The sequence below is a fragment of the Tympanuchus pallidicinctus genome, unplaced genomic scaffold (genome assembly GCF_026119805.1).
Source record: "Tympanuchus pallidicinctus isolate F22 unplaced genomic scaffold, pur_lepc_1.0 scaffold16, whole genome shotgun sequence".
NCBI classification, from domain to species: Eukaryota; Metazoa; Chordata; class Aves; order Galliformes; family Phasianidae; genus Tympanuchus; species Tympanuchus pallidicinctus.
Genome location: NW_026294679.1, coordinates 14,758,832 through 14,903,010, shown reverse-complemented (window position 1 = coordinate 14,903,010; position 144,179 = coordinate 14,758,832). Strand labels below are relative to the sequence as shown.

The window sequence follows — 144,179 nt, the reverse complement described above, 5'->3', positions numbered from 1 at the left end:
AACTATAGGACATGGAAAACAGGATATATGCAGCCTGTGAAAGGGATTCATCCCTGGAGTCTGGATGGAGAGAAAGGCAGCCAGCCTCCCTTCCCCCTTTCCTTTATCTTCTCCACTTAGACTGTGGCAGAGTTCGCACCAACAGGGCAAAAGCTTAAGCAGAAAGTGAGAGGAAAAAGCCCAGACATATCAAGTTTATTCTCTCCCACTTGTGGCTTTAAGGAAGGCTCCTCAATACTCTAACAAGAAGACATGAGTAACCCAATGGAGTCTGAAGGTGCTGGGATGAACCCAAATAGTGGCTTTAATAAGACTGTTGTGACAGTTAGCTGGTATCCTCCTGGTTTATTTACAGAAATGGGAGGACAGACATGGACAAAGATGAGGTGGAATGCCATAGAGCAAGGAAAATGGCACTGCATGCAGAGCAGAGAAAATCCAACAAACTTAAGAAAACATTTCAGAGAAATCTAACATTTCATCTCTTCAGTATCTTCACTCAAAACGACACCTCAGTAAAGGAGAAGAAAGTTTTGTTTTCCTAAGATTGAAAGCCTAGACAATTTAAACCCCATCTCTGGGGAGGGGAAAAAAAGAAATAAAAAGCACCACCTTTAATAATCTGTGGGTAAAGGAAATCAACAATTCTATGCATTATTAATAATGAAAGCCACAAACCACATGCATTTCAGGGGGAGAATAAGGCATAATGAAAACTATCTATCAATGGGAGATAGCATCAGATTTTATATACACATTTTCTCAGAACAGCATTACGAATCCCCAGCAATTCCCATCCAGCAAAACAGCTTCGCCCCCTGGTTTTTACTTCTGACATTTCTTAAGATATTTCCACAACACATTTTTAAAATCCAGAGACGTGTACTCATTGCAGAGTTTTTAAAATCCCCACACTTAAATTCAGGCCAGATCCCGAAAGAATGATCTGAACAGTTATACTACAAATTACTGAACAAGTATCATTAATACTGCTATTACTTGACGCATCCTGTACTTCACTGACTCAAACTTGTTACCCCAAATCTATGTATTAAATATATCATGGCAAACACGTATTCAGAAAGAAATCCTATGGAACTCTTGTTAATACTAAAAGATCATATCTCCAAGTCTCGTTATATGGGTCATGAATAATATTAGAAAGGATTGCTGGGTCTCAAAACAATCAACAAACAAGGGAGCTACAGAAAAGGAATAACAAACACAATAGACCAAAAGAGAGAAACATACATCCAAGGCACTATGTCACTGCCCTACTTCATTTATAAAAGAGAGCTGGCTAGTAATGAGCATTAATTTAGTTTACTTTTTGTAATGGTATGACATTATTCTAGATGTACATCATCTGTCAAAATAGTAGTGTAACAGGAGCTTACTTTCATTAGTTTTACACCCAGTGTAACTACAAAGCCAGCTAAAAGTAAAACCATTCATTTAGGAAAGAAATTCAAATAGGACACAATTCACCCAAAAAATAAGTGTAAAATGAACATAAACAGGCCCATTTACATCTTGACTCTCCGTAAATGTTTAAAGTGAAAAAATGTGATAATTAATGTTTCTATACTCTTATGCTTAAGGAGTCATCACAATCAGCCTTTGTTTGCTACAGAGTTGGCAGCATGGACCTGCTGCATTTGAGAAGGGAATGTTTTAGGGTCATTTAACATTATATCACTCTCCCTGATCCAAGTGCTGCTATAATTCTGCCAAAGAGTATAGAGGGTTTCCCAGTCAAGTTTCATCCTGATTTTGATTATTGTTTATCTCTAGTCCACGTCTGAATAGTTGTAGTAAAATAGAGGAAGTTTTACTCCTGAATTTGAGGTCAGCTTGTAATGAACCATGGTTTCAATCGCATGAACAGCTGCTTCTTTTATAAGCAAAAAGGGTTCACTTACAGTTCAGGGTAACACAGTAATAACTTAAGGAACAAGGAAGCTTCTATTCATTTCTTTATTTTTTATATTTTTTTGAAACATTTTGACGTCTGAGTGCCTATAGTGGAAACTCGCTCAATAGAATGCAATATTGACACTATTCTTCTTTGCAAAAAAATTTTGGAAAAAAATGAACAAAGTTAATTTTAAAACCAGAAATACAGTAGACCTATCAATCACCATATAAAAGCCTTTTTCACTGAGAACTTCATTTTTCATAGCAAAAAAAATAATTATTGAACTTCTAAAACTTTGCAACTGAAGTTAAAAGAGATATAGTAAGTCAGGTATGCTGCTTGAAAATCAGACCAAAAAAGTACCTGGAAATGACAACGAACCCAAAGGGGAAAATATGGGGTGGGGGAGGGAAATCAAAATGCCACCACCACCACCACCACCCACCCACCCACAAAAAGAACACAATGTTTCTAACGATTAACTAAAGACCTCAACAGAAGAAAAGTTTGAGTTATTTTTATTTTGCTATTCTGGGTAAGTGGGAGCCCTTTTGTATGAATTACAGGATTAACTAAATAAAATAAGATTAACTAGAAATATTATATTTCCTGACATTTGCTCATTTGTCTAACCAAGATTTATTAATGTACTTCCAATTCAAATGTGTGTAAGAGGTGGACTAAGCAGCTTTTTGGCATTTGCCATCTCAAACATATTATGGCTTCCTATTTCTTGCCAGAATTGATGTTGATGCTTTTTCATTAATCACCGTTTGCTTTTGGCAGTGGATAAGTCACTGGATCAGAAGCCAAGAGATCCAGGCTCTATTCCTGGCACAGCCATTAACTTGTTACATGATACTAGGTAAACCTCTGTGGACAAAATTTGCTTATGGCAATTCTTAATCACCCAAGAAGTTCCCATGGCAGCTCACTCTTAATTTCATATTTTAGCCTTTGCTCTCTTGTATTAAGAGCTTCTCAGTAAGTCTGATAACTTCGCTAAGCTCAGATTCACTCTTTGTGAACACAGAGAATCCTCTTTTCACAAATTTATTTAAGACTGCCATCATTTCCCTTTATTTATGTCATAATAAAAGTCTTACACACTTTGGTGGATGTACCATGGTTTCTCCTTTGAGCAGGAGACAAACCAATTGGTTTTTCATGATCATGATCTAAGCATGAACCTGCAGATATTTACCTTTCTTTCCCAGGAATAAATGGATACCCCCATTTCCCACTGCACTTTCCTTAGAGGTGGCAGGAAAGTATTCCAGATATTTAGTAACTGGACTACAGTGGAAACTCAGCTCTTAAATCTAAAATATAAACTGATTTCTGAACTCTTTCTTTCATGGCTTTTCCTTCAAATACCAAACTGCTTTCCCAAAAAACAAACAAAAAGCCCACCTTTGATTATGTACATAACACAACTTAGGAACAAATAGGAATCAAGAACTATCATGAAAGCAAAGAGAATTTTGTAATCAATTTCCCCAGAAGACCTCTCTTGAAAATCAGAGCCATTCATTCCTAGATTGAAGTAATCCCAGCTGCTCTAAAACTTCTATTTTTTCCTCTTCTTTTTTAGTAAATAACCATGATCAAGAATTAGTATTGCCAGTAATTTTTTCATAATGGTTTCACTAATGGCTTAATAAAATTTAATGGTATTGGTCTTCTTTGTTTAGTACTGTAATATGGTGATAGCAAGGCAAATCCAAACCCAAGGATCTGAATGGTCTACTTTACCTACCAGACAAATCTATGGCATTTTTAATTCACCTTAAGGACAACTGTCACAGTGAATTCTAAAACCTGAGCCCAACTCTAGACAAGCCAGTGTTTGGAGTATAGGGGCAAATGACTTCTCTATCTCACTGGACACACTTGACTGTTCACAGGACAGAATTGATGAGAGACAGACTCCCAGAAGGAAAAGCATGCGAACACTGAGTGTATGAAAGGGCACCTACCAGGTTGTGCCTTTGATCTGCTCCTCTGGTGAACTGCTAGTTGTCTGATAAACAGGCCCTTGGCTCTTTTCTGAAGTGGCTAAGGTAGGGATGAGCTAATTCAGCACTGTATGTGATCTAATTCAGAAAATATGCAGCTATTCCACTAAAGCATACACTGTTCTCGAAAGTTATTCTACTAATGCCTATGCATTTCTACCACTTTTGGAACACTAGAAAATTTGCATTTCTAAGACCTGTTGCTCTCTGAAAGTCCTCCTTCCCCTTTAATGTTTGCTGTAATTGATACTCTTGCCAGATGAAAACATGACTCAATGGTGATGGTACACTAAACTCTTTCTTTTCGATTGGCCATATTTAAAGTGTCACAGAAGACTGGCAGGACACCCATCCTGCCATACATTCAATGATGCAACACACCAGAAAGAATAAACAGCATGAAGGAAGTGATCTCTGACTCCTCTCCTGCCCTAATAGTAATTATTGCAATTCAAAGAGCATACACTTGGCGCACTGAATTACTGCAAGTTCCTTATTTGAAACATTCTTTCACTTTCAATGAAGAAAAAAATCTTATGGAATCTTAATGTTTCTAACACACATCCGTGCTTATGTTTGTGCCCAGTTAGATTTGTTTCTAATCTCACTTTTTCTATTATTCATGCTTCCTAAAGTAAGGATGACTTCCTGAAGCAGGGACATGATGCAGCAAAGCAATGATGCTCACGATGACCCTTCATTTTTGCACTATGCATTACAGTCTTTCCTTTTTGCTATACTAAACCAATACACTGTGGTAAGGCAGACACTCCATCCCACAGTATGTGCGTTTTTACTTAAAACTTAGCTTTGGGATTCTTATTTTGAACATAAGAAATGGTAGTTATGCCTGTATTAATAACCTTCTGTGTCAAAGAGGAGTAAAGAGGCAAGCACCAGTAACATCTCTGCAAGACTGTAACCTTTTTTTGATAGCCATCCATCCTGTGTTGCCTGCATGTTGGCTAATTTAGACATACAAAACGACTGGCAAATAAGTACAACTAAATCTAAGCCAACAAAGAACACACTGCTTCTTGTTGCATGGGTGGCAAACGGGTATGAGACAGTCACAGGTGTTCTCAAATAGAGGAGCAACTGTCAGACATGGGAACAGCACACTGCAAAGGGAACCACACAGCTTAAGAGAGTTAGGGTTTAGCTAGGAAATAGGGATACAGAACACAGATCTGTAAGAAAACAAATTAGTCCTATCACTGACAAATTAATTAGTTCACTGTGGTCAAGGATATCTCAAATCACAGAAATAAGAATGTTTCTTGTACCTGTTTGTTATTCATTAACCTCCAGCTAAAAAGGGGAGTAACAATTTACCTTACTCCCAAAAAGCAATGCAACTCCAGCAGTAAAACCTAAACTCATAAAACCAGTGCTGCAGTCAAACAGTCTGAATTTGGATAACACAGCAGCACTTGTGGATTCTCATAATGAATGGCAAACATGAAGAAATAACTTGCTTGCATACTAGTGCCATGCTTAGACTACAGGGCATATAAATAATCTTTAAGAGCAAACAATGATTTATGTAACAGAGGTTTTCAGTCTATCACTTGGTGGATACACCAAAAGAATTTACAAATTAGAGAAGGCTGTACTTTAGCAGCCTTAAACACACAAACGCATTTGGTACTGAATCAGGAAGGCACTGATCTTTTTTGAATCTGAAAGGTTCTTAAAAAGCTTTCCAGATATTAGAAGTTATTATTTCAAAAACTGAACACACTAGCAAAGGCAAAAATATCACATACTTTAGTAGCAAGTTCTCATTTTATTCATACTGCAGAATATTTAATTTCCATTTCCACCTAACAAAGGAAAAGGCATAAACATAGAATCTGAAGAATTACAGAAATGTATTAAATGTTAATTTTAAAGTCATGCATCACCTTATTTGTACACAAGGTGAGGTAAGTTCAGGTAAGTTAAATCTTCATGTTTGTAATGACTCCTGGTACCACAGCTCATCTGACTGAGAGGAGCACCTTTGTAAGCAGTTATTCATCACAGTTTGCCACTTTCCTATTTTTAGAGTTACAAAAATCAGCTTCGCTGCTTTTTCACCAGTTGATACTGCTTTGTTTCATTAAGGCATGTGTAATAGGTCTCTAGCTAAAACCACATCCATCACAGTAACTCAAAAATAATATTACTTAATATTTTTTTTTTCTGTTAGCTACTCAATTTATTACTGGCTTTAGTTCCTCTACCTTCATTACTCTTTGCTTTTCATATTATTAGTACATTGATTTGCCATTGCTCTTGAAGTCTGTATCTGATTACATTGTGCAAGCTGACCAAAAAGGGAGATACTGCTGGTGGATTAGTAATACAAAGTGGCAGAAGGCTAATACAATCAATTGGAATAAAAGACACAAGAAATCAAAACAGTTTAAAATATGTGCTTAATTGAAAGAGTGATTACATTCTAACAGACCAGGCAACTTTTATAAAGGTAAAAGTTGAAAAGAATATTCCTGTCCATATATGACAAGGACTGATTAACCTATACGTGCAACCTATATGTGCAAATAAAAGGCGTACTTTGAAAGAACTGAGAAAGGAAGGAGATATTTCTACACAGAATAAAGGGAAAAATTATCTCTCAGTAAAAACCCTGGAGCCTTGCAATTGCACCCGCTCTATCAGATGTGGTCGGCTTTACAAGAACACATAGACAAACACAAAGAATTTATTCATCTTAGGAGAAGGAAACCTCAGGTTCCAAAACTGTACAGAGCATTAAATATAGTCTTGTTAGAATTCAGACTGCATCACTGCATTCTTTCTTAAAGTGCAAAGCATATGTTACGATACCAAGCAGGTGATAGAATCATAGAATGGCCTGGGATGAAAAGGACAACAGTGATCATTTAGTTTCATCATGTGGTGATGCACATATCTGACGGAGTAGGGACAGTTTAAGCCTAAATGAATCATAGCACATTGAAAAATATTTAGACACAAAATATAATCACAAAGGAAAAACAGGAATGCTAAAACATAAGAGTGAAAGAGAAACTTTAATAATGTTCTACATTAACAGTAAGAACACATAAAGCATAGGACTTCAGTAGGATATCAAATACACATTCCTCTCACCCATATACAAACTCATCACTTAAGATATTCTCATCACTTAGAAAGATGAAGTTGACTTAAAGAAATTGATGTAGTATCTCAAACTTAAAGCAGAGAGTAAAATAAAATAACTACTGCAAAGAGTTTGCTTCCTTCTGCTTCATAATGCTACCAGTTCCCATCCCAGTGAGTTACAAGCAAATGAAACAACTTTTTGCATGAAACCACTGACATAGCAGCTGACCAGATTTCCAAGTTGAAACCCCCATCAGATTTAACAGCATTTATTGCAATCTAGATTCTAGTCTCAGAGATTAGTACCACTAAAAACAAACTTTAAAAAGCACAAAATAATAATGATGCATAATGCCGGCAACACAAGACACAGCCAATAAAATTTCCCAAGATTTATAGCAATTAGCTTTCTTACTAGATTAGGGATGAGTATAAACATACAATCCACTCCCATCCCAGTATAAAAATCCAGCAGCCAGATCATGCCTCACTTACATGCATCTACTCAAGACCAGTTTCCTTTACACATCTAACACCGCATCATGTGCATGTATATATGAGCACATATGCACAATAGAATATATCTCCAGACCATGGAGATCCCATCAGGATTATGAATGAAATCTAGAGGCCACACAGAAGGCCATCCATGATGAGCATTTTATCTTCTTGTTGTTGGTGGTTTTTTTTTCTCCAGTCTATAAGAAGGTGGAATCTGTGGCTAGAGACACATTAAAGTTAAACAGACATCTTGAACAACATGCTTAATAGAACAATATTGTAATCTGCTCAATAGAACTATTCTCCACAAACTGCACTTAAAGATCTGCAAACTACTGTTTAGAAAAATCAAATCAGTTCTAGCTACAGCAGCAGTTGCCATCAATCCATCATGCCCTTTTTTCCTTTACATCATTACATCTTAAATTAAAAGTATACCAGAAGCACAGGTATTCCTATACTTTGCCTTCCCATTCTGCCTAATCTTATAACACTGTAGACTATAAGCAAAAGATGACATTCTTGACTTCTGTGGACACACGCACTCGGGTTATCAAGGTTTCTGCCAACATATTTCAGAAACTATTGTGTAAAATCAAGTATTGTCCCATCTCACTCTGATCTGTTTTAGAAATACAAAATTACTAAACCAGGACTCAGCTATGACTTTCTTTAGGGTAGTCAAGTTACATAAGGAAGAATAGAGACATTTGATGTAACTAAATAGCAGTTGGCATAAATGGCAAACTTTTGTTTAAATGGAACAAATCTCACGGTCAGCATTCAGAAAAATTTAAGAGTGAGCTTAATGGGACTCCTCCCTGAACAACTAGAACTAATTGTCCTCAAATTGCCCTCTATGATAATGAAAATAAATTAATTCTGTAATTTCAGGGATTTGAAGCAGATCAGAAGCACCACAATATTTTTATCTTTCTATCTTAATATGCATTGCAATGTGTTTAGAGGATGTTTTTTCAAGGCTGTCTCTCAAAGTTACAGCAAAACATGACAACATTCATCACTGCTACAGTCACTAGTCACGCTAATTTATTCTGCATTATTTATTGGATCACAGTGATCATATCCTTCTTTTGACCCCAAACCTTGAAAAATACTGCAGACTGTTAAAATACTTACAGTAAAAGCATCCATCTAATCTTTCTACTAGAGCAAAACAGAATGCTCTATCAGGAATGAAAAACTGGTTTCAGTGAGGCTCACTTGACATAGGAATGAACCCACTGAGTATGGAAAGTAAAGACAAAGGGTGTTAAAATAGGAGTGAAATGTTGCAAGGAGCATTTCCCTTAATGAATTACTGGGAGATTTGTAGCAGGCCAGCCAGGGTAAGTCTTTCAGCATGTGTATCCAGAAGTGTCATGGACTTGCTGCACTATATCGTTGCTGCCCTTTCCATGAACTGGGCAGTTTCCTTTCACCAGTTTATTTTCACTTCTATTCTGGCAGCTGTCTACAGCAGTAGACATTTATCTTAAATAATTTGCTACTTGTTGAAGAATTCATTGGGGGAGGAAGGAGAGAAATAGCCATTCTTGGTGCACCATGTCATAACTGATTCAAAAGAAAATTCAATAAAGATAAAACCAAAGATTTTTTTCCCCATTTCAGATATCTCATACAAATAGTCACCTTCCTCCTTCCCCTCAAACAACAGAATATCAAAACTTTCATTTCATTTAACCTCCCAGTTACTGTAGCAAATTTGTGGAAATCATTTGTTTTTACTTATACCTTCTTCAAAGAATATTCTTTGCAGGAAAAAAAAAAAAAAAAAAAAAAACACCAAAAACAAAGCTTAGTGATGACCACAATAAAAGGTAAACCTACTAATTATGGGTCAGTTTTTCCTTCCTTTCTAATTAACTTATTGCAGCTATAAGGGAAGCCCTGATGCAAACTACCTGTTCCTGTGTTCAGCACTTAACATCAGTAGCAAGGTTTTTTGAACAAGTAGATGGGAGATTCAAAGAGTTAAAAGCATATAGCTTTATTTTCTGTGTCATATAAAAAAAATTATTTGCCCAGTTTGTAAGGTACTGTAGAGGAAAGAAAAAATGTCAATGTTAAGTGTTAATGACAATAAAGGGGCTGTAATATGCAGAAAGGAGAAAGGAGAAGAGAAACAAAGAAAACACAACAAAATAAAAATAAAAGCAGTGAAACATTTTTACTCCCCTTACCAGCTACAGTTGTAGGAGGCTGGCAGTGTATGTTGAACAGCAGATCTTAGGAAGCATTCAGTAAGTTTTTATTAAATAGAAGAAAATGCAATACATGAAACAGCAAAAGTAAAACTTTGCTTGTGTGTTGCACATAAAAAACTCAAGGGAGCAACTATTATTCTATGCACTGCTTGTTACAAATGATTTGATGAAGAACCAGTAGCTGTTAAACTTTAATGCTTTTCCAGGCTTTATACAAATTCTGTGAAGTCAGAAGTTCATAGCAGCAGGTGAAAAACCAGGCAAGCCTCCCTCGCTCTCATTTTCTCTCATTTGAATGCAACAGTTTATGCTGCAACTTTGCATACTGTGGTCCCACAGTAAAGTAAGCGGAACCGTATGTTGCTACTTCGCTCAGCTTTCCAGACAGATCGAGCACTAAAACTATTCATTTCACAGTTACAGAGCTAAAAAAAATAAAAATAAAAAAATCCAGTGCTTACATAACACATTCACTATACTTACTAAGTATATACTGTTCCTGTTCCACTACCTCAGAAAAGTTTCAAATGCAGGAAAAACAATAGACAGCATCGGAAGATAAAATATTTTCTTTTCACCATAAAGACTGAGCAATAGCACATGATATTTTCTAAATTGAGATTAAGTGTTGAACCAGACATTCTCCATTTCGTAAGTACTTATGTCTTAAAAAAAAAAAAAATAAAAAAATAAAAATCCAAGAGAGATACACTTTGGAAAGTTTTACCTCTAGAGCTCAAATTTAAGTTTAAGCAGAAAAAGTCCAAAGAAAACTAACACCAACACCCTCCCTCCCCAAGTCCCCACGACATGCAATGCTTCCTCACCCTATGTTTATATTCTACAAGAGGTGTAAGCTGGTAAATAAAATTAGTTTAAAAAAGAAAAAGGAAAAAATTATGTGTACACATGATTATGGAAAGCTTGTTAGACAGGAGATACAGAAAGAACCTCAATTACATATTTCTGCCTCAGCCTAATATTTCAGCAGATTAAAGGATTTCAGATATGAAAGTCAGTATTCTTGAAGTTGCCCAATACTGAACCAATTGCTCTGACTACAGTTAGAAATCAACACTAGACAGATCTGCTTTAGTTCTATTCTGTTCATTCGTTGAAAAATTCATGAGAATGTGAATTTCCAAGAGTTTCAAAGAGCAGATATCTTACAAGAATTGCTAAACTTGAGTTATTTCCCTTGGAATCTTACAGTATGTAAATGCCATCTATTATGTGCCCATTTTTTTCAAGTCAATCTTAAATGACCTCTTGCTTCTAGAGATGTACTAGTTGGAGTACCAACTGTACTCCCCTCTGTCTAGAGACTTACAAAATGAATTCAAATTTAAAATTAGAATAAAGTTAAAACATAGTTGGGTAATTTGTGTATGTGGTAAAAGGGATCTTAGATCTTCCACTGAGCAGAGCACCTAAAGAGAGATAAACACCAGTTCAAAATCAATTCTGAGCATCATCAAAAACATTTGACACAAGAACCAGATAACTGAAGCGATCTCAGCTGACTAAAAGCAGTGTGATGATCACATTTAGGTATTTTCAAAACCAAACGAGCTCCTGTAGTTTAAAGATCTTCCAAAAGACTACATAATGCATTATCAGGAGTGCTGTTACCAATGGCTTATAGTAATATAGATATGAAAGTCAAAGCATTGATGATAGATTTATTTTAGACTAAAAGCAAATTTAGCCCTAATTATATGAGGTAATAAAGCAGATGGAAGAAGCCTGGGGCCTGCATGTTATTCAAAAGAAAACAAGTTACACAATGGCAAAGCCAGGTACCTAGCAAAATCTAGCTGCCTGTCAGCCAAGTTCTGCTGCTTTCCTTCACAGCTCAGCCCCATAGCCATACTAACAACCTAACAGTGGCTCTTGCAGAGCCGACTCACCATTGGCAGCTTCACTCTATTAATGTCTGACTCCAAATAAGCTAAGGATATACAATATTTCACATCACATTATCAACTGCCTCTAATTTTGCAGATCCTCAACTGATTAATCTGAATGCTCCCATTCCTCCTACCTGCTCCAGGACAGACTCCTGGACAATTTCAGTGCAATTGTAGCACTACTGCCTGAAATAAGTTTAGGAAGAGAGGAATAGCTTTGCCTCATCAGGACATGCAGATGACAACGCCTGGCACTATTACGTTCAAGAACAAAGACTTAAGACTTAGATGGGAAACCATTATTTTGCACACGTACAAGCTCAGACTGGAAACCAGGATGAAGAGCCAGAGGATGGGAAGAGGGAAACAAACAAAAACAACAGTAAAGCAGAAAAAGACTTAACGGGACATCAGCAAAAGGATTTATGTCTGCAAATTACTTTTTTACTGAGTGGCAGAGGACAACACTATAAGTGCTGTCAGCATAAAAACTCTGCCACAAGTCTCCACAAGATGAATTCTTTGAAATTCTATCTTGTGGAATTACAATGATGCTGTGAACAAGTCATTTTCGTATTGTTTCTTTTAAAAACAAAAAACAAAAGCAAAAAAACAACAACAAAAAAAAAAACAACCAGGCAACAATAACTAAAAGTCCTCTAAAGCATAAGCAACATAATTTCTTCTCCCTCATAACTCAAGTCTAAAGTCTTTAGACTGGAGACCCAAATTTAGCAGACATTCTTGCACCAACCTCTCTTCACTTTAATCATACTTCATTTAAATTGAGGAGCACTCTGTCACTTTGTGGAGCTTCCCAGAAAGCAAAATGTTTTAACTATGGTCTCTGAAGCCTAAGCATTCTAGAAGGCACCTCTGAAAAAAATAGGATATGGTATATACCACAGATAAAGAAGAGGGTTTGACCTTCAGACTTTCAACAGCAGTATGCTCAAACTAAGTGGAATAGTTACCCAGCTACAATTTCATGCAGCTACAGGAGTCAGACTGCCCAAAATACATTAAATAATGGTGACAGGCCAAATACTTATAGATTTCTGCCCCTTCATGCTTACCCTGCTATATTAGTTGGTGATAAAAAACATTTTATCAGTACTATGGACTTAAGAAGGCACAAAAGAGACAAATTCAAAACCTAAAAAAGCCGTAGCATAGTTTATTTACTTACAAAAACATATTTTCATTGTAATTTGAGTAAGGCTCAATGGCTACATTCTGGGAATTAATGATTCAAACTCTGCGTTCTTAATTTCTTTTCTTCTATAGAGCCAAGCCTTTCAGAGATGCTGCATGGTCTAGCGATGGCCTGAGGAGAAGACAGAGCTATTAGGATACTGGGTTTAGTCCAAATTCACAGCACTGACTCAGTGTGGAACAAGTCACTTGACCTCCTATGCCTCAAACAGTCCAGCTGGAAAATGCAGAAAGAAAAGCAGCAACCCTGAATGAGAAACAGTTATGACTAAGATCAGTTCCTGGATAAAATAAGCATCAAATAAAATGCATTTCCCATATGGAATTTGCTTTCCTAAAGTGGAATAAAATGTAAATGCCTGTCAATTATAATTATCTGAGAGGCAAGTGGTGAGAAAAGCAGCTCGGTGACAGACCAACAGGAAAGTCTCGGCTAGCAGTGAAGGACAGTTTTTGAGGTGTAAAGAAATGGAAGATGGAAGGTAGTCAAGCATCTGGCAGCAACAAAGGTGAAACCATGATTTGAAGAGGTCAGAGACAACAATGTATCCGAGTCAGAAAAGGTCACTTATTCAATATTCCAGCTGTAAGATGAAAGAATGCAAGAGATTTTTCAGAGCAGAGATCACAGATGCAAGAACATCTAAAAGGTAGATTGTTATTTGAAAGTGCCATTGACATTTGATGAATACATCCTCCCATGCCAAATAATTTCTCATCAACTCTTGATTTTACCTTTTCCTTCTGTCCTCTTCTCTAAGCAGTTAAGCCTGATTTCCAGGGTTTTCATATTGCCCAGGAATCCAGTCTTTTCACTGCATTACAATCCTAACTTTAATAACACAGCATGGCTCTAAATAATAAACCATCTGAAGAATCCTGGTCTTCTATGATTCTTCCAAAACCCACGCATCATGGACACATCAATACAAGGAGATCAAATATTCCCAAGGAAACAGTGGGTACACTGCAGGTCCTGTGCCTGCACACTCTTTGACAGGTAAAGTGCTTTTCTTCCAAAAATAACTAACTGCTACTCCGCTGCCTTAACAACATCCTTATAGAAATCAGATTGAAAAGAGGAAAAAAAAAAAAAACCAAACATACAGCATTTTCTATATAGAAGATGAGTCTCAAGCCTATCATATACTCCATTTATCCTGGACCACACACTAACCCACCAGCAGTAATGCAAGATTGCTCCGAGCACACCTGTGTCAGAAGATAACCAGATCCCAATGTGAGGTAGCATAAAAATGAGATTTCCTCTGTTCTGTCTCTCCTCAGCTGTGCTTTCTGTGTGGTTTTATGACAGAAAGCCATTCCACTAAAATAATATTTTTAAAAGTGGAAGTATATTTCCTATATTTCCAGAACAGCTGAAGTAGCAGTGGTATTTAGGAGGCTAATATGAAAGTGAATAGATAAGACTGCAGGTGAAAGAGATTCTTTTTAAAGAAAAATTAATGCCTTCTAGAAGCACATAAAATACAAACAACAAGGGAAATAAGTACAGCATCACTTGCACTTAGAACAGATCCTGATTCTCTAGCATGACCACAAACTTTCAGATTTACCAGCCACAACTTAATACTTTTAGAGAACACAAGAACTACAAAAAGGACAGATGTCTGCACAGTCATATATAGGCTGAGCAGATCATCAGTGTCACAGTGAATTGTGAGCTACATGAAACAGCCATCTACAGATTGGGCAGTGAATCAGTTAAATAAAGTTATTTCATTGGACTGGACTTGGGATTTGAAACAAACTGCGAAAGTACTGCATGAACACTATCTTAGGTTGGAAACAACATCAGGAAGTCCACTAATATAACTAACCAAAGAAGCAACTCCTATGAAGATTAATAAGTTTATTCAGAACATTAAAAAGCAAACACTTGCAAAACTGAGTTTACAGAATTTACAGCACAGGGATTTTAGCAAGTGACACACAGGTGTTCCTTTGTTTCGAAAACGAATACTATCTTTCACAATACATTTGACCTATATAATAAACAATATTTAAAGTCAAAAGATACTCACTCCACATAGATTAATAAGGTGTCACTGCATAATCTTTCATTTCTGGTTGGAAGATGAAAGTGGGTATTTAACACTGCTCACTATCAATCCAAGGAAAAGCTTCAGAAGACAAGCATAAAGACAGGTAAGGACAGGATTTGTATACAAAAGTTGACAGTGGAAGAAAAGCTATTAATTAAAATATTTGTTCCCAACAAGCATATGTATGTATTTATATGAAGTTGTTTCAACAATATTTGTATATAAGACGTAAAACCTTAGTATCTTAGGAGAATCAAAGTTTTTTTTCTGAATATAATGGATTTATCCATTTATCCCTATCCAAAGAGAGGTTGTATATATGATGAACTTGTTTTGAAAGTAAGTAGCTGCTTCTCTTCCTATTCCCATCACACTTCTCTGCAAGAAGTTTCTTAGCAATGTCACATATCACTGACTACACTGGAAAAATTCAACTATTTAACGGGCTGTCTCAGTTATTTTATCCCCTTCTGAAGTTTCAAGGCCCTGTCACATAACAGAACACTCAGTTCTGAAACAGCATCTCAGCTAAACATCAGGGATGACTGAGCCTACTCTAAACACACCAGTAAGCAAGTACATGCAGGCAGCTTAGCATACTTGCCAGGCATGACTGCAAGTAGGGACAATTCTCCTCACAAAATCCTGAGAATCTCAAGCCTCTGACTTGGAGAGGGATCTTATTATCAGACGATTTCAGAGCAGGACTTCTGCCAGAGACAAAGGTCTACCCAACTGAACGTTGCTTTGAGGCTCTTAAGCTATCCTGTAGAGACCTTAATAAATGAACTGCCCATATAAAGTGGCAGTGAAATGCACAAAGACACCTGAGGCAGTGGATCTATATTAAGTTTTCTCCACAGCTGCAATAAAGCACGGAAATATACTTTCTTTTTAGGCAAACAAAATATGTCAGTCTGCACACATAGGATCGCTGCCACTTGTACAGATAGACCTATTGATTCAGTAATCAAGGCTGGCCACATCAGAAACCTGCAGCAGTGGATGACCTGACAGGGCATTAGCATTCTCAGTACAGCAAAACAGTTAATCCTCTGCAGTTTGTACTGGGGTGGGATAGCCTCCCAGGGCACAGGACAGGCCAGCAGCATTCATGACCTACCAAGGTGGAAACATACAGCAATGAGTGTCACTTTACTGCACGAGCTCTGACAGCTGCACAGGAGCAGCCTCCTACAACAGTACAGCTTCCCAAAAAAACCATGGTGAAAACTAGCAATAGCACAGATTCCTTTCTGGGCTGTGAAGCCAGTACTGACAGTTCCTTATTTTCATCTAGCCATGAGAAAATGGAGGTAAAAATAATGTTTGTAGCAGTGGAAATACGTTTCAAAAAGAACAGGGAAACAGAGGGTAGCAGTTGAGTAACTGGCTGAAGGACAGGAGGCAGTGCTGAAGGCCGAGGCAATAGAGCTTTGCAGCCAGCAAACAATCCAAAGAAGTAGACTTGCTAACCACAATTTGGTGAATTATCTGATCTGAGAAGGAGGATATGAAAGATGTAAACTATGTAAATTCACAGCTAACCTGCTGGGAGGGACTCTCATTTAGCAGGAAAACAGCAACTGTTTTGTAAGGTCAAAGCAAAGCCCTCTCCTGACAGCATCCCTAACAGGATGTCAGAGAGCACACTGGAGAATACAGAAGGCAGACAAAAACAAGACAAACTCCTTGCTGCAACTATTACAACATATTATCATTCTACTCTTTCCATTGTTTCGATTATGTTGTTCCTTGCCATTCACAGGGAAACTGCTGTGTATGTAAACACTTCCATTAAAGGCAAACGCTTCCACAAGTCACTAGAAGAAACATCTCCCTGTGCCTGCACACCAACACACCACAGCAGCTGTCTCTGCCCATACAGGGTTTGACTACAAACACGTGCAGTTGGAACTGCAATTTGCCACTTGCCTGTTCCATCTTGGGAGGGCACCAATACTACTGCATTATTTTCAGACTTCCAAGCACATCTTTTGGTCAGCTTTCCATTAACACAGTAACCAAATGCACCACTGCCTTCTCTGCAGTCTCACTGCCATCCTCAGCTTTTCTACTGTTCAGCACTTATTTAAAGTCAAACCCCAAAAGACTAGTTGATCTAGTGACACAAATCCAACCAAAGTAACGCAATATTTATGGAGGTAGAGTGTAAGAGTAGTGTTTACTCTTAAAGGACACTGTTTCAAAAAGAAGCTTAAAACTTGTACTGTGTTATATAGGTATTACCACACTTAGTTCAACCACTTTGGAAAAAAATGTACAATTTTTCCACCACGGTAATCCAAAAATATTTTAAATGCTTTTACACAAAGTCTAAACAGAACATTTCTGAAATAACCCTAATGATTTTTCAATCTTACCTTGCAATCAGAGCCAAAAGGCCAAAATACCACTGAAAACTCTTTTCACCAAATATGCCTAAATAGACAGTAAGAGGTTAATTTCGGAAACTGACTTTTTATTTCAAGTTTTCTGTCCAACAATTCAAATCCAAAGAAGCTTGAGAAGACCCAACTGTATTTTAGGTGCCTAAATTGCCAACCCAGAACTTCACTATTTCTTGAAACAGGAATCATGCTTTCTTTTTATGTTGGTACACTGTCTATACATCAAAATTTTAAAAAAAGATTCAATAAAAGTTTTTTAAAAGTTACAATAACATATTGTATCTGTTACATTTGTTAAATAATAAATGTAATAAATAATTAGAAAATCTAGTAATCCAAGCATTCACAAGGAACGCAGTCCCAGGTCAGTCACTTTCTCTAACTCTAGAATTATTTATTTCAATTAATCAAACAATTTGATGACTCCAATTAACAACAACCTGAAAAGAAAGACTGATTGTATTTGTCACCAATAATATTTCAGTCAAAAGAATACAAGAAATTACCATAGTTTTATTTGTGGATTGGTACTAGATGAATTTGACGTTTTTCCATGTAGATTTAATAAGAAATCTTGTATCTATCATTTTTTATTTGTACTTACAGAGGACCCAGGTGACTTATAGAAATAAATTTCTAACAAAAAAAAAAAAAAAAAAAAAAAGAGTTTTTCAGTTTTCTAACTGTAACTCCATAATACATTCAATGCATTCCTGAAACATTTAGGAGAACTGATAATAAAAACAGGAGACCTGGTAAGAAGTTTTCACCTGTTAGGACCTACCACAGTGAATTAGATAGACCCTGAACATCTGTTTATGCAAGAGATATCCACAAGTAGAAAAATACTGCTCTCACTATATTTCATTGCCTATTTTAATCAAATTTAAAATACTTAATTGCATAAACATTGTTAGTCCTGCAGCCTGGTTCAGCAGAATGTTCTTCAGATAAAACACAGCTTCCCAAATAGAAAGTGATGATTAAAACTACTGGCCAGGTTCAAAATAGGAGAAAAATAACTTTCCCTTCCAATGTCTTCACCTGTACCAATGTCAGTGACTAGATGCAAAGAACAGCTGCCTCGGCATTAGCTAACTACCTTCATTCAGACATTTACACAGGACTTTGTATTGCAAAACTACACATTGCAAATCAACAGAAATTGTCTTCAGCTCAGATTATACAGCACTTCAGGCACACTGTACACATATTGTATCCCTGTGCAGATGCACAGAGAGCTTTCAGAATGCCCAGCTGGCTTAAAGCTGTCTCTGAGATTTCTGTGATGCTAGGCTGTCTTGCAATTTCTAGGGTCACTCATCAACCAAATTATGGTAACAGCATAGCCCACAGCCCTCACCTGCAGTAACTCTCCTACTGCCCAACCCATCTGCACAAGTGCTGGAAAAGAGAAGTCTCAGTCTTACCTACACCCGAAATTCTTAAGGCTTTTATTACCACTGTGATTTTTACCCAGCATGAAGAACTGAAGAGTCTTACACATACATGCATGAACTAGGTTGGTTACAAACAAACCATTAGAAGGGTTTGTGATATATAATACTTCTCACTAACCCTAATAAGAAGCTATTGCCACTGAGATATGCTGCTTGCGTTTGGGAAAAATCAGCTTTTTCTTCGCTAGCTTAATCCCACAACATCCTGGAAGCAGGAGGAAAGCTCACACTGCAGCAGAGCTAGCCCCATAAGATAAGCACTACCAACTCCTGGAATGGGTGCATGGCATTAAGATACTGTAGCCTTTTCTAATGTAACAGAACTGCACAAGATAACAAATGCTTTCTTACAACAAATACTTTTTTCCACTTAACAGAATCAAGAGGCAGGAGGTAGAGTTGTGATCCTAGCAACAATCACAGCTCACATCACCAGCTCGATCACAATCTCAACTACCACTATTGGTTTAGCACCATAAATTTTGAACTAATGCAGATGTCCGCCAAATGTGACATTTCCTCATTCTTCCATCTTTGTTGTTCACAAAGGACATGACTGTCAATTCCTTCCTTATGTTTGTCTGTTCTTTCCTGAGTTACACAATAGCGACCAATTATTTTGAATAATCAAATGATTCCTTCTGCAAAGAACACGTGCCTCATACAGTGACCAAATGTAGTGAATTTAACAAAACAAACAAAAAACCCATTCTATAATTAGTCGATATTTCCCTTAGGTGAGGGTTTCCAAGAGTGTGGCAATTATAAGACAAGCCCTCGAAACAAGGTACCAGTTCTTACACAGCATGAAGAGAACTTCAAAAATTTGAGCTTTTTCCTAATGTAGAAGTCACAAAATATGCGTGATACTAAAAAAGCATAGTTCAGATGTCATGGATTAATTATTTATTTAAAACAGACATAGCAATTCTCTGAATCACAATTTCTTAACAGTCGAGGATGACAGATTTAAAGCAGTAGTTTTTAATGTCAGATTTAAGTCTGAAATAAAATGCTGCTTATTCCTGATAGATTGAGTCTCCAGACCTACTAGATACAAGGAGAGTAGGCATAAAGAATTCCTTTTTATGGAAAAGAGGCTGAATTTATTACAGGCTCCTCGGTCAGCTAAGTTTCCACATTTAAAAAGCAGCTCTGCACAAACAGTTTTTGCCGATCTGTTTTTATCTAATAAATAGGTGAAAACTGCATTGACTGCTTTTTCATTCCTAATGGTCTTCTACTTCACACACACTTATAAAACCTGCTCAACTCAAGACCGTATCATGAGATGACATAGATTCAAGCCTTAAACAAATATGCAAAGCCATGACCCATTTGTTTTGATATTCCACAGTGTTCCAGACGGGGAGAAAAGCCATCACTGAAACCATGAGACATACAAGACTTCACAATTTATTAAGAAGATTAGCTGGGTTTAGTTTGTGCAGTAATGATTAGACACTGAATATGTGTTAGTTTGAAAGCCTAAAAGGTCAGGGATCAAGGAATTATTTGGCTTGTGTTTAGTTTTGGGTTTTTTTCTTTCTTTTAAAGAGTTAAAAATTTATTTAAATCAGACAGGACTTTGCAAACACAGAACTCCAAGCATGTTCCGTACCCAACAACAAATGCACCCTAAATATCGTGAATTTTTTCACTTTCAGGTTGTATTTGTAGAACTGCCTGCTGTGAAATGACAAAGTTCATGGTTCATGTGAACTTTTGAACTCAAGTGAGTATTTGACACAGCAAAACAATCTAAATGAACCTAACACAAAGTTTTCATAGTTTAAACCTAGCTTTCAGGCCTTTGTCTGGGGCAATTGGGTAGGAAAGTTCTTTATTGATGTTGTAAAAACTACCAGTTTAATAACAGCCAGAGAGAGTGGAGAGATCAGTGGAAAGAGCACCTTAGCATTTCTGAAATAGTGCTGGTTTGGTAGTTCATTGAACTTTACCTGACCCCATTACGAAGGCTTCCCCAGGACAAGTTGTAGCTGCATTTGTGACAAGACTGAAGCTTCCTATCTTATTTCAAATAGGCTCCAGGGCTGGGAGTTCACAGATAAAGTTAGTTAAAATGCATATACTCTGCACACATGAATTCACTTGGCTGCCTGCATTGCGATTTCATTTTCATGTTTGTGCTGAATTCTCTTTATTATGGAGAAGCTGAAATCTTTTTCCCCCAAAAGGAAGAAGGTTGTCACAGTCATTCCTGACTTATCTCACAGTTCTATCCTTAAAAAAAAAAATAATTTGGGGTGGAGGGGGAAGGGGGACAGGAAGAGAACACAGAGCATTTAAGGTTCTTAGTGATGCTCTTTACAGACCCTAAATTTCAGCCTGCTTGCACATAACTGTTATGATCCCTTCTTAAGAGTTACTGAAAATTCTAGAGCAGTCTCAATTCATGCTTTATCAACTTCAGACCCATTAGCTGACACAACTTGGAAAATGTTTTGAGGTTTTAAAAATTATTTTTAAGACCCTGCAAGATGTCCCATACTTCAGTTTCATAACTCACCAGCAAACACAAATGACAAAGATTTTTGACCACCTTAAGCCATAACTACATACTACATAGGATTCAAACAAGCCTTGCAGTACGATATCATTAGATGAGCGTTAAAGCCCTGCAACTGCTCAGCCTCTTGTAAATTGCCTGTAAAAATAACAACTCTGTGCAAGGATCTGTAGGACTACAGTCACTCGGTACTTCCTTCCATTGAAAAGAGTGGAAAAAACAACCCAGACTCTACTTACTGTAATTATTCACTTACTGCAGCTGTAACAATCACTAACAACACTACATTTCGTGCCACCTCTGCAACACAACTTAATAACGATGTTACCCATCTTTCCATTCAACTGAACAACGACAGCACGACAAATTCGAGCACCAGAAAGCTCCTAAGGCAGCTTAGGATAGTACTTTATTTTCCAGAATTTAGCACCAAAGCCTAATGGCATAGCTGTGCCTCCAAGCCATTCACTTCATCCTCAGGCAGATCTGACCCCGCAGCCGTGCGGGCGGCCCCAGTTCCGCCGCTCGGACGCACAGGTGCGATGCAGGCACCGCTCGGCACCAACGAGCGGCTGCACCCTGCGGGGCCGCGCCCTAGGAGCTGCCGAGCTGCAGATCGCGCAATTAACGGGTTATGCAGATGCAAATAACGATAAGCAACCGGCGCCCAGAGCCAACCGCAGACGCGCTTAACTACAAACAGACCAGAGAGCGTCTCGTACCTGGGTTAGCAGTTCCACCGTCTTCTTACATCACTTCCCAAGGAGATCAAAACTGCGCAAACTGCGTTTCCGAGGAGGAGGCAGTCGCTTTTTAGAGCCAAAGCCCGGCGACGCCTTGCAGCAGAGGAAGCCCTCCCGTCGGCACGGCCCCGAGCCCGGTGGCAGGGAGAGGCCGAGCCGGTGACAGTGCATCGCTGTCCGCCCGCACCTGTTGCGAACACCTGTGCACGGCCCGCCAGCCCCGCGCTGCTCTCATTAACTTCGCTAACGGCCGCGCTCCCACCAGAGCGGCCCGCGCGCGTGTGTTCTGCAAAAGGACATCGCACCTGGAGGTGAATCCAGCTGCAATCCGGCCCTCTCGTTAGCCAGGGAGCCCCATCAGTGACAGCAGCTGCTTTCTCTTAATATTTTTTTTCGGTTTGGGGACCCACCCATGTGCCACGGTGTCCTAAAGTACACAAAGACAGGGATAGTGAGGTATTGAGTCACTGTTCCAAGGCCAACAACCCAGTGAGATTCCATGTGGAGGTCTGACCTACAGCAAGAACATTCTGTACGCTCCCATAGTCATTCTATTTCGAAAACAAATAAACAAACCAGTTGAATAGTTCATTGTTTCTATGTACCCCCCATGCAGCAGAGAATTCACAACCTGCTGAACTTTACAAGGGATGAAGTTACCCTTCTCCAGCTGCTGACATGCACAGAATCATTGAGCAGTTTGGGTTGGAAGGGACCTTTAAGATCATTAATTAATTAATCTCGTTCCAACCCCTGCTGTAGGCAGAGACACCTTCCTCTAGACCAGTTGCTTACAGCCCTGTCCATCCTGACTTTGAATGCTTCCAAGGAGGGGACATTCACACCTCTTTGGGCAATCTGTTCCAGTGTCTCCCCAACTCACAGTAAAGAATTTCTTCCTTACTCTCTTCCAGTTTAAAACCATTTTCCCTCATCCTGTCACTACATGCCGTTATAAAAAGACCCTCCCCAGCTTTTCTGTAGGCCTTCTTCAGGTACTGGAAGGCTGCATTAAAGTTTCCCTAGAGCCTTCTCTTCTCCATGCTGAAGAGCCCCAGTTCTTTCACCCTATCCTTACAGGGAGATGCTGCAGTCCTCTGCACATCTTTGTGGCCCTCCTCTCGACCTTTTCCAACAACTCCATGTCCTTTTTCAGGGGTTCCAGAACTGGATGCAATACTCCAGGTGGGGCCTGTCCCTGCAGAACACCCTGACAGCCCATGACACCCCATAGCCCAGCCCCCCTGTGAGATTCATCCAGGCTGACTGTGGAGAGGAAGAGGCTGTTGGCACCTAAGTAGGGAGTGTTACCCTGGAACAATAATGCACAGGAAATATTTTGCTGCCAGCCCCCTGAGGCTGCTGTTACCTTCGCAGCAGTGACCAATATGGGTTTAGTCCTTCATATTCCCTTGTCTTCCTTCTGGGAAGTTCAGAACAGTATACCAAACCCACTCTCCAGCAGAAACACTGAACCCTCTGTGAGACTTAGGAAGTTGACCCTTGCTCTGTAGACCCTGCGTGTGCTGCTGCTTTCCCATTTCTTTCTAATTTGTTGTATGGCTTGTACTGGCAACCTATTACAGAAGCATCAATCAAATCAGCTCCTAAAATGCCTTGTTAGACCGCTGTTTTGATGCATGCATTTTTAAGAGATTAGGAGGGAGAAAGTTTAGAAGGAAGCAGTGTCACTGAAATTTAGAAGTTAGCAGAAGCCAAATACATGGGAACATACAGAGTATGATGTTTGGAGCTATGCTACAGGCTTTTATAAAGACCATTTTCAGACATGATGTGTGTAATCACACACAAACTCTCTGCTTGATGGTAAAGAAAGATCAGGATTTCATGATAGCTAGCTGATCGTGTTAAGTCTTCCACTTACTGGTTGTAAGTCCTTGTGTAGAGCTGTCCATAAGGTACAAGATAGAGGTAAATAACCCTGAATTCTGGGAGTCATACTTTTTAATGCTGTTTTATTAATTATTTATCTGTTGGCATCTGTTATCTGTTGGTCCTAATAATGTTGCATAAACACAGAACAGAAGAAATCCCTAAGTCCCTGCCCCAAAGAGCTCTACTGTCACATAAAAGAGAACAAATTACAGCTTTTCAACAGAACACCAGAGCAATACTCATCAGCTTGAGGAGCAGGCGTCTCAGGACCCCAAGTGGTCTGCTGATGGCAATTTTTGTGTAGGCATTGTATCTAAGGGTAATGAAGATAAATAGATTGCACTTCTAAAGAAGTTCTTAATGATGCTTTCTGCCAAATATATGGATGAAAGCACTATGGTGCTCTTTTGAAAACGTAACAAGTGGAAAATAGATACTGGCATTATTAATGGGTTAAAAATAGGAGTCGACCTTTAGATGCTGAATGAGAAGCTCAGATAAAGCTACAAAACTCCTTCACAGACAAATCATTTACACTGACTTACACTACAGAGGGAATGGCTCTGAGAGGGAGATGAGTGAAATAACAGGGTAGGAAAATAAAGGTTTTAGCTGTCTTTCTGAATGGAAATGAACATGGAAAAACTGAATTGTGAAAACCAGACAGAAAGGTACCTTGGAACTGAGATATGAGAGGCTGTGAGTTTTATAAACAGATTTTAGCTGTGCAGGTATCTGGAAGCTGTGGATCAGAAAAAATCTGTAAGATAAACGTAGTGCCACATTCAACACTAGTACCAACTCAAGTACATGGTATATAGACACACGAGTGAGGGTTTGTTACATGGGATTCAACTGGTGCACATGATTAGTGGGTCCGCTCCTTCAACGAGGATCCAGCTGTGATCATCTCCTCTTTGGCAGCTAATTGTAATGATTTGTTCTTCAAGTTGGCTGTTGGCCTAGGGATTTGGTTTTTCTCTACCAGTTTTCAATCACTTCAGATAGTATTAGAGGTTAAAGCGTTAACACAGATAGAAATATAGACTTGGCACTCAGTTCTAAGCTATAAACTCAGGGGTAAGACTATTATGTTTCATAACCATGACAATGTTTTTGTTTTGTGTTTTTTTTTATGTCTGGGATTTGAAAGAATGCATGTTAGGTCTGTATTCAGATTTGTCTGAAAAATAAAATGCTGAAAAAACATCATATAGGACCTAATTATTTGGTTCCTCACACTGATCTCACTGCACTTCTCTAATAATCAATTGCACCTTTTATTTAGTTAGGTTCAATGTAACAGAGTCATGCTCTAAACACATTACTCAAAACAGAGAATTGGTACATTAAAATAAATGTAAAGCAATGCTCTAGACCTTCCACAGTTGTCACTGCAACTACAAAGAAGTATTTTTCATATATTAAAGCCAAAGGACATTTTTTATCTTCTGTTTCTGGTATTTCCTGCACTGCTTTTATGTAATCAGTACCAGCTGTATTGTTAATACAGCTCCCAGCAATGTAGATTTCCAGCTCAAATAATTGACAGCTTTCTCCACTGACCTCATCCTCTATTGATGCATTGTCTCCAAAACACTTTCCACAGGCGCACTCACACTGTTTGCATACTCTTAACTGCTGCCTCTAGTTACTGTATTGACATATCAGGTTTGGGTCTCTGTCCATCCACAGTTCTGAAGTTACTGGAAATTGATGTGTTGGTGTTACTAAAATATTTTTGTGTACGTATCTTGGCTATCCTGCCATCTATTTTAAGACCATGGGTTCTTGTAGAGCATCCTTTGTATGAAATGTTTGCGTTTGTGTCAATAACTGTCCTTCCTGCATCAGCACTTAATATTCTTCTTGTATTTCAAGCTTAACAAAAACTCAGGGATTGATACAGATCACTAATTTTCAGGGGAGGTTTTTTTGTGTGTGTGTGTTTTTGTTTTTTGACAGATACCCTTTCATTTTAATGAATTTGTGGTCTCCTCTGTTGATTTTGTTATGGTTGTTGCTCTCTTAATTCTACTAGGAGTATGGTTACTCATTTAAAGATGTACTCTGCTGACCAAGGTCTGTACTCCACATTAATTTCAAAAAGAAAAGGTGACACTGCAGTCCCTTCAACCCCTCCTCTTTGTGGGTGGCATCAGCACTGCCCTTGCCCTAACATGCTCTCAGATAAAACCCGTAAGACTAATTGAAATAGACTCAGTATTTCCTCTACCTGGTCTTTTAGTGAATGTTTCCCACAAGATGTTCTTAAAACTTTATCAGTGGTAGTGCAACTGTCTACCCTAACTTGTTTGCAGCAGCACCTTTTCATTTAAGGCATATATATTTTATCTGTTTCCAATCTTTCCATCTGATTATGATTGTTTTCAAATCTTTGTGCAGCCTTTAGAAGTACTGTGTCATTAAAAACATCTAGTCCCAATCACTGTTAAGTGCTGCCTCCTTTTGCAATGAGGCATGCTGTGCTGCCTCTGAATCTATTGCCCCAATAAATATCACATCTGTGACCTCAGTGCATTCTGTTCTGTGTACCTCTGCTTCTCTCTTGGGAAGCACATTTTTGCAGAGAGGCTTTCTTCACCCTTTGAACACAGTTTGCCATAGATTACCGTGTGCTGGCAGTTTTGTTTTTAACGGGATGATTGGTACTCCATTATTTGTACTCCTATCCACTTCCAATCCCTCTCGGCTCAGTGTGCATTTTCCACCAGAGGCTGCAATTCTCCTACAATCAAATTCACGTATGAGATACCATTTTGCACAATCACCCACCTGGCCTTTCTATCAGCTATAATCCAAACTTCAATTCCATTAAAAGACCCTTTCTGATATAAGCAGTCTGGATTGGACTTTTCAGTATTTAACCTGATCAAGTCAGGCTGTTACTTGCAGAGTAGCTGATGACCTAGAGTTCTCAACTTATTTTTATCCATTTACAGCAAAAATAAGCTGTATTTCAAAAGAAGTCTATTTCAAAAGACATCTGCTGATATTGCAATCACAAAATCAAACTTTATCCTACACTGCACAAAAGGGCAAAACCAAACAGAAAAGACACCGAATCCCTCTGTGAGCTGACCTATTAAAAGCTATAGCAAGCGTATGTATCATTCCTTGTCACATAACAGAATGCACTTTGATCCATGAGCCCTAAACTGTTTTGAGACATCTGAAGCACGACTTCGTTGCAAAGCCTTGGGCCTGTAATACAGATAACACACAGGATGAACACTTTACTTTACAACTTATGCAGTGCAATTAAAGATAGTGAGAGTGCATGATGGCATTTTTTAGGCACTGTCTTTCCATCTAACAAACTTCCAGTGAGGTAAGTGAAATTATTCACGTGAGTAAGGTAAACAACTCATTCTAAAATGAATGCTTTCAACAGATCTTTATGTAGACTCTTTTCAGCAAATGTCCATCATTGTCTTGTCTGCTGTTGGATTTTCTGCTTCATTTTAAATTTTCTGTTTAGTATTTCAACATTTTTAATCTACCCAAAATGTAAACAAAGGAAGAGGTGAAGGTGTTTAAGGTGTTTTGCAGACGCAATTGCCTCAGGCAACTGTCAAATGTAAAATTCAGTGGAAAGCTTCAGCATGTCTCTAGTTTAACTGAGTTGAGGAATGCTGCAAAAACAGGTGTTGTCTGACACAAGCAATAATTATCTTTCACCTTGATGGATGTTAGTTTAATCTGTTTTTTACATGGTAGCTAGGTCTCAGCTGGGTTAATGCCAGAGAGCAGATGAGATGTTTTGCGTACTTTGTATATGACAATGCCCCAGACAGTTTTTACTCCCCTTTTTTATTTATTACATGGAACAATTTTAATAGTCACTTTAAATTTAACTCTAGACTCATTTTATGTTACACTGTCAATATACATACACTTCCATTAATGGATGTTAAGTGAGCTCACAGTTAAAGCGTTGACTTTTCAGGACTTTACCACAAGAAAAGAGATTAATGAAGAGAATAAGGCTCTAAAATATGGCTGGTTAGCTATGCAATATTCGCAAAGAATAATTGCTTACAGTACAAGGTTAGAAGAAGAAATTTTTTTTGAAAATGTTGTCTTTCCACTGCATATGTTTCAACTACAGAAAAAAAGTGTCAGTCCTATCTTTAATTTAAAATGCTTTGTTACTCTTCAGTATTCAGAAATTACATTACATTCCTTATCATATTAATCCATTCCAAACTATGCTACACCCTTCCTATGCCCTTGGGCAGGCTTTCTAGTCATATGGGCTCTGGAATGGTCTGTAACCCACACTAACGTTAACCTTGGCAAAATTTCAGGGATTCTCTTTGCATAAACAGTTTTTTAACAGTTTCTTCAAGGTGTTAGGCAACAAATACAGCATGTTCAACATAAGGCACACAGAGCCTCCTGGTTTGGCAGTGTTCTCTACAGAGCTTAACTTAACAGCTATATGAAATACCTCCTCTGATGTAAGATATGTTGGAATGATTTCATAGTAGCACTCCATTAGCTAGTGACAGGTACTGATGCTAATTTCTGCTTGGTTATGTTTTCCTGATCAAGTGTCCTCTGTCTCTTAAGAACTAGTGATAAATAAATTTTCCTAACAACTTTGTGAATCAGCCACCTTCAAGAGTAAGTATAGGTCAACACTCAATTGTGCTGCACTGCTTCTCTAATTCCATCTCTTAGTAGCTCTCACAATACAGAACTTCAGCACAACAGTAGGCTTATGCACTGAAAATTATAGTTTAATGTTAGCAGCATTGGTTGCCACTGAATACATATTGTACTTGATTCTATGATTCTACTTCTGCCACCGTACAGAAGATTCAATGGTCTAAATATGCTTCTTGTACTACAGAAGCTGTTTCCTTGCAGGTAATAGCTATGTAGCTTGTTTTGTTAACATTAAAAATTTACTTCTATTTGTCTTTCAGCTTCATAAATCTTTGTCTTAGGGAAAATTATGTTGAAAATTTTAAAAACTTTGATATACAACATGCTTATCTCCGTAGTCTGAATATCCTAAGATCTTCACTCATTTTACCTTCTTAAGACAGCTAACATTACTTTACTGGTGTTTGCTATTAGGCTAAAAAAATAGGAAGGCACTGTTCCAAAGGACAGCATAGAGCAGGAAGAGAGGACATCTCTCTCTCCAAACCTGTGCTGAAAACAGACTGTGGTCTGCAGAGCTCATTGACACAATTGTCCAAAAGTCATATCTCTTAAAGAGACTACTAAAAACTATTTCTAAGCTGTCAAGTAAATTCTCCCAAGAAAGCAAAGTGCTGAAGGAAGATAGAGAACTGTCTATAAAAAGTGATCAATGAATTTGAATACTCTAAGCTGCTGGTAATTTTCGTAGCTGTGCAGTTTCCCATAGAGAAAATTAAAGACAGGTAACACAGGTGAAAAGCACACAAAATACAAAAAAAGCATCATAATAAAGATTTAAGCAGCAGGCAGAAGCATACCTGTTTGTCAGAGGACAGAAAAACAGAAAAATAACAGAACAACCTTCAAAGTGAAGGAATTTGATTTCAGACTGAGACATTAAAGTGAAGAATATGCAAGTGTAGTTATTTAAAAATCCTTTTCAGCACGTTTTCATTCTTTAATTTTCTATTGTTTTTAGTACTTTTTCCCTTGTATACTCAGGCTTCTCCAGCAGGAAATAACAGGACTACAGTTGATGCTGCTTGAAACAAAATAAAACGAAAATGCCTGCATTTGAAGGAGGCATTGTATGCACTGGATATACAAGCACAGCTTCAGAATTGTACATCAATTTTTTCATCTGTTAGGTTCCCCACTTCAACCTGACCCTCAAACCACACAGTTTGCACAGATTGCAGTGTCTGGCAGATTATTTTACATAAGAAAGGAACCAAAAACAAAAAGAGATGGCCACTTGTACTTAGGTATTTAATAAAAATACTTATGGATGTCTTTTAATTAAAAGTGAAGAATAAGTTTTATAACAGGTGCCCAGGAATTTCTGCAAAAGACATTCGTGTGAAACATTGGCCAGCTTTCAATATGGAATCTGGTTCTATTTTGTCAATGTTTTTAAGATGGCATTATGATTTATATAGCAGCAGCTGGAGATATCATTACTAACATATGTGCCCCTCCCAGGCTAAGTGTCGAAAACACTCAGCAGGCATCTCAGATACAATATTAATGTTTTTGAATGTTGCTACAATAGACACAGAAAGTCCATACATGTAAGGCAAGAGAAAAAAAAAAAAAAAAAAAAAGAAGAAAAAAAACCAGCACAAATGTAGGTAGAAAATAAAACAAAGCAGAAGGAGTCAAACTCATACTTATTTTGTGCAACAATTTCTAACCATATTTTGTCTAAAAACTTGAGATTTTTGGGCTGTATGAATGTCTGTTTTAAAGAATGATCTTTTTAAAGTTAAGATAGAAACTGTACAAGCAGAACAGTAAGCAAACAATTTGGCAGTTAGGATGTAAGTTGAAGAAATGAATATCTGTGTTGATGTGTGTCATCCAGCAGAAGAATGGGCTGATTATAAACTGAAGCATGAAGAGCCGCATGTGAAATGGGAATAACAACACTTACTTTCTTATTATTAAGGAAAATGCAAGAAAAAATCACTGGGACTGCAGTACTTGGGTTGTATATTCATAGTGACCACACACAGAACAGACCAATTTTAAGATATATCTCAAGTGAAGCTGCTCAGGAAGCCTCCCAATACTTTGGGAATTAAAGTTCAAGCAGAATGACTGAGCTCAATGCTGTCATGGCACAGAAGCATAGCCAAGTATGCTGAGTTAGTACATCCTCTTCAGGTAGAGATTGCAAGTGCGGAAGAGTGGTAAAGCTCTCAAGAGCATATAAAAATATTTAACTTTAGACATTTACAAAAAAAAATCATTCAAGCCTTGGAAAACTGCCATATTTTGCCCCCAAATGATTTGAATAGAAGAGTTAACAGAATCAGTTAACTCTGAGTAAAATGTTTTAAAGAATAAGGAATAACTCCAGATGACAACTGCAGGAAAATGTGGCACCAGTTCTAAAATGTTTTTAAATAAAAGTTAAAGATTCAAGGAAGAAGGAAAATGAAATACCACTCGGAAATTTACTTTGGGGACCTCATAGGTAGAAATAAGCAGTCATTAAAGTTAATGAAGAGTAGAAGAAAAGATGTATGTGAGACAGATAATCTGTCATGTATTTGAAAACACAAAGCAGAAGAGCATATTGTCAAACTGATAATACTCTACACATTATTTAAGAGAAAACTGAGTGTATCCTTTATTCAAAAATAGCAAAAAAAAAAAAAAAAAAGTAGAATTGACAGAAAGAACAAAAAGTGTAAGCCACACAAGCATTGACTGACTGACATTTATAAACAGTAACAAAAAAGCCAAAGTAGAATTGCAAATAATATTTTTCTTTCTCTCTTTCATTTCCTCAGTAAAGCCAAAAGAAGACAGAGAGAATGGAGATTTCTGTAAGGAAATGGAGACAAGAAACAGCTTACCAGGGCAGGAGAAGTACAGGGAGAAGCCATGTAAGCAATCCTGATGGGTATAAGCGTTTGGATATATGTGCCTTCAGAAAAGTTTAATACAGATCACTGTTCACACCTTAATGTAATTTGTTGAATAGCATCTACTGAGTTCATAAACTCAGAGCTTCAGAGGCACCTGCTACTAAACACTGAGAAATTACAGATATGGTGTTGATTTCCTCCTCCAGTACACCTAGATTTACCTCAATGTACTGTTAACAGAACTTTAGGCTCAAATGGGACAATAAATCTATAACTACTAAGCTGACCAGTTCAAACAATTATGTAGGGGAGTATAAGTTGTTTCCTCTGTCTTTTTCTTCTTCTCCTTTTCTATAATTTTATTGGATTTTACTACAAATTGGGCTTCATGGTTTTCAACAGTCCTTCTACATTTCACTTGTGAACAACATATTTATTATTGGAAATGGATGAGAAACAGGAAATTTTTCTGCTATGCTACTTTCATTCAATACACCACTGACCACTGTAGTCATTAAAAAGCATTGTATCACCAACATGGCTAAGATGAACAACAGAAAAGAGAACAATTAAAACTAAAAATTGATCTGTTTAGATTTGTCTGGCTTCAATGTAGATAACATAGCTTTTTTTGTTTTTAAGTTGTTATGTCCTCCTAAAGGCACATACTGGCACGTGCAAAAAATAATTAGTACAAGTTTCGATAGTAGGCAGATGCTATATTCAGTTTTTTAAACCATTTCTGTGGACTTGGCACAGTGTCTCTATTTTAAGAAGACAGTATCTCCCTGCCTGTGCACTTGGTCTGCTATTCAGATTTTCATAGATTTTTTAATATGATATTACTACTGATGAAGACTACTGTCTTTTTTTTTATCCCCACCATTTAGAGAGGTACAGTAGTGAAGAAATATATTTCAGCTAAAGAACCTTGCCTTAGCACTCTTTCAAAGCATCAGTCCTTAAAATATAGCTGGAATATAATTATTTACAGCATTTGCTCCTTACTATAGGTTTCATTATAAGTTATAGATCATTCTGTGATACAAAGAATATTTCTTCTAAGCATAATATATCCTTACAACTTTTATTTTAAATAAATACATTTTAATATTTCAGATTGATTCTACCTAAACAGCACATTTTTACCAGAAACAAACATTTTGCTCATGTAATCACAATATTTATCCAGTTAATGTCACTGGCATTTTACTGCTGAACAAAGCAGAAAGTATAAAAGGGGAAAGATTTTTCACTTAAATGCAAAACTCCAGGTGGAAATATACTTTCTGTTGTTTTAAAGAAGGATTGCAGCATTACAAAAGCAACACAAATGTGTGAACCTTTTTCTCTCCTTGTCTTGCAGCTGATCTATTTAGACAGGTCACTTTGGCATCCCTGTGAAAGGTATGAAACTCCTGCATCAAGGAAATTGCCTATGATTAAGGGATAATACGAAAGGATGTTTAATCTTTTTTTTTTTCTAGTCCACCTAACACATGTTAATGACCATCAAGAGTTTTTACCCTTTCTTGCTAATGAAAGGCCAGACTTGTTACTTCTTTTTTTCTGAAAAATAAATGACTTTATCCATTGTTTCTTGTACATTTGTCTAGAAACACAATATGCAAACACTGAAACAAAATACAAAGTCTGTCTGTTCATGCTATATGACCTTACTAACTATCCAAATTTATTCATTTACCAACAATTTGTATTTCACGGAAATAACAACATATGTGTAAAATCAAAGAAATTATTTTGCATTTAACTATTTTTTAATTTCTGATTTGGACTGAAAGATTTTTATATAAAATGAATGGAATCTGCTGATTTACTAAGGGAGCTACAAAACAAGATTGGCCCTTTTTTAAAAAAAAATGTTTTGCACAGATCCTCTCTTTTTCTCACAGTTTTACTAATTTTCAATTCATCCCATCACAGAGCAAGTATACATAAGCTTACTATTTTCTTACTGACATAACACGTATACACAGGAGTTTAAATAATCTAAGGTTGTGTCCATGGTTTAATTTTATAAACTTGTCAAAACTGATCACTTTGCATTTTTAAATTATTCACAGGAAAACATGTGAGGTTTCAAGAGGTAAGAGGACAGTAGCTCAGACTGAAGTTGTAGAAATCATTTAAAATCTATTTCCTTAACAAATTCTGATTGAAAGTGCTTGCATTCTAAATGACTTACAAGACACAAACAACAACAAACAACAAGAAAAGATCAATTTTTGCTTTAAAAAAAGGTCAAAGAAGAGAGCTGAGTGCTTGGATGCTCTGGGAATGGATTAAGTAGTTAATCCTTCAAAGATCATGGAAAAGAAGAGACATACATGCGCCATAGGAATACACATATTAAAGATAAATGTCAAACAATACATTGTTATGGATATTTTATCAAGTCAAATGTTTAGTAGTTCTATTACAGCACTGACTTTATGATTTCTTCTTTTTTTTTTTAAAGCGGACAATCGTATCACACAAAAGTATTTTAAAACATGTCCCAAACCCCTCTGTTGTGTTTTTGAATCATTTACATTCAGGCTGGCTATGCTATTAATTGTACTGCCTTCTGGAATAAGTGTTGCTGACTAAGGCAAGTATAAAATCTAAAGACTGCTATTTCATGCCCTTGGTCTCAAATATCTCTGAGTTACAGAAGCAGGCCATTTTTAAGAGAACCACTCGTTCAACTCCATACTGAAGGCGTAAGACTAATATTTTGAAAACCTCTAATTCAAAGACCTGTTATCTTTACTTGACCTTATTTCCTGTCATTGGCAAGAAGTGAGTTGCTTCTATTCACTCTAATAGCCATATAGTATAACCCTTGCTGTGAACAACTGCTATTTATGCATCCCTTTGTAGAAAGCTCCAATCTTGGGAAGTCATATGTCTGCCTCAGAAGGGTCATTTACAAACAGCCTCTTGTTTGACCTAAGGGATACATCACATCACCTCACTCTGTACTTTTTACCTTGTATACTGTACTTCCTTCCTCTCTTGTTTAACATTGCACAGGTGGTTTTATGTTTCAAAACCAGGTGTCTAAGTCTGAAGTCTGAATGTTTATCTTCCTATTATTTTTAGCTGGATTTCAGAACTTACAAAAATACAGACTGTTTTCTTTGAGAAAAAAAAAAAATCTTTCATGGCTTCTTTCCATTTTGTAGAGAAAAGATTTTGTTGACTTATCACATATAAATTGCCTGACCAAATATGAGCCCAAACCGCATAGTTACTCCCTTTTTCAAATCATGATTAATGACAAAATTAAAAAAAAATATATAAGAAAGCACAATAAGGTTGCATACAAATAATTTTAAAAATTCCACCATTAAGAAATGGCTACTATATAAATTATAGAAGATATTTTACAAGAAAGCCCAAGAAAGAAACTTTTTGAAGTCTCTCTAATTTTTTAATAGTATACAGATAACTTAGTATAGATAATTAGACTTGCTTGAAGTCAGCCAAAGCAGAAAAGTATGAAATTCCCTTTTACTTTTCTCAATTTAGTTGTATGTCATGATGATCTGTATTCAGATGAATGCAATATCATAAGACAATACAGAAATGAAGGTATTATTTTATATCAACTCCCTGTACTTCGGGAAACGTTAATTTTTCTTGAAGCAGATCAGCAGTGCCAGGTTGTTATTACCAAGACTTAACAAGTAAAAAATAAAGATATTTTGCACAACCGAAGTTATAGAATACACCGAGTTGGAAGGGACTTGTAAGGATCATTGAGTCCAACACCTGACTCCACACAGAACCACTCAAAATCATGAGAATTTTTTCATCAGCTATGAAAGAACTTCATCACGATGAATCTGGGCGGACAAATCAACAGACAAACATGAAAGCCAGATGAACATTTCAAAATAAATTATCCTGCTACTGCAGTTTATCCCCTCTACAAAGGGAGAAATTGGCTGTTCAGTATTTCCCAACATACCACAAAGCTGCACCTGTTAACAATACTATCACCAATATTTGAAATGCATACAATTGCAGATATCAGATAACATTCCCTAGAATATCCCTAGAATGTCCTTGCCTTAGCATGAGCCATGATAAAGTTCCAAACTTAAAAACATTGATAAAATTGAATACACATAACTTGCTTTGACAGAGAACAATCTCTTTTCTTTCTGCTTACTCTGTGATAATGTTGGATCAATTCTTGCATGATTTTCATAGGACTGTTTTGTAGAAGATTCTACAGAACTAATGTGCAGCTCAGCTTTACTTTGAGAATTTATCGTAAATATGCCAGAGTGGGTGATAACATTTTATTATGCCTTGTGTTGAGAAAATAACAGAATTTCTGGGCACAGGCAAAGCCTGTGGTGGAGCATCGGATGCTGTCTTCATAAGTTGTTAGCTAAGGTAGAGAAAGCAGGAGCTGAGAGAGTTGTGAGGTGGATGCAAAGTTTGCTAGGGGCAAAGTGTTGAAAGAAGGAGTATTTGGTGGAGGTGGTTTGCTACTTAAGTTTGCAATGATCAGTTTTGTGACTAACTTGTTTCTTAGAATGACAAAAAGCTTGTGGAAGAGGCTGTGCAAAAAAATGATTAGAATAGCACATGAGAGAAACAGATGCTCTTGAAAGTTAGAATAGTAGAAACTGGAAGAAAAGTACAACTTCAAGTAAAAATATATGCTTAACAACTAATAATGACAATTTAAATTAAGCTAAGGGGCTCATCCTTTGGAAATATTAAAGGGGAAAAAGAGATCAGGAGGTATTACTTGTTTTTGGAAAGACTGTAATGCCAACATGATATGACCATGAAAAACCAGAAATGATCCTGGAATATATGAGGCAAGGCATTTCCAGTGGAAATAGTCAAAGACTCGTAACACTGCAGAAGGCGTTTTCAAGCCTCATCTGGATTACTGTTCACATTTTCCCATATTATAAACTGTTTGTTCTTTCAAAATTGAATGACTGGAGAGATTTTTTTTCACTAACAGCATCACAGAGATGAGAATGAAAAGGTTCAAGTGGCGCAACAAAGAGAAGACTGCTAATATGGCTCCCTATAAGTACATGAAAAAAAAGATTACTCAAGATGGAAAAAAACATAATGAATTTTAAATCAAATTAGTGCAAAAGGAAGTAAATGTAATCAAGCTCAGCATTTTTTTTTCTGGATTTCAAAGATTTGAACTATTATAAAAGTGACAGTCAAGAAGAGCATTCCACTAAATGTAGTAGCACCAAAAATCTTTACCGATGCTAAGACTGTCTGATACATGAGATTGGATTGGGAGAATGGATTTTGTGACCAGACAGTAGTTACCTGCAATGGCACTATCAAAGCAGATTTCTTCTAGTCTGATATACTGCTTGTGATAAAACATGTTAGCTCATATAAAAATTACCACACTGTTGCCAAGATAAAGTTATCAGTAAAATAACACCTGCAAGGTACTGACATATTAATATGGTGTCCCACAAAATTGAATTCTAGCAACAACAGTTCTTTCTCTCCTTACTTCCCTCCATCACTTGCTCCATCAGATACTAGACTTGACAAGAACTATTTCAGAAAGCAATAGCAATGATAGGAATATATTATGCAAAATGTTGACCTGGTTATATTGAAAGTTCAGTATATCATTACTTCCAAAAGAAAACATACCTTAGGATGTGGTGAAGCGTAGAAAGATACTTTTACAGTCAGTGTGAATATTTTAGTTTCTACTTTTTGTGGCACATAATATTATTATTCTAGGGAGTTATTCATCTGTAGTGTGAGACTTACTGCTCAGTCCTGTCCTATTTAACTCAGACCTATAACAACTACTTTTCAGGTAATACAATTCTTTTACATTAATTATGCTTTCGAGTAAGGAATGCAAAACTGAATCTCCATTTACAACATTGAAGTAAAATAAACAAACCAAATAGGATATAAGAGAACAAGGAATTTATATTTTGCATTGATTCTGTCCACAACAAGGCTGTTTTCCAGACTTAACTGTCATATTCCAAATTCTCCTAGTACTTGATAAATCACTCTCAAAAGTTTAGGTCTATCTTGTACCCAATTCCTCTCTCCCGAAAGAGATAATAAAGTGGACAATATTCATATTCAAGCACTGAAACACTGATAGACCATTAGGAAATCTGAGGAGGATGTCTACAATAATCTAGTTTTGCAACTTTTTGCCTCAGTTGTCAGTTTTAACTACTATTCTCATGACCACAATTGTGTAATTATTCTACCCAGTGCAATGGTTTGTACTGCCATTAAAGTAAACAATTGCACTAAGTTATTGAAGGGTTAGGCTTGAGCCCTTGGAAGCAGAGTCTTCTAGAAGCCTAACTTTCATCCTTAAAAAAAATATTCTGCTCTCAAAAATTAAAATCACTCATCTTAGGAAATTTTGGTTGTTTGTTTTCCAGTGCTGACATATTAGATGGCAGCGTAAAAAACAGACAGGTTAACACATCAGCTTCACACTCATCTATCCCTCTCACCACCATAGTAGTCAGAAGGACAACACAAAACTCATCTTTAGACTAATAACGCTTTCTTCAAATGACACAAAAGACATTCTACTTTACAAAAGGTAGAGTGAAGCCCCCACTTTCAGATGAGCACCCCAACTCCTATGTTGGAATCCTGCCTCATGGTCAGATCAGTATATCCTTATGATCTTGTTCTGGAATTAACGGATCAAGTAAAATCAGCTTTCTCCCCTGGAATTGTGCATTCTACCACTCTTCCATAGTCCACTGTATACTATGTATATTACACACAACAGTTATCTGATCATCTTTTTGGTAACTCAGTTAGTACTTGAATAAACTAGAAACTAGTGTTCATTCCATTTGTTTTGCCAACATTTCTATACAGGTAGTTCGGGTAAGGTATACTGTGATTTTAAGTTGTTGCATATTAGATGATACAAACACAGTATTTGTCATTGCCTTCACCTGAAAGGTTATTTTTGAAGCGATGTAGTTACCTCCTCTGCTTCAGCTTATTCTGTCAAAGCCTTCAGCATGGTGGAGACATTGTTTAACATGCCATTTACCCAATTTCTGTGCCTGATGGAATGAAAAAAATGCATGAATCCAAGACAGGTGCTAGTGACATTATTCAGTATACTTCTGGAAGATGCTGAAAGTGATTAAAAAAAAAAAAAAGCATGAATCCACCTAGACTATATTAGATGAAAGTCTAGGACAGAACACAAATGGGCCTCGGACTAAGGCAGCCACCATGAAAGAGCTGTTGGTAAAGGTTTGTTCTCAACAGCATTTTGGGAAGTTCCTTGGCCTTTATCACCAATGCAGCAGGCAAATTCTTCTTCCTAAAGCCACAACATTCTAACAACAACCAGGAGCAGAGAAGGCTTAACAGTAAAGGGAATCTGAACAATAATATTTAAGACTTTGTTTTAGTTCCATTGCTGTGCTGTACACCAATTGCAATAATGCCCACCATCCAGTTACATGTTTCCACAGCTGTCACACTTTTAAAGGAGATAAAGGCTTTCTGAACAGGGAGAGAGGTGAAGAGACATCCTGAAAGGGACAAGGGAATCAGAAATCCCAGGAAGGGAACTCAAACCGCAGCTGAGTAGTCTGAGATCTACTCATAATATGTGGAAAACGCTTTCCCTGTGGCAAGGAATGGTGAAAAGGGCACACATAATTGTCAATAGCTACTGCTGCACTCCATGTCAAAGTGGTGCTATAATTGGCATCCAGCAGCCTCTGCATAAGGCCACATGGTTGGAAGAAATTGCTAAATTATTTGACTTGTAAACCCAGTTTGAAATGCTAACTGCAGAATATTTGTCTGAGTGATAAACTCTTTAAGGAGAAACCTTTGATCTCCAGTCAAGTAAAGACCCTTAAAAGTCCTGAAGTCTGGGATAGCCAGCCCTAAAGACCTTTGTTTGCAGCCATCGCTGAAAGGGGGGGAGGGAGAAAGCATTTTGCACAGTGATTGCCCAGAAGTTTGGCTTTGCTTGTAAAGCTGGAGGGTGAAAAGCTGTGTAGCTCCCTTCCCCCAGCAAAATAGGGTTATCCAGCTTTATGGTACAAGACAATTCCTAACTAATAGTTTGGGCTTACCAAAGAAGATTTTAATCTGTAAAAATAAATAAATTAATTAATAAAATATTTATAGAGAGTGAATTTTCTTGTTCATGAAAAAACACTTTTTATATAAAATCAGAAGTGGGTTGTCATATCCCTTCAGTGCAGCATATTGCATTACCTTTTCGATTCCTTGCAGTGAAATGGAAAATAGTTCAATCTGCATGCCAGTCCCAGTAGAAGCATTTATTTACTTTATCACCGAGTTTGGATCAGCAGGGCCAAAGCCTGCACATGTGCTGTCATTTTTCACCATCACTTGAACTAAAAGCAGCAATGCTGTGCTGCCAGTAGAGTCCTCTGGGCAGAGGACAGTTGAACCACAGGTGACCTCTCTCCTGCCACCACACAAGCAGCTTCCAGAGAGACAGCAGGGTTAGTAATGTTTTCTGCCTCCTGAGATTATCCGTGAATAATATTATTAATTTCCAAAATATCCTGTGACAGAAAGGAGTTAAAAAAAAAAAAAATCTACCAGAAATTGGGCAGACCCAAATTTCACTCCTTCTTCCTTCTGTGTCCTTTCACCACTATCACCCCGGACAAAAGTTCACAGCTGACTAGCAATGTCTGTAAATTGCAGATCTTTAACTGCTAGTTTTAGCCTCTGTTGAGCTCCCAAATGGGATGGTGTTGCTTGATGGGGTCATCTATTTACTTAAAACAGGACTGGGATCAAAAGTTCATTTTCATTGACCATTAAAGGGCAATGATATATTAACAACTTCAGCCACTGCTGGGCTGGATGTGACTTGTAGGTGACTGACACCATATGCCAGCCACCCTATTTCTTACAAGATTTATTTCAAGCCCCTTCCCTACACCTCTCAGGGAATATGGAAACAGCCATCTTCCATATCAGTTGAGAAGATGTACCTGTAGGCAATCTTAGACACATTATCTTCCCCTTAGAGGTCACTGGTGATTTATTACAGCATATTTACTTCCCACCAGCCACATGGATTTGCTTCAATGAATCAGTAACACTCAATTTCTGACTAACAAAGTCTTACTCATATTCCAAATTGCTGGCCACAACAAAAACACTGTTAGCCTCTCAGGTAGGCTTATTGCTTATGAAGAATTAAATACTGAAGCCAGCATTTGTGAGATAGACAGAGATGGAATGAGAGAAAAAAAAAATGGGAAAGGATGAAAATGTAAGCTATTTCCAAGTCTTCAGACAGCAGAACTGAAGATGTGAGCTACAGCAATTCAGATTGCTACCAAAAGATAGCCCCCTGGAAAGTGGAAGAAATGCAACAGTGAATGATTTTTGGTGTAAAAGCCCGAGTTAAGTTATAATTTACTCTTTCAAATTATTTGACTGTGTTCAATACAGAATTAAAGCAAATTTGTACAGAAGCACAGAGAAGCACTGAATCAAATAAGCACACTTGGAGTACACGGTTGACACACACCTGCTGAAAGCTCAGTGTCTACCTATGAAAAATGCAACGTGGTATTTTTTTTTCATGGCATATTTAAACACTCGAGAAAGTGAGGGCCCAAGCCCTCTCTCCGCACAGCTAACAAGTGCTCAGCTTGCTCCAAGAAGACATGTTGAGCCCTGTCTGCTCTGTAGCCCTTGCCCTCTCCAAAGCCAGGCCCTTTGGTCACTGATGGCACACTGTAAGGCCTTTGCTCAGGGTGTGGTGTGTTGTGACTACCCCATGCAATCCATTAAGAAATGCCAAGGACTTCTGTAGACTGGTACCAGATCCCTCCTCAGCTGGGAAAAAACAGAACAAAACAAAACAAAACAAAACAAAAACTATCAGAAATCTGGGAGGGGAGAAGTGCCCTGGGCAGCATAGGCACGGCTTAAGGGACTTCTGCCACGGTCTGTAGATCACACAAGTGTATGGTGGCACCCATTAACTGCTTTCCGCCTAACAATGGCTCTTTCTCATCTCTGCCCATCTTCCCTGTCCCAGTTAAATGAGCTGTTTCCCAGACAAATAAAGGCTGAAGAGGCTGCCTTCAGCAGGGGTAGAAGGTTGGTGATTTGGATGGGAGCCTCGGGGCACTGCTGGGCCACCCATGGGTGACCAGGGGACAGGAAAGAGAAGTGGGAAAATGCTACAGGAAATAGAGAAGCAGGGAGCATGAGACAGTGTGAAACCCACATTCACCCTCTGCCCAGGGGTCTGTGGGAGCAGGGGGAAACCACTGGCAGCACAGCGCAGAGCCAGCCCTGGGGACAAGAGGACAGCAAAAGAGTCCCAGAAGCCAATATGAGGTGGGCCTTCACACCATCCCAAATCTGCATCAGGAGCCACAAAGTCTGCAAGTGCCATGTTTCTGCTGTCCTCACTTGCTATTTCCTCAGTTTACCTGTGTAAAGGCACTGAGCAGGCAAGAGGGCAGCCTGACCCCACTCCTGCACCTTCCTTGCTCTGGCTGCAAGGGCAACACATCTGAGCTGGAAGATTCTTCTGAAATCTTGGTGTCTTCTCCAGTCTTTGGGGAAAACAAGTCTCCCTCTCAGCCAGAGGGCTCACGGGGATCATAGCATGAACCCCACAACAATGGCACTATTCCTTCACCTCAGGGTAGAGCTGTAGGACATATGGTAGCAGTCTGACTTGTTGAGGATAGTGAGGCAAACTGCCCAGCTCTGTGGAAATGAGATGCAATTATATATCCTGCCCAGAGCCATCCTGCCCAGAGCCATGGAAATCCTTTCCTTCCTTTCCTATGTTCACTACTGCTCCAATGCAGAGCCCAGCTACATAGTGGGATCTTTTGGAGTGAAAGATAGCATTACACTAACAGTGTGGCCTCACACAACACTGCAAGGAAAATTCTGTTTTAACAGGAATAGCTCATATACTGGAACTAGAAAATAGATGTACTGATGTATTGTTGCAACCTAGAGAGGGCAGAGAGCTTCAAGAAAATATATTTTGAAACATCTCAAGCGTAGACCTCCTCAGACGTAATTCTCTGCTGAAAGGATGAAGCTAAGAACATTACCAGCAGGCACCAAATCAGCCTTGCTCAGCTATCTCCTCTCCTGGTGCAGCTGCCAGTTATCTCACCGCTACATATACACTGATGCTGCTATGCACTGAGATGAGACCAGCTTGCTCATAGACGTAGCTCTGTTAGCAGGCTGTGGTAACACAGAAGCTAGCTGGAACAGGGCATGCTCAAGATAATCCTTGCGGGAGAGTTTGCAGCATGGTTTCACCATTTCTCTTCAAAGTGCACTCTCTTCTATATGTCCCTTCCCTATGACTTTTGCTTTCATAATGAATTTTGATGAGAGAAAAACAGGTGCAGCCCATGCCATTTATTTATTTAGAAACAAATGCAATTTTCTAGGGGAACCAGGTAGATGCTTTAGAGTTATTGTAGGTCAGCTGCTTCCAGAATGAGTACAAATACATTTATGCAGTCAATTAAAGGAAGGACTTGCCTTGCATGCACAACTGCATTTTCTCTTTTAGATATTCCAGACACTTTTGGTCTTATGCTGAAGTTAACATTATTTCCTTATATAATTCATACAGTAGACACAGGCAAAGAAAAAAAAAAAAAAAGTTAATTTCTTAACTGTAGCTTTCCTCTTTTTATGTTTGCAATTTCAATTAACTGTTCTAAATAACTGACAACATGGAATATAAAACATTCCTGCAACAATGTAGGTCTAACAGCAATTACGTTGATTTACTCTGGACCATGTTAAGTTCAGGGAGTAAGATAAAGAGACAAGAGTTTAAAACTTCTTTCACACTGATGTAATAAATTCAGTACATTGCTTTAAAGTTAGGGCAAAATAGCTGGTAACTGAGAGTCAAAAAAACCCCTTGTTTTGTTTTCCACTGTGATGGAAAACAATAGATTATGGGAAAGTTCTTCAGAAGGTGATCAGAGGAAAAGTTCACCAGCATCTATCATGGGCTGTGTCTCTGTGGCCTGCTGGGATAGGAGGGAGGGACATAAAGGTGTCAGCAGTTGAGCTGATACGGTAAATCACACTCATGCTAGTAAAGTGCAATGGCAGTCTAGTGTAAATGCCTTTAGACTTCTATTTCTTTTTCCGAGGTTGTGCCCAGGACACGTCCCCGCTTTGTGACCTTATCCGTGGGGCAGTGGGTTGTGCAGTAGTTTCTCCTCTTTAGTTTACAAGGACTAATCCATTTGCAGGTTAATAAAAGGTGAAAAGAACAATCACCATGGAGCCACCAAAATAAACACATAATACCTCTGGCTGAGTAAGGATTCTCATTTTTCCTCACCCAGCATGCTCTGCCCATGTTCTCTCTCTACTTCTGAATGCTCTGATAGTAAGTGCATACAAAAAACTATTTAAAAAAAAAAAAATTGCCACTGTGAAAAACAGGAGAATGATCATTCCATAAAATGCGGATAGTTCCACTTTGTGGGCATGTAACTTGCCTCTGTGAAATGTACTTCTTTCTGTCCATCCTGTGGTTAGAATTTGTAATTATTTCTTGAGATGCTGGCTAATAATTAGTGTCCTTAAGTGATCAGCACTCTCCCACTTCCAGCTACAGGAAAGATTCCCTCAGAAATGACACAAACCAGAGCTGTTCCATTTCATAAATGAGCAAAAATGTCACAACTTGATGTTACAATCTGTTGATAAGACTAATGAACTTTTTAACTGTGAGATTTATAATGCATGCAGCAGCTTGCTACAGCGCTGTACATGGCATCAGTACCATTAATAATATATATTTACTGTAACAACAACCAAGAATGCAAGAAGTCAGGACAAGAAGGATGACACCAGAGTAGAAATCACCTGTGCACTTGCAGCCCGGGCAATGGAGCGGGGCTGTACACTGGGGTCACTTGCATCCCTGTGTGCAGAGTGCCTTTCGCTTTGTTTCCATCCTGTCTCTTTCCATTCCTCTGGAAGTTCAGACTAATTCACAAAGAGGAGGCTATTGCCAGGGTCTGAGGCTGGTTTCCAATTACTCTGCAATCCCCAGACTTCCAAGGGAGGCATATGGGAGAAGTGTGGTAGTTTACAAACAGGTGGACGAAGCAGACTTGTAAGCAATAGGAAACAAAACAATTCCATTCAGTAGGCTGGCTCTGACATAGTAGCAGGGCATGCTCATCCCCTCCTTCCTCTCTCTTGAGATACGAGATACAGACAGGTTAATACAGGGAGGCCTTGTTACGAGATAAAGGCTATTAGAGCAAAGCATGCCACAGCCTTTTGCTTCTTTCAGTCAATTAAGTCAGTCAGCCAAGATCTACCATCATCTCTCTGTGAATTCAAATCTGATCCTGAAAAGATGCTTTTCCTGCTAAAATGTAAAAGATGCTTTTACATTTTACTGTAAAAGCAGCCTATTTCTGAGATCCCAGACACATTAACCTAATGTTGACCTTATACATCAAATTAAAAAGCAGAAAATAAAGCCACGTTTCTGCTTCTCCCTCAAAATAATGTTTCCTGGAGAAAGCTATTTTATTTAAAGCAGCATTAACGAACAGCTTTTTTTTTTTGGTGTAAGTGTCACATCTCCACACATCTTCCTGAACTGTCTCAGCTCTTCACTGTGGGCAGAACCCAACCATTGCAAACAGGGCCTGCCCTGCCTCCAGCCCCGATGTGTGCAAAGTGACTGCCTTTTGGTTACTTTTATCTCTTCAGAGATCCCGTGAGGGGCCCTCAGCTCTGGAATTTATTCCCCACTTTGCTCAAAAACAACCTCTCATAATCTTTGACCTTCTGCGTAAGCTGTGAGGCCCAAATCCAAGGACTTGTTTTAGGAAAGGCATACAAAAGGTTGGCATTTGTGGGTGTGGTAGGGAAAGCATGTTGTCAACAGCTGATTTAGCCCTTGGTTTATAATTTCCTCACATTGCGGCAGTTCTGCAGTATGGCAGTGTAAACTTAACCAGTAGAGACTTGAGCTTTCTTAAATGGTCATAAATTGAAAAACAAAAATGCATTGAAACCAACCGGTGTGTGAATGATTGTGCGTTTGTGAACAAAGTGACCTTGCAAACAAGTACATCATAAGTCACTTTTGCTAAATGGATCCTTCCAGCCTTGCAAATCATGCAAGTTGTGCATGTATTCTCGGAGTACCATCAACATACGCAAGTTAAACGGAATTGTTGGGACTGCTGATAAAGGAGTGAATAGCGCTCTAATTAGCTGAAAATATGTAAAATACAGCCTTGGCAACGATGCAACTGAAAGACTGGCAGCAAAAATCTATTAAAACAGCACTACTATGCCATACTACTAAAGTTCTCATCTATCACCTTTAAATATTTTAATTTGAGATTCATTAAAAGCTGTCTCTGCTGCTCTTACTCTTTGGATATAAACAGATTTGTTAATATTTTATTTCGAACCCACCCACGAAGTTACGTTCATTTACATAACTTAATGAAAGCTGCATTATTCATTGAACTTCTCATATAACATTTTTCATAAGACATTATTAAACAAGTGAAGCAAGCTGGTCTAGTAATGAGCCTTCTCTAAACTTGCTGCCAGTTATGTTTCCTTTCTCCTAATCTATCACTCTAATGGTTGCAACTAATAAACTTTTCGAATCTTTGCTGCTAATCTGTATATGTTTTGCATTGCATGCTGGATGTATAACTTGACAGAGAATTTACAATACAAACCACCTGGCAAACAAAACTATCTGCATTAACAACGGCTATCCAAACCTAGCCACTCTTTTTTGTTATAATGGAGAAGACAACTACATGTGACTTAGTACATTTAAGCCATAAATAACATAACCCATTTAGGACTGGAGTGTATCCTACAAAGTAGTATGTCCCAAACACAGGATTTGTGACTACCCTTTATATTGCAGAAGCGTTACCAGAAATCAGTAGGAGCATTACCAAGAATGAATAGATTGAACTTTAACTTATGCGAATGTACAGCAGAGACATAGTATTGCATAGAAGAGACTGTTCCAACAAAGATCTGTGTAACAATTACAAGGTAAAAACTTTAGGAATGGGTGGCTTGCTTAATTTGGGACCAATCCAAAAGTAGCTGGATTTTCAAGAATCCTCAGCAGTGCAGCTCTTTGAGATACACAGCATTATTTGAGTGTTTGTAATTCACAAAAAAAGGAACATTAAAGTGCAGACTTAGGGGTCCATTTTCATGCACATTAATTTTTAACTGTACTGGGCCATACTCTTTCATCAGCACCCACATTGAAAACTAATGCCAACATGCAGAATTAACACAGCACAGCAGCATTCTGTTTTCTAAACTAATTAGATACAGATCTATAAAACCAGTTTAATAAACTTCCCACGCCCTTTAGGTAGGCAAGTGCTTCTTGAAGGCCAAGGTTGGAATATTTTACATATTAGGAAGCATTTTTCTTGGTACCCTTCTAAAACTCATTCTAAATCACTAACCGGATGAAAACATGAAAACACACAAACAATTAAATGGGGTAGAAAGAAAGGCAACTGTCTGTCAGTCTCATTTTGCAAGATCCAGGAAAAGACTCCTGTAGAAAAGACAAAACAAACAAAAAATAAAAAACATTAGAAAAGTGCAAAACCTTAATGTCCCTTCAATGGGTGTTTTAATGAACCAGAACAGAAAGAAATCCTTTCTTGTCTCGTCTGCTGAAAGTAATATGAGTTTTTAAATTCTACTAGGACAAAATGAAATAAATTTGATTAAACAATTAAAAAAATCAAGCAACACTGTTTTATTTCCACTGAAACTATAGTGTTTGTTTGCAATTTTTTTCCTTGCTCATATAACCATTTTCAAGTCAGCATTACCTGTCCTAGCCTGATCTGGAAATACTAATGCCTTTCAACCAGGAACTGATTTACCCAGTAGCATTCCTCAATGTCAGTTCACACCAAAGTCATTCTTTGATGTCATTTTATCCGAGGATAGCTATAACTACATGCTGTTAACAAGAACCACGCATCAAGCACTGCATGGAGGCTTCAGAAACTCTTAAGTGCTTGGCTGCTACAACCTTAGCCCATAGCTGCCCAGCACTGCGGGGTGGGTAGAGCCACGTAACCATGGTAGAGCTCACCTGGGGCTGGGCTGCACACCCACCCTGCCACATACAGCTGCTCGGAGAGATTAGCAGGGCTGTAAAACCTGCTCAAGAAGTAGGGCAAATATTTTAGCAATTAGCCCGCACTGAGCCCTGCATTACTGCAGCTACACTGCTACCAGTTTTGGGAGTTGCTTGTTGAAAGCTAGCTCCTGGATGCCTAAATTACACAGCAGTGACAGACCATTGAACTCCAAGGATGAATTATATGGGGGCAGTGCCTAACATGGGTTATGCTGTCATGATTTACAACAGCTGAGGATGTGCCCCCAGATGTTCAGTCAAAATCAAATTAATTGTATGATCTTTTTTCTCCAAACATAGAATCCTTGCGACTCTGAATGAAAAATATAAAAGGAAACAGGGAAATGTATGGAAGATAATAGTCTTATACCATTACATAGGAATGTATTCTCCAGAGACCACTAGATTCTCATTCTTTATAAAAACAAAGTGTAAACTAAAATAATGAAAGACCATTCAAGACATTCCCACATATGAAGAACTTTAGTTGAGAATAATAAAGCATTTCTAAAATATTAGCTCCTATCAGGATCTGCAGGATGTTGTCACATTAACAAGGACAACGTTAAAGAATACCAAAGCAAGAGATTTACTGTTCTCTAGACTTCTGGATCATCTCCAAATTGGGATCAGGGTTTGCAACTTTCTACTACTACATTGGTGATAAATGGGTCTTAAGCTGAGATCATTGATCAAATGCCTGAAGAGCATAATTGTACAGGACACTGGCACAGTGAAAATTATTTAACATTCTAACCTAAATACTGCCAAGAAGACCTAGGCACAATCTAAAATGAATGTCTCTTTCATTTTAAGACTACAGCAGCTATGCTCATCTTTAAATGGAAGTCATAAATAAGGTCTTGTATGAGAAGTTTGTGTTTGAAGCTAGCATTTTAAAAACATATCAAATATATCATAGAAACATCTCCTAAAATAAACCCAAACCTCATAGGGGCAATCAAAAAGCTGCAGTGATTTTGATCAGCTTAACACCATCCATAATTTTGACCTTGGGAGACCATAATGAAAAAGTGAGCTACAGAAGCAAAAGAAAAAAAAATTACATGTTTCTAGAAGTGATCATGACACCAAATTACATGAGTTTACTTTGTAGATGTTTATAGAGCTACCCAATGTTGTTTGACTTTTGAAGGAAGACTAATCGATGTAGTAATGGGGCAGTGGAGGGGGGGGCAGGAAGGCAGAAAAAACCTTATGGTTAAGTCAAAACAGGGGTCATGCCCAGGGCATTTTATCTGCCCTGCTTACACAGCCCTAGGGAATTGCATCTCAACAGTTGATTCCCTGTTAATCAATTCACATTAGTGCCTGCCTTTTAGTTTTCACTTTGCTGAATTCCAGGAAAGAAGTTCTTAAACCAAATGCACACTCTATCTCTGACCTACGCAGAACTGTTGCATTTTAACAAGAAATCATAGCAGATTTTATTTGCTTTAACAGCTGATAAGAGACACCTTTGTAAGTAAAGGCTCATGGACTGCAGACTCAACATAGAACAAGAGCCAGTGCTCTGTTTATACAGGTCAGCAGTAACACAGGAGGAGAGAACCTTCATGGAGTTTTTTTCTCCCTACCTGTTTTCTCCAGTTCCAGATAAACACTCGTGTTACATGCTGTTCTTCTGCTTCCCTTTACTTCCTTATTTACTATCTCTCAACATTATGATAAAGAGACGCATAGCAGTTACTGTCATATCACAGTGCTGAAACAGTTTACTGTGCACAAGTGAGAAGCACATGTGGGGCAAGAGGGTAGGGAAGAGGTGTGAGCATAAAAACAGCAAACAGCATATCCACAAAAGCAAGCCTGATTGATATTCAGACCCTTTAGACTCATTTATCTGGCTAAGCTACCCTCTAGTACGTAGGCAGATCTTCATACAGAGGATCTTCAAAAATAAACTTTATTATCAAACTTAAAATTCACACATTAGACATGAGATCTAGACACAAATAATACTGAAAACCTCAAAACATAATCATTTAGATAATTTGGATGATAGCTACTTGCCGTTGTTCCAAATGCCTTTGAGAATATTTCTGAATGCATACACCATGGTGAAATGTCTTGTCAAACATATATCTGGCCAGCTTGCAGTAAGATTTTTAAATAGAGGAAAACTTATTTCTATAGAAATAAAATTATCTAATTATGAATCAGCGACCCATAATTGTAGTGCTTGGGGAAAAAAATCATAGCCTTTTGAAATACTTAGACATAAATAACTACTGTACATTTACAAGTTTAAATATTTAAAGGCCTTCATTACAATAAAAAGTTACTATGTACATATGAGATGTTATACAGAAATCCAGCCGGAGGGAAGCGTTGAGCACTCAGATTTGGCCGCTGAAACCTATGAATTTGGCAGGCAGATTGTCCACAGGGTACACTATGGGGCCCGTTTTCATTGTAGGAGGTCCATTTAGCAGCTGCCAGTCACAGCTTCGCGCCAGCTCCACCGTAAATATTTTTAGAAGGACTTTTGCAAACTCTTTGCCTACGCAGCTCCTCAAGCCCCCACCAAAAGGAATGAAACTGAACCTAGAGGAGTCCTCCGGAGACGGCGACATGAAGCGGTCTGGGTTGAACTCGTCCTTGTCAGTAAAGAGATCGGCCACATCGTGGGTATCACAGATACTGTAAATAACGTTCCAGCCTTTGGGGATCTGGTATCCCTACCAAAAGAAGAGAGAGGAGACATGAAGCACATTGTTTTGTTAAGGAAGCTGAAGATTCAGCATGTGACATGCAGGTGCACCTTCTGATTCCCCCCACTCACTAAGGCTGGTACCTACAGAAGCACATTCATACTTGGCAGTGCTACGAGGAGCTGAGCCCCAGCCCTACTTACATTCAGCTCAAGGGTCTTGAGTGCTATTCGGAATCCTCCAGGAACGGGAGGGCTCAGCCTGAGGGTCTCCTTGATAACACAGCCTGTGTACTTCAGCTGCTCCAAGACCTCCATGTCCAATTGCTTCTCTTGGTTGGGACCAGACAGTAACCCCTAGGTAGGAAGATGCTGCCATGACATTTATAGAACAGGCTCCATGCACTGCAAGACAGCTGTCCCTCAGCTAATGGTATTTCCCTACCCTCCTATAAGTAGGGAACCTCCTATGTCAAGGGGAACCCATCCTGGGACACCTCTCTGAGGCACCTTCCTACTGCCTGCTCATGGGAAGTGGCTGTGGAAAAGACACTCACCTTTACTTGCAGCTCCTTCCTCACTTTCTGCAGAACATCATGGTGGAGCCCCAGGAAGGCGATCAGCGATGTGGCAGCACTGGCAGTGGTTTCATGGCCCCCAAACAGCAGCTCTGTGGCAGACTCCTTCAGCTCCTTACTCACAGGACAGGAGAGAGAAAATATGCCTTGAGGGTGGTATCCCCATTGGGCCCACTCCACCACCAATGCGGCTTGGTGATCTTAGGCTGGAGCGGGCACCCTGGAGCCAGAGTGGGAGGTGGTCCCCACAAGCACAACCCTACACCCCTCATCCAGCAGCCTGGCTGCATCCTCTGTCCCCAGGACTCTCGTGCACTACACAGGCTGCTTTATGACCTGGCAAAGGGACAGCAACTCCTGCTCTCCGTTTTCAGTCCCGAAGATAAACACGCTGCTGACTGAGGGAGAGAAGCAGGGTGGGAAGAGATGGATCTGGATGGGGGGAACCTCACCTGCATATTGAGCTGCTCTCCGTTACCCTGTGTGTGCTCCATCAGCAGCTGCAGCGCGTCCTTGTAACCACTCTCAGGCTCCTTGCGGGCCATCTTGGCACGGATGTTCTCCTCAATCTTGGCATGGATGATGTTGCGTGCCCTCAAGCCCTGTGCAAGCAGGGGGAGAGCGAGCTGAGACTTGTGCCACCCCAGCAACTTACGCCATGCTGCCAACTTACACCACACCGCCATCCCTCCCTGCTGCCCTGGGAGCACCCCTAGCTGGCCTGGAGCCTCACCCGGTAGAGCCCACTGAAAGGCACGTCGATGGGGAGGGAGAATAGGTTGCGGATCATCTCCTCGAAGGCCTCCACCAGCTGCTGCTCGCTGTCAGGGCCGGCCTGGCGGGGCTGGAAGCCCAGCAGGATGCGCATGGCGATGCGGAACATGAGGCGCTTCACCTCAGGGTACACCAGCAGGCAGGGCCCAGCGCCCAGCCACTGTGCCAGGCAGGCACTCACCTCCTCTTGGATGACGGGCACATAGTGCTGCAGGGCGTCCCGGGAGAAGGCCCGCATGATCACCTGCCCAGGGGACAAGGAGGAGGAGGAGTAGAGGAAGGGGATACAGGCTCAGCCACCACATTCAGGACAGCTGCCCCGTTCCCAGCCCGCCTTTGGGGCTGTACCTTTTTGCGGTGTTTGTGCTGCCCATTGTGGAGGTTGGAGAGGCAGCCCGAGCCCAGGATGGTGCGCACCGAGGCGGGCCACTGCACGGAGACCAGGCGGTGCTCACCCAGCAGGATGTGCCGCACGTTCTCGGCGCCCATCACCCGCACCGTGGGCCGCCCGAAGAGATGAGTCTTGTAGATGAAGCCGTATTTCCTGCGCTTCATCTGCAGGAATTTCCGCCGCTGGACGGGGAAGGGAAATAAGTAAATTGAAAAAAAAAAAAAAATAAGTTTTAAGTAAATAAATGGGGGTCAAGGGGGAGAGAAGATAAAAAAAAAAAAAAAAAAAAAAAAAGAGAAGAATGAGCTCATCCACACCTGAGCTCAGAAGCCCGGCGCAGCCCTGCTCAGCCTCGTCCCTTGCGGGGAGAGGGGAAGCTGCCCGCCTTACCTGCAGCACCATCTGCAACGTCTCCCCAAAGAAGGGGAGCCCCATGGTACCCGGGGGCAACGGCAGCGGGCAGCTGGGGTCGCGGCCGCTGGCGCAGTACAGGTCCCAGAGCCGAACGGCGGCCAGGAAGAGCAGCAGGGGCAGCAGGAAGGTGCACAGGGCGCTGGCGACCAGGGCGGAGAAGCCCATGGTGGGGCGGTGGGGCGGCGAGCCCGGTCCGGCCAGGCCCCCCGGGAGCTCCGAGTGTGCAGCTCGGGCTCTCCGCGGGCCGTCTTTTATACCCTTCCCAGGTTGCTGCCCACCCTACCTTACCATCCGATAAATTAGTTCACCCAAAGTTCATCTTTAATTGCGGATTGCGGCCTGGCTCCTCCCCCCGAAATCTTTAACTGTTTGCTTTGCGCGGCACATCTCGCCCGCTGCAGACGGCCGCCGGGCAGACGGACGGGGTGCTGCAGGACCAACCGCCCCTTCGGATTTACCGCCGCGCTCCTTGGGGACCGGCAGCACCGAGGCGGAGACGTGCCCCGTCGCGGCGGCACGGAGCCTGCCGCCGGGAGGTACCCACCCTCGGGGCGCTCCCAGCCGCCGTGGGTCTCCGTCGCCGGCCCTCTCATCGCCCATCGGGACCCCTTGGTAGCCGGGCTGAGGGCTCCCCGGGCAGAGCCGCGTCGGCGGAGGTGGCTCCGCCGTCCCCCGGCTCACCTCGGAAGGCCCGGCTCGTGTTTCTGCCCGGTCTCGGAAGAAGGAGCGGCGGGCAGCGCTCCGTCTCGGCCTCCCGATGCAGGTTCAACCGCGGGTCACCGACGGAAAGGGAGGTGAGCGCGGAAAGGGAACACCCTGCCCGCTGCGCTCGGCTCCGATCTCCGCTGCCCGCCCTCGCCCGGGGCTCGCCGGGGCTACCGCGGCCGGGGAGAGGCGCTCGGCACGGCCGTACCCGCCGGGCGGGCTGTGCTCCCCTCCGGCGCACCCCCGGGGTTCCACGTGCGGGAGTAGCGCGGCCCCGAGGCTGCAGGAGCTGACCCCGATGGGCTCCGCTGGGGCCCGTGCAGAATAAGCTCCGAAGGACGCGGCAGCCGGGCATTGCGGGGATGCGGAGGGAAGGATAAGGCTGCGGACCGCTCCGCAGCTACCAATAAACTATCGTGATCGCTTCCCTTTTATCCCTCCATTTTCCTATCCTTTTTACTTTTGCTTTCTTACTCCTACCACGACCTCAATAAACGCTGGAAGTTGCGTGTGTGTGTGTTTGTGTCTACAGGGGTGGTGGCGCTGGCGAGGCGTCATTTTAAATTAGTACTTTTCTGACGCTCGGCGCGCCGGACGGGACCTTCCCTCCCCCCCATGTGGCCGCCCGCCCCTCGCAGCCCCTGCCCGGGCGGACCCTCGGGGCAGCCCTGCGGCGCTCGGCCCGGAGCCGCGGCCGCGCCCTGACCCGGCGCTCTCCCCTCGCCGGGCGCTGACCCGCTCGTGACCTACAACACGGACCGTGACATCTGCGTGAACCCGGCCGGCAACCGCGCCAAGTTCACTGTCTGTCAAAATAACGAGATACGGTGGCCTGAGCACCGATAATTGCCGCAGGAAGGCTTTATTATCTCCCCAGCTGTGTATTCCGCAGCCATCGGCTCGAAAAGAATCAAATGGTAAAGAGTGAAAGGGATAATTAAAAACATCTTGGAAGGAGGTCAAGAAATTAACAGCCTAATATGAACAAACTTTGATTACAAGTAACAATTATTACACTTCATTTGTAAATGCTCATGTTTATCTGAAAACAAAATCAGTTTCGGGTCTTTTTTTTTTTAACTAGATCTACGTTACACGTTTCAGTGGGTGGCTGCGGGGCTCGTTAGCTCTCGGGGTAATTTTTAAGTGCGCTGATGGAGGAACCCCGATGCTCCCATGGCTGGAGCCCACCTGTCCCTCATGTCCCCCAGGTCACTGCCACACTGGCGGCCTCTCAGCAGTCACCCAGTTCCACCTGCAGCCACCACTTTCCTTCCAATAGCCAGGGAGATGCACTTCTCAGGACAAGGTCAGGAGGGGCAGAGGCTCTGGTTCACAATGGGGTCGAGCTGCCAACAGCACTTAACTTAGTCCCGTGGTTCAACCTCTTCCAGATCTGACTTGCCACGTTTGGGAGCCACATTTTTGCCCCAGGCAGTACTGCACCCTGCTGCGTGCCCCAGCATAGATGTGTGATGGGGACCAGCCCAGGCAGGGTGGCTTCTAGCCTGGCACTGACACCAGACATTCTGGCACTCAAAATGTGCCATCTGAAAATGTGTCCCCAGCTCCTGGGCTCAGCCCCAGGTACCACTGCAGTGCCCCGGAGCCACCAATCAGTGCTTACGCATAGGGCAGTGCTAGGGCAGGGCTGGGGCAGGGTCATGGCTGCCCTGTGACAGCCACCATAGCGCTATGAAGATGTCCTTCCACCATGTGCCAGCACCAGCAGGAGCACAGGATGTGCCCTCACTAAGCAGACCTGTTCAGAAATGAACATTTCCCAAACATTTATTCATGACAGGTCTGTGCTCCGTGCCAGGCTGCTCTCTGTATCCTACAGGAACTCAGGATAAGGCTACATGTCAGGCCCCAGGCAGCAGTATGGCACTCAGGCACTGCACTCACAGCCACTGGGTCAACAAATGTCTCATTTGCGGTGGCTCTAATAGGAAGTGAAGGAAAGAGATGAAATATTTACAATAGAAACCTCTTGACACAGTTATCCTACCTAGAGCTAATACTGTGAATTGGGCAGACCTAGCGTGTGTTTCCCTGCAGAGCCCTCATCTTCCCTCTTTTCCACTTCTAGAAAGCTGTGCTGTGAAGGACAGAGTGTGCAGGACGGGGTGTGCAGGATGCTCTTGCCTTTCCTTCACACCCGTGAGAGAAAGCCCTGCGGCAGGAATGGGGCTTTGCTCCTGGGAATGTGTGTGGGGCTGGGCTGGTGGGGGTGAGGCTCCCCTTGGTGCTCAGGGCTCTGTGGGACCATTCCTAATGCACTGAGCATCAGAAAGGGGAAAAACAAGCCTTTGGGGCTTTGCTCTGTAGTGCCTCAGCCATGACCACCGCCACCGGGCTGAGCTCAGCGTCCTGGCTCAGGCCTCACCGCCACGACAGGGCTGCAGGGGGTGAAAGTAGAGCTGCAGCCCATCGACGGGGTGCACGATGGGCACGGTCTGCATGGCGGGGAAGGTCGGCGTGGCCAGTTCCCAGCGGGCCGTGGTGACCAGCTCGATGGCCAGCAGCTTCAGGATGGCCTGCGCCAGCTCCTTGCCGATGCAGCTCCGTGCCCCACCACCAAAAGGGATGTAGTGGAAGCGGCTGGCAGCCTCCGGCTGGGTGACATTGAAGCGGTCAGGATCAAAGCCACCTGGGGGGCTCTGGTAGATAGCAGCCGTCTCATGCGTGTCACGGATGCTGTACATCACGCTCCAGCCCTTGGGGATCTGGTAACCCTGTGAGAGGAATAGAGGTGAGAGTTAGGACCCAGCGGAAGCACCTGGGGGCAGCCCCCCTTCTCCCTTTTCTGCAGGCACTTACATCCAGCTCAAAGGTCTGTAGTGCAGTCCTGTACCCCCCAGAGACAGGCGGCAGTACCCGCAGCACCTCCTTGACCACGCAGTCCAGGTAGCGCAGGCGGCTCAGCTGCTCCAGGCTGATGTCTGAGGGGCAGCGGCAGCCCCGGGGCTGGGGGCTGCTCAAGGGATGTGTGGGCTCCAGCGGGGCTGGGAGATGGGGGAAGCAGCCACCCCCCAGCTCTGTCTCCTCAACGGGGTCAGGCGGCTGGTTCTGGTCCTCATGAGCATCGCTGGCTGTGCTAAGGAGTTGCTGCTTGCCGTCCCTGCCTGCTGCTGGGCAGGGTGCCATGGGGCAGTTTTGCTGGTGTGGGTACAGCTCATGGGATGCCAGCTCCTGACGGATTTTTTCGATTGCTGAGGGATGCTTTAGCAGCAGGAGGATGAGGGAGGTGCTGGCACTGGCCGTGGTGAAAAACGCAGCAAATATGAGCTCGATGGCTGACTCCTGGCAGGGAAGGAAAGTGACAAGTTTGAATGCCACTTTGAGCTTGTTGTGATAGGATTTTCAGACTGTTCTCAGCTTTCACAGGTTTTGTCCCTGTGCAGAAAGCTCTACCTCTGCCTCCATTCTCTACAGCCTGCACCCCCCAGTGCTGGCAGGGATCTGTATGTGACATATCCATGCTCATCTACCTCCACACAGAGCAGACATCCACCTGCCTAGGAACTGATGCCAAAACAACTAAGGACACATCTCTTCCATTCTGGCTCTTCTCAGCTTCCTGCCCAAAATTTACAAATCTTAACAAGAATTTCAACATCCATTTTATCATAAAGGCTGAAGTTCACTTTAAGCATTATGTTTTTTACCTTCATCAGCACTTTCCCCTGCCTCCCCTGCAGCTTTTGCCTCTCTGGCCAGCCAGGAGCAATGAGGTTGCAAGTTTATGTACAGATCACACTGGTAGCTAAAATGGGCTCCATTCAATCCATCTTGTTGTAATTGACCATTTGCTTGTGTAGGAGGGGACTCAGACCAATGCTCAGAAGCAGAAAGTTAAGAGTTATTGGAGTTAGGTCTGGAGGGTGAAGCCAGAAGCACAGGGAAGGACACCTGATCTTAAGTCTCCTGGAGCCAATTCTGGTAAGGTCAAGAGTAATGCAGCAAAGATTTGCAACCATCACCAGCAACATAAGTTGTCTGGACTGCAGGCTTTTGCCAAAATGCAGCTCTCAAGGGCATCTTTCAGGTGAAATAACAGGTCCCTGCTGACCCCTGCACACCTCCTGCAGGCGGCAGCAGGAATCTTTACACCTACAAGACAGCAGACACAGATGAAAATAAATCTGTGAGTTCCACAGCTTGCAATTAAAAGCCAGGACATTACAATGTAGCACAAGAAAATTAAAGCAGGCTCTGTATTTTGAAATAATAGCCCTTATGACTGCCTGCATCAGCCTCTGATGGTGCTGCCATGTAAATTGTGACACTGAGAAGCTTACTTTCTCTCCCTGCTTTTACAGTGCCAACACAACCAGTGACAGTGAGGCTGCGTTCTCCCACAGCTGCCTCGGTATGTTCCAGTGCTGCAGCTCAACTGGGAGCCGGACCACTGAGCCGGGGACAGCCAGCCCCAGGTCACTGCCATGTCACCCCACACTGTCTTCAATATCTGTGTATTCCTGCTGTTGTCATCTCACCTGTCATCAGAGCCAGGGACACGATGAGAGGTCATGTAGTTATTCTTGTGCAATACACACATGAATACTCACAAAGTTCAATCCAGACTAACTGATCACATTTTGAGTCTGGGAATTAGTTTTAGTTATCTTGAAATAAACCAGTTCTAATTGCATCTAAGAACCTCTGTAATGTCTCCCAAACACTTCAGAATTTGGAGATTACACTTCTACAAAATATGTACGAAACATTTAGCATTGGATCACTATCCTTGAATATCTAAATAAACAGGAAAGCCATGTGTCCTGTATGTTTAAACTGCACCCATGCAAAACTGCTTCAAAACTTGCCACGTAGATGCAGTGTCATGTCCCTGCCTCACCTGGAATGACCTGGAGGTATGAATGATACAGCACTAACGACAATTTTTTTCCCAAGACCTTTGGCAAGGTGCTCTTCACCGCATTTTGTCCCAGTGAGGACTGTTGGGTTCATCCCTAAGTCACAGCAATGAATCATATTGCATCACACAGTCCTCAAGCTCCTCAGTGTAATTAATAAGGAGATGATAGGGTATGTCCCAGAACCCATCATTCCAGCCCAGAGCCCGTTTTGATGAGTTCTCTGGGCTCCCAGCCCTGAGGAATGGAAATGGAGTGACATGATCTACAAGCACAATGCCCTGGGTGCAGCTCTATGTATTTCCAGGACAGCATCCTGGAGGTTATCGAGTGCACACTGATGTACAGAATCTGAGCACAGCCATGTAAGTCTAAATGCATCTTAAGCCAGGTTGAGGCCAGATGCCTGTGAAGAGGACAGGCAGAGAGGCATTTGTTTCCATTTTAGGCTCCAGCTCTGTTGTAAGGCAGAGCCCCACCAGCAGTCCTGCACAGCCCTCTCCTGCCACCCCTCCGCCCCACGCTCACAGCCACCGGCTCAGGAGGGAACTGCGCGGGGCTGCGGTTACCTTCAGCTCCTGCATAGTGAACTCTTTGCCGTGCTCCTTGGCACTGTTTATTATGAAATCCAGAGCGTCGCTGTGTTCTTCTGACATGGCTCGCTGCAGTTTCTCCTGTATGGCCCTCTCCATGAACTCATGCAGCATGTCCCGTGCTTTGATGCCCTGTGGGAGGCAGACACGGGTCAGGAGAGCGTTGGGCACATCCCCCTCTCTGGAGAGGCTGGGGACTCCCACTGTGGTCATCTTTAATTCCAGAATCTGCAACAGCAAAATGGAGTTAGCCCACTGCCAGGCCCTGGGGCCTTGCAGCAGGCAGCAGGTTGTGAGAACTGCTGAGGATTCATTGGCTTCCTGCTGGGAGTCAGTATAAGCCCTAGGAAAGGCTTTGGGACGTGTTGACAGAAGCAAACTTGTGGGACTGAATCCAGAGAGGTCTGCACCAGACAACTCCTGGCCTGGCCAGGTCCAATAGGAGCCTGTCCCATGGAGAGGGTGAGGTCACTTAATGAAGACGAGCCCTGGAAACAAGGCACTGACAGTGACAAATGCGGGGATTTTCCAGATTGGGAACGTGTTAATCACGCCTGGCTAATCTCTGGCTGTGCAGCAAAACCAACTGAGGAGCAATGTCCTTGCAGAGCAGGAATGGATGGAGGCAGGAGGCCTCCAGCAAAGCTAGAAGGAACAGGTGGTTGGGGGCAGAAATGGCCACAGCCAGCAGCTTGGAAGTAGTTACAAAGGAGAACCCAGACAGGAAGGACTTGAGTAAAGGAAAAGGGGCAGTGAGCAGGAGAAGGTGAAGAGAAGGTGAGGAGAAGGTCTGGGGTCAGACTGGCCACGGCTGAGCTGAGAAGGCAGGAAGGGACAGGTGGGCGGTAGAAGCTCACGATGGTGACAGTGGGGGGTGGTGGGGAAGGTGATGGCAAGCAGAGTTCATAGAGGAAATGAAGTTGGGCAATGCCTTGATGGAAAAGGCAGGCAGTTTGGGCTGTGGAACCCAAAGCCAGATGAGTTAGAGCAGATTGAAAAGGGACAGGTGGCAAGAATGGGCAGGGCAGCAGAGAATGAACGGAGACTATGAGAGGCAGAACGGGCTGTCCCACTGCCATGTTCCCCTCCAGCACTGCACCAGGCACCAAAAAGGGGTCTCCAATGCTCAGCCTGCCCAAAGTGCACAGGGAGGTTCCTCTGTGCCTGCTGCTCTCTGCTCACACACAGACCTCTGCCACAAGTGGGCTTGAACCCAGGAGGAATGCAGTGGCACAGCAGCAGGCATTGGGTAAGCATAGCTGAGGAAAAGGCTCCAGCCATGCATGTGGCAACTCCATGCTGTACCAGAGTCTATGCAGGCAGGTGCTGGAGGCACTCAGCAGCGGGGTGGGCAGTGCCCTGGACTCATTGGGGTGCCCCTTGTCAGGCCTGAGGAAGGGGTCTGTGCAGCCACAGCCTGGCCCAGCCACGGGCAGGAGCGGGGCAGGCAGCAGTACCTTGCGCAGCCCGCTGAAGGGCACATTGAGGGGCAGGGAGAAGAGGTTCTCCACCAGCTGTTCAAAGGTTTTGGCCAGGTCCTTGAACTGCTTTTCCTCCAGACGGAGTCCCAGCAGAATCCGAGCTGCAATGCGGAAAGTTAAGGTTTTAGCAGAGGAATAAACGGCGATGGAGCCCGGCTGCATGCACCAGCCCCGCAGCTCCCAGCTCACAACCTTCTGAATCCGTGGCAGGTAGCTTTCCAGGGCAGCGCGGCAGAACACTCTGGCCAGGATCTAGAAGCAGAAGGGGGGAAACAGAGGCAGGCGGTTAAAGCAAGGGTCCTCCGCATGGTGCTGAGAGCCCAGCATGGGCAGGAGTTGCCCAGCCGCGCACCCATGGGGCTCACCTTGCGGCGCTGGCGGTGCAGGTCGCCTGTAGAGCTGAGCAGGGTATGGGAGCCTAGGAGGATCTGGGTGCTCTGGGGCCACTGTGCGCTGACCAGTGTGTGTTCGCCCAGCAGGATCTTGCGGACGTTCTCAGCACCCGTCACCCGCACCACCGGGCGGCCCAGCAGGTGGGTCTTGAACACGTTGCCGTAGCGCTCCCGCCGGGAGCTGTGGAAGCGGGAGCCCTGGGGACGCGCCGTGAGTCAGCTCGGGGCTCCCGCCGGCCCCCGTCCCGTCCCGTGCCGTCCCATCCCCGTCACCCCGCACCTCACCTGCAGCAGCCAATGCAGGGTCTCCCCGAAGAAAGGCCAGCCCATGGAGCCCTTGGGCAGCGGCAGGGCGTTGGTACGATCTCGGCTGAGGCTCCAGCGCAGCGCCCACAGGTGCCGACACAGGGCGAGCAGCAGCGCCAGGAACAGCAGCGCCAGGGCGGCCGCCGCGGTCCAGCAGAGCCCGGCCGGCATCCTCCCTCCTGCGGCGCACCGCGGGTCCCGCTCCCTGCCCCGCGCCGGGAGGGCGGGGAGCGGCGGCGGTGCCCGCCCCGGCGGCTGCCACGCGCGGGGCCGGGAAGGAGACGGCGAGCGGAAGGGCCGTCCCGGCTGCGGCTGCGGCCCGCCCGGCCCCGCTCGCCTCCTGCACCCGCTTCTCCCTTCGGCCACATTTATATAGATATTGGCCACTTAACGCCCGAACCACCTTCGCAGATGACGTCTGCCCTGCATATTTAAGCAGCGCAGCTAAGTGCGGTGATTGGAGCCGGAGAGCCGGGATTGATGGAAGGGGCGCGGGGCGATCGGGGGCGGCAGTGGCTGCTCCCTGCTGGCTGGCCCCTCGGGGGTTTCCCCCCACAGCCCGACCCGACCCGGCCCGGCCCGGCCCAGCCCAGCCCAGCTTTCCCGTCTCAACCAGAACCGGGACAGTTCCCCGCTGCGCCCCGCCGCCGCACGGCATCGCGGCCCGACCCCACTCCGCAGGCACGGTCCCGCCGTCGCGCTCCGAGGTAAATGACCGGGAGCCGCACGGCTCCCACCGAAGCGCAGGGCCGAGTGCGTGTAAACACATGAAATCAAAGGCAAACACGGGTAAGGTTTATATTACTGTATTTAGACGTTCAATAACTTAAAAATACAGCGAAATGTACATTATTTTTACATTTGGTTTGTATCTGTTAGACATTTTCCTCATGTCTAAAATTGCCAGGAGGTGACTGCACGGCGCCTGGCCTGGGGCACTCCATGCTGGGATGGGGCGTTGGGACCAACAGAGGCAGCACAGAACCAACAGTGGCAAATCTATTCCCTACCCGCGCCCTGGGGAGAGCCCAGGATCTTAAAAATTACGGTTAGAAATGGTCACCCTGAGGAACAGAACCCAGAAAGTCACATTATAAAGAACTCAAATGGTTATTTACAATCAGAAACTCAAGATTAAACTCTTTCAGAGAACAAAGCCTAGAAGTCCTAACACTAAATAAATACCAAGCCTAGCACTTGGGGAGTTCTTAAAGGTACCAAAAATCAGAAGATTTTCTCATACCTCCAGACTACACAATTCGGTAGATAAAATGATGTCCAATCACCTTAAGGCTACTATACATTTAATGCAGGAAAGTGACAGGCAGTACCTGAATGTGGGGATCTCAGCACTTAAAAACAAACAAACAAACAAACAAACAAAAAAAGAATGAAAAGAAAAAAGAAAGCAGAACAAAAAAACCAACACATTAAATTAGGATTCATCCTGAAACCAGCCATAAGAGATCACTTCTCAGATAATTCCTGCCCAGAGCAACACTGCAAACATCTTGTCTGCAGACACTTATAAATAATGTATTTACAGTTCAGCTGCCCCATGTTCAATGTGATAGAGCTGGTTTTATTGTACAGTCTCATTTTTCACCATTTGTTTACAATATACAAAATAGTTTTCGATCCGTTAAAAATTCGTACAAAGAACATTTGCTGAGGGCCCCACATCTCTGCCGTGGGCTGCGCTTTTCCTTTACCAGTCAAACAAATGTCCCAACTGAGAGCACTGCTGGGCAGAACGGGTGGCTCTGAAATACCTCTTGGTGTGGTAAGGATCAGTTCTGCAGCAGCAGGCCTATGTGTGCTGGGACATGCCATTCACCAGGCTCCTGAGCTGCTTCACCACAGTCTCAATCAGCTTCTGCTTGTCACGATCGTTCTTCCTGAACTGAGCAAAAATGTTGTTCTTTTTGCTAGAGTCTCTCATTCTGGAGGAAAAAAAAAAGGGGGTGAGGGGAGGGAATGGTACTGACATGTTAGAAACACCATTTGAAAAGGGAAAACCTGACTACTAAAATAGGTTTCCTTTCTACTTCAGTAGGTTTACTCTCGTTCCTTTTCTGATCTCTGTACTATAACAAACTGAAAGGTTACAAAGTCCATTATGTGTATGTTCTTAAATTAAACCTTCGGCACTCAGAGCTCGCAGTAACAAATATTACTTCCCAAATCACATTAGGCAAATCCCACTTCAGCGGTGCTGCCCCTACAGCTGCGTAAAGAGGGAGGAAAACAAAGATCCGAGTGGAACGGTGGCTCTGGGCCAAGCTCAGGCTGCACGAACCGCCCCCGGGCTCTACTACTGAGCTTCGTTATTGATGGATTTTAAAACGAAGTTCCGAAAACGTAATAAACTGAAGAAAAAATATTCGATAAGAGCTAAGCGGTACATACCCTCTGTGCACTCTGCAAAGCGCAGATCGTCACAGGGAGGAGAGAAAAGAGAACACCGTTAGAAAAGCCCAAGCCCGCGCACGCTCCCGTCCCACCGCCGCTTCCCCGCGTGTCTCCCGGCGCGGCGGCAGCTCCGGCTCCACAGCGGCTCCGCGGCTCCCGGCTCCGGGCAGCGCCGCAGCCGCCGGGAGGGCGGCCCCGTTCCCGGCTCCGCAGCCGCCCCGTAAGCGCATGCACTTACTTCTCCAGGAGTGTGAGGGCCGTGCTGGGGTTGACCCGCAGGTACTTGGAGGTGGCCTGCCCGTAGTCGGCCAGGTAGGTGGACCAGTCCCACACCATGAAGAGGTCCAAGAGCTGCGGGAGAAGAAGCGGTGAGCGGGCGGCAGCCGCCGGCCGCTCTCTCCCCGGGGCCCCCTCCTCGCCCTCCGCACGGCGGGAGGCGGCGGCTCGGGGCCAGGCCCAGCGGGGGATGCCGGCGGCCCCAGCCCGGGTGATTCGCCGCAGGGAGGGAGAAAGGGATCGCTGCTCCCGGCCACCTAAAGGAGAAGCTCAGGTAGTCTCAATTAAGTGAATTAAAGAACCCCGCGCGGGACTCTCTATGGTGACAGATCCCTACACCTCTGTCCCGAGCGCACTTTTGGATCGAAAAACTCAACTGCTTCAACGGTGAAAGAAGAAAAACCCTCCAAGTAGAGATAAGCACGCAGGCCCGGCCTTTTGCTCGCAGCCCCGGAGCCGCCGCTCGGCACCGCCGCCCGATGCCGGCCCGCAGCAGCAGCCGATGCCAACGCAGCCGGCGCCCGGCCTCCTCGTCCCGTGGCTGGAGGCTGCTCCGGGCTGCCCTGCGCCACAGCAGCACCGGTTTGCAGTTGGAAGGAACACCCCTCCCGTTCAGCATTTGCTTCTTCTGCCTGTAAGCCTGAGCAGGGCCGCTGCAGTAAGGACCCAAGCACCAAGCACTGCACCTTCAAACTTGCATGCTTCCGTTCTCCTCTCCTTTCTGAACCCTTAAGTTATTTTCAAATAAAGTGTCTAATTTAATTATTTTCTAATTAATATATGTAATAAAATGCTTTCTGAACACAGAGTAACACTTCCTGTGGCACAGGTACTGCAAAGTCCTTTCAAAGTCCTACAAAAACATTACAGACTTCAGCGACGTCCAGATTTTACATCTGAACACCTCACTTGGGTGAAAGGCATATAAAAAGCAGGGAGGCTGTTCCATTCTCTGCTGACTACACATCCACCATAGCTGTCAAGGTCGAATGCAATCAGTTCTTTCTCATAACTGCTTTCTCAGTATGGTCACCATCAATTTTCCTATTGATCTGTGGAGAATATGCTGTCAGTCACTAAGCAAACAGAGCTGGTGTGAGCTATCAGGCTCTGATAACCCAGGAATTAGCGGTATTTGTGAAGCCCCTGCCCTCACCACTGTGCGTTACCTATCCCTTACTACCTGTGCTGAGACAGCCAGCAGTGCCCAGCCCTCACAGAGGCTGTGCAGTAAACTCCAAACCATGATCAAAAGAGCAGAAAGTGGGACAGTTGGACAGACAACATGAGGGGAAGATAAAACTGACAGCCACAGGCACACAGGCTACATAAACTAGAGACTTCATTTTTCCTCTCTTCACAAAGAAGCAAACAGAACGCATGAATCAATTACCACCAACTACAGAGCCACTTGCCACTTGGGATCCACATGGAGGTCTTTATAAAAGGACCACACTGATGTTCTTGCAGCAGCTGTGTTCAGTAAACCAAATGTGTAGGGGTAGGAAATATCCCCATTGCAGCACTGACACTCTGGTCTTCGTACCATCGGTGTTTGAGTCACTCAGTGACAGTGAGGGTGGAAGGTCAGACCTACTGACCAAACACAGTCTGGCACGTAGGGCTCCAAAGGGGCTGCAGACACTGCAGAAGGTCACAGGCTGCTGCTGTGCACAATTAGGTACGGTGGTTCAGTCCCCCTGACAGCCACAGTGCCGTACTGTGGCACACTGCTGCACTAACGGGCTCTGACAGCGGTACTGTACTGCAGGTGGGCAGGAACTGCTTGGTTCTCTCACGTCTGTGTTCCCCTGCATCTGATGTGATGCTCGGCAGCATACAGCCCATGTGGGCAGAAAGGCCTCTCTTAAGGTGGGATTGTCTTGAGCACACACACACGAGCTGGAAGACAGCCCATCCATCCAAAGATGCTGACAAGTGTTTGGACTACTTCATATAATTCCAGCTGGCCTACCTAATCCTGTGGTAGTTAGTAGAGGGTAAAGATACCTTGATCTTTATGTATAAGACTCTTGAAAGATAACAGAAGAGCATGAAGATGCAATAAATAACTTTTTTTTACCACATGCAAACTGAAAGCTGCGTGGAATTTATCATGAAAATTAACATTTGGCCATCTTCCTCAACAGAAGGAAAAAACCACCAAATTCTTCCCTGTATTTATGCTGTAATTTCACTTACAATAGATTTACATTGAAATGATCTTACGATGTGACAGGGACTGGGCGTGGGCAAAACCACAGGGAGAGGGAACTGCCTTTGGTGGTATTACAGCGTTCAAGGTGAAGGTATAATGGAAAGATTTTGTGGATTTGGCTCGATGTGCTGACATACTCTTATTGCAGAGATGTAACATTGGGCAGATTTAAATTCCACTGAAATAAAAGAAGGCTGTAAATCTCTGATGTTTTAAAAACTGTGATTATTACTAATGCGAAAAAAAAAGTATTGAGGGCAAGTCTAACTGTGAAGGTATTAATTTTGCCAACATGTATCAGCTACAGTAACACAAAACAATTTGGGGATAAAAGGTGAGGTGAGCTTGTCACAAGGGCCTCTCCATTGGTCCTGTGATAGTTCTTGTTGTGGCAACCAAAATCAAGCTGTTAGAGGCCAAATGAAAGCAATCACTCCCTATTGCTATTTTATCCACTTAAACTGCTATTACTGCTACAATAACTGAAAACAGGATGTGCTGTCCAGCAAGCAGTATCCCATAATGGCATGCTCTGTAGTAACAGCATTGGCAATAAATACATTTCTGCCTTAAAATAAATCAAAATCCATGCTGTAGCACAGCACACTCGCACTGCTGGCTGCTACTTCCTTGAGGTTAGAATGTGCACTGTTTGCACTTAAATTACAGTAAAAAATAACATTTTATTTTGTACATGCATCTCTTCATACTTAATATGTACAAGAAATCCTTCAAACAGGACAGAACCAAACCTTTCCCTCTGCTCTCAGGGGCAGGGCAGACCATGGGCTGTTAGCCAACCACCTGCTCACACCCAAGGATCCACCCATGTCAGAACCAACTTACACAGCTAAGACACGGTGAAGCACCTATTAAGGCAGATATAGGTGCTCTGCTACACAAGAACAAAGGTGCTTTTGTACTCTCTTTATCCCGTAACAACCATGGAAAATAAGAATAAGCTAAGACAGGCAATGCTATACCTGAGAATTTTATAATGAAGCAGAATATGTTTCCCTAGGAGCATGGGAGTAGTTCTTAAAGCCTTTCTGACTGCAAGCAACTAACTAGAATTTGCAGATAAGTGTGTGCATTGGTGAATCATTACCAAGAAAGAAACACAAGAAAAGCTCTACCCACTCTCAAATGCAGTGTCAATCGACTGTCCCCTGCTAACATTTACAAGTAGGCAGGCTGTATGCCTATTCTAAAAGTGAGACAGAAGGGGAAATTTCACCTGGCATCTTGGGAACATCAGAGCTGATGATCCCAAGGACAACATCTTCTTTTCACTGCATAGTAAAGTGCTGCCCTCTCCACTACATTATTAGCCATGTATACACAGATCAATACACCTCAACTTGAAGCCTTTTGTTGCCATGCTACACTTGAGTGATGCCCTACAAGCCTTGGATTTTCTAACTTTCTGTACTTGCCTAAGTGCTTCCTAAATACCTTTTTACAAGTCTAACATAAGCTTTCTCTGTTGGAAATAAATACCACCTCAAAAAAAAAGGTGCTTATTCATACTTTTGCTTACATAAAAGTAATACTACATAATTTCTTATAATTCTATATAATCATATACTTTGTTTTACAACAGACAATGTTGCCTTTTTCTATAAAAATTGTTTTAAACACAGTGATACTGTTGTAAAGGACACTAAATTACTTTTCAGTCAAAAGAGGTCTTACTTCAAGCCTTTGATAGCTACTGGCTTTGGTTAACATAACACAACACAACACAACACAACACAACACAACACAACACAATATTGATGTCACGTGGGAAAAAATGTCTTAAGATTTAAGGGGCAGAATTCAGGTTTCAAATGGGTTGCACCTATAATTCAAGTTCAGAACTCTTCCTTCCCCCAAGGTTTCTCCAGGGTGATATGACCATCTTAGGGTAGAAAGTAATGATAATCATTAGTCAGTAAAGTTTTGCTCTGTATCACCCATACCCAAAGCCCTCAGTAGCTCACTCTTATTCCTGTATTTAGGCCATCTTGTAATTACATGAGAATTTTAGGCACTTGGTAACGGTCAGACTCACCCATCCGGCCCTTTCAGTCCTGTTTGAGCCTCTGTCACATCCTCAGATATCATACAGATGCCCTTTCCTTTTTACTTTGGGGCAACTGTCAGGAATAATCTTGGGAGATAATGCGACTTTGGGAGCCAGCTGTCCGCAGAGCCAACACCGCGGCAGAGATGGGAGATGACGATGAGGGCTTTGCAGGAGGAAATGGGGTCAGTGTCCATTCAAATTTTTCTAGACAACACACAATGTTGTCTAATTTAAAGTTCTCAAGATAGCTTAGTGTGAGATGGAGTGGTGCTGTTATCTCTTCTGAAGTGTCACAAGTGTCAGCAAGTAGCTCTGGCTGAGCAGCAAAGCACCCACGGATCAGGAGGTGGAGATAAACATGAGAAGTTGTGCATCTAACATCCAGCTCACCTTCCTGTAAATTCCAATATTCCACCAAAAAAGAGTAATTTTGAATTTAAAAAAATAATTCTGAAACACATCACTGTTGGTTATGTCCTTCAGGCCTCCTTTCCACACTCACAAGTGGAATATTTTGCATGCTGAGCAGCTTATTAACCCCTAATCACCCAGTTACTTCTGGACTCCACTGCATGTGTAATTACCTTCTCTCAGGTACAATTTGCCTGACAAAATGTCAGAACACTTGCAGCTTAGTTTGCTGAAATTGATAAATGCTGTCTTTCCACAGCCCAGGGGCATAATGAACAGGAAAAAAAGGCACTTATGGAAACACACAGAAGTGGATTCATGCCAGCAGAGCTCCAGGCCGGGGTAACATCACGGCCCTCTAAGTGAGAGTGTGCATTCGGCCTGCTGGGATGGGGCACCACAAACCTGCCACCCACAGCAAGATTGCATGTGAATTTCAAATTAAGGGTGGGATTAGATCCGTCTGGGAAAAAAGTATCCCCCCCAAAACGACCAACAAATGAAAAAAGCAAGGGTGAAGCAACGCAGTGGAAGCTGATATTGTAAAAGGCCATCATACGTGCTCAAGTAGAAGCAATACTACTGAGACTCTCCGGGAAAGGAGGGAAAAATCAAAAGCAGATCCGGACAAAATTCAGGAAAAGCAAAAAGGGCAGGATTGGTTTTTTTAACAGCTTTGCGGTATCCGTGGGCTCAGTTGCTCCTGAGTTCTGCTCTATGGTGTTTTCAGGTTATGCACCCGCACACTATGGGGAGTGCAAAAAAAGAAATCCTTACCTGACCTCTGGATAACCCAAACAGGAGATTAGCCCATTTCCAAGCAAAGCAGGTTGTCACACTGTTAGGCCAATTGCTTCTATTGACACTTTGCATAAACATCTTACACAGGGTGATCAGAAAGGACTGTTATGCCATTAACGTTCTTTTTATTTTTTTATACCTAAGCCTTACAGAATAAAGGCCTTTCTGAGTAAGGGATAACAAAAGGGTCAAAAGGTCACAAACATTCTTTTAAGTAGGTAAAAATCTGGGAAGTTTGGATTCGTTGAAAAGTGCAAATTAGAACTTTTCTGCATCCTGCGGCATTCCAGCACCGTCAGCTTTTTCTGATTTTACTTCTATCAAATTCGTTAATCTTCTTAATTGCGCATTTCTACTTTTACTTTTAAATACGCAAATGCTAAAAACTTAACTTCAGGAAATAGCAAGCTGTCTAATCTTCTCAGCTAATCGGTGATCTGAACAGATTTAGACAGTGCTGTTAAAATCCACACGGGGATCGGTGTGAAAATATAGAGAGCTTTTGCTGAAGTGGTACAACTGAGCAGTCTCCTAATGTACGGTTTGCACCTATAATTTACACTGCCTGAGGTTTGCACTGCGTACAGCAAAATATTCTATATTTTCCTTTGTTTTGTTTTTGCTTTGATCAGAGATGGAAACAATCTCCCTTTAATAGCATAAAAGCCACCTGCTGGGCATTGCAGACTACAACTAATTGGTAAATTCTTTGAAATTTAGATATAATGGATTTTGACCTCTTTAATTAAAAAAATCCCAAAGGTTCGAACACTGGTGAGCTCTGCTGGGAAAGCAGTGGTGCCAAGCATACGCAGCTGCAGGCTATGGCAAACCTCTTTAAGAGAGAATACTGAAATAACATCACACATTTTTCCTAGAGGATGCACAGCTTTTGACCTAGAAAAAAAAAGCCTCGTGACCATTGGCTAAGTAAGTCACTGAGATAAAATAATAGCAAGTATATTAATAATACTGTTAGTAGTGCTGGAATTGGGAGGGGACTTTTTCATTTCAGAGACAGTAAACTCACAGAAGCCATTCACAACCATCCCACTCCTCAAAATCCCTGCCAGGAGCTCACAATGTACCTACAGACACCTTCTATTCAGAAGAGCAAATGAGTTTGCTGACTGAAGAGAAAGCATGCCAATCAGAGTCCTTGTTTCATAATTTCTGACATAATGCTAACCTTTCAGTGGAGCTATAATCTCATCAGCTCGTGAACTCTGAGGCAACACTGTCTTCCTTTTGTTAAAACCCTTATTTATACTCTGCCCAGCAAAACGGGGCCATGGGCTACGGCTGGGACTCACTGCAGTAACATCACTATGAAACAAAGTCGCTTTCTTTTTAGAAAGACAAGCACATGTGAACATACATTCCACAGGTACACACTTATTTGCAACGAATTAACAAAACCCCTGCAGGAACAGTAAGATAACATGCCCACTAGTTCACAACATGCTATCTCCATTTATTAAAGCATGCGGCCCATGAAAACACTAGATTGGAACTAAAACGCAAAGGACCGAAGTCAGAGCGGCACAAAGACAAGCCTTGTTCGTGCTAAACATTCCCCGTTTGCAAAGGAACAACGGAAGTATTTAAGATACAGGTATCTAAGTCTGCCTAACAAGGAGAAAAGGCAGCGCCTGCGAACCGTGGGCTACCAGCGCACCAACCGAACGCAATTAGCACTCCATCAGTCGGTGCTCCTCACTGCTGACAAATACCTTGTTAGTCTGGTTAGCAAGTCTGCCTGCCACTTGCCAAAATATTTGGTTTTATTTACTCCTGGTGACTTATTTTGTGAACGTGGTGAATTTTAAAATCCCCCCTACCGATCACATAACTGGAATAACACACTCGGGTCTTGTATTTCAAAGTGTAAATTGATCTCTTGATCTGCGAATGTCTCCCTATAGTTCATGCTGCCCTTTTTCTGGATTGGTAGAACAAATGCATTTTCAAAGCGATGGTATGGGGACTTAACTATGCAATTCCCATTAGTGTCAATGGGGGTCGCAGGCTAAATTCCTACGCGATGCTTTGAAAACTGAGCCCCGGATTTTCAAAGGAAGGATAGTTTGTGTTAGAAAGGCGGTGTCTTTCAGTTTTTAAGCCCACCGCGTTTCAACGCGCTTGCTTTCTCTGTCTTTCTTTTTCTAAGCACTAAGCACTCGGAAATTGTGCCTAAACTGGGTACACTTAAACATTCACAAGAATGAGGCAGTTTTATATCTAAACACTTACATCTGTTTCAAATTTATACGTGAAAATTGTATCTGTTGGGGTACAATCTTTGACACATTTGTAAGTGTGTAACAAGTAAACGCCGGGGCTATGACAGCTGGACCTCTGGGAATTGTTGTTATGCTAAGAAAAAAGAGAAGTTTCCTGTTTTTGAATATATCCTTTATAGCCTAAATTCTCCCCAAGGGCTTCCCTAAAACCTGGACCTTCAGGCACACTCTGAGATGCCTGGTCTTGTCATGTATGTAAGCCAAATGCATTCTGGATTTTTTGGCGCTGAAATGAATGTAGGCTTGCCTGCATACACTGCTGAAGCCACGTAAGCAAGCTTGTTGCTGTTATAACAAAAAAACCACTCCTGTCGTATAGCTTTAACAAATCTCATTAAGACATCAAGGAGCCAAAGCTGTAACTTGCAAAGAAAGTCACTGAAGTAGTCATTGAGGCAAATAGCCAAGCCCTATGCAACATACAGTATCACAAAAAGTAATAGATACTCGAAGAACCTTTGCTTGATTACAGTGCAAATGTTTATTGTAAAGCTTGTTTCTCCTCATCATTAATGAGTAAGCTGGCCAGTAGCAAAAGAGCAAAACAGGCCAGAGTTTGAAAAGCAGAAGCCTGGCAAGCAGTCAGGCTCCAGAGGGCACAGCTCTGGCCAAATTGCTCCTGTCCATCCCATCAGCCTGTACACGCAGTCCCTTCAGACAAAGCATAATCTATGTCAGTGGCAGAATGTGCGTGGATTAAACACTGTGCATTATGCAGTGTTTGGGTTGGTCAACAGTTTTTTATTTTTGAGCTCCTGACGCAGGGGCACACTGGCAAATGGCATGCAGGGAGTCACAAGTGCAGCCCCAAAAACAGAGCTTCTGCCTCTGATCTGAACAGGTATTGAAAATATCATTTTAGCTGTAAGAATCAAGAAGTCCTTAATATATCACAGTTGCTTTTACAGCTGTCATTTTCATTTTGCTCCTGTTTTTTTCTTCCTTTTTTAAAATACGGGTGTGTTAGTAACGCTTAAACACTGAAACTTACCGGGAACGCAATGAACTTGAGGTAATTTTTACATCACAGTTTAAAAAACACAAATCCTTTATTAGCAGTTTTTTCCAATAGCATGAGACTTATAACAGTCTTGTTTTCAACCATGTGCTCATCTAGAATCACAAAACTTTGTGTAACTGCAATAAAATTTAAATACAGAACACTTGCCATGGTGTGTTCTGGAATTGAACTCTCTTGTCCCATCTGCCATATTTCCAATGCAGCAGTATCCACATGAGTAATTATTCACCAAAGCTCAGTACATATACTATGCTACGAAAAGTCATTACTTGACAAATGCTGTTTAGAACTATTCTAAACTGCCCTTGTGTACATGCACATTTAATCTATACCATCAAGCTGCTGTATTCTGGGACTAAACATCTGCAGCGTTCTGCTCAAGCATAATTGCAGCTGCAAGTTTAAATGTCAATCTGATTACTTTTAGGTTTGAAGGAAGGAGTTTCTACAGCCTGTGAATGCAAATGGATATCTACAGGAAGACAAGGAAGTATGGCACAGCTCCATGGCATCAGACCTGCAAAGATGAGCAACTTCAGCTCTTTGTATGAAACTGCAGTTCACAAAACAGACCCAGGAAGCATCCAGTCTAGCTCCTCAGAGCCAGCTATTGACTGGTAGGACTGAATGTTTCCTTTTCCCAGCTTTCAAGTCATCCCTTATCGCGGACAAAAACACCAGATCAAATAGCATCTCAGGAAAATACTGAAATTACACTGTTGAGAATATTGAGGCTTTCAACCTGACAGGAGGCTATACATAGTTTATAGTATCTCTTGACTGCACAGCACTTGGTTTCAACAGAGTTCAGTCATCTCTAGTGGGCACTGACAGAGGACACCTCTGCCATCCTCTGTTATGCAGCCATCAAAGACTCCAGTATTTTACATCAGAGTTGATGTAATGTTCTAGTGTGGCTGTATTTGCTCTACCCTTGGTCCCCCTTCAAAGGCTGTGCCTCAGAACATGATCACAACAACCATGTTACATAGGGTCTACGTCTCAATATTAAAGAACATCTAGCACAGCAATGACAGTTGCAATTGTAAAAACACGTACAGCAGTTTTAGTAGAAGTTTTAACCACATCTGAAATCTAAGACATCAGAGGCCAGAAAACAGCAACTTTTTTTCTTTGTTTGTTTGCATCAAAAAGAAAAAAAAAAAAATCCAATGCAATCTGTAAGGCACAGACACTTACAGATGTCCTCACCATGAGTTTACTGTAAACAGATAATTATTTCTTCCAAAGCAGTGCATTCAGGGTATGCCTGCACACCCACCCTTCATAGCAGATGAAGTTACATCCCTGAGGGAAAGCTATACTAGACCTGGGAACCACTGGACAAGGAATTTCACAATCAGTAGCTCAGGAATGTAAATATAGACAAGTTAAGAGCAAAGCCCAAACCACTGAAGTTTCCTATTCTTTCACAGACAACCTTCACTTTCTTTTTCAGCTACTACAAGTTTACCTCCACATTTATATCAGTCAAATGGCTCTAAATGCATTTTAACAAACACTGCAGTCCATATAAAATCCATATAAAAAGCCCAAATAAAGTCCATATCACAGTATTTGTTGGGTTCTTTGTTTGTTTTGTTTTGCTTTTCTTGCCTAGATAATTTGGTTTAGCAAAGGTCTCTAAGCCTAGTAAGCTGCAGTAACAAGAAACCCGGATAACCCAGACTTTGTTTTTGTAGGCTATTTGTGAAAGATCTTGCTTTTCCTGATGCTATGTTTGCAAATGTTTTAGGAAAAATCCTCCCTGCTCAATGTCAATATTCCAATACTACTACTTTTCTAAGAAACATGCCTTCAAGAAATTATTCTTCCTAGAAGTCAATCTTTTTCCTTAGAATATGTTGTTTCTCATCACTTTTCAGGTGACAGTATTTCCTTAAAATGTCTCATCTGAAAAATTATTTTTACAATTGCTCTGGAAGAGAGAGAAAAAAAATCCAAGCTACGTAATACACAATTCTTAGCAATTACTCTTCATTCCTTAGCTCCAATAGATCTTAATATACACAACTTTGTTGGGTAGGTATGGCACAGTTCAGCCTCAAATGTCTCCTGCAATTTGAAAAGCTCTTCCTCCGATTTTATTTGCCACTTTGAAATGTTATCCCTTTCTGGTGAGTAATCCTGTGCTAGATTCTTTTCCTTCTTAAATGAACATTATTCTCACCCTTTATTGACTGACCACATCTATTATCACATGTAAGCAGTGTTAATCCTCCAGTAATTAACACCCTTATTAAAGTAATTTTAACTCAAAGAAGTTTAAATCACATTATTGGTTTTATTTAATTAAGTTACAGAGACTGTTTTACATTGTCATTCGAGGTTTCAACCTGTGTCTTTTCAATCTACCAGATAGGCAGCCTTTCCCCATTACCTACATATTTCCATCTAGGAACTAGTCAAGGTTACTCTTCACAATTCACTTTTTAAGCCATACTCTGTGTCAACAGATGCAAGACTTACGTATTACACTGAACTCATGACCATTCTCTAAACTACCATTTGGATACGTATTTCAGTGACGTTATCAAATTTAGGATGAAATCTATACTTCCACAAGACTCAATATCCTTTAGTGCTTAAAATGAATGAGCAGCTTTTACTGTCTTCAGAGACACTAAACAAGAGCAAAGCTTTTTTGTTTAAAATTTAGGCTGGCAAAAAGAAAGGAGAACCTGAATGCACAGAATTGTTCAGCGCATGCTACTTGCAAACGTTTGGCACTTTTCCTGTTGTCTAGAAAATGCGTCAGTTTTTAAACCAGCATTTTTTTGTGTGTCTACTGCGTGTTCCTCTCTATGGGAAAGTATCTGGTAGCCTATGTGCTCTTAGAGAGCTCAGGTAAACTGCTCAATTGACGTGTTTGACACAAGGTCAAAAGATGAAAACTGTCTTCTGGTTTAACTGCATCATGTTACACTGTGCCCTCTGGAGGAGTGTGGGCTAATTGTGTGCGCTCCTGGAACAATTCCTGGAGTCACGTTGTTGAAACCAGGAAAGCTTGCATTCTCCAGGTAATAAGGCAAGCTCATGTCTACGTGGACTCTATACATCGTTAAATGTGCACTGAAAGTCCTTTCTTTCCTCGAGTGAAAACACCTCTTCGAACTTCCATTGTTTAAAAAAATGTCTGTTCTTAATGGGTCTCAGCATAGAGCACAAAAATGATAAACACAGAAAGAAAAAAGGATAAGAACAATAAAGTGCCTTTATGGAGGCACAGCATTTTTTCTCTCTCTTTATTACATCCTTCATGCTATATCTTCATTTTTTTCATCTTTTCATCTTCCAAAATCCATTCTTTCCTTTTCCCCATTTTTTTGCATTTCTGTTCTTATTCATTCTTCCCCTTCCCCTCCCCCCCATCTTCACTCTATTATTGTGGAGTTCTCTAATTGTGCTGTTCTTTCACCAATAATACGTGGGGGATAAATCCTCTCCGAGAGTTTTTATAGTTATTATTGAGGTGAAATATATATTATATTGCATAGTGTATTATGTTGTATGATATATTATATTGTAAAGGCACTTTTGAAGATAAAGTTATTTTCTAAGACACTATGGTCCAAATGAATATATAGTCATTTCTGAATGTATGGAAATGTATACTCCAAATGAACACTCTATCTATGTAAAGGTTTGTAAGCCTTGAATTGTGAAGGCATATAAAACAAAGAAACAGAAAAAAACCCTCCCTGCCTCCTTTCATTCATTGCTGTTGTTCTGAAGCAGAGAATTCCTTGGCTTCCTGGATTCCTTGTTGTATAAATTCTTGATTATACAGAATTTTCAATTGTTCCTATAGTGACACTCAAAGAATAAATGGATTATCTTTCTCATTTTACAGAAGAATCTGTTGCAAAATGAGAAACAAAAAAAAAAAAGGGGGGGAGGGGGTGGGGAAGGGCAGGATATTCTATTCTGCCTTTTGCCTGTGCTGGACAGGGAATTTACAGAAGGGTTGGAATCTAAACATATTGATTGAAGCAACTAAAAACTGAGGGTAAAGCTGTAGGTTTAGGTGGCTATTAGTGCAGCCCAGTATGTACTACTAATAATGAGGATATTACCTGCTTAGCTAAGGCTGGAACAATTTTGAGGCAGAAATTACTGATTACACTGAAGCAGCTAGCAGCTCCATGGCTCCTTGATGGGTGACTAGGGCTCATAGATGCTAAGAACACAAATAACAAGTAACCTGAAAAGCAACAATTTTCTTGTGTTGTTCATTTAACAATGCTCACTCATTAGTCATAGGAACCACATACCACCCACAGGATTCAGAGGAAGTCCTGTGGAGCTGGGGGCTCCCACACTGAACTCCATCCATCAGCTCAGAGCCATAGAAGGGCCCAGACACAATGGCAGAGATCCTGCAGCAACTGGCTGTCAGCAGAAAGACAACAGCTTGATATAATGTATTCCCAGACTCTAGGAAAGTCAGGCATTCAAATCTTGCTACAAGTAAAGCCTTCAGTTTGCATTTATAGCATTTCTGGTAGGACAAAGATAAAGGCAAGCTTGAGCTGGCGAGCAAAGCTGCCAGGAAAAAATGCCAGAGAAACGCTTCATTCCACTAAATAGCTTCCACTGCATAGAATCTACATCAGTGACTCAAATAAAGGATAAGCAGGGGTTAATAAATTCAATAGACAAATGGATCATTTTTTTATATTTCAAGTAAAAGATTGAGAAATTATCTGAAAGTGAGCCCAGTGACAACTTTCTACTAAGAGGTATTTGTGCAAAAGAACAGAAAAGACTTCTAATGGAAATCTTTTTTTTACCTTTTTTCCAATGGAAAACCTTTTCCATATAAGGTTCATTTTTTTTGCTTTCTCTCACAACATGCTTGGAGATGCTGCAGACTAAAACTTGACTACTCCATAAGTAGTTTCCCAGAGACATAGCATGAAAGTTATTGAAGAAATCTAATATTTCATTTGAGAAAACAGAGGCTTTTTGGTTCTGGTATTACAGACAAGGCATAACTGGTATACGCACTTCAACTTCTGAGGATACAGCTATAGTGCCATTTATATCATAATCTCAGACAGAATTCATCTGCAACTAAGGGATGAACTTTCTTGAACCAAAAGTTCTCCAGAGATATGGAGTATCATCATAATAACAGCTCTGTAGGTTTTGAATGGATTGATTCCTTCTAAACATTGTCTTGTGAAAGTATTATTGATTCTGAAAGATGATTAATTCTGACAGCTGGTACTTATCAGACAGGGACTCAGACATATCCATCTAAAGAGACTTGACAAGGAACTTTTGATATCTGCCTTGATTAACTGCTCCAGTGAAGTTTTTATTAATTTATGTGATGGCAGTATTTACAAGCTGGAACTCCGCTGCACTGATTATGAAAAATCAAGTGTTCCACCTGCACGTGGCAAAAAGATCAACAAAACCCTTTGCTATCTCAGCTCTAAAAACTGTACATTCGACTAACTACAGCAACCTTAAGCCTTGCTTAACATACTATCTGCTGCAAACATAGTATCTCCTGGTCTCAACATCAAGCTTCATGAATTCTAACATTTTCTAAATGATTTCTTGGCAGCTCATCTAACATGTGCATATATCTGGTTTTGTAAGTGGACAACTTAGAGAACTGTGTCCCTTAAATGAACTAGGCCAAAGGAACAAGAAGGAATATTTTTTATTTTTGATAACTTACACAGTTACAGATACCTAGAGCACTCTTTACTGTCAGTTAGGAGATGCCATTTATTTTATGCATTGCAGACTTCAGTACATAGTCTTTAGTGCATATTCTTTTGCACTTTTTTTCTGGAGAAATTCTCTGCTTTTTGACAGAGATGGAGTAGTGTATCTTGTAGCTAAACAGCCACTTGTACATTGTTTTAGTAAGGTAAGCTATTGATAGGTCTCCTGAAAGGAAGTAGTAGAATTCATACATTGAGATTTTAAAATCTATTTTCAGGTATGCTCCTCATGCCAGTAAGCCAGGATCTAGCATGAAAACCTGGTGCAGTATCAGTGTGTTATTTGCACTCCTCTGATTAAATAGGGGCATTCAGAAGCTGAACTGGATACAGACCATTTTGCAATGGATTTGATGAGCGATTTAGTGTCCCAAAGAACACAGATGTAATAACTGGCACGTGTGCCTTTAGCTCCTGACAGCGATGGGGCAGGAATACCTACTGCCAGGAAATGACTGACTTGCCATCACGCTTTGATTATCCAAATTCTTATCAAGATAGTGTATCTAAAGCTGTGCTTGGTGTTGACCCTCCCCACTGCTAATTTCTGTGCATTTGTTTCCAAAGCTTCCTAATTCTTACCAGCTGGCAAGTATAAATCCCATCCCAGTAATAAGCTGCCTTTTGTGTACAGAGCACTGATTGAGATCTTCCTCAAAGATATCTACACACACAATTTGCCCTACTGTGATTACCTACAGGCTTTGCAGAGCCTAGGCAAAAATTCAAAAGCAGGAGTTTCCTTTGGGAAATATAAATGCATACAAATTCTTATGTTTGTCAGAATAATTCTCATTTAATTGTAAGACTACAGTACTCAGAAAATGCACTGTGTATTCTCTTGCAAGCTGGATAACATATTTATCACACAGTCATATTCATAACTGTGTTATTTGGAACACAAGTATGTATATGCACGTTACCCAAGTATGACACAAATAGATGAAAAACTGAGCCATACAGTGTGTCTGCACTGTTCAATGTGTGGACTAAAGTCCTCTTTCTTGCTTTAGTAGGGATCCAATTAATGGAGAAGAAGGCCAAGAAGACTAGCTTCTTTCTCCAGCAAAGTGAGGGTCTGAAATCTGGAGAGGTGCAGCTCCTGTTTTGTTGCTGTCTGAAACTTGAGCTCCTTTCTTTAGCTGAATAAGCAGCATTGCACTGAAAACTAGAGAAGTGCAAATCCCATTACACAGCACCCTGAGGCTGGGCTTCATGTTACAGATGTAACATGCTCCTCTGCTTGTTCAGAAAAGCTGGGGAGTGAAGGTGGGGGGAGAAAGGGATCAGTACGCATTGTGAAAGAGCCTCTGTGAAGATGAAAGTCTCAACAACAATTTCCCTCAGGAAGGGGAAGATGAAATATTCAATACTACCTGATAATTAAAAATTCAAACCACCGTCTTATGAAAGAGAGGCTTACTTTTATCTTTAAACCATGAGGATTTTAAAGTCTTATTCCTGCACATATAGTTAGTGACTTCTCCCTCCTGGAAAAACCTAATGGTTTCTCTGGTTAAGACTTGTGGAGCAGGGCCCAGGGGTAACTAACTCATTTCAAAGCCAAGGCAATCTGCAGGAACAGGATGCCTGTAGAACCCATGCCCTAAAAGAATAATGGTAGACTCTTCTGGCAACAACCTGCAACTTATTCTTTGACATCTACTGAAGGGCAGACAACCCAGTGGCTGAGATTGAAGTCCAGCAATCTCTTCCACATTTTCTACTCATGAGTCACTACTGAGTTTATCAGGACAGCTCTCACTGACGAATGAGAAGCAAATTTGGGTAACAGAAGAAAAGAAAGGTTATTAATAAGAATTTTCAGTTTGAAATAAACTTACATCTGTTGCATGCAGCTCTACTGTTCAGAAGTTTAGCAGTATTTCTTGCACACCAGAAAATGCATTACAAAGTAACTGGACAAACAGCCCAAGAAACTATTAATCCAGTTTCCATTATGCTTTGCAAACAAAAGAAAATGCACTATGCTGTTAAATATGATATAAATTTTTAGAAGAAAAAGCATATTGTGCATTGAAAATTACTTATGCTTATGGAAATGCATGCTTATTCACACACATATATAGAAGTCTGAGAAATGTATCTGCTAATGTTTCCATGGCACATTATTCTGTATATTAACTGCATTGATCACATTACAATTTTACATCTAATGTGTGTCTAGTATTATCAGAATGTTAACATATACAGCTGAAAAATACTTCCCTCATCACCTCTGAGGAATTTAGGGACTGTAAACTACATTACCGCATGGGTGGTGACTCCTGTGGTGGTTCCTTAACTTGGAACTTCCTAACCTGGTGGTTACCTACAACACCTGATTCTGCTTCATTTCAGATGGCTATTCTTGTTGCAGGAACAGCACTGACAGCAACTAGAGAATACTAATGTCACCTCCTAAATTGCCAAGAGAAAACACAGTTATCTTCACACCCCTGCTGAAACAAGAAAATTTCACAGTCATCAAACTAGCCTAGTACTTGTCTGACACGAATCAGTAGAGGAAGACCTGTCTGAAACTGAAGTAATGGTCACGTTGGAGAGAAGCACAAGAAATCACTTGTGAAGTCTATGGTAAAAAAAAATAAAATGAAATCGGCAGCTTAGGCTGTAACTGTGCAGGCAATGATTTTATTTCAAGAAGAGGCATTTATTTCCTCTCAGTTAGTTAAGAAGCATGAAATTTGCCCTGGGAAATTACAGCTACTGATACAACATACAACCAGATCTGTAAGGTTACTACTAGGTTATCATTATTGTCCACTGCACACTGCATGGACTATCCAAAGAGGAGCACACACATTCTAATATTGAGGCCTTCTCCCCACAGTGTTTAAATGTGCAGGACATCCAAGAAGCAGCTGCCTCACATTCCAGAACAGTAACACTAATTTTTGGACACTAAAGAACAGAGCATAACTAGGACAAAACTAATTCATGGAGAAGGCAGAGACTAATTCAGGTAGGATGAACTAAGACTTTTTTACTTTCAAAGGTTAATTCCAATTGACCTAGGATCTGAAATGGTAGTAAAATCCCTGAAGTTCATTCCACTTCATTTTGGGCCAGTGCACTATTTACCCAGGCTCCCTATATAGTCAGTAGCAAGAGATTATCTTCAGAGAGCAGTGCAGGTCACAGGTGAGCTGGGTCATCTTCATGAGATGCCAAAGAGCATTCTCTTTAAAGAGTCACATGCCACTTTGATAATCGCCTTGATGAGCTGGCTTGCTCCTCAATGCTTTAAGTAAGGGAGATGAAAAAGTGCACCCAGGTATGACCTCAAGTCAAACCTCAAAACAAAAAGCATATGACACAATTACAGCTGTACAGAGATGTGTAAATGTGGACATTCTGTGGACAGAAATGTTTATGCATATAAATTTTCTTAACAGCTGCTTGCTGCTTTAGTAGCTGCTAAATTAGCTGGAGCTTCAAGTTTTTGTATCATGGTCATTGGATTCTTAATTAGTAGAGGGGATTGTATATTAGTATTCTCTCTGCAGTAAACTTTAGGTACCTCTCTAAGAAGTTTCTGTATGTTATTCTATGGTTCTATAGCCACTGCCCGTGTTAACAGGTCTGAAGTACAATATCTTCTTATCAGCGCAGGGATGATACTACATAGTTACATACATTCTTTGGAGGGTAATTCATAGGCTGTCATGCAATGACTTACAGTGATGCAAAAGCCAAGTAGGTTTTTGGCTACACTTGTGACATATCCATCCACACAAAGCAAATATAATGGACTATTCCATCTTACGTCAATCACTTGCACAAAGCGGATTGTCTGAATGTGAAACTATCCTGGATTAATTTTTCTAGATTACATCATGTGACATATAAGTTCTTAAATTCCTCAGAAACTGTGCCCTGCTCCAAAAGGTTTCTGTTTCGTCTGCCAAAAATAAATAGCAGAATACAACCAAAACGTTTAAATTAGAAAGAAGTCTATGCATGCAAAAGTCTTCCTCCAGGCAGAAGAAAATAGAATGGCGAACAAATGCACCTTTTGTGATTAGCCAACTGCATGGGATAAGTCATCTCTGTAAGATGCCGGGATACTGAAGTTATGGGAAGAGAATAAAAATCTTTACTGACCAGGATTTCTCCAGATTAGTAAGCTTCTTTAAGGAATACATTAAGTATTTACAGAAGTGTAAGAGAAGACAGTATAAGAAGAAATAGCTGCTCAGAGAGGACGCTGGGAAGTGCCTGCCCCATTGCTATTCTCAGCTTCTTTCAACTTTCTGCAAATACTGTGTTTTTTGTTTTTTCAGAAGCAACTCTCTCATGTCAACTTTCTGTTTGCTCTTTTGCATTTGTGGGAAGAAGGAAGGAAGCCTTGCAGGGAACAACATACTGTTCATACACTGCCTTCAGGAACTGTTAGGATGAAAATTCTAATGGCAATTCTTTCCAAATCTGCTTCTCTCCCTGCAGTAATCATTCAAATGTAGCTCTTCCCTCTCTTTCTTCCAAGCTTGTTCCTCGTAAGTCGCTTTACCTCTTTAGGAAAATGTGCTACAATATCCTACTGCCCAATCCTCATTAATCTTACACATTGTCTTAGTACAACACAGAGAGAGTAAGCTGTTGTTGAGATAACTGGCTTCCATTAGCAAGCATGTGATTGGCAGGACGATAAAGTCTTTTCCCTTGCAGGTCAGCTGCTTTTTAAGAAGAGGGCAATCCTGCTGATCCATCTTTTAGTTACAGTCTCTCACTGAGTCCCAAATCTCTTGCCTTTTAGCTTTGATACGGTTCAAGCTTTCCCCCTTGTATCAGCCCCTACCTGTCATCAGCTCCTCTGTACCAAACAGCCAATATCAGGAGTTTGACCTCAGGGCACAGTCCGGGTGGGCAGGTAAAACCTGACCACTGGACCTACTTCCTTATCTTTCATATCCTGTAATTCATGAAGAAGTATCAAATTCAAACTAAAAAACAGAAGCATGACCTTTTATAAGAACTTTCTGAAAAAGGCTCTGTTGCTTTTCTAAGTATTCTTGAAAAGAACTGTCATCCACTCTATTAAGATAGAAATGGATCACAAATAAGAAAGAGATGGAAAACACTGCAAATGCTTATGAAATGCTAAGTGTTACTTTTAATGTGGTCTTGCAGTATCTAACCACTTTTGGTAAAACATGCAATGATATGGTAAAAACAAAACAAAACAAATAACCAGACCTGTTTATACGTACATGCTTAGATTGCAACCTACACTTTTGTTGTTTATAAAGCTTTCAAAATCAATACGATTTCCATGGGATATAGAGTGTTCTCTACAAAATGTTATTTGCTTCAAGAGAATTCTAAATGTAAATTGCTAACATAAACTGACTGCTATCACAGGCAATAGAATCCTTATTTACATGATATGCTCAACAGCTGGTACTTAATACATACAGAATATTATTTATTTCCCATAGCAAGTACGTGCATACCCTGCATAGCTGCATATGCTTCTGCATAGCTGGAAATCACATTTTCCCTTGGAACAAACATAGGCTCCACAAAGATTTATAATGCTCTGGCAGATGAAAGAAATGATGCCAAAAATCTCTCAACATTCTTTCCCTTTAAGTAAATTGTCTTTGTACAAATTGGAATATGTTTAGTCAGTTCTAACACTGATAATAAAAGGAGAATAAAAGAGAAACCAAAAGAGGAAGGTCATTAGTCAAGGTAAGATTTGTACTTTGCCAGACTTAAACTATCAAATATGTTGAAGTCTGGTGCTCCTAATATTTAGGTATCTCATTAATGAATCTTATGGCCATGATCCTACATTCTTCTCAGACAGGCCAGGCTTATCCCTTATCTAATATTGTAGATATTGTTCATTATGTTATGTTCTGCTAAGAATATAATGGGCAAATCAAGCTTTAAACTTTCTCATTTAAAAATATACTTAGTCCTTTCCAATTATCAGGAGAAATAGGAACACTGTTGCCAAGGGAACTTTCCCTTCTAAAATGCCTTTCTATTATCTTACTGTGAAAAAGAAACTACCAAACTATTAAAAGCAAACCTGTTCTTACTACATAGATAATTTTGCATTTCTACTCTTTTCTGATGACTATGACAGACACATAATGGTGCTGAAAAATCTTATCAGCATCTGCAGAAAGCTAAAGAGCCTCCTTGCGCAGCTAATGTTCCATTTCACTATTTAAATAACACTTTGTACTTGAAATTTTGTGAAACAAATTCTTTAAAATTTACTTCAAGTGTGAAAGGTTTATGAAAATGAATTACTATGGTTGGATATATTATCAGAATTCAGAGAGCAGGGAATAGAAATGACTACATGAAATTAAGATAAGTTAACTTTAGTCTGGAAAACATCCTTCCTTTAGACAAGAACTGAGAAAAAGTGTTTTCAATAGCAAGGCATTTTAACTTAATTTTGGTATAGAATAAAGATCAGCTGGCTGGAATAAAGTGACTTTCTAACTGTTTAAAAGAATATGTACTAAGTAAAGGAAACATTAATACTATGCTTGATTCTACTCTCCAGGGAGTCATTCCCCAGAAAGGAACAATTGCTCAGAATGAAACAATAGTAACAGCACATCAGGGTAAGGTGTACTCTTTCAAAAAAAAAAAAAAAAGCATTGCAGGATCTTTACAAAACAGTCAGGACCAAAATTCAATGTTACATCCATGTAATAATACCACCAGTACAACAGTGCCCCCCAACACCACCTTGAAAAAATTGTTTTATACTAAGTAACAGGGAGTAGTGCCACTAGTAACTGCTTTTCAAAACCAATTACATGGGAATGCTAAAACATGAAAGGTTCTCAAATTTAATAACTCCAGCATTGGTCAAAAGGGGAAATTAGTAGGATAAAAAACAACAACTAGTGTCTTACTTGTCTGAGGTCGATGAAAGCTAACTGCAGGGTGTCTCCCTGGAATCCTGGCACAGGCTCAGAACTAGCAAACACTGCAAGAAAAAGATCAAAATTATGGATGTATATTTTTTATAATCTAACATAAAAATTAGCACTATGCATTATAAATGATAGCTCGCATTAAAATGAAATCAGTTTGATGCAAACACATTACAACTATTTAACCCACCCTAATTAAAAACAAAAGAACCAACAAACAAAGCGTTCCAAGAACAATATCTTTAGGAAGACATTTAGGTTACAATTCTAAACCAGCAATAATCTTACAAACATTAGAGCCAACAACTTCACATTTTCAGCCTGAGGTGAGTGATTACTGAGATATTTTGAAATAACACCAATTCCATGGCTGTCAACATTTTCAAACATCTGCTTTTGTTACAGCATCTGCTCTATAAAACACCACCTCTATCCAAACAGCAATAAAAGATAATAAGGTGAGAGCTTGTTAAATGTGTGGACGACAGGTGGAAAGCTCTAAGTGCCACAGTCAGAACAGAACTGAAATGTCTGTTCATGATAATGAACTTCTGCTCTTCTTGAACCCAAAAACAGACTGACAAAATTGGAAGGTAAAGCTATCAGCTAAGTACAAAAAATAACACATACGTATGAAACAAACCAGCTATTTATTTAAGTTAGGAAACCTCAAAGATTTTCAAACCTAAAAACTAATGATTTTATTATTTATTTTATTTTCATATGCAATTTGAAGGCAATTAAAGAAAAGTCAATAATCTATAAAAGAAGGGTAACATCACAGATTTCTGTTATTATTAAGTGAAAATAGTAAAATTAGAAATTCATTAAAACTACAAATCCCCAAAGTAGTACATCATAGCTAAACTAATAATCAAGAAATATCAGAAAGCATTGATGCACTGTAAAGAAGTTCAATGCTTTCAGGAAAGAGAAAACAACAAAGCTTTCCATCATGCCCCCTCCTTTGTTCATGTCACAGAGAGCTATCAAATTAAGACTTGAGCAGTTTCCCACTTCCTTCTATGAAAATCACATGAACACAAACTCAGCAAAATGTCCTGACATTTCAGGTGGCTTCAGGATGTACTCAAAAGAAGCACTGATGGGATGGAATTTTATAGCCGACATATTGAAAAGTAGCCATGTCCAGGCACTGCCTTCTCTTAAACGTAAAGAAGTAAAAAGCTGTATGATGATAACACTTAAAAAGTTGGAGATCAGGCACAATATGGCACATGCTATGTAATCAGTAGTCTTATATATGATCAGAAGGCCTGCTCATGAACTCCATCCAGCCCTTCAGACAGCAGTACTTCAGTAGACTAATAACCAAAGTCAAGGAAGTCATTAACTGTGTGCAAAAAGATGAAAAGGAAACTATCACTGACTTACTGCTTCTCTTAACACAAGAAATAATAGACAATGAAATAAATGGAGGGAATGTTACAAATCAAAATACTTTTTCATAGAACACAGTGCATTATGTTTAGGGTATTATTAGGGACTCATTCTCAAGACAGGTTGTGCGTAACAGAAATACAAATGAGAAACAAGTATAAATGTAAAAAATGTATATTTGTAATACAGGCCATTCCACAACAATTAAACAGAATAGTCTGAATACATTGTTCATTAAATCCCTATGTACTGCTGGAAGATGGATCTGCAGAAGGAGGGGCCACTCAATAAACAGTTGGTGTTTTATGATCTTCTCTAAATACTGTCACTGATCATTGCTAGGGACAGGATGCTTGGTTAAAGGGAGCCTTAGCCTCACTCAGTTGGTAGTTCTCATGTTCTTATCCCAGTCACACATTCATAAGGGACATTTACAGAAACACCCACTGCCTTACACATCCACTCATGTAAGACATTCTACTTCAAAAGAGTTGAAGAGAATTTTTCTTATGCTTATTGTCTTAAGCAATCAACAAACTAGATACTGCTCATGCAGCTAACATAGTTGGGAATTTACCCTAATATATTTAATAATGCAATATTTTTTTCACTAGAAAGCACCTACTACTCAGGTAACTACAGAACAAGCATGAAAGGCCTCAAACTAAACTACTGTCTATGCTCCATTCTCTTTAATTACAATTTTCTGTTATAAACTTATTTATGACACTGGGGGCATTCATGATAACAACAATATTTATTCTTATATTTGGGTCATTTTTGACAGGTGACTACAGCAGAATTTTCTTCATTATTAAAATTTCATGAGTTCAAAGGGCAAAAAGATAATCTACTTATGGTAACAGTCAGACAGTCCCACTCCCTCAGCTCAGGGCTTTTAAGTTTTGCTAACAATTTTACAAAGCTAATTAAATATTTTCTACTGCAAAGCATTTTAGGAAGATATTATAAGAACAGGATTAACATTCTTAATGTCTTTGTCCTAAGGGTCCTTTTCCAGATAGTAATGAAACATTGTCATATATAGATCTTTAAAAATATTTACCCCCTACATTCATGTTAATCTTAAAGAGGATTTGGAGGGGTAGGGGGCTACTTGTTTGTTTACCTTAGCAAGCATAAAGACATTCAGGAATTTTACAATATCTGAGAGTGAAAATGCAAAGATCACCATCAAGTCTACTGAATACAAGGGCAAACAAATAACTGCTTGGCAGTTTGAATTAGAAACTTCAATGCTTTCAGAAAAAAAAGCTGAATATATGCATTAGATGAATCTGCTCTTCACAAAGATATTGCTATAACCATTTTCCTTGCGCTCTGTTAACATCATGTTGTCCTTTTCTGAGTATATAAGGCTGGATATGTGGTAAAATGTGTGGTCACAGCACACCCAAGCTCCTCACTGTTAAGCACAGAAATACAGTCCTTGTAACAGCTAGTTTGGAATTTACAGGAGGCAGAATCCAATGGGAAAAAAAAAAGAAAAAAAAAAGATTTAACAATACAAAATGGGCTATGAGTTAACAGGCACACAAGTATGGTAAACTTAAATGTTGCAAAGATGGCTTTATTTTAAGCATTTCATTTGCTCTTCTCATTACATTTTGTATACAGGCTATATGTGAACTGATATACATATATATGTATATGTATATGTATATATATGATGATATATGTATATACATATATATATATGATGGATATCTTACGAGAAAGTTTGTGTCTGCTAAAATAGAATTGAAGACATCTGCGAGTAGTAATGAATTTCTATGCACTTCTGGATTTATTAACAGGTCCCTTCATTGTATTCTCTCAAAACACAGTCCTTTGGTTATCATTCATGTATGCTCTGCTGGTCTGGGAATTCAGTACTTATCTTACTTTCTGACAGTTTGCAGCTCAATTACAGAAATTAAAATCAGGGCCAGACTTTGGATCAAAAGCTGAATTAGAGCTTTCCTCATGTCATAGTATCAATTTTCAAGTAAAAGGCAGAGCTGCAACTATACTTTTAAATGAAGAGCAGAGAATGGGCAAATATTGGAGCAGTCTTTGGCCACTTTGCAGCCCTGCTGGATGCTTCAGCTGTTCAAACAGGCTGAGGAGAGCCACACTGAGAGGGCCACCAGCTGCCAAGCCCCAGCCCTCCCCCAGCACTGCCAGGCATCACTGCTTCTCCTGCTCCTCTGCTGCCATATGTGGCCAGCAGATGAAGGATGGTCTCAAGTGAGCCTAGTTGACCTGGCCTTGTAGATGGAAGACAAGCAGGTAAAGTGAGGGGCCTCTGGAGGAGAGAACTATGTTTTTTCAAGAGAAAATAGGATTTGAGTTCCTCAGTTTCTGGCATACTCACCTGGAGATCACCTCTATGTATTGTCAACAGAGAGCGCATGGGTCAAGAATCCCACTTGCTCTTGGACACCGCAACTCTCAATACAGAGCACTGGTTGGAAGGTATATTGCAACCTGCCTTGCACTAATTGTCTGCTAATTGATGCTGTCCCAGAATTTCTTTCACCCTCGCTGACAGTCAAAGTTAAAAACCTTCCCATCATTGCATAGACTCATGGCTGGATGAAAAAGGAAGCCTACTCAATTGTCCCTCCTGCTAATTGATCCTTTCTCTTCAACTATAGACTTCAACTATATTAAAACGCACACAAGTATTACAAAAGCTACTAATAAATTTTCCAACAATTAGAATTTCTGAACAGTCCTACTTAAGGTATCTAGATCTGGTAAATTAAAGCAAATTATGTTCACTTAAATTGCAGTGTGAACTTTAAAGCAAAAGGAAGTTATCTACACTTGTATTTATAGAATCACAGGATCAGAATTGCTCAGGTTGGAAAAGATCTTAAAGATCATCAAGTCCAACCCCAACCTAGCCATACTACCCCTACAACCACCCACTAAATCATGTCCCTGAGCATGTACCAACTGGATCAAAAAACATGTCTTTATTTCTGTGAAAGCAGAAAACACAGTGTAAAAACTATCTGTGTGGAGAAGAAGCCAACATATTTTTGTATGTTTGGATCTCTTCAGCAAAATGACTGGGTAATAATACAGCTGTGAAGCATTTTGTCTGAGTCAGAGAAATATATACAATCACTTTGTAATACAACATTCTACATAAAATTTTCATCTTTTAAAAATCTATATTAAATTGCATACAGTATTTTACCAACATATGTCTTTGACAATCAGAAAGATACTTCTATATCCCCGCACTTCGTAAATATCACTGTTCAAAGGCTTTTGGATTGTTGTAGATTTTTGATTCCTTAACACAAACAGCACACATTCCCAAAGTCATCTCTGTGTCTAGAAAGCTCTTGTGCTATTATTTACACCTTGCTTCTCATGAAGTGAGATACACCAACACATATCTGAATTCCAAAGAAATGGCAAATGCCTCTCCTTCCCAACCCATTTTCTTCCTCTGCACACTGAAGTGCAATGTACAGGCAAAGGCATGTTCACTGGGTTATCTTCAATGGAAACTAATACATACACATATTTTTCTGAACACTTTTGTAAGAAATCAATTATCCTAATGGAAGATCATTATTAAGAAAGAATGACATGAAAAACAAACGTAAAACACTGTTCCAGTTCATAAATACGTAGAGAGTGTGGAAAATACTTCAATTAGAGCAAGATACTCTGAAATCAAACTTTTAGCTTTTGTAATGTTTGGAAGGAATATGCAAAACTGAAGAACAGTGCAAGATGATCAATACTATTTTTAAATCAACCAAGAAGACCATCTGATACTACTGTTATGCAAAAGCATCATGAAGATACTTTCAGATTTTCTGCTCTGCCTCTTAAATTCAGGTACTTTTCATAGAAATGAAGTGCAGAATAATGAAATCCCAGTGATCACCACAAGATAAACTCCTTCTCTTCCACCTTAATTTCCTGGAAGTCCAATTATCATTTTACCTGGTTACTACGATTCTTATGAATTTTAAGATTTACTGACTTCAGAGCTTATTAAGAGATAGTTGCGTTGGTTATCAGACTGCCGATTGCCTTTTCTGACTAGTAATCACATTCTCCTGCATTTATCTAGATCTCCCTCATTTCATACTGGAAATAATAAAAATGCAATCTTAAAGATCAAAACAAATATCTAGAACATTGTCAAGAATGTATTAAAAATGCATGTTCAAATATTCAGAACTTTCTATATTCACATGAATTTTTAATTCAGAATGCATCTCAGTATACTCTGCCTTGCCTATAACTAAAATGTCAAATCCATGTATACAATACAGTAGAAAACTACCTGATATTTGTGAATTATTCGCACACACTAAGCACTAATTGAAATGTCTCTGTTGTACCCATTAATCTCAAAGTGTCAAAGAATAAAGCTGGGAGAGAGTGATGAACAAGAACATAAATCACAGGCATCACAGTGAGGCCTGGAATGTGCCTGTGATGGACCTTATGAATGAAACTGCAACAGCAAAGCAGTCTCTGAACAACACCCAGTGCCAATCCCTTATTCCACAGAATCATAGAATCAGAAGGTAAGACATCATTTACTGCAGAGTATTATTTGGCCAAGCTGCCACAGTTATCTTTAAGCAACCCAAAGGGTTTCTGTGTGAAACCATTTTCCTTTTCTACTATGCTTTAAAAGCATTGTAAAAAGAAATAATTACGGTTTAATCTATTTGCAGTTGTACATATTTCAGACATTAGAAACAGAATAACAAGGCAGAGGGCAAGCACTCTCTGCTATTATGCTGTTTGTTCAGAAGGCAAATGACTGTGTAGTGGATGCACCAGTTCAGCCTGTCTAGGTGAACTATTCAGTGTCAGCACTATGAATATTATGCAGTTTGCTTTCACAGCCACAATCTTTTTTTAAAATTGGGAATGCAGATGAATGCACATGCACATAGCCCTACCCATCTACTAGAAAAGAACAGTTACATTTGCATTATCAAATGCACTAAAAATCAAACATCAAAACATCATCTGCAGCCAACTGGTGCAATCACATCCTAGGACAAACCTTAATGTCATGATCGCAGATATTATCGGTTGTTCCGAAAGTAATGTCTCTTATTTAGAAACTACAACAGATACAAAGAGTACAAAATGGGTAAATACTCTGCTACAAAACACTGTTTTTCAACATAGTTACCATCATTATTTATGCATTTTCACCAGCTGTGAACAAGAGCCTGCATGCCATGCTTGTAAACATCTGCATGGCCATCCAGAGCATGGCTTGTATTTCACACTGCTATTGCCACTGCTGAAATACACCACCCCCACCTCACTCACATCCACTGTTTGGTCTCCATAAACATTCAGCAAGCATTGACTAATATCAGTGGGTGCCATTTTTTCTGCATGGAGGAATTTAGTTTCACACTTTTGCTTCATATGCACTTCCATGTCAGATGCCATGGTATCAGTGCCCCTCTGCTGCCATCTGTCACATGGCAACAACACTTAAAGGAATACTAGTGGGAAAGTTTAATCTCTATTGCCATACCACCAATATTCACCTCTGATGTCATGGGCCAACAGAATAAAATCTGAGGCATTACTTTCGGAGCAGCCCTTGTATTTTTTTTTCCAAACAGATCCTGATAATCCTGTCAGTTCACCTCATGCACTGAAAAGCTGTAAGTCTGCAATACGAAGGGCCTGTCAGAAAGGTGCCTTCATTTCTTGCTGCAGAGTTTTAAATGGAATGTAACAAATAGAGTAGGAAGTGGAAAGATGCGCATGTGGGCATCAAAAATTTCTTTTACCTTTGCCCCTGGAATCCCACAAGAATCCTTTGTGATTCTAACTAAATTGCTTGAAAACAAATTTCCAATTACCCATAGCTGGCTGTTAATTGAGCAGACATCAGTGTTCTTTTTCATGTGCCCAAGCTAAACACAAGAAGATACACAGAACTGCCACATTCTAGAGAGGTTGCTAAAATCACTGAGATCTGTGCCTCAAACATATAAGAGGAAAGATAATTTGGGGAAAAAATACAAAACAACAACAAACAGAGCATGAGAGACTAAAGATATGCATTAAAGAAGTCCTAGCGAGCCTTCTTAGTGAACCTCAGCCATCAGCGAAAATAGGCATAAAATCTACTCACATCAGAACGTTATGAAATTACTTCCTTAATACAGAGTAAAAGCTCATCTTACAGTTGTGAATTCCATGTAGAACATGGGGAAATTAATCCGTCATCGGTGCTAGATTCAACCAGTTTTATTAAATAATTCTGATACTATATTTTGAATAGTGAGTTGATGTCTACTAAATGAGCACTACCACTGCACAGTGAGCAAGCATTGGTTCTAGGAAGGAGAAAACTGTTTGTAACAGCACAATTAAAATTTGTATTGTAATAAATAATGTAATAAATCATCTCAAGTGGGAAAATTAAAATTTCACAGACATCTGACGTTTTTGTGCCTAACTTCACAATCATAATATTTATGTAGTATTTCTGGTCAATTCTGTGCTAGACCATAGTCATCTTTTTACTGGATGTAGTGACCATGATTCCATTAGAAGTAGCAAAGGTTGTATACTTCAATCAGATACTAAAGTTTAAAAAAAAAATCTTAATTTTTTTCCCAAAATTGTTAGCCTACTTACTTGTAAGTACTTTTAAAGGAAACTATAACTAAATCATATTAAAAACAGCAACAACAAACTGGCAAAACTTTAGTAGATTATAGAAAAAGATGACTATATGGTTAACATTAAATACTTTCTTTTGTAATTTTAAGACAGACATAGGTAAGAATACCAGAACATCTACTTACATTCACACTGTATCACATCTAAATTAAACTGCTGAATTGCTCCCATGCTTATTTGTTTTAATTCAGTGTCCAGTAGCATCTGCATTAGAGATGTTGAAAGATGCTGGCAGGCTGACATGCAAGCTGTCTGGGCCACTTTTCCCTAATAGAAAGAGCAACACATTTTTAGATAGAAACAAATGATATATTACTAAGGAACAGCTTATCTGATTTGATTTTATTATATGCTCAAAGTCTTAATGATGCAGGACTTAGATTAGAAGAAGAATGATCACACTTTTGGCTGTTTCTCTGGCCTGTTAGCTTTGTTTCTATGAAATCAATTAGGAAACTAAATTACATGGATGTCAAACAATTATTGATACGTCTTCCAGAAATCCAACAGCCTTCAAGGATACAAGGACATTTCCAAATAAAGAAGAGCATAATAACAATATAAGCTGTGGATGCATGAGTATGATTTTTTTTTTTTTTCACTCAGATAGAATGAAAGCAAAAAAGTATAATCTACCTGCTACATATTTTTAACAATAGCCATTAAAAAAAAAAAAAGAGATATTAACCAAAACCATTGATTTCAACTGGGGCATTTCTCATAGCAGCTTACTCTAATCATGGATACATTAGTTGCCTGAACTTCATCTCAAAGATTGTTGATAAATTATTGAAAATGTTCATGATATCTATCATCTTTTTGGGTGCTTAATAAATCAGTGCTGTCAGTAATCAACCGTGTACAAAATGAAACACAGCCCTCTGCTGTACAGAATAGAAATAATTTTTCAATCATAGGCTAGTTAGTAACATTTCTCCTCACAACATGAGTAATTGAGACAAATCATTTCCAGACCAGAGAACAATAAAACAAATCACAAAAATCAGGAGTTAATTTTACAAATTATTAACATTTTAGTACATAAAATTATAAAAAATATGGAAATTCTGCTATAGAAGAAAAACCAATTAAGAGCAGATACTCAATCAGATGCCAACATTCTATTCATAGCACTGCAGACTTCAAAAGCACAGAGATCTTGGTTTGCAAATGGAATTATAATAAACTATGGTTTTATGTGCTTACACCATGCTTTTCAGTTAAAGCAAATGTTTACAATGTGCACTGAAACGAAGGTAACTATTTATATGCTTACATGAAAGAAATCATAAATATGTACTCCACCTACGGGGACATAAACCACTGCCATTTTACTACTACCCAACAGTAAATTGATGACAACTATTCTCTAAAGCAATGGTTCCCCAACTAATTTGTGCAAGATCAGGATGGTCAATTCACTGCTGCCTCACAGAAACACACATAAGCCATGAGAAGTGCTAAGGACTGACAGCAGTTCACTGTTCAAAAAGTTTGTGAAGTTCTATTCTAGCATCTGAAGATTTCGTCCTTAACAGGAAGAAATGTACATATTATTGAATTTTCATGCACGCATTAAATGGCTTTTGCTAATACCTCTTTAAAATAAAAAACTTTAAAATACCTCGAACTGCTAGGAGCTTTATATCTAAAATGAGATGTCAGTTCAAACACCTCAGAAAAGCAAATAACATTTTTGACTAAAACAGATGAACTGACAACAAGGAATGTAAGAAACAATGCAAGAACAGCATGCTTAAAAGTCTCCCAAATCCAATGGTAATTACACTGGGAGACATGCAGCTCTATTCCCCAAGCAGAACAATATCAATATGAATGGGGGAAAAAAAAAAAGACAGAAAAAAAACAGAAAATGAAGAAAAAAAGAGGTGAGGAGGGCAATCAATGGGCCACAGTTCATTTAATTACTGTGGAGTAGGTTTCAAATAGTTAATGGAAATGTCATTTTGATTTAATGGAACATCTAGTGCATCTCTGTTTAATGTACTGCTCCATCAAATCAGCTCCATGTCCTATTTATGCTGCCTCTATACTGTAATAAAAGTTCAATCAGATTAATAGGTTGTCAGAAAAAAATTAACATTTACTTTATTTTATATGCAAACAATGTGTATTCCTCCTATTATTATTAGTGAAAAACAGAATTTTATCTTTCTGATAAGCATCTGTAGTTAATTGTTGCAATCTGGCAAATATCAATAGTACTGGAGCGCAAGACAATGGTTACAATACAAAAATGACATGATAAAGTCTCTTAGACTTTAAATAAATATCAATACATGTACATTTAATGTTTCTTGTAAGACTTTGTAAGATGGAAACATCCTAACATTTCAACTACTTCCAACTATGCAACTTGAACTACAGGCTTATTGTTCACATGGCACGTAATGGAAGATTACCACACATAGTTTATACTTAACACAATTACTCAATTTTTTGTAATCTGGAGAAAGCCAGACACATCAACCTAAATGCTGAATTTTACCTCAGATAAATATGAACTTTATTGTTACCCTCCTCAAAATTCAGTACATTTCTGAATGTACAACATTCAGAAAAGAATGAATTCCAAATTTGTGTTCAACAGACAAGTTCCAGTTAAAATCCCTCTGCAAATTTCCATCATCCACCAATTGATCAATTATTTTTTTTTCATAATGCATTTTGAAGAGAAAATTTGAGGATTTGTGAACATAAAAAAAATCACATATTTCTTTTCCACAGTGAAATAAATTTCATTTAGTTTTAAAACACTTTTTTTTTCTCGTATTTTTTTTTCAGAGTGGGTGGCTGTGCCAACTTTTTGTATCAAAGAAATATCAATATTCAATAGCATGCGGAGATTCAGCAGCCTTCTCACATTTGCTCCAGTATTGCCTCCTATTATTTCCACTATGCCTATGTTAATTGCTGCTATCTACAAAACCTATTCTTCCACTCAACCAATGCAAAGTTTAGGAAACAAGGACCCTATTCTATAAGCAAAAACACCTGCTAACAGTGTTAAGGGCAACCGTTTTTTTTTCTTTTTTTTTTTTTTGAGCCAGCCTTCACATTTTGCTGAAATACAATTTTCAAAAAAAGAAAACCCTTAGACAAACTTCTTATATTTCAAAGGAGCTTATAAAGAGAATCTGCTGACATATTAAATCCTTTTTATGGGACCCAAAAGCTTTTCTCTTAAGAACAATTGCAGTGAAGAGACATTTGGCTCCTAGGAAATTCCCAAAGGGTCAGCCATATGCATCCTTGCATGGCACCTCCGCAGCACTGCTTTCTAAGACCCACGCTAGTGTCTCAAAAGCACCTTTCATCATTCACTATGGTGTCAGTCAATATGATTTATGGACTGCATTCAACAAAGTCAAAGCATACAGAAAGAGAAATATGACTACAATCTTCTAATTTGTTTTGCATTGAGCCACTTAAGAGTCAAAGACCTGATGTCAGGCTGAGACCAGCAACACAATTAACTGACCAGTGACAGATTCATCCATCCTCCCTGCCAGGCTGTGCCAATCAAAGACAGCATGAAGCAGCATTTGGAGAAATCAGTAAGAAAACCCATTCTCTAAATAGCCTATGGAGGCTTTTGATTGACAGTTTTTGAATATAGCTGCAGAAAACCACCACCCCTTTACCCTTACTGCAAGCTGTGAAATTAGGCTTCTGCTGTCAATCACAGAAACAATAAAAAAACACAAACTACCATCCTCAGCACAAAAGGAAATAGCAAAACTTATCTGTTAAATCTAAGAAGTTAAGATTAAGAATTAATTTCACAGTATGACATGTCCAGAAAAAAAAAAAAAAAAAATTGAAATAAAAAAAAAAAAACAAAAACAAAAACAAAAGAAGCAACAACCCAACCCATAAGCATATGGATTTCATCAGTTATAAAAACTAAAGCAGGACTAACATCCAACTTTTGAATTATCAATAGAGAAACAAGCATATAAAAAAAAACTAATAGAACTTTAGGACTCAATTTTACTTCAAGTATCCGTACCAAATTCTACTGAAAATAGCATCTAATTGAAAATAATTTGTATTTGTAACTTTTTACTAGCCATTCTTTCCTAAAGGGATGTCCAATACTAACTTAGTACTTACAAAGCACATAAACTGTAAAAACCTTTATACGCATCCTCTATGTTTTCAAACAAACTAATCTAAAAATAAAAGGCTTGATTACTCTTAAGCTGTTCAAAATATGAACTTAAAAAATGCAGGTCCTCAACAAGCTTTATCATTCAATTGTCTTTATGAAGTTAACAGCTGTATGATGAAAATTGGATTTTCTTTTTGATTAGAAGTATCAAATGACACCATACATTGCAGCATGAATCTAAAACAGGCTGTTTTATATAAAAGAGACTGAAAACAACAATAATCTCAAAAAATTAAATTCTTGTGACTTCAGAAATCAGAATCCTTAAAAGCTACATGACTCAGAAGTTACAAGCTTTCAAAAGCAATGTATCCTCTGTGCCATTCACCCCTGGAATGTTAGCAGCACTCAGTCATGATACAACCAGCATACTGACACCTACCCAACAGTAACAGGAAATATTTCTAAATAAAACAGTCAATGTTCCCAGTGCTCATGTCACCTCGATAGTTCATAATGAGTATTCCATTAACAGAAATTTTCACTGGAATACACAACCAGCATTATTCAGTCCAAGCTCCTACTTTATGGACTACTTCCTACTCTACTAGTTCAGGTTCATTGGCTTTTTACTTGGTTGATGTAGAAAAAGTTTTGAAGTAGCAAGCTTTGTCTTCTTTATTCCTCTTCTCAAAAGGCCTCTGCCTATGGATTGGAACTATATGTGATCTAACACAGTGCAGTGTAACACTGTAGTGATGGGGAGGCAATTGGAAATTTCCATAATCTGCTAAAGCAGTTGGGTACAGTTAGGAAAAAAAATCATTCTGTTCATCTCTCTTTTCATTAGTGAAGCTCATGTGTAGAGGAACATCTTTCAATGAAACAGACAAACTTTTCCCACTTGGAAAGGTGGCGTGGGAACTATTTTTAAAGGAGTTCTTGTATGGAACCCTTATCCTCTCAGTTATCTGGAGAGAGGAGAGAAGCTCTCCATACTGTGAAAGGAAGAGATGAAGATGTAAGTACATGAACACCATCAGATTCTAGAATAAAACAACAGCTGGAAGTCACTCTTACAGGGAGAACACTGACATTGCTTCAAAAACAAAGCTCTTCCAGGTGACTCCCAGTTGCAGAACATCAGCTTCCCTGCCCTGCCCTCCCTATGACACGGCATGCCCATCCTGGAGCTGATGGCACTTCTTAACAAGATCACCAATCTCAAGTCCAATGGAAGTAGGGAAGAACTGAGAACATCAGTGAGGATTTTACATGTTGGAAACATATCCTTTATTTCCAGTACCTTTCTTTAAAGTACACTCTTCTGCTGAGTCTTTAGCTGAGGTGTTTTATTTAGATGTGTCCATGTAGGTTAAGTCACAAATCAAGCTTTAGTTTTATCTTTTGTCAAATTTCAGGGTAAATTTAGGTAGCAAACTAAAAAACAAACAAACAAACAAACAAAAAACCAATAACAAACAAACAAATAAATAAATAAATAAATTGAACATTTAAACCATCTCATAGTAAAACAAAATAGAACAAACCTAACAATTTAATACATGTCCAATGTATTTTCTTGGCAGTCAGGAGTAAAATTAACTATTTAATGGATGCTACTCAGCTTTGCAAACACTCTCTGCACATTTAAACACAAATACTTCAGATCCACATCCAGCTTCCCTGGTAATCAAGACATTGAGATTCCCCCAATTATTTTTGGCACCTAATCCTAAGAGTATTGTTCTGTAACAAAATTGTCTAGATGTCTGGCTGCTCTTGATACAAAATCTAATCTACACTACAAATACAACAACTGAAGTTTTCTGACATTACTATTGAAAATTGAAAAATAGAGCAAAGAATCTTAAATAACAACATTGATTCTACAATTTTTTCCCCTTTTAACAGATATATTTTATTTTAATTCCAAATTGTTATGGTTATTACTGACAGTTGTTTCAACACAAACTGAAGGCTTTACCTAATAGAATAAAATGCCTCTTTCATATCTGCCAACCTCTTGCACATGTATTTGAAGCTTATGCTCTATTGAGTACAAGAACACATCTGTGGACCAGTTAGATACTGAGTCTTAAAGCTTTTACTCTGGTCACTAACATTAAATTATATATATAATTATCATTATTAAACTCTAATTATTCTTTTCCCTGAGAAGATCATTTTAACTGTAAATTTTACATCTTTCATAGCATTCACCCCACACTGTGTACAGTAAGTGCATTATATGCTTGTTCACTTAGTGAATGGCACAGTGTACATTTGTTCAATTAAGCAGCATACAGTAATAAGATTCAATTAACTGGAGATGATAAACCAAAATTATATGTTCACAGAAAATCAGTGAAGTAATAATTTCAACATTTTTGTTATAATAGAAATGTTACACTAAATCAAAATAAAGTGCTTGTACAAAAATTCATGACCTGAAAGTAATCAGAGCTTGGAAGAATTGCAATCCATCATCTTCTAAAAAATACACGTATTTGGGCAAACACGCTCCCTAGATACCAGACAGACGTAGCAGAGAAAAGATGGACCTTTCATTAATACTTTATTCTGTTATATCACTCCACCTCAATTCTGGATGCCTCACCGCTGCATTTTGATACCTGACCTCACTTTTGAAAGGCTTCAGAGCCTCCTCTGAATGATCTCATTTGGGATGCAATGCACACCCACCTGCTTTCTGCAAGGCTTTTAGGGCTCCTGCCATTCCAGTGTACGAAAGCCCTGTGTTAGTCATTAACCTGATTCCTGCATGCAATCACACAAGGTACACAGCAAAACATCAGCAAAACAAAAATATCTTTTTATTAAATGATTAAAAATTGAAGCAATAAGCCTGCAGGCAGTTCATAGTTTTTTCAGTTCACATGCTTTTTCTTCATCTTGCATCTACTTACCGACATAGCTGCATGGTCATTGTTGTTATTCTGAGAAGGAAACCAGTAAGGCAATCAAATCAAAACAAAAAATTAAGATGTACTGTCAACATCAAAAAAAAAAAAAAAAAAAAAAAAAAAGAATAAAAAATTGGTAGCAATAAAAGATAAGGAAACGTTTCCAAAAATAACATTTATATAATTGCTAAAAAAAAAAAACAACAAACACCTTTGAAATTATACAGTATTTTGCCATTGTACAACAAAGAGATTATAATTGAAATAATACTGGTTCAGCAATAAAATGTTTTTCTGTAATAAAGAACAGTATGCCAAAATATTAAAACAGCAAACTTCAGATTGGGAAACATCTGTTCTTATGCCTTTCCAAAACGTTTTCTATATAACAAATTATACATTCCAAAATACTTGTGCCACGTTTACTGTCTTGGCCTATGAAGGCTATCTGTATGGTATAAACATACTTAGGCAAAATTTAGAATGGCTTAGGACAGTAATAATTGAAATGTTACACAGTCTTTAAATAACTGTTAATGCAAAGGTAATGGTGCTATAACTGGAAAATGGAATGAGCATATTTTCTTTTCCAAAACTGATGCTAAAGCACAGTACATATATACAGAGGAGAAAACTAAGATGTAAAACTTAACTGAAAAAAAAACATTCAAAGACATGTTTGCAGTGATTCCATGGGTTTAGCAGACTCCAGCAAACTTGTGCCATGAAATGTGCAAGTTCAAAAACGTTGAGATCATGGTCTGATTTAGATCTCTTATGTTTCAATTGTAATAATACACAAATTTCACAAAACATTTAACAGAGAAAGTACGTTTTTAAAACTTATGTCTACACCATTACAGAAATAATTCAGTATAGCCTCAGGTGAGAGCATAAAAGGAGACCTGCAGGTGTATTTCCACAGCTTACACATATATCTGGGACAAGACAGGGCTCTAATGACAGGAATCCAACATCCACAAAAAAGTAAACAGGTTGTAACACCTCTACTGGAAAACTGAGTTTGAAACAATATTAGATAGAATGTCAACGACCCTTAAACCAGACTATGGAAGATGACCATAGCAAACTGATGCCCAAGCTCCAGCAAAAACCCCTTCAATACCACAGGATATACCATGATAGGAAATGATTCCTCTATTTGTCCTGCTCTTTTTTTTTTTTTTTCCTAAAATTACAACCACTGCTCAGGATTTTTTTTGATTTCCAGTTACAGACATGGTTCAGACAAACCATTTTGTGCAGTAGGATTCTTTCTGCCAGCAATACAAACTGTTAAAGAAATGACACAGGGACAGTCTTATTCTGCTAATGGAAATACATACTAAAACTCTTCCAGTTTTAACTGTGGCATAAGCTAATCCAGTTTCGGTTAGGACTCCATAGCACTAGTATTTTACTGAGCTATGGAATCTAGTTCTGAGCTTGCCATTGAAAATCTTTATTATACATTTTCTCTTGATAAAATAACTTACTACTACATAAAGAACCACCACCATTACACTGTTCATGCATTTTCATACAGTCTCCACAGCACATACACAACATTTATAGGACTGCACGTTTCCACAATCTGCCAAGCCAGAGTGATACACAGGGACATCCAAAAGCAACAAAAAACCTCATGCCAGACCAGACTGCTCAGCCATACAGCTCCAGCTTGTTAACTGGTCAGAGTTTAAATTACAAAATAAACAGTTCATAGGAACAACCTTTCTCCAAAAGTTGGCTTGCATCCTCAGGCACTTATTTCTATGCCTTTAATGTTTTTCAAGCCTCTTAATGCCATAGAGGCTACTTTCCAACCCTTCTAACAAATTATCTCATTCAAGAAACCTACAACTACAGATAGTAGGACATTTAAATTTCTGCCTGTACTCTATTTTAGAAGACCTATATCACAAGCTGTACATCATTGTTCACAGCTGCTATACACAAATAGCCATTGAGGAGCAGCGCCATTTGTTTGATGAGTAACAAAAAGGTTACAGTGAATTTAACCAACAAGCATGTTATCCTTTATTTAAAAAAAGTCTCAGTTGACTTGGCTTGGAAACATGTGCTGCATACTTCCCATTCACACCAACACTGAATGGGCCATGTCTTTGAGTAATTAAAAAAAGACGAAAGAATCACAGCCACTTAACATAATTTGGAAGATCTGATAAGCCCACTATGTCAGCAACTTCAGCACCTTGCTGTGAATGTAAATAAATTTATCTACCAGTCTCGAAATATTTATGCATTGAGAACTGATTCCTGACAGGCATTGCATGTGGGTAAAGCAATCAGACATCAGCATGACAGCAGCAACAAAGGACAAACCGAGGAAAAGCAGATGCATCTTGAAAGACTTGTTGAAGTTACTCCACATCTACAAAGGTATAAACTATTATGACCATAGCTTGAACTAGAAAATCTTGTTTTTTTGTCTTAAAGAAAGGGGAAAGTGAACAATGGAATGTAACAAGAAGTACATCAAACATGTTACTAGTGCCCCTTCAAGAGGTACAAAGTAAAGGATATATTTGAATAAGAACAGGGAGTTGTTTCAATGATGCTCAATTAACAAGAATGAAGTGATTTATTTTTTTAAATCAGAGTTACTTAACTGAAAAGAACCAAATCCAAGGCCTCCAGAATCTATAAAAATGAAGGACTTGCACCAATTCAGTGCCCTCTGAAATCAATGAATGCGTACAATGAAGGACATCTGAGGACTTGCCTGCTCTAGCTAACTTCTTAGACTGTTTGTAAATCAGCTGTTGCTTGCATTACTTCTAGAGTATTCAAAAGCATTTTCTAAGTATTATCATAGGTAAGCATCATCAACATACTGAAACATCTGAAGCACATCTATACTGAAAATACTGATATATTCATTGCTAGCATGCACTCAATTAAAAAATTGCGTATATTTCAAAATATTATAAAATAAAATAATGCTCCAATGGATTGAAATTACACTTAATTTTGAAAACTTACAGGTAAGTGAGTAAAAACTTGAAATGTGCTTCTCAAGAAGTTAATGAGGTCCATTAAGTACCCACTGGCTCTTCCATCTGATTCAGACATTGTCCAGTCATAGTCAGCGATCTGAATAAACTCATCTATTTTTTGGTTTAGTTTTGTATATATTTCTCCTTCTGCAGCATGCCTTGCATCCTGAGGGGAAAAAAAAAATTGCACAACTACCAGAATTCTAAAATATTACTAGAACATAGATTAAATATTTTTAATCAACGAAACTGAAGTCTTACAGATAATTGTTTTTTAGGGTTAAAAAAAAACCCTGGGTTCAAGGAATTCTACCAATTAGATCTCCAAATTTATCCATTTTTGTTTAGAGTGACTGCTGATTTAAAGAGGCAAGGGAATACAATGGTATCCACAACTGCACTCAGCCATCCAAAGCTGAAAAGTATGTTGTAAACACTGAAAGCTACACAGTTTTTTAATATGATAAAATGAATAAAGGTGGTGCTGTTTTGAGGGCAGAGAGATTGTTTATTTGTTTTTAATTTGTACTTGGCTTTACTTTTACATTGTTACAAAAGAATGCTAAGACAGTTTGAATGGTATTTTAAAGTGGCACCTTACATCCAATAACAAAAGGGGAAAAGCAGTCCTCTGATACAGAAGCAATGAAACAGGATTGTATAAAAAAAAAAAAAAAAAGAGAGAGAGAGAGAGAGAAACAAGAAAAACAACAGTATAGGTGTATTTTTGAGATCATCTCATGGAATGCAAACACTGCTAATAAAGGAGATTTTTGATCAGTCAGAAAGAATGGGAGTGACATGATTTGCCACCAGGAGATGAATTCAATAACTGTGAACATACCAAACCCCATGAGGGCCCAGCTGGAGAACTACATGCAGTTTTTCATTAAATATAAATTAAAAAAAAAAAAAAAAGGATTAATGAGAAAAGAATTTTCTGCTATAGGTAGAGAATGTTGTGCTAGCAGGTTCTCTGGGGAAGGAGATAGGAGAGAAAACAGACCATTTTCCTTATATGTTTGTTACTGTTCACTCTGTACTTTGCTGAATGGCTTAGGTATTAAGCTCAGCTCTAATACACAGCTATAATATTCTGCAATTATCTCCAATGAAACTTAAATAGTTTATATAGTAGTTAAACATAAATTTAAAAAAAAGCCATTAGCACAAAATGTAATGTAAACTCTAAGCTGTCATTTATTAGATGAAATTCAAGGACAGAGAACGTTTTACCTCTTAATGAAATCAGACTATGGCTGCATTGAGTGTTTTGTTACAAATGTTAGAAAAAGCATGAATTATCCTTACAAGAAAATATCCACTGACATGAAAATTCAAACGCACATACACTACTACTGTTATACTGTTATACTACTGCATAACAAACAACATAGCCTAGATCTATACAATAGGCCAAAATTTAGTAAGGTTGTACTGACAGGGCAATATTAATCTCACTACAGCTGCTGTGCCTTTTCTGCTTTGTCTTAAGTCAAGAAATTCTTAGCCAACAACAACAACAAATAGGAAAATCACTGGCAATCAATTGGAAATATAAAGTGTATTGCAAGGATGATGATGTCTTATTCCACCTTAACAATCTTTTAACATATGCCAGAGGGGATATCAATACAGAATAAGCCACATATTATACCAAGGGGAAAAAAAAATGCAGTGCAGAAAACAGAACTACTCTCAATTGGATTAATCCTCCTCATCTCATCTGTCTTTGTTCCACTGTATACTCTAAAAAAATCCACATACCTAAAGTTCAAGTTACAGTTGCTCTGGAATCTCTTGTGACTTTTTTGGATGTTTTGTTTCTTTTCCAAAAATCTCTACTTAGGAGTCCCAGGTGACTGGGAAGGCAACGCACTTGCTGAAATTACTGGATAAAATGACCCATACAGGATTATTCTTCTGTAGGAATGTTTTCTTCATAAAGAAAACCTGAAATCCCTTTCCTCCTCACAAGGCACACAGATTTGCTTCTGTTCTAACCCCCCAAAAAAGCTACTTGGCTAGACCTGGTTGATGAAGTAATTTCTGTCTTATTTTACATGTATGAATTCCAAAACTTGGTTTTGCAATATATGCAAACCATTCATTGCATTCATTGTCTATGGAGAGTTTCTATTATTAGTAATTTATGGCACTTCAAAAATTATTTTACGACAGGTCATTTGAGTTCTTGCTTACAAACAGAGAGAAAGTGAGAAATGCAGAGGCTAGGTGACAGATTTCTGATCTCTTAGCCAGCAGCAAACCTTGACAGAGAACACTGCTCCTTTAAGTGCCATCCCAATGCCCTCCCACAGAGTACCATATTTCTCATGAGAATGCTTTGAAACCTTTGATGTGAATACCTGTGATTCCATATAGTATACAGGTTTGCCTTCTGAATGAACAGTGCTGAAGATAATAATCTCAACCATTCAGTCATGGAGATAAAAGTGATAAAAATAATAAGATGTGGAAAAATACTTCTCTGAGGATACTTATTATTTAAAGATAAAAATAAAGCTTTTTTGTTGATAATTATACACCAATATCATTGATCATATCTAGCCCTATTTCCATTTTAACAACCATCACCGTGCAAATAAATGTAAAGGATATTAAATCAAAATATGAATTCTAAATACAATTGAATAAGCTGTGCTTTGTAACATGTATTACTAAATACTGCTTTTATATTATCATTACACAGTCTGAGAATATACCACAAACATAAAACATGTCAGATTACAGTAGCTGTTTTGCTTGATTCCATTCAGAAATGCAAAGATGTCACACTGCTTGGAACTTAATCCACTGAAAACTTCTGATGCAGTCAAACTTTGTTTGTCATTCTGTAACTTATAAAAGAGGCATCTGTGGGAATGTGGATGCTTCTCATATACTGAATTCCCAGACCAATAACATAAAAAACAGTGTTTATCTGCTGTGTTAAAATTCAATTCCCAACAGATTTTTTTTAGAGTCAAAATGAGAAAATACACAGCTTTCCACTCAATCTCCTTTTGTTTTTAGATACATTAAAATCAGTGAAAATTAATTAACTTTTCATATGTGGTTGCATAACAGATGATATATACCATACCTTAAATGTAGAAAGTCCATACAGCCTCGCAGTGTGAACAGTCACTTGCGAAATGTTTGTGATGTTAGAGATAAAATCCTCAAGGTATTTACAGGCTAATTCCAGGTGTGTTGTATTTATGATGATTTGAACAAGCTACAAGAAACAAATAATTATCATAAAAAGCCTTTTTCTATTACCCACCGACACTTGAATTTTGTAAATGGGGGCTTCTTTCAGAAACCCTGTTGCTGGAAGTTTGTTGCAGTATGTCAGGTTATCAGCTATTAACTGACAACTTTCAAGTTAGCTGTCAAATACCAGTAAGGAATAACACCAGAGTTTACATACAAATGCCATTTAAAAAATGAAGATTGCAGACACTTACTCAGTGACATTAATTCAATTGTTATTTTAGAATTAAAGAAAGGGAAAATAAAGGATAACATATTGCCAAAATCAAATCACTAATTTGTACTACAGAAACAAGGAAACAAGAAAGCAAACATCATTGCTGCAGTTAAAATAAATAAATATCTAAATAAATACATAAATGCATAAAAACAATGCATAAAGTAGTTAGAAAATTCCAAAAATACTATTGCATCTCCCCCTAAATGGTAACGTAACTGCTCTAGATATAAATATACATGATAAAGATACAATTTACCTCTTCTTATAGGCTGGACCTTCATTCATATTCAGTTCATAAATCAGACAATACAGATAATGCATAATAACTGAAACAATGGTGTATGATTTCCTGATATCCTCACTACTTGCACTCTGGCTCCAACACCTTTTAGTGATCACTAATGTAACGTTTGGAGAAGTAACAACTTTACCTTTTAAACTTTTTTATGATAACACAACTCCCTGTTTATTGTACAGGAGGCAGAAATTGTTCATTGTCATCTATTTGTCAGTAAGCATCCTTATGTAAATACACTTCCAACTAGATCCACATTGTTTTTGATAGTTTGGTTGTTTTTTCATTTATGTCACAGCCACTGACACATTTTTATACAATTATAATCTCTTTAAAATTTCAATTTTAAACACTGCTTACTTTTCTTACATAATCTCGATACTAAATTATATTCACATTCACAAAATGATTCACAGGAATCATTTTAGCCCTGATTTCCTTAGAAGAACACAATTTAGGGGGCGTATTTTAAAACTTACCTCTGTTAAGCCTATATGAGGTTTCTTAATTAGGTTCTGTAAACAACTACTGAGAGTTCTTGTTAGCAGCAAATTTGTCGATTTTCTAAGCATGTCATCTATTTCTGTTGAGCTGAAATAAAAGTGCATTTTTAAAACATGACAATACTTGACAGCAAAACTCAATTTCTTCCTTACAAAGAGAACTTTTAGTGTTCAGAATTATCCATGTGCATTGAATTTCTGGTTGCTTCAAGTCATCTGTGATCTAATACACAAAACACCTCTTTCATTTACCAAATTATCCATTAACTACATTTCAACATTGAAGCAAAACCTGTTATTTTTAGATTTTGGACATGTTCATTGACACAGCAGTTAGGAAAGAGTAATTTGTGTTTTGTAATGAGTTACCACGGAGGTCAACATGCACCAATTAGTACGTGTAAATTATAAACAGTAACAATTAAGAATGTGTGAAAGCGATTCATTTACATCCTTAACAGAGCAGAAGTGGGTGAGCAGCCACAAATAACTCCCAGATTTCAGACCTGCCACGTTATTTAACATAATTACAACTAAGCTTTAGAAGTTCACAAGAGAACAGAAGAATGTCAGAAAAGTTATGTTTTCCTTTCGGAAAAGGTAGGAAAGAAGAGGGAATTAGCACACAGGCAGCACATTCTATTGCAGGAAAAATAATTACTAAGGAACCTCAAAGCACTAAAAATGGTAAGGTGTTTAAAGTAATCAGGGATGCTACACAATTATTTCTGAAATGATCATTATTAAAGTATATTTTTGAAATCATACAGGCTTAACAAAAAATGAAACATTAATAATCCCCAGATTATCCAAATCAGTCAATACTGTTAAAAAAGCCCTAGCACTGCTTTGGTGAGTTAATTACCCAAGCTAAATTCATCTACACATTCTTGCATTCCATACGTACATGTATGCATACATACATACACACATGAAATATATATTATGGCACTGGTAATCACAGATAAAATATAAAGAATTACACATGTAACTTATGAAACAAACGTAGGAAGTAAGCACCCAGGAAAACGTATTTCCAAGCTAATATAAATTGTTAGTTCACCTGGAAGTTATAGGATAGTTTATAGTATAATATAGTTTATACTATAGTTTATTCACATTCACAGTACTTATAGATTACCTGCGATGAAGTGATTCTGAAAACTTAAGGCTTGCATAAATGAATTCCTTAACCTGGATATATATCTGAGGCACTGACTGAGACATTGGGAGCTTCTTTGGAAAGGATTGCTGTAAAAATAAAGATAATCCTCTGATTCTAAGGAGAGATTGGTATTAAACATCGGAAAATCCCTTAACACTGCTAATATTTTCATTTATCAGAAGTTTTTCCATTTTTAACCAAATATATTTAGTGGTGTAATTGAGCTGACTTCTGTATCTGTTTAAACATCTTATAAACAAAATGTACCATAACCCCTTATTTAAATTACAATAAAGTTTGGAGTGTTTATTGTTCTCTATCAGCCGTATTCCTGCTGAATCACAAAATTAAGAGTCCATTTTCAGGACAGCGGTGGATCTTGAATAAACCAGTTTCCCTCTACACCAGTTACTCCCACTTCCTTATGTAAATTCTACCATAGGTTTGATATTACTTGATCGGTTCCATCAAAAGGAGAAGGCAGCAGAACATACTAATCACCTTCTAGGCAAGCAAATTTTAAAGAGAATGGCTGACACTATGAAAGAATATCCCACTGGGATGCCAGTACAGCAGAATTATTCACAGTCCTTTCATATCTACTTTGCCCCACATATTCAGATAATAAATAACTTACAAAGTGAAATAATGAAGTTGCTATCTCTAATATATCCCTGATGATCATTACCCGTATTTCTGCAAAACTACAGCATATAACATACCATGGGTTACAAAATCCAATGGTGGCAACAAAATCTAAGCTAAGTCATTAAATAAAGCCTGTATTAATTAAAATGAATTATTAATTTGTTTACAAAACACTAGGTCTCATTATTCACTCAAACATCAGAGCAAGTGATTAGAGCTGTAATTTTCATATTTATTTATGAATACATAATTACACTCTTAATCTACCTAGCTTTTCTATTTTTAATTACTTTCCAATTACAAATATAATTTCTGTTCTAACCATTCTGAATTGGACTTTGGCAAATCTTAATAACATAAAACTTTTCCTTACCTTATCAAGTTCTGAATCTTGAAAAGGAAATTTGCTTATAACTATTTTGTATTCCTCTTCATTTGCTACAGGAATAGGGCTGTAGTTATCTGCTTCAAAAATATCCCTGGCAAATTAGTTAATAAAGTGATAAAAATAAGGATATGTAATCTACTAACGGTACTTTACAACAACAAAAAATGTCAATGAACATATATTTTACTACCACATTTATATGTGCAATGTCAAAATATTATGAACTGGAATCATTCTGATTTCAGAAGTCTGATTATGTTTAAATGAATTTGAAAGTAATTATTATATGGTAACTCTTTAAGCTATGTCCAATCACAGAGTAAAAAAAACCTGCAAACATTTACTGTGCATGCCAAAAAGCACAACATAGTAAATGAACTTCAGAACAAGTCTATTCCAGAAAAAAAATGTAAGGAGATCTTTACCTATACTTTGCCTACACTAAAGCTAGAAATACTCAGCATCCAGCTTCAGTATCACAGCTGTGTGCGCTAATGGAGATGATTCAGAGAACTTAAATAGGCAAATGTGTACAGATTTACTAAGTACCCTCTGGACTTCTTTACTTGAAGTCTAGAGAGTGTGAGAATACTAAGTGGTCTATTTAATTTTAAGATTTTCTGTAATATGATTAAACATATTTTATGGTAAACAATATCTGCACATTTACTCTACACATCACACTCTGTATCTACAAACAGGCTTTGGAGCTCTACTCCTGGGTTAATAATTTGTTCCAAAAAAATGATTCCAAAGAACATGTGGAAACCCACTTGCATTGAAAGAACATGAAGATATATTGGCAACATCAGAAGCATGTCAGTAATATACATGCAACGTCTGACTTTAAACATTAAGACAATCTAAATTAGGAACAGATTGGCAACAACCTATTGCAGTTGCCTAGGCTGATTAGGTTACTAATGAAGAAAAACAGGTGTCCTTCTCTTGGTATTTCTCCAGTGAAGTCCCAACAGGGAAGGTTTCTTCTCATTAATTACAGAAGCAGTCCTCAATGGCTCTTCTCCTAAATATTAGTTACATGCAATGAATACATTACTTCTACCTAATCCAGACTTCATATGCAATACTGACTCAGTCAATTTTTCCAGAATTACAACTGCAACAAAATTTAAAGACAAAAAGAAAGAAATGCAATATGAAAGCTACAATTATTTTGAAATACTAACCTGAACAATCCAGACCACTTTTTAAGAAGTGTTTCATTATACTGGTCTCTTATCTCAAATAAAAGATCAAAGAGTCGATTCACAGGAAAACCATAACCCTAAAGTATAAAAATGAAAAGGATGGATAATTCAAGAACTAACTTGTTCATTCTTATTACATCTTCAAGACTCTGAAGTGAGACTGATCAATCTATTCTACAAATCAGATTATACTACTTCAAATACACAAGTAGAAGATCATTTATTACATTCTTACAAAATATTGTTTACCATGGTTTCAGCTGTCAAGCAGAAATCTCTCCCATTTATCTGTAACATTTTAACTTTATATTTATGCGAATAATCTTTTTTATCAGTCTGGTAAATGTTAAAAGACTATTTGCCAATGATATTCATTTGGTCATCCCCCTAGACAGTTAATGATAGCTGGACTGTTAATTCATGTTTAAGTTCAGAAGTAAAGCATTTACAAAAGACAAAAATGTTCACAAGGTACGAAGCTAACAGTAGCATGGATATGAATATCCTGATGCTAACTGGATCACCCAAAATACATACATTCAGTTGGTAATAGTGAAAAGGGGCTAAAAGGGCATAAAGTACAGACATCTTTATTATTTAAATCATTATTCTGTAATTTTACTCTTGACTTATATATATGACATCAGGGGGAACCAAAACATTGTACTCACCTAAAGTTCAAATTTGGCTCTATGAATTTCAGTTGAATTGCAAATATAATACCTACCTGTAAAGTATCAGCAAATACCACAATGAGATTCTTCAGTTCCAGAACAAGGTCAGGATCATTGCAATATGACTGAAAGCGAGAAATTCTGGTTTTGTTAAAATTATTCAAAATACTGGCCGTATGTTTTCAAAGAACATTAGCACAGAAGGAGGGTTGAACTCTCCAGCCTTACCTGTGTCCCTGGCTGACTGCCTTGGTTAAAACAGCTTAGACTCACTTACCTTCAATGCAGTGCAGTTACATTAAAGTATTTGTTTAATTTCTTATATGAACTACCACTAACATAAAAGCTCAGAAAAAAACTAAACTAAAACATGAGATAGAATAAATGTTAGTGTTGTACTGAGATTAAAAACTGACAAATTACATTTATTTTAATGGCATATAAGCACACATCAAAATACTCTGCTAAACCAACATCACAGATTTCGACAGGACATTCTTTTGAACACCAAGCCTGGGTCTAACTAGAATTAAAAAGCATTAGTACATCTGACGTAACACTGATGTGTAAAGTTCCTGTGATAAAACTACAGTTGCAATTTGAATTCTTCCCCATTCTTTTCTACATATACATGAGTTGTAAGATATTACATGTTAAATATGTAACTGCTACTTGCAAACATCAGAAGGAGAAAGGTAAAATTCTTCAACATTTTCTGATAGCAAAAATTATGCTCAACCAGCCTGGTAAGTTCTGAAGCAACTTGCAGGCATTCTCAGCAAATAGCAATATTCCACAGGTTGCCACAGAGGAATAAGAAATATCAAGCAGCACCATTTGAGCTAGAGTTGAAATGTAACTTCAGAAGATGCACTTTGAATAAACTGAAATACTCAAATGATAGAGAATTACATTCTAACATCATGAAATTTTTTCTAATATCTTTACTAGAACATAAACATACTACTACCATAGCATTGAAGAGGTAGCTTGGAGGGTTTTGCTGGTAGAGTTTATTTTGGAAACACAGCATTTGGAATGATAATTAGGAACTATTTCCTGGTGGTGCTTTCAGCGCTGAACTATTCAATCTGATCTAATGAAGAGGTCAGTTGAGACTAATGAGGAAGGATTGCAATAATAACAGCAGATTAACTCTGCATATTCTAAACTGCTGGACTAAGAGAAGTTTGGAAGACCCAGTGAGTTGTAAATCAGTGGAGGATTATGCAAATAGCCCATGGCTGTGGATCACAGCCTGATACTGTCAGGAACAACAAAAGCTTGGCAGGCTCCCTCCCAAATCTGAGCAATTTTTAATCACAAGGAAAAGAAAACACCAGAGAGGTTTAATTTTTCACTTTGTCATCATCTCAGTTTTAAATACTCAGAGCTTTTAAGTAAAAGGATTTAAACTGAAGTACTGATGAATCTTCTCACTTACCGAGTGTGTTCTCAGAACAGCAATGATCTTTGAAAGGGCCATGTTCCAGAGTTCATCAGTATAAGTTCTAGTTACCAGTCCTTGGGTTACATGTAAAATATGGTCTTCTACTACAAAGAAACTAGAACAAAGCAATCCTTCAAATAAGTTTTCAGTGAAAGAGTAGAATTTGCTCTAATATTAAGAGACAAGTATAGTCAAGCCCTTCCCTATTGGAGCCCTGACACTTGGGTAGATTTGGATCAGCTCTGCCCAGTACGAAGTCAAAATGAGAAAAACTTGCTTTATGCTAGCTGGAGCCCAAGTTATCCGACGGTCTTTTTGGGGTACTGTAATGGTAGGATGTGAATGCTCAGATACAGCTACCAACACCCACATCATTTATGCAGAAACTAAGGAAAGTGTTTGGACAATGGGAGAATAAAGGATGAATTAAGAATCAGTACAGTAAAATCGAAGTAAATCTCCATTTAGGAAACTTACCCTACAATTTGACTGAAGTATCTTCTATAGCCTTCTACTGTTTCATGCTTGCAGTGAAAAAGAAAATAAGTTTAGGAATAAAAATACCACTAAGTATTAGGTACAATCTAAGTCTGTGTAGAAAGTAAAGTATTGGTTACCATGCTTGATTGTGGCTGCAGAACTAGTCTCGCTTGTTTCCTTCTTTGCTTTCTGTAGTAATTTTCAAATATTTCTCCATCACCCTAAAAAAAAAGACAAAAGTAGTTAAAACAAGGTCATTCTCTCAGTATTAAAAATCACTTATTAACCTAAGTGTAAAATAATCTGTTTTAAATTAAGACACATATTATGCATTTGTTTCTCACAGACTTCTTGCTGACATTAATGAAGTTTAAAATGCATAAAATATTCAGATTACATATATGTATTTAAAAGAGAAAAATATATATAGAAAAATGTTGCTCACATCTACATATTGTCATACAATATTATGCATTGGAATAAATATTTATGTTCATGCATAAGGCATGTTCTCTATTGTTCTACAGCTGAAACTGTGTCTTAAAATGCATCTTCAGGTTAGTCAAGAAACTGACTGCACTGCAAAGTTACAACAGCATTTCTGTGTTTATATGATACACTTGAACAATGCTTGCAAGAGCTTTGCTGGAGAAAAATAAACACTGGAGAAAAATAAACAATTTATTTAATATTCACTTCTTCCCTTTGGAATTGTTAAATACAAAGACTAATGATTTGGATTTTTCTCCTACCACAGCCCTTGAAATACAACACCCTTCTATGCCTAATGATTACATTGCAAGGAATTCAAGTGACATCCTGGCCATCTCATTAGGATGACCATTCAGTAGAAACCATCTGTCCACTTGAAATCAGTGCTACACTGACTCATCTACCTGATACTTATTCTGTATGTATTGGAGAAATAAAATAAGGGACATTCAACTCAGAAAAGATCTTTTTAAAGCCACCTTAATACATACCAAAACTGAGTAGATGTGCAAACATCTATAGACTGGAGAAAAATCCACAAGATCTTGAGCAGTTAATACCTGTGGACAGGAAAAAGTTATAAAGCTTAAAACTCATAATCTGTTGATATATTACCAACAGAACTTGCCCACTTAATAAATACTTGATAAATTATCTTACTTTAAAGGAATTGCCTTGTGTCATCAACTTTAAAACTGCACGATTTGGTTAATAGACTGATAAATTTAAGATTAAAATGAATATGGAAATACACTGGGATTGAAGACAAAAGCAAGACCAAATTAAGGTCAGCAAAATTAACTATGTTGACAGATTTTATGGCTAAAAAAACCTGTTACTTTGGTAGAAAGTGGAAGGAGCTTGCATTAATGACTTCAAGAGCAACTGCATCAGGTCCTTTGCCCAGCAACTTTAGGAAAAACAGTTCTATCACAAAGCTCCCTCCTCTCTCTGCCTTACAGTATTAGATTGCATTTCTGTTGCAAAAACATTCTATTCACCGTGTTTTCAGAGCACCAAATACAAATATCTAAATATTTGCTAGTTTATTTAATCTATGGATAGTGAATATTCAGTAGCTGAAAGACTGCTAACACAAGCTAAGGTTCACAACAAAGAAACACCCACTTTAGCAACAGAGGAATATTCCAGGGCACCACATACAGTTTGCAGTGGGCAGGTAGTGTATTATGTAACTTGCAACTGAATTCCTGAACTTGCAACTGAATAATTACAAGTTGAATTCAGTTGAATAATTACATACTCTATTCAACTGAATGGCTCCAAACTTGACACTCTATTTTAGCATTAATGAAATTAATATTTTGCACTTTGTTTTCCTCCTAAAATAAAGATCTGGGCATTGTCCATTGAAGATGCTCTCTTCTTATTCCATCTATATTATTCCATCTACAGACAGCACACTGCAAGCTTTGTTCAATAAAACTGCAAAATTCACTTTAAATAAGATTTAGTAAAAGGCTACCTCTTCATCATGATCATCATCTTCTTCAAGCGTTCGCTTCAATGTCATTTCATTCTTAGAGTCCAAAATTCTGCTTCTACCTAAATGCATATTCCGACTGTAGTTTACATTATTATGCTTCTGAAGAGTGGTACTAAAGGTTTTCTGCTGTTGTGCCTGTTTTGAAAGTAGCACCAATTAAGAGGGATATAATCCAAATTTCATTACTTATAAATATATGCTATGTCATGAAAAAGAGGTGGTTGTATAGAACGCAAATCAGTGTTAATTGCAAGCTGTTTGCTCTCAGCCCACTCTGATGGTTTTGCCCTCAATTGATTTGGGATGACAAACAAATTCAACAGCTTCTTTTTGCATAATTCTTCCCTAATCCCCAGAATGCAACAGAAAAAAATGTAAAAGTTATCTGTAATTTTCCCAATAATAACCTGCAAGTACATAATTAATACTCAAGTACAGTTATCAAAACAGAATTTGCCAGCTATTTGTTTTCTGTCTTCAATTAAGCCCCAGTGAACAGACAGCTGCAGAAGTCAAATGCATTCAAATGCATTGTATTGTACACATTGCTGAAAGAAACGCACCAAGTTAGCATAGTATTATTTTGTGATTGGGATGCACAGGGCTGGCATGGGACAATACAACGTCCAGTAGTCTTGTTGAGAGACACACTTAAGTTTCATTTATACTCATCAGCTCTGCATTTTACAAGAATTTTTTTTCTGAAAGACAAAACAAAATTCTAAAAACTTTAGAAGAAAATGAGGCAGTCCAACAGTAAAATCAAATCAAAATTTTACTTGCTGCAGCCAAGAAAGCTGCAGCATTCATTAGTAATACTCAATCTAGTAATAAAGAAATATCATAAACTATGCTAATTAACGAAGTTCTTGAAGAATATTTGAAGCTTTAGGTCAGTTTTCAGTAGGCAATGGGGCTGAAATCATCCTGGTATGTAGGCTTACCTGCTTCATTGCAGTTTCCCCAATTCTGTCAGAATGCTTTCTAATACTCTCTAAGAAATCCTTCAGATCTGACATAGAAATTTCTTTTATTTCTTCACGTAGTTTTGGAAGATTTTCCATCATTATTTGGCAAAATCGATATTGGCTAACTCTGGGAAGATACAGATTTTCTAGTTGTTCCATTGTCTTCAAAGCAGAGTAATATCTACAAAGAGATTAAATCAAATTACATAGCTTTCTTATCAAATTTAAATAAAATACATTCTTTGTTACATATATCAATATAATATAAACAATCAATAGGCATCTAACGAAATTACTGAAATTAATATTAGTCAAATGAACAATGTGAAACAAAAGGTCATCAGTACAATGTTTATTTTGGGAAAATAAAAAACAGTGAGCTGTCAGAGTGACTCAGTCAAGTTCTGATGAAAAAGCATTACAAATGACTTTTGTCATATTAACAAAGGTATCACAAACTCAAAATCACGGGATGAAAAATCTAGTAAAATATCTCAGGTTCTTGTTCTGATTTCTACATCATTGCTGCAAAAATGTCTGGGAGATGTACTGCTATTACAAAAATGCAACATAGATGACAACCAAATGAAAAAGTCCTTTCCAAAAAATGTTAAATTTAAACTAAAGGAACAATCGGATTTACAACTATATCATACATAGCACAATACCCATTGAATCAGTAACCTGTCATCTTATTTCTTCAATAAGAATACTAAATAAATGCAATTTTGAGAACACAGATCTTCCAAATACTGACATCAACCCTATCTTTTACTACAGTTCCTTTCTGGTCTTCAGTTTCAGTTCTCTTTTACAGGTGTTCTGGGCCAATACTTATTAGAACTATTTATTGACTTTAGGCCTGTAGGACGTAAGTAAAGTTTTGATGCTTCCAACTGATTTGGGGGAAAATTTGCAGATGGAATTTGGTTCTCCTATGCTTCCTCTTTAGTGGAGAGATGAGCACCACAAGGAGCTCTGAATCATGCCCATTCGTGGAATCAATAGCTCTCTCTATATCATTTTCAAGCGTCACATCAGCTTCTGACTGTGAAAATTTATTGAAAAAAATTAAGCAAAATAGAAGTGTACTAATTTTGAAATAAACAACTAAACTAAAAAGGCAATACCTGTTTCCATGAGCCATGATCATCAAAACTGTGATGACAACATTTTAAAGAGATGTGCAGGAAAGAGGTTAACTGTGAATAGGACAGCAATTATTTGTAGATGTAATTACACAGTATTCTCACCAGCCATTCAGTCTGGGAGGCTTAGAAAAATGCCTGTTTTTTTTTTTTGTTGGTGGTTTTTTTTTGTTTGGTTTTTTTTTTTTTTGTCTATCGTAACAGATTAAGGTGAATCAATGAATGGGAAAAAGAGAAACTGATATGAGACTGTCAACTTCCTGTTCAGTTCCAAATCTTTCCACAAATACAGGGCAAAATCCTTATCCCGTTTTTAGCTTTTCATATTACAGCCTTGGCTCTTTCTCTTTCTTGAATTCCTACACAATCAGAAATGCAAAATTACTGAATTATTTTGAAAATGGAAAACAGAGCATGTGCAAAGTCTCTTGAAAATGTTCAAGAAAAACTGTAAGTGTCCTTTTCAGTCCTGGTGCTTCTTACTATTACTCTGTAGGTATAGTAGGCAAACATGTTCCAACTGAAATAAAATTCAAGCTGATGGTTCTCTTCTGTCAACAAGAAATAGCAAATTGGTAATAACTCAGTTGCAACTTAATGTTCTATTCTCAAATAAAAGCATTTCTTAATTATTATTGTTATTTTTTTAAGATTTTCTCAATAAAAGTATTTCTAAACTAAGCTAGCAATTCAGCATAGCCAGAGTATGGGAAAAGCCTTCTCTTTTATTCCAGAACACAACTGCTTTCAGAAGACTGCAAATAAAGAGGTTTCAAGTGTAAATTAGCAGCTTTTGTTTATTATATACTTGGTTTATATAAAACATACATAAGGCAATAGGAATGTTGCAGATAAGAAAGGGTCTGGGGGGGGTTGTGTGTGTGGTTTTGTGTTTTGTTGTTGTTTTTTTTTTTAACTCGCAAATGACCAAGGGGCCCACATGGTGAGACTTCTGGGAAATAAAACCGTAACAGCATCAAAATTGTATAAAAGGTTTGTATTTAAATTATACAGATCAGCTTATCAGAACACTATTGGCTCATCTGGAAGGTTTTTGACTGCTGTTTCTAAGATGAGAATTAACATAATCCATTTAAAATCCATTCTAGAGTCCCTTACTAATTATATATATATGGAGCTCAGGACCTTGCCCTTTTAACATCTGTTCTGATAAAGCACTGAAATCTTATTAATTTGAAGGTCACCTGTAAGTCAGGATTTAAGCAAAAAAAAAAAAATTGGCATATAATTTCAAGCAATGATGTAGTTGTATATTTTGCTTTAAAAACATTCCACAGACTTAATTCAATGTTTTGAATTAAGTTTTGACAATAATATTATTATATCATATATTATCTATCATATGAATGTGAAGATTGCCTATACGAACAATTTAAGGAATTATTTCTGTTATTTCTGTCATACAAATATACCAGTCCCTTGTCTATTCTTCTGGCATAATCTTTTAAGAAAACATTCTCCAACGTAGATTTTATATTATAAGCTCAGAAACTGAAAACAGAAATCTGAAACACCAATAGAGTTCATAAGATAAAAGATTGTACAGAACTGATTCATCTTGTCATCAAGACCAGAATACTGTAGGATAGATTGACCTATACTAACATGTTCTCTATAAAAGAGGAAACTTCTAAAGCCAGCATGAAGCAGGGCAGGAAAAAATAAGCAAACAAAATCAGAAGATTAATATTAGTGTTTTGTATGATCCAAAAGAAAAAGAAAACAATTATAACTTTGAATTATTACCAGTGCACATAAAGCAAGTTATATTTTAAATGACAGAGAACTTATGAGATTTATCATGGAATTTCATTTGAAGGCAGTTAAAAGAAATACTGTAACTTACTTAACAAAGCTCCAGGTTAAACTAGAGAAATAAAGCTGTACAGGACAGGAACAACTCAAATGCCATGAATTTTATTAAGCAGAAAGCATTTACATGCACGATAACATAAAGAAATGCATATTTATGTACTAAAATTCCCTGCTAGATTTAAAAAAAAAAAAAAAAAAAAAAACCTTGAAATTCTCATTTAAATTTTAAGGAAAGAAACTTAGTTTACAAAGAAAAAAAAATGTTTTCTGACTTCTCTGCTTCCCTCTCAGACAAATACCATATATCTCTGCTTATTACATTTCCACTGAGTAAATATTAAACACTTTCTGTTCCCTATCAAAACAAGACAAATTTGAGGGAGTTCAACTAGAATTTTTCACTAATACTGTGAAAGAGTCAAATTCACACAGATGCTGAAGAGAAATTGCAAATGAAAACAAATCATCGCACAATTTTTTTACTTACAGTTGCCTTTACAATTCAACAGTTTCTCTATGTTTTGTTTGTTTGTTTTGTGTGAAAGAAGACCTGCAAAGCCATCAATTTCAATAACTCCCAATTAGACTGTTGATCTACAGTCTCCTGAAGAAGCTGGGATATTTCTACAGATACATATAACCAAACCCAAATACAGTAGCCATGTCAAGAGAGCTGCATGAAGCATGGTGATCTTATCTCTGACTTAAAACTAAAGATGGAGAAAGTACTGCCGAAATACATAATAATCTCAACAGGTCTTTAGGAGAGCAGTGGAGAAACTAGGCCTCTCCCTTGTGCTTCCTCATCTAAGACTTTAAACCCTTCATAAATCTTTCCAGCCAATTGTGTCTGTTTAGAGCAGATTCGTCAATTATTTTCTCTCACAACTATAGTTCTTGTCAACTTGTGTTATGCATGGCTCAGGAAACAGATAAATAGGATACAGAGCCTTTCACCTCTAGGTCATCAGTTCAAACATAACCCATGTTGGCAGAGACCAAAAGTTTCTACCAATCGATAGCTTTTTGGACTCCTCAGTAGATCTTCTTTCTGTCTCCATAAAAAAGAATATATTCCAGATGCCAAACCCCACATTATCTTATTAATCTGGCTGTCTTTGAGAAAACAGAATCCTAATCTTTACCATAAAATAACTACCCCCAAAAGTGTAGAGCATCCATGCTTTCTTGTTCACTTTTTTAAACATAAGAAATGTTAGTTTTATTCACAGCGAAAGATTTAAAGAGTGGAATAATGAAGTTATTACTAAAAGGCTGCAAAACAAAACAAACACAAACAAAAAGAGATTTATTTATTTATTTTTAAATAAGTACATATGAAAGCTTAGCTGCATTAACAAACCTCACTGAAAGTTTATGAGAAAAACGATCTTTGTGCAAAATAAACTCTCCCACCATTTTGTTTTGACAGGTGTTATAAATGCTCATATCCCCAGTTGTTCCAAGAAAGCATCACAGCAAAGATTAAGAAGGTCAGTTTTTAAATTCTTTGTACTTGCACATATCAGCTATGAGGGGTGTTCTGGATGTCCTTGCCCCTGCAGAATCACTTAATGATAAAGACCAAAATGCATTCATCCTTTGGACTTGTTGCTTGGTAAGCCACAAGTAAATTACCATTTGAACTAATCGCAAGTGCCGTGAAATATCCACCTCTAGCTAATATTATAGGAATTGTAAGTCACAGGCCAAGCTGTAAGTGTAGTATAACTAATGAAAGAGATACTTGAGCTGTAGCAGTAGCCTGCAGCAGAACCTAAACTTTCTGTATTTTGTGTGACTTCAAGGTATGGTACATCAAAGCTACAGCATCTCCCCTTTCCCTTAGATCTTTTTATGGTATGACAATGACACATCTAAACCCTTTAATTCAGTACACCATCACTTGACTTGTAACATTTAAGATTTCCTGTCCGGCAAGCAACTCCTTCCATGGGAAAACTATCAGATCTTTACCTCCTAAAGAATGGAAATTTAGATTGAAAGAGTACTGATAATTTTTTCAAAAATCCCATGAACCAACAGTAGACTACAAACCTATTAGAGAACATGGAGTCAAAGCACTAAGAGCCATCTGCTATTTTATCTCACCAGGTGATCTTTCATGATGATGTTAGGAACTATAACATCTCTTACTGGCCAGAATGTTATTTGCCTTGTCTGACAGAAGAAGGGAATGGCAGAATGTAGACTCTCATCCCAGCATTTCCACATCAACAACACGCAAAATGTAGCAGATTCTGCAGACCAGGAAGGAAGTGGGAAGTGGTGCAGCTCAGACAGCATACTCTGCACTACAATCTCTGAGCAGAGTAGCTGGGACACTGGACTGTTCACATATTTCTTCTCAGGTGCTCCAAGAACACTGCTACAGCACACTGCCAGCTACATTAAACTACTGCCGTGTCAGTGTCCTGTTCAGAGGAAGCAGTGTAGAGCAGTCAAGTTGATGAGATCTACCAAACTGGTTCCCATCAGCAAGTTCTGATTGTAATGCAAAAGCACAGGTTCAAATTTTTGTTGAAGCACTGATATTTCTGCAAAAGCCTCCCAGATAGCACACGTACACAAGTACCATGTAGCACACCCACTAGTGCAGAAGATACAACACATTTGCTGCAGCTCTGCTTGATCAGCAGTGTATGGTATACCTGATGTGTTTTGGACATGTCTGCACCCAGGCTTTAGAGCTGATTTGCTCTTGCATGGCAGCTGTTGTTTAGGATTTTCAGATGTCCAGCTTTATGGCAAGAGGTGTTGGATATTCATATAATAGAAATCCAGATAAGAGAAATGCAGACATAAAGTCAAAAAGCAATTTTATATTGTTGTCTAGAATATACACATCTGACTATGCACAGACAGTTCCAAATGGAGAAAGTTAGGTCCAGACAGAATTAGTGGGAGCTTCCTGCAGTGGTGCCAGGCACACAGATACATGATGACAGCGATCACAAGTACAGCAGGGAAGAGAAAGAGCAATCAGCGTCGGAGGCTGCATGAAAAGCAGCTGCGGGTAAGGTGGACACGATCCTGTATAAAGCAGGAAGAAGAAAGTTGTGGCGCTGCTGAGGTGGGTGTGCATAAGATACACAATGCTGCAGCAGCAGCCCCTGGGGGACAGGGACAGCAGAGCAGCCTCAGAGAGAACTGGGAACGCTGGGGCTGCAGCAACAGTGAGTGGCTCCCTCAGAAGAAGGAAAGTGAACAACAGAGGAAGAAAGTACCTATTAAAGAACATTATTCTAGAGTTCTATTTTTCAAAATGTTTGTTGGTTTTTTTTACCCTTAAGACAGTCGAAAAGACACAACACTTTTTCTCCATGTCCTTCCCATAGTCTCACATACACAAAAGATCTGTGTAAATATATCAGACAAGTCTGAAGAAACATATATGGAGTGAAATGTCCTTTTCCCTTGGTTTATAAATTTGATTCAAATATATTATGACAGACTAAGCAGATATTAATGTATTATGTAAAGATCTCTATTCCCTAAGGGTCTTGTTATCACATCTTAAATTGTCTCAAATATTTTTTTTTTAAAAAAGCAAACCTAAAACCCATTTTGCTTCACGTTTCACATAATCATATTGTCACTGCATTTAATGCTATTCAACTAACCATTATTTTCCATAGCAATCAGTAAGCTTTTAGAAGTTCTTATATTTAGTACACTATTTGTTCACTTGTAATGGAATGGCATTCTTGAAACAGACCAGGTATTATGAAGAATGTAAGTCTATATGATAGGACTTTTACATTTATTTGTCTACACCAGTTTTTGATAATCTATCAGTTTATTTACAGAAGGCGTATTTTGCTAATAAAAATAAATTCACTCACCTTTTCACTTTCATCTGTTCTTTTAGTTTGCTGTACATTTCCAGCACTGCATAAAAACAAGCAGATTAACCCATGCATCTTATTGTGGTTTTAGTTAATAAAAAAGGAAATATAACTGAAAAGAACAAAATAAACCATGAAAAAGGGTATGCTAAATTTGTCTAATTCATTTCCTTCTACAATGGTAATGTGATAAAACTACGAAGAAAAAAGATTCTAGAACGCAGGTAAGAGAAAGAAAAAGGAACTGACCTCATAATAGCTTTTAAAAGAAAAAATAACTAAGATTAAATAGAACAGTAGACAATATTTCAAGCATACTTATTCACTTACCACTACTTTATCTATTTCACAAGTCTACGATCTGTTACCACTAAATGACAATAGAACCCTCTACTGTAATCAGAATAAGTCAGCAAGACTTTACAAAAAAAATTCTCAAATCCGCAGTACCATATCCTCAAGTCCTACAAGCAGAAAATCCTTATAGAGCTGTGTGCAATCCCACAATATCACTTTTCTGAAATGTTATTTGGAGCCTTTACGCTTTATAATAAAAGACTGCAATGAACCTGAACTGAAACAAAGTACAATGTCCAAACAGAAAAATTCATAACTTTTGCAGAATTCAAATAGTTTAAAAAAATAAGGAACAAATTTATTGTTTAGCAAATTAAAAGTATGACTACAATTAAAAGTACATGTAGATACTTCATTTGCACTATTTATATCTTTCACAATGTTTTTTCAAAAAGTGGCAAAATTTCCCAATGTCAAATACTGTAAAGTCACAGAATCTATATGTGGACATCTTTCCAAAACATCACAATACTTTTGCTACACTGGTTTTTACAGGGCCACTACTTAAAAAATAAAATTCTTTTGTATTTTAGCCACCATGACTTATTTTTTTGTTACTATTATTATTTGCAACCATCTTTAGCCATCTGTCACTCACCTGGAAGACATAACTGTAGTTTTTCCACAACTGTTGTAATATTCCTTTGCTGAACTCTACATCGGATGATTTCCTCTGTTTGGGCTATCACCTTGGAGGTTTTTTTAACAGAAAATTACAATTAAATTATGCAAACACATTTGATTTGCTACAAATATTCATAATGCCCATATAGGAAGCACCATTTTCTCACCTCTTTCCCAGCATCCTGAAGCCTTCGGTTGGTATCAGTAACTTGGACCTTAAAAATAATTTCACCTTTGTTAGACAAATATGCATATATTGCCCTGATGTGACTGCTCACCCTTGTAATCAGATCATGCTTCATGAGAAACTTGGAACAAAGAAATGCAAATTCAAATTAACTCTACAGCTTGAACTTGAACTTTTGATCGCAAAGGGCTTTCGTTAACTTCAATTACTTATGACAGTTCTTTCTAACAGATTCTGTGGCAAACTTCTCAAATTTACTTGGGATTTTTGAACTTTCCTTGTTTCTGCAGGTCTGTCAAACAATTCAAATCATTGACCCAATTGACCACTGGTCCCTTTTTGATAACCTCAATGAGCTCTATGGGCCATTCATTGTCTGTAAGAAATGGTGATTGCATTTTATGGTAATTAAACATTCATACTTTGCTGAATGCAAACACTGGGTGGTTGATTAACATCAAACGTGGAAATCTCCAAACCACAGCAACATTTTAATGCTGCAGGTGCAGGCAAAGCTCGACCTCAGATTTTCCCACATAGTAAGTGACTCATTAGGTCATCATAATAAGGAAGCACATTCTAGTTTATTAAAAATCTCATTAATTTCTGAACAAAGATGCTCAATGACCTCATTGACGCTGTATTTGGTCTCTTGTTATCTGAATATCCTTTATATAATGCTCTTCTAATCATAACCTCTGATGAACTATACTCTTTCTGTCTGGTGTGCATATTTTGCTCTCAAAAGTGTAAAGAGAGCTAAAAGGGACGGATCTCATAATTCACTATAATGCATTCTGATTTGTGAGTAAATCTTAGTTCTTGTTTCTAAAGAAAACTACTAACTCCACCTACTCTCCTACTCATTTACAATGTAAATAGAACATATTTTTCAGGGATAATTGCAGTCGTCTTACTATTCTAATCAAAATTTGAAACTTTCTAAGGTCCGACATGTAAACACGTGATTAGAAAAAGCAGACCTACATAAGAAATTATGGTTTTGCCAATACTTTGCTACTTGTTGCCATGTGAGAAAGCCTCTAGAAACCACAAAACTATTTTGCTACCATTTTCTGAAAGTGCATGAGAAAATGAGAATTAGATCTAATAAAATATTTAACTTTAAAATAAATGCATTACTGCCTCAGACAAAACAGTATTCATCATAAATCCTACAAATTCCACTTTTAAAAAGGTTTCAAATAACAGAATGTTTGTGATAGGTCATGAAAACTCTTATTTCTTCAGTAGAAAAGTTGAGTTCCTCCTTTTTTTTTTTTTTTTTTTTTTTTTTAATTCAAAGGCAATAATATAAAACCCTGACAAACTAGCTCCTTACCTTTAATTTTTCTGCATCAGCTCTAACTTTAAGAAGTTCTGTGATAGCATCCACAAAGCCCTGATGGTGAAAATTGCACATCTTCTCTATCTCCCTGTCATGGTTACGTATGCAGGCATCCAGTTTTTCCATAAACCTCTGATGTGCATTTGGTTGGTCATCATATACAGACCTGTTAAATACAAATAAGAAAATCAAAGTTTACTTCCTCCCCATCACTTAAATGCAGTACGCAAGAATCTTTATTGAAAACTCTCTTAGAAAAAAAAGTAACAGCATGCAAGATTGATGTTATGGTACCATTATTTGTGATGCACTCCACCAAAATCAGCATTAAAACAAAGAGGTAGTACAAAACTGAGAACTGAACCCAGCCCTTACGGCATTAATCCAGGTGCTTAACCAGTTACATCATGGTTGACCTGAGCCTCACTGGTCTGTTGTTTATGCCCTACTGCTCAAACACAGATACAAAAGATTGTTTCTCTGACCACCTCAAATGGCATGGATCGCTTTTCTAACAAATTCCACTTTTCCCTAAATATAAGAAAGTGCAAATGTACAAATCTAACACTTCTAAGAGCAGAGTTATCCAACTGCATCCATGTCAGATGCCCCCAGCCAAAACGTCCAGAGCAGTTGCCAGAGCCAGGCCTGTCTGCTCTCGGAGCAGCCTCTGTACCACCCTCCTCCAGCACCCCAAACATGCCCAAGGGCAAAGAGAGAGATAGAGAGAACTGCATGGGAAATCAAAGGTACAAAGTCTCTCTGGACAGGGAGCGTTCAATAATTAAATAAAAAACAGGAGCGTGAAAATCTTGAAATTGCGTTTTTTTAGCCTCTAATCTCCTCCATTATTACAAAGATTTCTCCATAAATCTGTAAGGCAAAGCTGTTTAAAAATAAATAAATTGAAATCAGAAGACAGAGGAAAAGGAGGCTGAAGTTCCAATGGAGTTGATGCTGTCTGTATCAGACTTTGGTCTGAAGTTTAAGAGCCAGAGAACAGTGAGCCAAAGCCCCCAGAACTGCTGAGCAGAGGGAAAGACATCCAGGCCTGGAGCTCCAAATATGGAAAGGCTACAGAGTGTTGGAGCAGGTCCAGAAGAGGGCCACAAAGATGGCCAGAGGGCTGGAGTACCTCTCCTATGAAGAAAGGTTGAGGGAGTTAGATTTGTTTAGCTTGGAGAAGGGAAGGCTTGGAGGGCTTCTTGTAGCCTTCCAGTACTTGAGGGGAGTTTACAGATAGGAGAGACTGACTTATTACAGTCTGATATTGATAAGACAAGTAGAATGGCTATCAAGTAAAAGAGGAGAGGTTTTGCTTAGACGTTAGAAAGAAATTTTTCACTCAGAGGATGGTGAGGTGCTGGCACAGGCTGCCCAGAGAAGCTGTGAACACCCCATCCCCGGAGGCACAAAATCTGGGTCAGATGGGGTGCTGGGCAGTTTGATCTGGAGGGTGGCACCCAACCCATGGCACAGGGATTGGAACTGTGTGATCCTTAAGGTCCCCTCCAACCTAAGCCATTCTGTGATTCTATGATCTACAATTCTATGAAAGCACTTTCTTTTCTACCTTCTCACAGAAGTTTGACTTCCCACAGTCTTCAAGATCCTCTGTTCCAAACAGACAGCTGAGTTCTGCCAGTCTGGGTCATCAGTGCCTGCTCAACAACACTATGGCAGAGTGCCTGGTAAGCACCTGACTTTTCACAGAAGATTAAAACACTCCTAACTACATTCTTGATGCTTTTTTAGTTCCTTTTGACCTTGGGAAATATACTGAGAGAAGGAATTGAAACTGGAGAAGTAAGGAAGGCAACAAGCTGTCCCCCACAGCAAAGGAAGAAAGCCAGTTCCTGAGAGCCTGCTTGCTTACAAATATTCTCTTAGAATAAAATCCACACAGTAAAATATTCCTGCATGCCTGATGAATCAATCCCTGAAAGCCATGGATTATCCTCCTTTGCTTATGATAGGAAAATAAGGGTAACGTGCTGAAAGGTGGGCTCCTTCCTCCTAAGTGCACCAGAGGAAAATGCACAGCTGCTGACCTGTGAAATGGTTCACAAAGGGGAAAATGCCCCTGACCCTTTCTGCCACTGCAGTGTGATAAGACAGCTGGAAGGAGCACAGTGTGACAAGCAGGCAATCTCCCCCTGTGGTGCCTGGCAGGCTGCCTGCAAGAGACACCTCGCATGCCCAGAGCAGCTGGGCCATGAGGACTGTGGTTGGAGATGAGGAGTGACCCCAGCTGCCAGCAGGAACACTCACACCAAGGGCAAGCACTGGTCAGAGTGGGAAGCAGAACTGGCTATGGTAATGAAAAGTGCCAGATGTATTCCTGTTAAGTGAGCTCATTGGGCAAGTTGTTGGCATCAGGAAATGACGGGAGACATGTAGGCTGTATCACTTATACCTTTAGAAGAATGGAGAAGGGATGAGAGAAAGGTGTGACAACTGATGTTGAGTGCTCTGAAACACCACAAGCTAGTTGTATGAGCATTGCTAGAAGAAAAGGTCATAGGTGCTGAAACCTGCAGGGTGGGCACAGAGGGACACCCACCTGCCCCAGAGTGCCATTTCTGGAGCAGAAATAAAGAGTGAAAGGACTACAGGCACCCGACTGAGCCTTCAAAGATACTATGCATGCACAAGTCCTCCCTGCATGGGCCACACACAATGTCTATGCTGGATGCAAAACCAAAATGAGAAAAAAGCTCTATTTGTTGCTACTTCCCTCCAAGTTTAGGTCTCCTTACACTGTTCTCAAAGAAAAGTGGAAAAAGAGTATCACTATCACGAAAGTAGAATTGTATCAGTGTGTACTCACACTCTTCAACATACTCATAAGTGAAAACAGTAGTAAAACACCACAAGCCAAATATACCTAAAATGAGAACAAGACTGTAAAAAGATGCCACCAGGGGAACTCCACCACTGGGTTTGTACTGCCTGAGTATCTGCTTGTGGTCATAGCAGTGCCTTTGGATTTAGCTGCTCCCTGGTGTTCTGGGGCTTTCCAGTAGCTGCAGTTCAACACTCCTGATACTTTTGCATCACAGTCAAATCTACCATCACTGGCAGACATGTTTATGAAACACTGAGTGACATAGTTAGTTTGCTATCAGATTTCTCATGCATTTAAAATGTTATCAAATAACTCCAGACAACACAAATTCTGGAACTGCATACAGTGTAGCATAGGCTGTGCAGTATTCATCGTTATAAGAATCAGTATTTGTTATTTTTTCTTAGTATTAAAATTTTTCTTAGTATTAAAACTAAAACTTATATCTCAGGGTAATGAAAATAAAAATGTACTGGTTGTTAATTCACAAGGGTATTAACATAATATTTAATTCAAACTTGTAAGTGCTTAAAATTACAAAATAATAATAATATTCACAATTAATGCACTGCCTTCACCAATACCTACCGTATTAAAATAGTAGTTGATATTTTATGTTCTACATAATACTGCTTTCTGGAAGGACGGGAACTAAAGATGACCTAATTGATGATCTACGATCTGAACTTGGATTTCGACAGAGCTCCTAGAGATTCACCAATGATACACATTCCACGTTCATTACCTATGTCAAGAGCTCCACCTGGTGGAGTAACAGTAACACATCACCCTCCCGCAGCACTCCATGGAAAACAAAAAATCCTGAGATAGAACTGCTTATGTTTGAAAGGAAAAAAATCACCACTGTTACTAGGAAAATAAATAAATAAATAATCACACTTTGAGTCACAGATCTCTGAGATCCACGGGAAGAAAGAAAAGGAATTAAAAAGTTCACCAACTTTCTCAGTGCTTTGTACTCTTAGGACGCACACAGATTTCATCTGCCTGCTATTTCCGAGGCTTCAGAAATAAGTCTGACCAAAAGCACTGCCCTTTTAAAAGTATGCATCTACTTGAGAGAGCCATCCCATTTCTGTCCATGGGCAGAAATTATACGTCTTCTCAGAACTGTAAACAGAACTGAATAACGTGTGCCTGATTCACCCATCAGGCAATGTTACAAATGCTACACTGCGGTTTGTTTTCTATTCCGCAGCTTATTTTCCCCACACACATTTCAAAAATGACCTAGATCTAGCTAAAGTCATTACTAACTGACAGCCATTAATCTGAAGATTAAGGCACTGCAAACAATCCTGATAACAATTCTGTGCGTTTCCAATTAAACAGTCCTGCTGATAGATGGCCGCACTGCAATAAACCAGAAAGAAATGGAGTTCTGCAAAAAGAAATGCCTGCAATTCTACCTGCCATTATGCCTGCCTGTCTTTATGTTGCTTCACATATTTCAGGATAAAGTACCTTAAAAAGGGCATAAGCACATCTAGGCTACCAAGTATATTTTACACATGTAACATCTAGTTCTTTCAATCTTTGTCTACATTTACACACTTCTGATGGGGAAAGCAGGGCATCCATGAAGAGCGCAAGCAGAAGTGGAGAATGTCTTTCTGTTAATGAGAGTAGCAGGTTATTTCTTCCCAGAACTCAATATGCAGACGGTTCTCTGACTCATCTCAACAACTGGACAATATGAGTCACATATGTGTTGTTAGTGGCAGGTACAAGATAGTGCAGAAAGTACTCAAAAGAAGAAAAAAAAAGAAAAATAAACCAGGGAAAGTCAATTCTCGAGGCAGCTTAACCTAATTTGTTTTCAAGTTTCATACCTAGGTACAGGTTAGTATACTGCAGTAGTGCAGGTTACTTTAATAATTCAGTGATCGCAATGATTAAAGAAATATATAAGGAAGGAGAAAGATGTCTCTGTCTCTCACTCAACATTATTGCAGTAGGGATATTTTTGCCTAGGTCCTTTCTTACCGGCTGAACTGAAGGCACAAAGGTGACACATACATGAATTGAGTTATTAATAAATAAATGATGGTGAATTTTCAGATATACAACCATCTACCATTGAAGACAACTAAACAAGTTTACTGGACATCCTACTAACAACCATAAAGAAATTCTTAGCAATTTTATTTTCGGAACTGAAGCACACAATGTAAAACATAATTCAGTGCATCCTATATTGAAACTATGTGCATTTATCTGCAAAAATCGTTTGTAACACCAGAGGGCACCATTCAACACACACGCAAAAAAAAACAAACCCTGCCATCTACTGAGCAAAAACAGTCATCTCCAGAGAGCTAAAACTCAGGCAAGACTCATACAGACTAACCTGCCACGAATCTCACCTGACTCTTTATAATAAACAAATAAATAAGTAATTCTCATATTATCTGATCTATAATAATACCAATTTCCATACCTACTCACTGTCACTCGAAGATGCTATCAAAAACCCCTTCACAAATGGTTACAGCATAGTTTCAAAAATATGTTTCTGCTACAGATGTACGCAGATTATTTCTGTAGATGCAACCAGGATGAATCTATTAAATGCCCAACTGCAAACCGGATTAAAAGAATAACAGCACAGGGTTTTGTTTTGTTTTTTACAGTTACAGTTTGAAGAATGGTCATAGGTTAATTTAATACATTGACAGGACTGCTGGGCTTGTAAGTATAAAAGGAGAGGAGACAAACAATACTTCTGAGTATTCAGCAAACACCCCAAACTTCCTTTTCACAACACAAACCTGGTTTTCACGTCTACACCAGCTTACCACCACAGAGTGAGGATAATCAGAAATCCAAACAACACAGCTTCCACTGCAATCTATCTGGTGGGAATTAAGCTTGGAAGAGTGAATTACAAGAGTAATCAGAATGAAGCAATTTTTTCCTTATATTTATGGCAATAGATATAACTTTATAATGGTAGTGAGAACTCCCCAGGTATTCAGTCTTCAGGCAAAAGTGAACTTGAAAAGGGGAAAAAAAAAACAAACCATAAAACAAGTAACAACAAAACATCACAAGCATTATTTCTTGAAGTTATGTGATCTTTTTTGCTTGTTTGTTGTTTAAACAGGTAATGATTTGACTTTTAATAACTACACATTCAGAATAAATATCTCTGAGCTTATGCAGCACTACCTTAAGTTTTTTTGAGTGAACAATTCTCTTCCTAGTAATGAAATCATTTATAATAACGTGCTCTCACAGCATTAAAGAGGAGATAGACTATGCAAAAAATAGCAAAAATTGATGTCAACAAAGAGAGAAAATCCCACGTGTTTACAAGGGGTAGACCATGGAAATGCAGAGTAGAGTTTGATGGCAGCATGGCTCGGGTAGAGCTCTGGAGTAAACAAAAGGCCTAAAAGTGTGAGTCTCTGTTACAAATGCTCAGGTATGAAACACACCGGAGGTCTCAAATACTTTCAATTCTTATTTTCAGCAAGGACCATTCCTCAGACCACAAGCACGATGCTCTCCCTCACTTCTGCTCGGCACTGAGCTGAAATATCTACGCCAACACATAACTATCAGAAAACTACAATCCTAATTCTCCACACACCAAACTTTCTGCTCCTAATTTCTGTCCCATTCAGTTTTAAGGCGGTTAGAAAGCCAACAGATACTGCTGATGAAAGAATTCATAAAGCTGGGTCCAGCATGAGGAGCAAGGCTGAGGTTGAAGCTCAGCTGTTGGGACAGCAGTGCAGGCACTGCTGCAGGTCATCACCAACCAATGTCTGCTGCTGCCATGTTCACCCCACGCCCAGCCTGTCCCATTTCTAGGAAGAATTGCACATTCCCCACCCATTCCTGCATTGCTACAGTCTTTCATTTCCTGATTGCACAAGACAAATGAAGCAATTCAAACTGTATACACGTGTTCCTGTCAGTGCACTGATAACTGTACAGCAGGTGTTACATCTCCATGAGTGCTGTTACAATAATGGGAATCACATCTGCACAATAGTTGTACAAGTCTGACTTAAGATGTGCAACTTCTAGAATTGCAAAGGATGCAACAGAAACATTCACTTGTAGAACTTCAGATTTAGAAACGCGGGGGGGAAATAATTTAAGTTGATCAAAGTGAGCAGTTAAATCAAGTCACACACAAAAAAAAAGAAATTCAGGCACACAATTTGTATTCCATTTTTCAAAGCAGTAATTAACACACACAAAGAATCCTCAATCTAACAGATACAAATAAACCAACCCTCACATGAAGAAGCAGCGCTTGTGGAAAATCATGTTTTTAGAATTAACTGCTTGCTGCCAAAGCTAATTTTGTACGGAGATCAGAGATGCTCCCAACTAACTCCTATAAACACACTGCACGAAATGGCCAAGTAGATGAGAGAGAGAATACAGCTGTAAAATAGTATTTGCAATTCAAATTTCCACAATGAGTTCAGTGGGATCCATGCAAGCACGCACACAAAAAAAAACTGATCATGCAAATTAAGACTTTAAAACAGAACAGCCATTTTGACTACAATCATGGCATCCCTAAACACGATCCTACAACACATGTTCAGCTTAAGCTGCAATTTCACAGGAAACACTGCAGAAATTTCCTTTGTCTGGCAATATATGAAGATATTTTGTGTTTACACAAACTACAAACTTTGTATGGGTTTTTCCATGGAGTAATTTCATATAGGTTGCCATGTACACCCTTAAAAAGCTTTATAAAATAATGTCCAGGTGTTTCCTGTAATTCAACTTGAGTTATGGCAATAAGCACATTTCTTAAAACCTAACCAGACTTTCTTTGCCAGACACTACCCAGGGTCCAGTTCTACCATCCTTATTTATAATCACCTCTCAATGCACTATTTAAAAGATCTTATTACATGCCAGAACAATGCAGAATCCAAGCCCTCGCCTAATCAGAGAAAAGATTTTATTAATCTTAGTTTAGCTGGTATGCTTCACTTGCCTGGTTTTCCTGTATGTGCAATTTCTGTGAATTGTTCTCACTAATAGTATCCTGTTTCTATGAGCAGGAAAGGGCTGAGTACAGTTTGTTAGTTAACATTACTTCCTATAACCAGGGTCCACATTCTGTGGCAGCAACACTACAGCAGTCATTGTTCACCCTGGATAAGCAATGGAGCACACCGATGGCTGTTAATGGACATCCTCTGCAGCAAAACAAGAGCTGATAATCAGCAAACCCAGATTTGCAATAGACTTCCTCCTTCCTGTTTTTACACTGCTGACCAAGGAGATGCCGCTTCCTGCTGAGCCTTTGTGCTACTTACTGATGTATGAAGCAAGAAACTGAAAAACAAGTGCTGTGCTACTATTTTTTTTTCTTTCAAATTTGAGTTTTAATGGTAGATTTACAAAAAAAAAAAAAAAAAAAAAAAAAAAAAAACCACAAGGCAAAGAAAGTGAGTGGAGTTGGCACTTTGGTACTAGCTGCTGACATGCAGCAAAATGCCAAGTCTGGCCATCTGCTTCACATATCATCCAAATAATACAGTGAACGTAGCTGGAACTGATGCTATTTCATGGAAAATATAATCAGAAACAAGTCCAATATATATCAATATTCTTATTTTCCCTTTTTATTTCCACAGACCATAGCAGTAATTGATCACTCTGAAGAGAAATAGGGAATTTACCTAGAAATGACAATTTGAACTTCTGGGATGTTTTTAAAGGTTTGATCAGACTTCTGTTGTGCATGTCCCAGAAACTGTCAGCCATCTCCTACAGCTCACATTTCATCTGTATCTGGGATGCTTTATATGTAATCCAGAAGATAACTACGTACCAATTGCTTTTGTACAGCCTTCATGACACATACAAAGATTGAACAGAGCATTTAAAGTAACAAAGGCCCACTGACATAACTAAGATGCCTAAGTAACTTGCTTCAATTCATTTTGAATACCAATGCCACACAGATGTGAATATATTTAGAAATAAGAAGTTCCAGACTAAAAAAAATATCCAATAATGTAACTTTCACAAACAATTTGATTAAGAATGGATTTTATTCAATATAAAAAGAACAGATGATAACTCTTAAACGTATCACATTAAATGTATAATCAAAGCATACATTTTCCAATAATTTGATATTATTTGTGTTAACTTTATGAGCTCACATAGCCTACACGTAGGACATAAAATTTTGATTTTTCTCACACAAATCCACAAGCTATGCTACAATCCTGTTACAAGCACATCTCCCAGGTCACTGAAGAAAATGGAAGATGACTTTTGAGAAGCCTGTGTAATTCCAAAGCCCATCTTTCTGTTGGGAAATATTTTGTATATGTATACCTGACTTTACTAATATTTGATAAGTTCCTCCAATACTCCATCTTCTTGACAAACAGCCTAAGTGGCAGAAAAATTTGTTCAAGGCTTTAGGAAAGCTAACGCTGGCAACCTCACATTAATGCCATTTTTGAGAGAATATGGTGCATTTTGGTCACCCGGTTATAATTCCTTCAGTTTAAAAAGCAACATAGCACAAAACAATAAGAATTACATTAACTTCATGCTGAAATTAACCTAAAAACAAAGCTAAAAAAAAAATGCTGTCTCACTGATACCAGTGGGATAGTGACAGCCCACAAGCACCCCCAGGCATAAGGAAGCTGGCAAACTGAAAACCCCCGTGACAGCTGCTACCAACAGAAAAACCCAACGCTCTGTGACAGAAGGAGAGCAGAGGGTATCGACACTCAACCACATGATACTTGGATGTTTGAAGCTGAAATGTCCCAGGAGCCCCCTTAGATATATGTACTACAGCATAGGCATCATTCTGTACTGCTCTGATTAATGGAGAATTGCAAGACTTGTGCTCAATGCAGTTTTGCAAATAGATTTACTTTCTCTGAGACAGTGAAAATATCACTTAGTTGCAATTAATATAAAAAAAAAAAATCCTTGCTCTCTTCAGGTCACCTAAACCAAACACATAAGTCGGGGGGTGATGCACTCTAATACAAACCTGCCCTTCCCCTTCTTCACCCCTCCTCCAGCCATGAGGCCGTGTTACTGGCAGGACAGGTCCGCGGCAGCTTCTGCACAGGACCCAGCCAGTCAGGAACACAAATAACTCCTCAGCACACACAGACAAGATGAGGAAAAGACATGTTGCTGAGCAGACTTCAAGGTGAACATCAAACCGACCATGATGTCATTGTTTTACCAAGGTCTGCAGTGACAGGGATAAGGTTTGGGCATTTCATTCACTGTCAGATAGTAGCCAGAAAGACTGGCAGCACCTGGATGGTATAACTAGCCATAGCAAGTCCTTAAGTAAGATAAGATCTAATTTGACTATTTGATGTCAGTGCAAAACTAGCTTGATGTTTTTGAGCAAGTTAGAACTGAATATTGTACTACAGCACATTGAAATATTTTCCTATTTGCACACCCATTTCTGGCATTATTTAAGAAAGATCAGTCCTCATAGATTTCCACATTATTTCTGAAGTATAATGCGTGATGTAGAATGTGAAAAAACCCACTGAACTGCATGTAGCTGCAGTCAGGTTAAATTGAGATGAGACATGATGTGACAGACCACAACAGCCACCTATTAAGTACACCCCTGCGGATCTGTCAGCAGATGATGTCTTTCTTTTAAAAACTTTCAGGTATTTTGAAACATGTTTCCTGAACATAGGAACAATTTCAAGCTCTTTGGTAATGCTCATGGAATTACAGAGAACTCTTTCAAAAGCATTCTTCTCACAGGTTAGGGGTTAGGTCGAAGCCTCACTCAGCAGTTCCCATTTGGAAAACACTGCAAGGACTGAGTCAGGAGCTGACGCATAAACACTTACAAAGATTGAGATAACCTGATTTGCAGACACATATTTCATGACAGACTTAATCAGCATGGAACATAAAGATTTTTGTACAACCAGAAATGCGATGCAGACATGATTATCCAGGCTTTGTAAAAGCAAAGCACTGTGCTGAAACTTGCAGCAATTGAAGTGAATCCCCACCTTCTAAAGATCTTACGTGCAACCAGTGGCAAATCTGAAGAATTTCTGAAATATCAGGCTAGCCTACAGAATAAAGAAAAAACTGCAGTTCTACCACTGAATATATAAATGAGAAATAATTAGCCCATAGCATACAGTATTATTATGCTGTTCTGATGCTATATAATGGGCTAGTGACCAAAAAAATGTTGTTTCAAAAAAATACATATTGTGACAATCTTGTTCACACAGATATTTGCTTTATCCGACTCTTCCCTTTCCACTTCAATACTCTGAATATTACCCTGCTCCAAGCACAAAACCCGCTGCAAACACAACACAGGCAAGCCACTGGTTTACCAGGACACCTCCAACTCAATGAGGAGGCAGTTCTCTTCACTTTACAGACCCAGCTGCCATGTACAAGGTAGCTACTATAACAAAGATAAACTGATACATACATATATATCAAAGCATGCTCTACAATCTGATCCAGAAGTTAGAGCATTCCTGAAGAAACGGACCAATTTTTGAACCAGAAAAATAGCTTATAACACTGTGAAATATCCTATTTTTTGAAATTAAGATACATTATTAGATCAATTCAGTTCTGATTCAAAATGCTGGCTGATGACCTAAGAGTGCTTTTGCATTTGCTCTGCATTAAGAACAAGACTGAGTTACAGACAAGAAGAGAATTGCTGCCTCATAACCCAAAATCAAAATACGAGAACACAGAAAAATGCCTTTAGATAACAATACCTAACAAACACAACCATGGGGCAAAAATGAGGGCAACCACATTTTGCCATTGGATAACCACACTGCAAATCCCAGCAGCCCAAAGGCAAGCACTCAGAAAATGCATTTCCCAGCCTGAGAATGTGTAATGCTGCTCTGCTTCCAATAGCCAGAGAAATCACTCACCCTGCTTGTACTGCTGCTTACCAACTGTGCTGCTAGAGACAGAACCACATAGCCCAAGTGTGCCTACCAGTGATAGCACACACTCTCAATAAATCAGGTTACACTAAAGCTTCAGAGCATCCTGTCACACTGCAGAAAGCATTTCAGGCATTCAATTGCTCGGCTTTGGACAGACCCCTCAGAGGATATAGGAACCTCTCCCCCACATGACCACAGAGCATTGCAAACTCAGCAACACGAAGGTCATGAGACAAAGTGTTCAGAAAAGTAGTCCCACATGCTTATGCTAGATGCTGTCAAGCTAGAATTTAAGAGTTCATTCATTTATTTTTTAGAAAAGACCTTTGAAATATAACACGTGGTAAACAAGCCAAAAAAGACTCTTAAATCTTCTTCATCAGGATACAGCTAGAACAGCATCTCCAGCTTCGCTGAGCTGCTTGACCTTTGTTGATCAACATATCACTAACCGGAAGATAAGGTCACTCAGACTCTGAACAGAATTTATCTTATTAATTACCCTGGTATTTACAACAGAATATTCAAGAATTATTAAGACACTTTAAAAAGTTGACCACTGAAATGCCGTTAGTATATATTTATATAAAGTTCAATAACAGCCTGAAAAGTTTGGGTTTTTTTGTTTTTTTTTTTTTTGTTTTTGTTTTTGTTTTTTTGTTGTTTTGTTTTTTTGTTTTTAAATGGGAATAAGGGAGTTGTCTACTTCGTTGTCTTTTATCTTTTCTTTCTGACACCTCTTCCTGGTTTTGCAAACAGCTTGTATGTGACATGAATTACAAGGTATTAACACATTATATAAAAAGGTGTCTGTGAGGAGCCTCTAACAGATGTTGTCATTAATCACTTTCAGTTGGCCATTAAAGCTAGACAGATGTTGATAAAGCAGTCTCACAGAGCCTGCAGGAAAAAAAAAAAAAAAAAAAAGAAAAAAAGAAAAAAAAAAACACCAACAAATAAATCCTGGCCTGCTCTATGCACAGTGTATGTACTTAATGCAAGGAGTGTTATGCAGTTTATTTAAGTTGCATTTGTAGTGACTTGGTGCACGTCACTAAGTTTAGACATGCAAGTCAAATACCAGCAGTTTTTTGCTTTCAAAATCATCCAGTTAATACTTATAATATTAATAATTATCAATATAATCAAACACAGTCTCTGCATTTGATATCTATAAAGGTGCACAGCAATCTTCAGAATCTAACTTTCTGTCCTAAATAATAAGCAATGCCTCTGTACCTTCATTCCTCCTGTAAAGGACCTGGCTTCCCCACAGGGGTGCATCTTAGTACTATAAATCCCACACAGAACCAATCCACGCACTGTTCCTTACCTGGCAATTATCACAAAACCATTACATATCAATATCCTACACATCGGCATGGCCCCTCCTCTGCTGGAACAGACAACCTTGTGCCAGCAGAGAGAGATACACCGAGCTGGCAACAAAATGCTGAGGGAAAACAAAAGCTACATAGAGCCTACATATTATCCCCCTGCATCTCCCCTCCCTCTCCTCCCCCCCCACCCCCCAAAAAAACAAACAAACAAAAAAAAACTACTTGCTTGTAAAGCATTAGGAAAACATTAAGATCTTGACAGGAGCAATTGGAGATAAGTCAGATCTTGCATATCCTATCATCTCTGGCATTAAGCATTACCTCACGCTTCCCACCCAAAGCACTCGCCTTAAGCCCCTTCCTTTGTTCTGCTGTTTAAATAGCAATATTATTGCTGCACCTCATGTCATAGTGCTGTAAATGTTCTTCAAGCACTGAAGATTAGTAAAATATTCCATGTTATATAATGAAGTGAATGTAATTTCAGTCATCACGTGAAACAACAGTATCAGTGGATTCCTTGACTGAGAATCAATGGGCCACTTGATGTGGTGTGGCTTAGGCACTGCACATACAATTATCCATCTTATTTCTTTCATTTATATTGCTTAGTAAGTAAAAGCTGTGCCTTGTGCAGACAATAATGCTCCCTTTTATGTTCAAGTTTTTGTTTATCGAAATAGACTTTGAAATCAGAAGTGGGGTTTTAGGCTTTTCAGTCTCTCACAGCAACTTACCAATTTTAACAGGCTGCTAAGCAGACCTCTCAGTCTTGGTTTTAAACATTTCTGATTCTACAAAACAGCCAAATATTTCTATGGTGTCAGTCAGGCTTCTTTCAAAGTGCTCAGCCAGATAGAAATGTTCTTCAGTTCAAGTTATTGGTTTGTATGTAAGTATTAAGTGCTACATCACACAAACCCACACTGCTTTTCTACCAATTCTAAGTCACCAATGCAAAACTCCCTCTCTGACAAGTCAGTGAGATAACAAGAAATCCCTCTATGCTCATTTCAACATAAAGGACAGGAACCATGTGCAAAAATCATGACTCTAAATATATTTATTAAAGCTTTGACATTTTAAACGTATAGCACAGGTAAGAGATTGACATTGTCCCTTTCATATTTTATGTCTTTCCACCATCCACACTTGTGTTCCCCAAACACATCATCTTCCTCTGCTCAATCCTATTTTCTCTATGTCCTTCACATAAGTTGCTCTAATAAAAGCTCTAATTTTGGAGATTGTAGTAAAGCTGCAATTGTACTTAATATTTTGCTGCTATGTCTTTTGGGTTCGCAGTACTTTTTGCAGACGTCAGCTTCACTGTGCCTGGGCTTGTCAGCTCAAGCACGGCTGAAGTGCCTCCAGGGCCAACTCAAGCCTGAAAACACCTCAGCTGCCTTGTCTCAGCCAGAACTCATGAACTCTCAGGTGAAACTCCCCATCACACTCAGCTTCAGCACCTGTGCATGCATGTCTGGTACTGGCTGAGTTGCAGGAGAAGTAAGGGGAGACCGAAGCAGCCTCGCGCACTTGTTCTGAGCTGGCTAAGACCAAGGTGGTGCCTGGACCGCTCTACCACCACCACGCTCCTGTTCAGTCCCTGCCAGGACTGATGAGCCCTGGCCCTGCTCAAGTTCCCACACTGCAAACACCCACGCTCAGTGCTGGAGGACAGCAGCTATATACAGGCAACTGTATCAACATCACTCACTGTGAAGTACAAAATGACCCATTTTGCATCCAGCAAGCACTTCTGTTCCTTAAGCGCCCAGTATATAGCTCCTCAGCATCCCAATTCATTTGCCATTTCCTATACCCCAGCACACAGCACCCATCAAGAAACCCGGTGGTGCACTCCCAGACCTGCAAACCGCCTCTTCCAGTTTCCTGCATATCAAATCTCCACATCTTCCCAAAGAGAAAACCACCAATGGGCTGCTGCCCATACCTCTTCACTTCAGATATCTCTCACCCACTGGCAGTGGAGTTCAATGTGAGTCCTCTCCTCGTTATAAGACACCATACCCGACCCACTGCCCCCAAGCCCTCCCTTCCCTGAGCAGCCCGGGCTGAGGGCACCGCTTGCCTCCCTCAAGCAGCACAGATCAAGCAAAATCCTTTCTTTGACGCTTCAATTACGCCATTTGCCAGTACCTAGATTAAAAAAGAACAGCCATTGAGGGCACGGCATGAATGCTGTCAAACGCCCAGGACAGGAATACGAACACCGTGGTGAATTTTAGACGACCACTTCCACACACACTGAATTATCAGTCTATCGACTGTGCATCGACCGGCCTTACACAAACCCCCACCCGAAACCAGTTTTCGCTCCGGCTTCCAGCGCAGACCCCCACGAACGATGTTCCCGGCGAGTGCCGGGAGCCCAGCCCGCCGCACAGCCCACACCCAGCAGGTCCCGGCTCCACGTCCCGGCCGGTGGCTCCAGCCCCAGCGCCGGCACTGCCGGAAGCCGTGCAACGCGCCGCTCCCCCGCACACAATAACCGGGGGCGGGGGCACGGCCGCACCGCCGCTCTGCCCTGCCGTCAGCGCTGCCTGCCTGGAGCCGCAGCCGCCCGCGGCCGTTTTTTGTCGGGAGTCCCGACGGGAAGCGGTGGTCGGGCCCCTGCGGGGCCCCCGCGGAGGCCACGCGTCCCTGGGGCCCGACGCTGCCGCTCCCGCCGGAGGCGCCGCGGGCGGCCCCGCGCCGTCTCCGGGGAGGAGCTGTCAGCCGGGCCACGCCGGGCCCTGGCTTTACGGGGCGGGAGGGGAGAAACCTTCACCCGGCGGCGGCACCTCAACGCCCGCCACCCCTCACCTCAGGGTGGGCCCGACGCAGGCCGTGTCGGTGCTCTCGATCTCCTGCAGGATCCGATCATGCTCCGGGAGGCTCTCCGCCATCTTGGATGGGAGGGACCCGGCAGCCGCGCCGCTGCGGGAGGCTCCGGGGAGGGACCGAGGGCGGGGGCGGCCGCGGAGCCGGGCGGGGGGTACCGGGGGAGACCGGCGGCGGAGCTGTGCCGCCCGCGGCAGGACGAGGTCCCGCTGCCTGAGCCCCGCGCTGCTCCGGCGGTGCCGCACGGCGCAGACCTCCGTCCCGCAGCACCTCGCGGCGGACGCGGGCGACGGGCTCGAGAGCGGCCTTGCTGTAATGGGGAGTTCTGCTCTGCTTGTTGGGCCTCGGTTTGTTTGTTTACTCGCCGCATTGGCTCTTTGTTTGTTTATTTGTTTGTTTGAGCTTCCCAATGCCGAAAGCACTGCCTTGCTGCCTTTCAGGAGCTGATCTGGAACACTGCAAACGGGCATTGTATTTCTACATTGCTGCTGCTTGTGCGCTAGTGTCCTTGAGCACCAGTGCCATAAAACCTCCTTTTTCAGTCAAGTAGGAATAGCTCCTCTTCTATTTAAGTCGCATATATTGCGGTCTGTGGCCAAAGATGAGCTACTCCTTGTGTCTGCATGCTCAGGAGACAGGATACACCTGTGTTCTTGTCTGTGCACAGGTGGGAAGCCAGCACTGACTTAACTGAATGTGTTGATGACACCTACTGAAACAACAAGGAATATTCTAAATGTAGAACACGAAGTGTGTGCTGCAGAAAGAAAATTGGGGAAAATGCTACAGGATATCACTGCAGTAGTATTTCCTTCAAGAAATACAGTATTTCCTTTTTAAAAAAATGTAGTAACGATCTTCCCACATTCCTTCTTTTCTCCCTCGGCCCCACACTTCCCCATCAACAAACTACTCAAGTAATAGATCAACACATACATTTTTCAGGGTAAATGAAATTCTCTTTCTTTAGCCTGATAGTCACTGCAACCTGATGCCCACAGCAGCAGGCAGGCTATTTTTAAAGCTCTTCTACAGCTACTGACAATATATTTAGGCACATAACATCATGATCTTTTACATATTACCTTTTTTTTGTAAGTGCGGATATGCAGAAGAATTTTTTCAGTTATACCCTCACCACTGAAGTGTTTCCATAAACTGCACATGAAAAAAATTATTTACATTTTCAGATATTTAGGGATATCAACAGTAAAATTTTAAGCATTGTTTTTAGTGATTAAAAATGAAGTCACATTTATTACAAATTTAAGAATAAGAAGCAATTAATTCAATAGAAATACAGCTGTTAAGCTAAAGCTCTGCTACACAAAAGAGCGATTCTTCCCTTATTTTCATGCTTAAGTGCAATATATTTATTTCTGGAGAACACAAAGCCAGCCAAAGACAGCTTTCTCCCAGTAAAGAGTTGCACACGTGTCCTTGGTTTGTATTTTTCCAACCAAGCCCAATTACACCCAAGTTAAATCCCACTACCCAATAGATTTCAATGTCAAGTTAACAAAGTTTGTGATACACTGGGCTGACTCAGAACAGTGCTGAAGTCAGAACAGCTGAGGAGTGGAACAAATCAACCATGAACGATATAGCTGTATCTAAATGATGCATACCTTAGGGTGGTTCCAAGAGGCAGCTCAAAGGACTCGATCTCAGCAAGGGCATTTTCATATATCTGATCTTTGTTTTCTTCTAGATACATTTCAGACATATTTGGCCTGCTCTTCCTAGCCATAGGAAGGCCATAAAAACTGCTCTAATTTTAGGGGAGGACTTTTATTCTGATCATTATCGTTGACTAAGCGACTCTGCAGTCAGCAGAACCAGGCGTGAAAAAACAGATCCTGCACTAACCTCGTGACTCCTGAGGACTTTGTGTCCAAGAATGGTGCACAGCTGCTGTTTTCCTGTCTCTGCTGGTAACATTTGCCTTGTGTGCAGTACTCAGGCCAGTACAGTCATTTTTCTCTGTGTGTCTGATTTATCCTTATAGGAAATTTTTTGGCAAAAATAATATGTCTACATCCTTGTAATAGTTCACCAGTAATAAACATTAAGCCTGAAATTATGTTCAAGTTATTTCAGACACTAGGTGTCAATGCTTGGTTTCTTTGTTAAGTATTAT

General features: G+C 39.4%; 3 protein-coding genes across 11 annotated transcripts; all 3 read right to left on the bottom strand.

The window, feature by feature from the left end:
• Positions 1–49,703: 49,703 nt before the first annotated feature.
• On the bottom strand, positions 49,704–53,428 carry LOC128077902 (cytochrome P450 26A1). 4 transcript variants are annotated; one of them, XM_052677543.1, is made up of 8 exons: positions 52,602–53,114; positions 52,169–52,393; positions 52,002–52,064; positions 51,780–51,890; positions 51,499–51,648; positions 51,026–51,160; positions 50,673–50,825; positions 49,704–50,496 (listed from the first exon to the last, which is right to left on the bottom strand). In XM_052677543.1, the coding sequence occupies exons 1-8, from the start codon at positions 52,788–52,790 to the stop codon at positions 50,155–50,157; spliced, it is 1,368 nt and encodes a 455-aa protein (XP_052533503.1). In that variant the 5' UTR covers positions 52,791–53,114; the 3' UTR covers positions 49,704–50,154. The 4 variants fall into 4 exon arrangements, with proteins under 4 accessions (XP_052533503.1, XP_052533506.1, XP_052533504.1 ...); XM_052677546.1 differs by lacking the exon at positions 52,602–53,114 and adding an exon at positions 53,307–53,428 and having other exon boundaries at positions 51,780–52,064; XM_052677544.1 differs by lacking the exon at positions 52,602–53,114 and adding an exon at positions 53,170–53,426 and having other exon boundaries at positions 51,780–52,064.
• An 804-nt stretch (positions 53,429–54,232) lies between these two features.
• Positions 54,233–61,156, bottom strand: LOC128077674 (cytochrome P450 26C1). Its single transcript, XM_052677166.1, has 6 exons — positions 60,965–61,156; positions 60,653–60,877; positions 60,264–60,539; positions 58,783–58,938; positions 56,154–56,636; positions 54,233–56,068 (listed from the first exon to the last, which is right to left on the bottom strand). The coding sequence occupies exons 1-6, from the start codon at positions 61,154–61,156 to the stop codon at positions 55,709–55,711; spliced, it is 1,692 nt and encodes a 563-aa protein (XP_052533126.1). The 3' UTR covers positions 54,233–55,708.
• A 619-nt stretch (positions 61,157–61,775) lies between these two features.
• On the bottom strand, positions 61,776–143,896 carry EXOC6 (exocyst complex component 6). Of its 6 annotated transcripts, none has more exons than XM_052676733.1 (23): positions 143,668–143,896; positions 126,033–126,204; positions 124,671–124,718; positions 124,478–124,568; positions 123,520–123,565; positions 116,646–116,850; positions 115,681–115,836; positions 114,686–114,754; positions 113,840–113,923; positions 113,700–113,746; positions 113,217–113,337; positions 111,826–111,897; positions 111,078–111,175; positions 109,873–109,978; positions 108,828–108,937; positions 107,663–107,774; positions 106,496–106,630; positions 103,376–103,555; positions 100,373–100,402; positions 93,433–93,574; positions 85,175–85,248; positions 63,636–63,748; positions 61,776–62,928 (listed from the first exon to the last, which is right to left on the bottom strand). In XM_052676733.1, the coding sequence occupies exons 1-23, from the start codon at positions 143,787–143,789 to the stop codon at positions 62,796–62,798; spliced, it is 2,466 nt and encodes an 821-aa protein (XP_052532693.1). In that variant the 5' UTR covers positions 143,790–143,896; the 3' UTR covers positions 61,776–62,795. The 6 variants fall into 6 exon arrangements, with proteins under 6 accessions (XP_052532693.1, XP_052532691.1, XP_052532694.1 ...); XM_052676731.1 differs by lacking the exon at positions 143,668–143,896 and adding an exon at positions 142,022–142,154; XM_052676734.1 differs by lacking the exon at positions 100,373–100,402 and having other exon boundaries at positions 143,668–143,895.
• Positions 143,897–144,179: the final 283 nt, after the last annotated feature.

Coding starts and splice junctions, on each gene's coding strand:
- LOC128077902 (XM_052677542.1), bottom strand. CDS start 52,790: ATGGGCTTCTCCGCCCTGGTCGCCAGCGCCCTGTGCACCTTCCTGCTG. Junction 51,649..51,779: donor CTTTCAGTGGGCTCTACCGG/GTGAGGCTCCAG, acceptor CTGCTTGCACAG/GGCTTGAGGGCACGCAACAT. Junction 50,497..50,672: donor TCAAGACCCTTGAGCTGAAT/GTAAGTAGGGCT, acceptor TTCTTTTGGTAG/GGATACCAGATCCCCAAAGG.
- LOC128077674 (XM_052677166.1), bottom strand. CDS start 61,156: ATGCCGGCCGGGCTCTGCTGGACCGCGGCGGCCGCCCTGGCGCTGCTG. Junction 60,878..60,964: donor CCCTGCATTGGCTGCTGCAG/GTGAGGTGCGGG, acceptor GCGCGTCCCCAG/GGCTCCCGCTTCCACAGCTC. Junction 56,637..58,782: donor TCACTATGCAGGAGCTGAAG/GTAACCGCAGCC, acceptor CTTCCCTGCCAG/GAGTCAGCCATCGAGCTCAT.
- EXOC6 (XM_052676733.1), bottom strand. CDS start 143,789: ATGGCTAGGAAGAGCAGGCCAAATATGTCTGAAATGTATCTAGAAGAA. Junction 93,575..100,372: donor ATGACCATGCAGCTATGTCG/GTAAGTAGATGC, acceptor TCTTTCTATTAG/GGAAAAGTGGCCCAGACAGC. Junction 62,929..63,635: donor GCCCTCACACTCCTGGAGAA/GTAAGTGCATGC, acceptor TTTTTCCTCCAG/AATGAGAGACTCTAGCAAAA.